The sequence below is a fragment of the Pollicipes pollicipes genome, unplaced genomic scaffold, assembly GCF_011947565.3.
Source record: "Pollicipes pollicipes isolate AB1234 unplaced genomic scaffold, Ppol_2.1 Scaffold_6686;HRSCAF=7923_pilon_pilon_pilon, whole genome shotgun sequence".
NCBI classification, from domain to species: Eukaryota; Metazoa; Arthropoda; class Thecostraca; order Pollicipedomorpha; family Pollicipedidae; genus Pollicipes; species Pollicipes pollicipes.
In genome coordinates this window covers 21614304-21757855 of record NW_023596921.1, presented here as the reverse complement: position 1 = coordinate 21757855, position 143552 = coordinate 21614304, and the positions used below count along the sequence as shown (strand labels likewise).

The 143552-nt window shown below is 51.7% G+C and overlaps 4 protein-coding genes and 1 pseudogene across 4 annotated transcripts; 2 read left to right on the top strand and 3 right to left on the bottom strand.

Moving 5' to 3' along the window:
• Positions 1-902: 902 nt before the first annotated feature.
• Positions 903-2017, bottom strand: LOC119108057 (ADP-ribose glycohydrolase OARD1-like). The gene is made up of 2 exons (XM_037231637.1): positions 1931-2017; positions 903-1349 (listed from the first exon to the last, which is right to left on the bottom strand). The coding sequence occupies exon 2, from the start codon at positions 1332-1334 to the stop codon at positions 903-905; it is 432 nt and encodes a 143-aa protein (XP_037087532.1). The 5' UTR covers positions 1335-1349; positions 1931-2017.
• A 700-nt stretch (positions 2018-2717) lies between these two features.
• LOC119108636 (UPF0547 protein C16orf87 homolog) lies at positions 2718-9809 on the bottom strand. Its single transcript, XM_037232246.1, has 4 exons — positions 9584-9809; positions 6874-6965; positions 6424-6618; positions 2718-3497 (listed from the first exon to the last, which is right to left on the bottom strand). Exons 2-4 carry the CDS (start codon positions 6919-6921, stop codon positions 3264-3266), a joined length of 477 nt encoding a protein of 158 aa, XP_037088141.1. The 5' UTR covers positions 6922-6965; positions 9584-9809; the 3' UTR covers positions 2718-3263.
• Positions 9810-24510: 14701 nt separating this feature from the next.
• Positions 24511-42697, top strand: LOC119108056 (sodium- and chloride-dependent GABA transporter 1-like; annotated as a pseudogene).
• A 3104-nt stretch (positions 42698-45801) lies between these two features.
• On the bottom strand, positions 45802-60588 carry LOC119108055 (arylsulfatase L). Its single transcript, XM_037231636.1, has 10 exons — positions 60577-60588; positions 58291-58403; positions 51786-51889; positions 51391-51516; positions 50134-50600; positions 48258-48441; positions 47784-47926; positions 47112-47244; positions 46587-46713; positions 45802-46315 (listed from the first exon to the last, which is right to left on the bottom strand). Exons 1-10 carry the CDS (start codon positions 60586-60588, stop codon positions 46015-46017), a joined length of 1710 nt encoding a protein of 569 aa, XP_037087531.1. The 3' UTR covers positions 45802-46014.
• A 9491-nt stretch (positions 60589-70079) lies between these two features.
• Positions 70080-88010, top strand: LOC119107521 (anoctamin-4). The gene is made up of 20 exons (XM_037230983.1): positions 70080-70161; positions 72501-72681; positions 73253-73378; positions 74198-74332; positions 74740-74909; positions 75794-75968; positions 76818-77050; positions 77364-77521; positions 77868-78001; positions 78368-78463; positions 78713-78877; positions 79379-79582; positions 79935-80032; positions 81377-81519; positions 81894-82099; positions 82477-82658; positions 83279-83384; positions 83638-83736; positions 84091-84186; positions 86504-88010. Exons 2-20 carry the CDS (start codon positions 72532-72534, stop codon positions 86633-86635), a joined length of 2808 nt encoding a protein of 935 aa, XP_037086878.1. The 5' UTR covers positions 70080-70161; positions 72501-72531; the 3' UTR covers positions 86636-88010.
• Positions 88011-143552: the final 55542 nt, after the last annotated feature.

Here is a 143552-nt window from a genome sequence, read left to right as displayed (position 1 = left end):
TGTGCGTCATGAGTGCTGTTTTTTCGGAACAGCAGCTACTTAAATTGGTTCCATTATCATTTCCTGGAAAAAAACACCACTTTATTATCCGTGCTCGCCATCCGCCATTGCTATCGCCGCGAGGTTGTGGGGCAGCACGTTTATCGAAAGGACTTTTGTATTCGTGAGATGCCGAGGATAAAATGTTCCCAGGCGTGGAAGGATCGAACCGCGGGCAGTCCTCGGGAGCCCAAGAGATCTGCCCGTCATAATTTCGTTCGCACGGGGCCACCATCGCAACCTCACTCTCCTGTAGGCGCCTTACAAGTACACATCGTGTTCGTGGCCGCGAACCTTTTCAACGTGTATTATATAACAAAAACACAGCCTACATCAGGCAACAAAGTAAGAACATATCACCGATGGCGAACATGCTGGGATTCTCGTAGATTCTGCCACCGCAGCAGACCTAGAGGGGCAGCTTAGAATCAAGAGCCAACGATTGGTTGGCATTGGTGGCATCTTGCGGCATTGGCATTACCAACTTGAGTGACACGAGGAGTTTTTCTCTGGTACACTGCAGATAAAGTCTGCGAGATGTCGACACATCAGCTTCAACATATCCGATATGCAGCATTTCGGAATATCTCACGCATTTTAATATTCACGGAGATGTCCTTCATAGGATACAACTTGATCCACCCTCACCTGCCCCCATTGAGAAACACGCCCGCTTCAGCATCACTCGCGATTTACGAAAACCCTTTCACGAGCACCGTCAGCCAACGCGATGCTCCTCGCGCAACCCGACCATCTCCAGTTCAAAGTGAAGCACGAGGAGCACATAACTTTGTCCGACAAAGCGACCCTGCTGCAGAGCCGCATCGCCATTGCGGCCCTTGCCACCACGGCGCCAGGTCACCTCACAGCGAGAAGATCTCGACCTGCACGCAGCAGTCTTGGAAGACGTCCTTGATGATGGGCAGAACGCGGTCCCAGGTTAGGCCATCCAGGCCACAGCCGATGCGCGGCATGGCCAGGTGGCGTACCTCGTGCGTCACGCAGTGCTCCTTGACCGCGCTCAGCGCGCGCCGCAGTGTCTCGTACGTCGGCTTCTCGTAGTACTTGTGCTTGGTGATGAGGTTGTACACATAGCGTGACCCGCGACGCAACACGGCCACCTCACCAGGCTTCTTACGCTGTGCCAGCAGCTCTGAGATGCCGCCAAACTTGCGTTTGAAGATGGCCGCAATGCCCTTGCCCAGCCGACAGTCGGCTGAGATGCAGTGTGCCAGACTGTGTGTGCTTGGACATGTGAAGAGGTCACCTGTGACCTCAACCACACGCGGCTCCATTTCTGCAGTCCTGCCCTGGGTTGATGTTGAAAGGTGAGATGTAGGGGCATTTCCAATCACATTATGTTCATCACCAATAAAAACCTCCACTAACCAAACCCTCCATGAACTCCAATCCACTAACCAACTTTTTCATCCAGTAACACACAAGGTAAGCATGTTATAGGCCGTGCTTCGAATAAAGTATTTGCCTTCAGTTTAGGTCATATCTTTCCAACTAAAGATGGCTTCTATTTTTTTAATTCACACACCCTTTTTGTGGTACATAATTATACCCAGTTGGCTTCATCAGGGTAGGTATCATGTATATAACTGCAAATGATGTTTATAAGCTTACAAGTTTTTCTTGGTTGGTTTCTGCTTGGTACTTTAAAAATAACTCCAGAGTAGATCATAAACAGGAAACTAGCACTACGGTATCAAGACATTCATGTTGTCATATTTTTCGAAGGGAACTATCCAAGTTACATTGACTTAGAAGTCAGAGGTGACAGTAACGTCATGCCCGTTGCGGTGCGCATGTATCAAATGGAGGAACCAAACATCCAAATCATCCTCCACGACACCAATCACAAAGTGACCTACGCTGTACGCACTTATCTTCCGGATGAGGTCAACACCTGCACGCAACCGGCGGATACGCACCGGGTTTTGTCTTTGGTCCGGTTGGGTTTTGTTTTGATCCGCGCTAATGCTAACATCCACCCTCAGACGATAGTTACTCGGAACACCGTCGCACGAGCGCCATGATTGGAACATTAGTGCCAATTCACACTAGCAGCTGCGGATGGCTACCAGATTTTAGTAAGGCGTATTGGCTCAAACGCGCATCTGTGAACTGGTGGCGCCAACACCCTGGCCCGAATCCTCACGAAGTCATAGCTTGGCGGTATAGGTGAACGTATGCCTCCCCCAAGCACTAACAGAAGGCAACGCTTGCATTTCGTGACTGCATTTGGCAAGCACGTCGTTTGTAAGGTCTCATGTGGGAGTACCCAATGTGTGTAGTGGAATAGTCTAGCATACCTTTCCACTCGGGCAGGTGTTATCAACGAGACTGGGGTTTCAAGTTCTTGAAGGCACATTATTGAATCCGGAGCTGAGCAGGGGAGGGTTGCCAACTATAGTGACCTTCGTGCATTCCATCTAAGCAGCAAATGCTGATCATTGATCGGGCATCTCTACGGTGTTTATTTTAACGCCGATTGACGCATATTCAGGCCGTAACCTAGGAAGATGAAGTACTAGGGACAGACTAATCGAAAAGGAGTAACAAGTCACTAAGTGTCAAACGGAACCCGGGACTCATCTGAGGAATTTACCTTACATGCTTCCTGTCATGTTCGCAAAGACAACCGCTCTTTAATTCGCCCAAAACAGCGATCAGGATGGTATCACATTTTTATTTTCAACGAAGGAACATAGCGACGGAAACTGGTGGCGGATGGACTCATACGTCAAATGCCACAAATCCAAATTCTTGGACAATTCTACAGAGCAATTCTTCACGAGGCACGGATGACACTTCGGTTCACATACACGTGCACGCTACAGGAAGTCCAGTCGCTCTCCCATCGAAATATGCACTGCTTTGAGTTGCGCGTATGCCAGAACCAAAAGCAAAACCCGAAATATGATACTGCACCAGCAAAATATAAAAAGAAAATGATGTCTCATGGATTCAACACTTCAAAAACGTGCCGCGATAATTGTGCTTTTTACAAAATACAAATGGCATGGTGTATGGCTACAATCTTTACAAACTTTTCTACAGTTGTACATGGCATGATAGCGAAACACAACCGTCACTTTTACATCAAAACCCTTCAATCATGGAACGCACAAGGGACGCTTACAGGAGCACTTGCACAACTCACTGAAGCGACACTTGTTCACACACAGAGCTCGGTGGCATTGAACATCTTGGATTCAAAAGGTAGGGTTTACTACAGCCAGTTTGCGGTTTATTTCGGAGAGCACAATGGCGTATTTGGCGGTTTCCTCCCTCGTTGCGTCTGCCATTATGTCCTCATACACAATTTCTTGTTCTTCGCCGGCAGCACCAGCTCCATTATCTTCTCGTTCCTTTTCTTTTTCCTTAAATGAACGTCTTTCGTCGATCCGAACCTTCTTGACTTCAGGCTCCACTATCACCTTCGGTTTCTGTAATAAGAGTAATTGTAAGAGCGCCGCTACAAGAAGGCGCCGAGGCAGAGGTAATACTGTTCGTACGTTCCATACTGGATTCCTCTTGAGCAGTTCTGGTCATGAAAAGTCTCCGCTAGAATGTACGGTGGAGAAGGATATGGTACGCACTTAAAAACAATCAAAAGTCAGATATTGCTCAATGCGGCACCGCGTACGTCGCAAAGAGAACCGAATACGAGAAAATACATGCACAAAGCGCAGGTGGTTTCCGTGTTGGAGCACGTGAAAACAAATGAATTGATACCATTGTGAGTTCAGAGTTTTTATGTTGACAGTAAACAACTTTGAATTCGTCACCATAAGAGTCGAGGTTTTACACATCACCGTCCATAAGAACTACCAACTCATAATGCCGACAAACCAGGAGCTCAAGGACTTTTTTGTCAACATTGATTGAATTCATACAATCAGGGGAAAGAAACGAAGACAATTATTTTGAGCACGTCATTTGATAACGTCGGTGCATTCCGTCAACCGCACATAATCACAACGGGCATCCAAGCGCGCTGGCACAATTGTTTGCGCAAGGGTAGGAGCAACCACAACGATGTAGAGACATTTGATACCCATGGACACTGTGCGTTGTTGGCTTAAGCGGGTATTTTAACAGTGCAATGTTAAACCGATAACACTGCATAAGCTTGTCTTATATTATCGTATTACCTCTAAGGTTCCCGAGAATGGTTAGTGCAAGCAGGCTGATGCAAGTGTCTGCCAATGTACGAGTGGCGCAGGCAGGCATGTGGCTCCGCAATATCTCACAGACATCTTGAGCGCCATTTCTTACGCGGCGCAATCGGCAGCGCTTAAGGTCCGAGATCATCCGCTGCAGGTCCGAACCCCGAGAGATGCATTCTCAATGAGACTAGGATTTGAGAGCATGCTGTGCACGCATCACTAGCCCTCGCCCTGATTCACCCTTTTTATGATACGGGCTGATAGTGGCGGGGGGGGGGGGGGATCATGTGCCCCTGCCGTTTCCGAACTAAAAATGATAGAGCCACGCGGAAAAACAGCAGATTGCTCTCAACAGGTTCTCGCGACTCGTTACCTGTATATTCGGATGTTGCTAGGTCAATAATTGACGCCCATATACAAGGTCAGAGGTTGCCCTTTAGTTTTTTCTTTGCAATTTTCCTGAAAATCGGAATTTTCATTTGCATGCTCGTATGTGCGTGTTGAAACAGGCGTATTTCTTGTTCAGTTCTGATTCAGTGATATGTAGATGCATCTGTTCCGTGGTGTAGAGATCCGTTAATGTGACAGTCGGACCACCGCACGTGATCGGCGGAATCTTCAGTTGCGGGCTTCCGCCGGCGGCGCCCATGGCCGCCGAGCAGTGTTCCTAAAAACCGTCGGTATTCGGAAACCAGGAACGCTAGAGACACATTATTCGCATCAAAACACGCGCAATCAACGCCCCATATGATGCAGAACTTTGAGCGCGATGGCTCGACATACTAAAGAGATATCTTTCGAAAATCTTAGGGGGCGCGCTGTGGTGAGACTTGGATGCCGCTGATAAGATGTAACTTATATCATGGAACAGTGTATTTGCGTGCGCTGACTGCGTTGGATTGAACATCTCCCACTCTTAGGGAGAAATTGCAGCAAACTGGCTTTACAGTCCGGATTGGACGGGCCTGCTCTTGAAAACGCTGGACAGAACAACATTGTCCGACTACATTCCCACCCTTGCACGTTTCTCCTCATGATCTGGACAAAACCTGAAAGGCTTCATCCAGGGACACTGGCATGAGACCCCAAGGGCGCATTGTTAGGCCCCGGCGCCACGGAAAGGTCAGCTGGTAGCTAACTAGCGAGGGGTAAACAAGGGCCGTACCGTAACATAGTAGGGCACGCACAATCCTCCGCGGTCCCGCCCGGCGAAATAACGGAGGGCAACTTATTCGTTGAACGGGGCGGCACGATTTGGTAGCAAGTTCAGGATACACGCAACATGCTTTGCTCAGCGAGTTCCCAGAACCCGATGATAACTGTGCCAACCATCCTGAGCAATTTTTTTGGTAATGGTTAAGTAGAATGGTGGGCCAGCCATTCGCATGGTCACGGGGGCAATCGCTTCTAAACTTTTGGACACACAAAAGTTATACCATTTCACGTTTTAAAACGGACAGACGATTCAACTCCCTAAATTGAGTTTTCAGCCCCAGGAAAATCCCACCACTCAATTCACTGTCATTTCCACATTTTCCTCGATCATAACGCTATGGATAACGAGCTTGTAAGGCAGGCATAATGCAGAAACCGCCACGTGACAAGCGGCTACCAACGGACCCGTGCTAAGGCCACAACTCTGCATAATAAGTACGACTTATAGAGAAGGCTCTTAGATAGAGAACCTATATGAAAAAAGCTATTCAGTGCTTGGAGTACGCCGCCAATTTCAACCTTAGTACTCTTTTGAATTCGACTGTCTCTTTTGACTCGAATTTTTTTCTCTCTAAAACTTGACTGTTTTAGCCGCTCTTTGGAGTTTGAGATTTCGGGTACACCCAATCCCTTCAACATAGGGGAATGGTAGTAGCTGACTGCCAAAAGTGTCAAAGCTGTGACACCCTGGTGGAAACTGGACACACTGTGAATGGTTTCTGGCCGGAAATCAAAAGAGCTCAGTACAGATGGCAACTCGGTCACTTGCGCCATAAGCTGATGGCGAGCTGGGGCTTATGGTGCGGTGCACCAACATCATGAAGCAGACTATCACCTTTGTGTTTATGCATGATGACTTAAAATAATTCAAAACATGTGCAATTTCTTACCTTACATAATCGGCGTCCTTGGACGCTATTTCCAATATAGTCGCGCAGGATACAAGCGTGTGAAGTGCTACGGCAGTTGGCAACCAGCCCGCACTCACTCGTTTTCTGGGGGCACGCTCGTATTGGCTGGCGTCATAGAACTTCGGCTTCTCACGCTTAACGCGCTCAGTGCGCCGCCTGGCGGGAGACTCGCCCTCCTTAGACGAGCTGGAAAGCCGGGTAGGCACCGATGTCGAGTCGCTCGGCTTCCGGAACGAGTGGCCGCACGGGCATGTCTTGCACGCTACCGGGAGCTGGAATGACGGGACCACCAGGTATGAACACCTTCCCGCACCGGGATCGCAGGAACGATTATTGACACCACCAAGCCAGAACCCCGATCTGAGCAGCAATCGACCATGAACACCGAGGGTTTTGCAACTCATGATACGACTGGTTTGAACTGCACTGGCGAAATAGCAGCTTCCTTTTCAAGAACTTCACAAGCATTCACCATGTACGAATCTTTTGTACTTGGATTAAAAACTAGAGGTAATTTCTAAGACCACCTGTCGCTCGCATCCGGGACACTCCTTCGTGACACTTTTCTTAGGCATTTTGCTTAACTTGATCAATCAGGCCTCAATGTAGTTCATCCGCTCTGAAACGAATGAGTATGAAATATGTCAGCCCGACACATTTACGCGAGGGACAGAAGGAACGATAGACGGGGAGAAGAGAGTAAGCGTAAGGGGAACATAAACACTGATAGGGCACGCACAGAGACACAGACAAACAGGCGGACAAGGCGCAAAGGTGAACACAGGCAGAGACACAGGCAGAGACGAATACGGACACGGACGTGATAGACGGACTTTAACATAAAAGACCGACACGGGCACGGAGACAGGCACGGACAAAAACAGTGACGGACACGGACACAGAGCGTGACACGAACACGGAGACAGGGAGCAGGGGATGAGCTGGAACGCAAACGGGAATGGGGAACGGAGACGGGGTCGGGGGCAGGGGCGGGGCGGGGGCACGAGTGGCGGTTCGGGCTCGTGTTCGGACTCGGACTCGGACTCGGACTCGGACTCGGACTCGGGCCCGGGTTCGGACTCGGGCTCAGGTTCGGATTCGGGCTCGGGCTCGAATTCGGATTCGGGCTCGGGCTTAGGATCGGGCTCAGGCTCGGGCTCGGGCTCGGGCTCGGGCTCGGGCTCGGGCTCGGGCTCGGGCTCGGGCTCGGGCTCGGGCTCAGGCTCTGGTGGGATAGAGGCTGATGCTAATACTAGAACCAAGACAGACACAAACAGAAACAAAGACTGACACCAAGATCAAAACCAAGACTGATACCACAACAGAGTAGCAGTGATAGAAACAGAGACTGAGACAAAGACTGATACCACAATACAGTAGCAGTGATAGAAACAGAGACTGATATAAAAAGACTGATACAAAGATGGCCACTGTGAAAGACACTGATGAAAATGCTGAGACAACTCAGCAGCTGAAGCAGCAGATCAAGTGTTCAGCCTGGGTATTATTCAGCCTTTATGTGGATGTTTGGCTGTAATCCTGGGCTAGAGTGCACATTCTGTATAGTGAAAGTGCTAAGGGTCATAATTTGAGTCTGAAAAGTTGTGAAAGAACTAATTTCCCTGTTAAACACTTGAAATTCCAACAGAAGGCATGACTGGCACCTGAAATATAAAACAGCACTTTTCAATCTAGTAGCATGCAACAGTTGACATTAATAAAATGATAGGGTCTTCCAGTAAATGAGTCAGTCTTCTAAGACAACACAAATTCAAAAAGAGATTGTTTTCACCAACAATGCACCATAGCCTCCAGACACTTCACTGACTGTTGTAGCCATAGTGTTCCATAATGAAGTGTACAACGCTGTGCAATGCATGCAATATGGAAGGCCGGTGACATGACAGAGTGCTAACATCATTGCAGCACCTTGACTATACAGCTACAGCAGAGTGAGCCAAAGTACAGAATGCAAAAGTGCCAGTAGGTTCTATCAAACTGTGCTAGGTAGAGTTGAATAGCACTTTTAGGAATGCAAAACAATTCTTAGTACTAAAAGATCTGGAAAAGCTTCTGCAGGCAATCTTCTTAAAAAAACAGCACAATGAGATTACAAAAATGCTGTTTATATAACTTCTATCTCATTGACATCTGAATCTACATAAGCATGACTTTGTGTATATATATATATAACATGTATTTCAAAACATCTGGCATGGTGGTAGTGAGTGCATTGTGGGAAGACCCCACCCCATTCAATTTCATTGTTGTTGTATCTCTTCATGTGACATGATTTATTAATACAAATGTCCAAATGTTTGACAAGGTGACATCTGCATAAGGTAACACAGTAGCGACATCATTGGATAGTGCCATTAAGTGGGTATGATAGACCACTGTCCCATGTTGACATCTATCTCATAGCTGTTATCTATGTTTCACCAGCATGTTGCACCTCAAGACTTACATTGCTGACCAAAAACATTGAAACTTTTGCCATGAAAAGTTTGAACAGCTCACTGACCCAGGTTACCTTTGAAATGACAGGTTAGTACACTGGTTAACCTAGATCTGAGGCCAACAGCATGCTACAATTTGAGCCAAGGATTATGACTAGCCAAACAATTTCCTTATCAATAGACTGAAGCAGCATAAATAATCAGTGAGATAGCTACACCAAGAGGGGGGAGTGAGATTTCAACTATGACCTTGACTGATCTGTTATGCTTACCATCAATACATCAGCTATCTAGCTGTCTTATTTTTGTCTACTTATCTTTGTTCTGTTCTGAGACAGCAGGGCAGGCATCTGCTACTGTCATAAATTTTAGACTGATAGTTACAGCACCTGCCTTCAGATTCACAGGCCAGAGACAAGGCTGATTTCACAGTTTCAGTCACTTTTAGAGCTCCTTACATCCAGGGACTAGAATGGCCTCCAGCTAATGGCAGCACCTGTGAGATAGCACCACACAGTGCAACTGGCCATACCCATTGCCATTTGGTCCCATTGATCATCTCAGCCAGCTACAAATCATACCTCAAAACCATGTGATTGTCCCAAAATTTCAACAAACAAAAGCATAACAAAACACAACTGAACATCTACCACATTTTCAAAACCAACTTAGACCCTGCTACAATATTGTGTTACAAATTTGGCTCCAAATTACATCTCAAATAAGCACAGAGCATCACAGAACTAGGGCCATACACATTGCATACCGTTTCACTTACACTAGCCGGTCACCATGTCAATAACACAGGTCTTCCTCAGCGTGCAGTCAATGTGCCTCGGCTTCGCCTTGCCTTACATCCAATTTTCGATCACCTTGCTTCCCAGCCTAATTTTGACAGTCATAGCCTCAGTTCGGTGTTTATCGTTTCATTGGGCGGATTAACCCTAACACATCTGCCAACTCAATTTCGCACCCGCCCTACGGTAGGGTGCCGGGGTTTCATAAGCATACGACATTCTCCACGGAGACCCCCTGGATGCGCCACCGCACGCGCTGTGCCAGATTAGATGCGCTGCCACCTTATTGGTAGCTCTGCCGCACTCTCACTTTACAGGACATTTTTCTCACTATACCACAAGGTTCGGCCCCATGTGTTACATGCTGTGTCAAGTCACGTCGACCAGACTCTGCGTGAGAGCAGAGTCAGAGTGAGACGCCATCTGGCTAAGTCAGAACGGAACCGATTGCAGTAAGTATTTGGCGGAGCCAGGAAACTTGGGGTCGCAGTTAAGTCAATCGTAATTGCATCCGGTCTGCGATGGTGTCATATTCAGGCGCGTAACAATTCAGATAAAACGTTATTTTAAGGTAGCGGAGCTCGAGCATGCCTGCGTAATTCAGTATCTAGGTCTTAAACATGGTATCCACTTTTGCCTATCATATCTCAAACACAGCCGAGTTCAGCAGGCACATGCCTTTTTAGCCGGTTGTGTCAAGCTGTTTCAGACATTTCAAAATGCTAGTTACGCATTGCGGAAGCGCATGATCATCTCTACAGGATTACAGGACAAATCACCGAATGAGTTTTCTGACGGCCTGTTCGTTGAATGTGCAAAAACCGAACTTTTTTGCTGCCATGCCTTTTTATCGCCGAGTTCAAAAGACGAACTGCGGGGGGCGAAATACATATTGACGTGTCTTGTTGGTGACAAGCATATTGTCAAAATTTAAATTATTCCTGATGCTAATGAGCCCAATTTTGATGTGCCCAAATGGGATGTAGGCGAGTGTCAGATCAATGAAAAATCGTTGGCACATTTTTGTCGGAATACGAATTGACGAATGGCAAAAAGACGGCTTTCAATTCGTCCAATGGCCAAATACCCGAATTCATTTGATGGAAATTCGAACCGGAGATTGGATTTAGTTGAAGTGATAACACCCCTTGACCGTAAGAGGCTGCCAAAAATAAATTACGTTCCGCGCTGATGCGGACGATGTTGGTGGAGCGTAGCCAATATTGCTCAGGTTGCAGAGGACCAGAGAAACCCGTGTAGCCTTAGAGGGAGATGGAATTTGGAACTTTGCTAGACGTGCGTGGCTTTATGTGTGGACGGTCCCGAATGGTTTCCACCAACGCCAAGCGGAATGGAACGGAAAGGACTATCATTGCCATCTGATCCCTAAATGGAATTGTTCCTATTTGGTCACTAATTAACACGGAATATGCCAATCGCCGAAAACATAAGGAATCCAACAGTATCACTTTTCATTCCATGAGGCCCGCAAGTAAAACACAGGTGCATGCCATCCTTCAGGCATACATGATAGGCAACAATTTTTCGAGTAAAAGTGACGTTTGGGAGAAAAGTAGGTAAGCGGGCCTGAATTCGTCGCCATTATCTATTCGACGTTAGAAATTGAAATTACAACCTTTGTATGCATAGGCGTAGGAACGTTTCAAAAGGTATGGAGGGGGGCAAGCTCAGGGTGTACTTCAGAAACTTTTTCTGGAAAGCGAGCCCGATGACCGGGGAGGGGGGAGGGGGTAAAATGGAGATTGTTATTGCTCTTTACTCAAATGTCATGGCTGCTATGCTAGCTATGCATCTAGAGCTGTTTATCACTGGTGCACAATCTTGCCTATTCGGCTCATCTGTCATTTGGCAAATAAGGTTATCCAGCTTCCCTGGATTATTCGTCCATTTTAACATTGTCTTTCCTGGGGAGACGAAGTTCAACGAGCGGGTAGGTACTTTGGGCTATTAAGGAAACATTTGCCTGCACAGTGTAGATGCCAAAATACGGCATGGATATAGGTTGGTGAGAACTTAAAAAGTGGATCGATGGCTCACAGTGCGTCAGGTTTTTCATGCGCCTTCATTTCGCTGGCTGCTTTTCAAGAAATAATACTTCTCGCAGCATTTTAGGCGGAAACAAACTTGGGAGTTTGAAACTGATAGAAGCAATGTGACAAAATCCATAAAACTGGAGATTCTCTTTCAATAATGAAGCCACCTAATATGACTCATCTGTCATATGCTCCTTATCTGGGCCTTGCCCCTGTCCGCCGTCGGTAGTCACTGCCCTGGCCTGGATGCCTGCTGCATGACTGACCGCGAGCTGATCGTGTGGCTACTTTGTCGCATGCTTTTGAATCATCGTTACTTCTACATGGCGTGTGAAACTTGTGATGGACACATGCAGCAGTATTTTTCCCTAATTATCTTCCCTTATACCACACCACCGCAGACAAATGGCCCCCGGGAAGCTGTCTGCCTTAGGTATGGATTGGCCCAACGGGCACTTCCTCTGCCCATCACGCAACGTACGCGACGTCATTTGCTTTTGTGTGTAGGCAGGGGCGTAGCCAGAGCGCTGTCAAGAGGGAACACAGGGTTGACAAAAGCCCATCTTATGGTGCCCCCCCCCCCCCCCCCACCACACTTCTCTCAAAATGCCCGGATATGGCTCACTTGTTAATAGGTGACACAGTTTCTTCGTTTTATTGTTATTTTTACTTTGTAAGCAGAGCAGAAACCAAGAGCTACCGTGATCCCAATTCTGTTTGCATTTTGAGGTCAATAAGCCGAAGAAATCAGGCGTTGAACGACTGCATGGAAGAAATCACCGGCGCTTTTAAATTACAATGGTCAGCTGACTCTTTCTAGACCGATGGAATTCAGAAGCTTGGTCAATTTTTTATCTGGGTTCTACAGACATTGAGGACATTGCGAAGGTAGATCGCAGATCGATGTGCTTGATCCAAATTTGAAGACGAAAATTTCATTGCAAATCGAATGGTCAACAATGTGTATTAGCATGGCTGCCATGTTTGTCTGAAAATGTTCACCACTCAGTCAGAAGCGATTAGTGATACAATTCATGTAACGTGTTTTTTAACATGCTCGCTCGTATATCTTTGCAACAAAAAACCTCGCCACCAGGCGTTGCAGTCTCCATAGTCCGCGTAGCGTTAGCCTAATAGCTAATATTTAGCCGTGGCCCACCGGTGGACGAAAATGATTACGCTTCTGAAAGATTACCTCTAAACACTTAAATCAACTAGTTATACAAGTTATGTGGCGTAATTTTGAGCATGCGCACTCGAAAATTTTAGAAACGCAGGCCTCAATCCCAGGCGTTGCAGTTTCCGCAGGCCGCGCAGCGTTGGGCTAGCAGCTAATATCAAGTTGTAGCCAACGGGTGGACGAAAATAACGGCGCTTCTGAGAAAGTATCCTTGGACGCTTCATGACATCAGATCTTGTATTTATAAGGCAGTCTGGAGGGCATATTTCATGCGTGCAATTTTTAGATTGATGAAAAGAATGGATTGGCCCCTAAAAAACCGCGAAGTGGGGGTGGAATCTGGTGGTGGTAGAACAGGAAGAGTGAAGGAAAAAACTGTATTTTTCATGTTTCCGCAGCAATTTATCTGTCCAGAAGACAGATTAACACGGCGCCCGCCGTCTGGTAGCGCACTTGCAGTGCCGAAACTTATCGGTTTTACGGAAGTTGAAACCCAGACCATCCTTGTCCTTGTTCTCTAGCTTGCGGGCGGGCATGTTCAAGCTTTTTGATGTAATTTGTTTTAATAATGCATTCTGAAGTAAATGGACGTTCTCACGCAAACATGACACAACCTTGCTTGTTGTTTTAAATTCATTTCGACCAGTGCTTTTCAACAATAATGAGGGCCCCACTACACTCAACAATAATGAGACTCCTTATTCCCTTCCGGGCAAGGGGCCTCTTGACTAGAGCACCAGGCGTACATTACCGTTTCCGGTCAAGGGCTGATGGGCCATTCCGTCCCATCGCGAAGTGTCCTCTGGCTATCATCCTGGTGGCACGGGGCGGGATCTCCTGGTCGATCCGGAGGCCATTAGAAGGACATATCATGCCACATTGTCCCCATCCCTGACACGGGAGGACTTCTGATCCGCGCAGTTAGCCCCGGATCAGCACAGGAACCTTCATTGACGCAACAACATCCCTGATCACCGCAGGCAGTCCGATAGTTTTCACATATACCCCAGTTCCATGTTTTGCTGTGTTCCTCAGAAATATTGAGTTCTCCCTGACTGCAGATTGCTGATGGAATGGGTTTTATAATTTGTATTAACATGGCCAGCCCATGATCGTCTTATAATGCTCAAGATCCTGTCAGAGCTGATTACCAATAAGAAAACTACGTAATATGGTGTTGAACATGCGTGCTCACAAGTCATAGTGATAGCAGCCTCGAAGCCCGGCGTTGCAGTCACCAGGCCGTGCGAGGTCATCCTTGCGGCTGTATACCAAGTGAGGCCAATGAGCAAACGGAAAAGATGACGCATCTTAAGGGAGATGGCTGGTGAGCTAGGTAAATCGGCATGCATGTTTAATGCAGTGCAAAAGTAAGCCAAATGCAGCCTTAATCTGAAAAGTGGGGGGGCCCGTTAACATTGCTGGCCCCTACCTTGAAAAGTTTGGGGGGAGCATGGCCTCCTGGCCCCCCTGTTCCTACGCCCATGTTTGTATGGAGGAAAAATTCGACATAGGTCATTCCCCTAGGCTGGTAGATTTCGACAAATGTTATTCGCATGAAGAACATTGGGGCAAATTATCATTGAACTGGACGATGCGTCGAAAGAACATTTCGTCAACTTGACATATCGACAAGAGACATGTCGTTGAATTGCCTTTCGGCCTTGAACACTTCTTTTATGACATGACAGGAAAAAGACCCATCAACAAATAATATTCAGCTAAATCGATCCAGCAAGAAGCCGGTCAGTTAGATGCCTCTCGGTTTTGTCCGGATGCAGTGCTAGAGTACCTAACCATAATGTGGGCAGGTGCGGATAGGTCACACAAAACCGGTCGATTGAGCGTGGCACAAGTTTCTTCTTTGGCCAGTAACTCACACATTAGCTGGAGTTGCCACGCCTCTGTTGTTCAATTACACCGGCAGCGCTACTTCAAAATTTCATCTTTAATGTCCCCGAGAGTTCAACATGATGCTTTTTTCTAAGCAACGTCGTTTGAGCAAAATTTGTTTCGGAGGTTCCGCTCTGAAACTCTCCTTTACATTTGCACCTCTGCCAACCCGAAAACACACGCTACTCACTGTGTCTCGGGCTTGTGTGAACACCTTGAATGGCAGTATTTTTATGCCAAAGGGGTGAAGGTGATGATAACACCAGTAAAAAGTGCATGCGTGGCAAAAGTTACACCACTTCCGCAGATGACAGCTTGCCGCGTGTGCAGCTGCATGTCTGTGAATTAGTAGCTCCGTGCAAAACCTCACTTTAAATCGATCACGACGTGTTTTAATTTCATATTTACCTACGCCTGTAAGATACCATGCCGACTTGGACGTCATTTTGGTAAAATGATGTGGGTGCAACACACAGCTTGCTTCCTTCGCAACGTTTTGCGGTAAGGTTAGTCATGGCAAAGTGCCAACTGCTCAGTGTATGAAGCTCGTTTGAGGTACAATCTTATGGTTAAACAAAATTATTTCTTCCGTTAAGAGACCTGTATTTGAAGGACGCGCTTGTGAAAATGAGAAAGCGCGCGGCTTTGGGCAGGGCAGCAGCTTCGAAACCTTCCTGGTGCAACAAACACCGGTCGGGTTAACTGCTCTTCAAGGGCACCAGTTCCGCACAGTGGATCCAGAGATGTCGTTACCGAACTACCACTACCGTTTGCATATCGACTGTACGGTAGCAGCCAGAACAAGTCTCGCTGTCGCTGCGTGAAGCATACTAATACACGGATAGCGGCCGGCCAAGAAGCGGCCGGTCATGTCGCAGGTGAGCCGTTTGCTGTACTCGGCTTGCTCGACGGTGGGCTGCCGCTGCTGGACGCTCGCTGTGCTGGGTTTGCTCGACGACGAGCCGCTTCTCGCTGTGCTAGGCTTGGTCGACGACGAGTTGTCGCTGCTGGACGCTCGCTGTGCTGGGCTTGCTCGACGACGGGCCGCTTCTGGACGCTCGCTGTGCTAGGCTTGCTCGACGACGAGTTGCCGCTGCTGGACGCTCGCTGTGCTGGGCTCGCTAGACGACGGGCCGCTGCCAGTCGTGTACCGGATGTAGACCAGGAGTCTCGCGCTGAGGAAAATGCTTGCGACTCTTGTACTTGGCACGGCCCCCATTTTCCTGTGACTTTTGGCAATAACATCGATATGGTAGTGGTCTCGGCCAAATGTACGCATTTGGGCTGATTCGTGGATCTATGCGTGGTTAAGCGTAAGAAGAACCCGTTTTGTAGGCGCTGAAAATCGTCAGCCTCTTGTCGTTGTGGGCAAGACGTATGGTTGTGTGCACTGATCCAACTCACGAAGACGCCGGACGGGTGTTCTCTAATCTTTCTGTAGCTGACTCATTTCAGTCTTGCGCATAGTTCCTGATATTCGACGTTGGTATTGGTATTTTGGCACAACTTTCATCACAACATTGAAGTCTTCTTACCCATCGCAATTCAGAAGAGGCACTTTCGCATGTGCGTGACCTGTCGCGCGACCGATTCAAACCTTGAGAATGAATAACAATACTCAGCTCGTTTCAGGCTCTTGTTCAACGAAATCGTCACAACTGCGGTGGCGAAGATGGCTAGGACACGGCAAAGGGCAAGCGTCCAGAAAACAGTAAGGTTATCATGGCGTTGCTCTGAAATGCATGGCCTTACCGTATAGCTTCCGCACCGTCAATGCACTGTATCCTTATGGAGAGCTTACCCTTGTAAACGCTAACGCATTTAAGTGAAAGCGAAAAGAAACGCAAAAGCTAGCAGACACGTCATCAAACACCTTGCGCGTATCGCCTCGATGGAGGGGCTGAGCGGCAGAGAGTGTGTGCCAGCGGCAGATGACTGCGCTGTGAGAGGCGTGAAGGCGGCCTGACCTGATGCAGCCCGCCTGTCACACTCCCGTTCCTCTGGTTACCAGGCTTGGGCATCGATTGGCCCTGCGGCCGACGACGGCCCGCGCGCGGCCCGAGTTTATGCAGCTGCCGTCCGATGGCAGCACTGTTCCAGCCAAATCAATAGGCCACGAATTTTGATAAAGCGCCTGATTTCACAGTTTAGCGTTGATACTCACCTCGTGAGCCAGGCGGAATATTTCGCTGCTCCACCGGCAGCCTGGAATGAGGATGCTTGGATGGAAATGGAGGACACAATAGGTACCCTTTGCTTGGTGGAATGAAACCCGGTTGTTTGAAGAAACGAAGAACGGGGTGATGAGCTGCTACTTCCATGTTGATGGCACGATTCGCTGGCAGCACTGCGGACACTAACCTAACATACATTACATTCATGCGTCATGACGTGCATTTGTCCCATGTATCTTCATAATCAAATCCCAACCCATGGTCCGCGAATGACGGAAATATCCATTCGGCGCACGGGCCGCGGCCCAGGAAATGAAGGCCGCCTGGGATGGTTTCCATCAGAGGCGCCGTCTAGTGTGTCGTCGGCACACATGGGGCCGGCGCGGCGGTGGGGCCGGCTGCGCGCGACTGACCGCCCGCGGCGCCACAGACGGCCAGCAGCCGCCAGCAGGAGGAGACGCGCGGCGGGGCGGCGCCCGGCTGCTGCGGACGGGCGAGGCGCTGCCGGCGGTGACCATACAGAGGGCGCCAAGGCACGTACCGCAGGTGAGGAGCCTGGGCGGAAGCCAACTGGCAGGTCCCCAGTGCTCTGATCCGCGGCGTGTGGTTGAGTTGACGTGATGGTGAGCGAGACGTTTGGTGTGATCGATTATTTGAACGTGCCTCCTTTTCATTGGTTCCTCCGTCCACCTCAGCGCGTCACCAAACACTTCTGCAGAGTTGAAATCATCAAATAGGTGTGTAGTTACGGAACTTCCATCAGCCCCATCATTTGGTCAGGCTGTCTAATACAGTATGGTGCTCCAAGGACGTTCACTAATTGCACAGAAAACAAATAGAAAATGAACGCACCATCCCAATATATTGGCATCAAGTAAGTCTCTCACGATATCGCCGTTTTATCGTATGTTTTCAGCCGAGACGAAAATGCCGCCCTAACGAAAGTACCGCTTGTCGCCCATTAGCATACCAAAGGGCTCATTCCAATGTAAAAACCTGCAGGCTCCATGTAGTGTGTGAAAAAAACGCTGGCATAAAGACGAGCAATTAATTTGGGGAAGCGCTTGCCCCATCTTTTGAGTCATTTCACTCCAAAGCGGTTTACAGACGGACCTAACTGCTGAAATGAAAGTATTTCTTCGTCACCGTCAACTTAACCATTTGTTGTTATCCGGACGTTGAGTGCTACCAAAGTGCTGTAGTAGTCAGCATGTTTATACTTACCTTGAAACCACCGGACACAAATCTCGCACTAATTTAGGCGGCACATCCGTTCTGGTCTCAAGTCATAACAGCTGTACCGATTCGTTAAGCGCTAAGGTTAAGTCATCATTTGGGATTGTGATGCTGCACGTAGTCGATGAGAAGGCATTGGTACGCTGCACTTCAGTGTTTTTTTTTTGGTAACCACGAGTATCCACGTAGAATCACTCATTTTGTCATGTGCTACTCGTCATTAATACAGGTTACATCACATTAGGGATGCTCATGGATTAGGTAAATATTTGGATTTCAGATTTGGCAATCTATGGATATACTTTGCTCATCTACAAAACTTCAAAACGAAGCGGATTGGACTGCGTTGAATTCGAAGCTTTGGCTCCACAATTGGATCGCAATGGATCAAAGACATTTGAATAGGCTGAAGCCTAAGGCTCAAGACAAATTTAGACACGGAGTAACGGGTTTAAATGTATGACTATTTTATATTTTTTTCTTTTAGCATGCGCTCGGGAAAGCGTCAATGTCACCCCGAAGGTTTTTCCAGAATTATATACGAACTACGCGGCGTAGCCGGACCAAACATTACTTTGATGTAAGGAATTCAATAGCGGGTCTTTTGGTATAACAAAATAAGATGCACCTGGTTAGGTCGATGGCCTATGGCAGGGCAAAGCTAGGCCATGGCTGTTAGCGAACAGCATTTCTACGGAACCGTTCAATGGTACACAACAACAGAGTGCTTAACAAAGTCATACATATTTGAGGTAGTTTCTTTGGCAATACACCAATTTAATTCATAAGTACCACCAATTCCACCGACACAAGGTTAGGTATGAAGGCCAGAACGAGACCAAAACTAATCTGCCTTTTTACTCGAGAGCTTGTTTTGTGGGATAGTTTCTGATGCTCATTTCGAATTTAACTGCAGAGAGACCAAAAGAGAGCTGTTTCAGGAATTTTTTAAAGGTCGAATTAGACCATTGACTAAAGTAACCACGTCTGCATTCCGTTTTATGGATCATACCACCTATCGTAATCTCTGACACTTATTTGAGCGGCAAAAATAACATCAATCTCCTAGGTTTTTGGTTATCTTAACTTTCTTTAAGTCAAAAAAGGCAACTGGATCTCAAGTGAACACCATTGACCTTTTGTTTACAATAGGTATCTAGGTCAAGACGGTTGCATAAGGAGGTATGTGGGTACTTGAGACACCAATTTGGATTTTGGCCTCTTTTGACCTTTGTTGGTCCCATTTAATGGCCGTGGAACCCCAAATTGGGTGTCTTGCCATCTTAGTTTTTGAAATACCAGGGGAGTAAAATTGCCCCATCCCTACCCCACCCCCGAGCAAAGGATATTCAACCGGCTACTCGGACGCGTGCTAATAAAATCTGACATGCGAACAGATGATGCTAAAAAATACTCTTGTTGTGGCTTTGTTTTAAGATTTGGTGCGAACTTTCGGCATGAACAGACCCCATGGTAGCAGTGCTTGGGGCATGAGCCCTAATCTCACCATCAGGTCGTGCAGTTTCAGGTCAACGGCAAAATTTTGTGACGAAAATCCGTCATGCGCTCTGACGGTCCCTGACCTTTAGGGCGGCTGCTGCCTCTGGCCGCGAGCCATTTCGAAATAGCGGCACCTTGAGGGATCGTGCGGGTTTTTTCCGGAAATTGAATGCACTGCTGTGCATTTATTTTGGCCGCAAATAAGACAGGACGCTATTTAAAGCTAGTCCATGCGAATACAACACGCTATTTTGGTTTATTTGCGTCCGAGCGTAAGCAGGTTTGAATGGCTGGGAATAAAATGAATGCTTTATTAGGGCTCCATTTTTTAAAATAATCAATTCTTCATCATCAGCTGAAGAACAGACTGTTTATTCTCGTGCCTAGCAATTCAATGCCATGACAGCGTAACATAATAGGCGATAATATTTTATACACCCTCGGTGCCAAAAATGAGCATATTTTGTTGACATTTCCAAATTTGAGCAGCAGTATGCCATCTGAGGCAGCAGGAGTACACACTGGCGTTACCCACGTCTTTGAATGCTATTTCGTGTTTGGATGAAGCCATTCAAGAAAAAAATCCGGTAACATTGCGCGTCCAAGGCCTTGTTTCTGGAACAGACTCACGTTTGTGAAAGAGACTTGCAAACTCTTTTAAGTGCATCAAACCCACGCTGCAGTTGATGAGCGCATTCAAAGACCTGCAATGAAGCCAACTGAGCCACCGCGATGGATTATTTGTAGACAATTCTGATTGATGGCTGGGTTGGATCCCGAAATCCGATCCCCAAAATTGAACTCAGGAAGAATTTTACAATATTTAGCTTTGTTTTTGTACAAAGTATGACATGCAAGTATTTATAAAATACTAGGTGACCTTATACCGATAACACATTTTTTAACGTTAGCAGGATTTCTTGGAGTAGCTTTTTCGTCATACTTCTTGACAACTGGCAAAATATAAATAGTGCAGATGATGTCGCCACGTGTTGTTCCACTAATGCTAGATATATACCATATTATATATATATATATATATATATATTATATATATATATATATGTGTGTATACATTCAAAAGAGACTTAATTTCTAGGTGTATGTTGAATCACTTTCCACCACCATCAGCTCAGAAAAGTGGAACAACAGGCAAAACAAAACATAAAATTAGCGTCGCCTGGAACATTGCTATCATTGCAATCGTTACAGCAGTCCTTGGGCTTGTTGGGGAGCTCGCTCCCGGCCGGGCTCATGGAGACCCCAGGGCTGCGAGAAGAGTATGGGCATCTCCTCCAGTTGCGCAGTCCCTGTCTCCGGCACCGTCACGAAAACACGGCCAGGCCGCCCACCGTGCACCCGGAGAAAAGGTAGAGCGTGCCCTGGTGCGTGAGGGCGTGCGTCAGCGGCAACGTCAGCGACATCAGCAGGTTGAATGACCAGTTGTCGGCCGTGGGGATGGAGATGCAGGTGCTGCGGGCCGACAGCGGAAAGGTCTCTACCGTGTGGCGCCCAGGCCCGGCGAGAACGGCGTGATGTAGAGGAACATGCCAGTGATGGGCAGCCAGGCGTAGGTGGGGCGCCAGTTGGGGGCCCAGGTGAGCCCACCCACACCCAACGCGGCGGTGTCGGCGCAGCGGCCGGCCGCCTCCGACGAGTTGTGGGAGGAGACGATCGGCATGCAGGAGCCGTTGGCCGGCCCGACCGCCAGGTTCCGGAAGCAGAAGCCACAGACGCAGGTGCAGGTGCACGTCGCAGGCGCTGGCCGTTCAACAGGCCGGTCCAGCCACACTAACGGCCGGAGAGGCGCTGGCGCTGAGCTGGAACCCGACGCCGAGCAGCAGCAGCGCTAGCGCCGAGCCGAGCGTGCTCCGCAGCAGGATCGGTCGGCGGCTGGCGAGGTCCACCAGCGTCAGGCTCACCGACTTGGCTAACACGCTCGTCAAGATGGTCATGGAGGAGAGCCAGATGGCCGTGATCGTATATCGCACGCCGGCCAATCTGGTGATGTTGGCACTGTAGTAGATGACCGTGTTGACTCCCGACACCTGCTGGAACAACTGCAGGAGCAGCCGGTGAGCAGAGCGCGCCGCGTGGTCAGGTCGCGCAGCACCTAGCTGAGGACAGAGCGGCTGTCGCCGGCCGCCAGCCTCGCCCGGCGAACCTGCTCCTGCGCGTCGGGGTCGGCCTTGATCGCCTCGTGCTCGTCCTGCACGTGCTTCCCGCCGCCGCGGATCCGGCGCCGCACGTCGTGCGCTTGCGCGTCCCGATCTCGGCTGATCAGGAGGCGCGGCGTCTGTGACATGAAGGCGAACCCGACCAGCTGCAGGGCGGCCGGCAGCGCGGCTGGACTGAGCATCCAGCGCCTTCGTCAGGGGGACGAGCAGCCCGCGCGAGGCGGCCGGCGCCGACTCGGGTACGCATGGGCACGGTCATGCTGGAGAGTCCGAGGGCGAGGCCGATCACCAAGCGGCACAACCGGCTTGCGAGCGAACCGGTCAGCCAGCCGGCCGCCCAGCAGCGCGGCCCGCCGAACGCCGCCGACACCACTTGTGCCAGAAGTCGGTCAGCTGGAACTGGCGGCGCACCAGCAACGTGGCACCCGACACCACGCCCAGGTCGTAGCCGAACAGTAGTTTGCTGGTGACGATGAGGGAGGTCAGTAGGTAGAGTATTGTGCCGTCGTCCGGCGGCTGTCCCGGCGCAGCAGGTAACATGGTGGGGCCATGCGGCGGAAACAACTGAGCCAGTGCCGGGCGGCGGTCCCGGCGCAGCAGGTAATATGGTGGGGCCATGCGGCGGAAACAACTGAACCAGCGTCGGGCGGCGGTCCTGGCTCAGCAGGTAGCATGGTGGGGCCATGTGGCGGAAACAACTGAGCCAGCGTCGTCCGGCGACGGTCCCGGCGCAGCAGGTAGCATGGTGACGGGGCTGTGCGGCGGAAACAACTGGGCCAGCGTCTGGTTGGCCGGTGGGCCGAGCCGTCCCGATAGGGTGGCTCTGGCACAGCGGCACTGGAAGGTGATCACGTGCGTCCATAGCATGCTGCGGCACCGGGACCACGGCGGTTGCACACGGAGGTACACGGACTAAGCGGGACCGTTTTGGGTCCCGCTTAGTCCGTGTGAATTACATAACAAGATACATGAGAGAATACGAATGTTCTGGGGTAGTAGTGGGGAACTGGCGCGGTTCATTATTCGTCTCCGTTCTAGAGAAGCATTGTTATCGCAATCATAATCGATACTTTACTCATTATCATAATCGATACTACATTATATCCGTTAGCAAAGCGATGTGTTGGCCTCAGCATTTTTGGTCGGTCCGTTGTTTCGATGTCTTCTCCCAGTCAGTGCCCAGTTTTGTGCTGATGTATCACAATGCAAACCCCGCCCCTGAAAAGCGCCGTATTTCATCTCAGGATAGTAAGGCAGCCAGTGCATGGTATGTTATGAAATCCTGAAATCAGTCGTCATTAAAAATGCAGCAATTGCCTCCCTTTTGTTGTCTGTACTGTTATCTGCAACGAATCACGCCGTAAAAATAGGGCAGTGCTGCTGCTGCCTCACTGGCAATTTGCTTAGGACAAACATCTAGCTCCACGGTGGGTTGCACACGAAGGTCTGGGGTCACTTGAGACATCAATCTGCAGTTTGACCTTGGTTGACCTCATTTGACCCAAGGGTGTTGTGACCTACAACTTTCAAATTTCGACTAAGGGAGTTCACGTAAAAGTCAATCTGCTCTGTGAATTTGATGTGTCCTAGCTATGTTAGTTTTTGAGGTCTCAGGAGAGTCAAATTAACCCCATTCCGAGCGAAGGGTGTTCAACCGGCACCCGGGTGCGTGTTAAAATCTTCAATCTTAATGTGCCCATACTTAGCCTGGGCATGATACTGAATGGTCGGAGAAGCTGGTCGTTGTCTGTAGCAAACGGCTCAAAAACACATTAGAGTGGAGTTTTCATAGAGGTAGCTGGTGATGTCTTTGGATTCAGCTCAGGACGTTCATTTAAATTAAGTGGTAGTTGTGATCGGGAGCGATTGTTTTATCTATTAGCATTACTATTTATTTTGCAATTCATCCTATTCCTCACTTTTCACGAACGCACCATATGTCCTGTTCTCCATAGGAAATTTGCTTAAAGCCAAACCATGAATTCTTTTCAACAGGCTAGATCCAGGTGTTTTATCTATGTATAACAGGTGTGATCTATTGGGCCACAAGAAGACGGTCTGGATTTTCCGAACCCTGTCCTGAACGCAAAGAATCATCCACACGTGCGGCACGTGGTTGTAGCGTTGCGTGGCTGTGGCTGTATGACGCGTAACTGTGGTGTTGTGTGGCTGTGGCTGTGTGCCACGTGGCTGTACTTCGAAGGGTATTCCAATGACGCTAATCTTTCTTTTCTCAGCTCAGCGTGATCTGTGAACGCCGACCACAAAAGCAAATGTTGAATAATATCACAAATTATGCGGCTTTGAATTATGTATTTTATTTATTCAATTAATATATTGTAGCCGTTTATTCGCCATGTGAAATATTTGTAGGTTACACATTTTCATGCATATTGGGAGGTATTCGTGTTTCATGGGTTCATGTTTCAGGAGGCCGTGTCTCACATGAGCACGTGTCTCATGGTTTCGGGGTTTCAGTGTGCCATGTGTGACGTTCCACGTGCTCCAGTAAGACTCCTGTTTCAGGACGCTGTGTTTCACATGAGCACGTGTCTCATGGTTTCGGGCTTCAGTGTGCCATGTGTGATGTTCCACGTTCTCCAGCAAGGCTCCTGTTTCAGGAGGCCGCTGTTGGTCGGACATGAGCGCCGGTCGTAGGCCGTGCACCGGCTGACAACCGCCCAGGGCAGCAAGATGGCCGCCGACCGCAGCCAGCACAAGCTGGCGCTGGACACCGGCCCTTGCGTCAACAGCCTGAACAGCGCCAATGGCTACTCCGCAGACGCCCAGCACGCAGGTCCGTCTGGGGTGGGATTATTACCCGGATGTGTGCCGTGGGTGGGATTATTACCCGGATGTGAACCGTGTGTGCTATGTCACTAATGGTGGGCCCTGGACTCCTGGTTGTTTAGAGTGAGATTATTACCCGGATGTGTGCCGTGCGTACTACGTCACTCAGGGTGGGCCCTGAACTCCTGGTTGTTTAGGGTGGGATTATTACCCGGATGTGTGCCGTGCGTACTGCGTCACTCGGGGTGGGTCCTGGACTCCTGGTTGTTTAGAGTGGATTATTACCCGGATGTGTACCGTGGGTGGGATTATTACCCGGACGTGTACCGTGGGTACTGTCTCTCAGAGTGAGTTCCGGACTCCTGGTTTCAGATTGTGTTCGGGACTCGGAATGAAGCGACATTGTGTCTTGAGTCCGACATGCCGTAGGGGAAGTTTTGCCATACATTTTGGACCCCCCGAAATTCTGGGATCCGTGAGCCATTGGACTTTTTGGGTGAGACACCCAATGATCTTTCACAATCCTAAATATTTCCGTAGTGTGGTGAGGGATCTACTAGTTTATGAGATTAACTCATAGTTTGCCAAATAATCTTCTTGAACGCATAATCTATTTTGAGCTGTGCTCTACAGATCTCAGAGGCTCCTTTTGTTTTTATGCGATTCTGCCCAGGACTTATTTGGCTCTAGGGAACTGCTATTGCGGCAAATGCATAGCATGGTTCGTGTACGACCTCTTCTATCCACAGCAATTTCTTCAAGAAAACCCTGCTGTCTTGTAAAACACTAGCAATGTTTTTGTTTATATTTACTGCTGTATCCAAAGCTCTCGCAGCGACTTGCCTCACTGGCAATGTTGTAGCCGTCAGCCATTAGCCAGTCCTACGGTCGCTCCGGCAGAACGGCCGGGCGTCATCACAACCCTAGAGGAGGGGCTCTGTGCACGGGTGAGGTTTGCCGGGGATGCGTCACACGACCACCGCAGCCCATTTATTTCCTGTCTACGTAATCCACAGTCATGGGTGTAGTTTGATCGTACTGTATTGTATGATTTTCCCCATTCAGTTGGAGATCGCCAGCCCTGTAATTTGGGCTCCAGCTCACCTAACTTTGAGAAAAAAGCGTGTCAGATCCCAGGAGAACCCCGTTTGTTGGCGTATTTTGGGGTGAAGATTGAGGCATTTGCATTGCTCAGCCTCTCCTCGCAACTCATGTTGCGAAACTACGGGGCCGCCGACAGCTCTGAGATAACCATTGCTGGCTGGGAGAGATATAGTCGAAAACAGAATTAAGGCGAAGGAATACCAAATACTAATAATCTGACAATCAACCAATCATCTGTTTTCTGATGTGTATAATGAATGCGCATCGCGTATGTCGGCTCAGATCGTACTGTATTGCCCGAGTGTGGAAATGCAAGGTTTCGTGGAACTTCCAATTTGAAAATAAATATTGCAGCGTTCATGCCTTTGCTGCCCAAGAGTCGTTTAGCGCCACTTCAAGCAGTTAAAAATGATTCTCCCAGTAGGCCTGCCGGCTACCACGATAAATAGTGTACGGTATATGACCAAGTTCCATGCATATGGTGTACATGACTGTATGGACAGAAAATGTTTCTACACACAGCATGCAATTTCTTACACGTTCTTCAAACCGCACATGATGCGATACGCCAGCTAAGGCCAGGTCGATCGTTTTCGTTTAACGTTCAGGTTTTGTAACCATCCATAGCACATACACTTTGGCATAGGCGGACCTTGTTTGTGCTTTATGCGTCAGTATTCAATCAGTCTGGCAATACCTGTCACGCACATGAAGCATTAATATTTCATCATATGATATCGTAAGATCAAGGCCGTGCGCTCGATCACGTGACGGGGGAGCTCTGAAAACTTCGTTAAGTGCGCTGCGCACGCGCGAAATTTATTACGTGACGGAAGACGAGAGCAAAACACTGTCCTCTGCTCGTTATACTTTTACGTGTCTACTCTATTTTTATTCATCATTTCATATTTTCATCATCATTCAGAGTAAATATGTGTTTTGTGTACATATCAAGTCATGAAACAAATGTTCTGAGGGACGAGGGCGTGCCCCGGCGGCCACTATGTGCTTACGCCCCTGGATATGACAAACTTCGGGAGCCTTGTCTGAGCGAAAGGCGTTTTTTTTTCGAAGTCATACAGATCAACCTCTGTAAACAAATGCAACAAAGCAGAACACAAACGGTTCAGTCACCGACGTACTTCACGACAGAGACCCTCAGTGTTGGGTTGCCTGCGCCTAATTCGCCCGATCCCCGTACTGCACCCGTTTTTATTGCCGACTGTGGCTTTAGCTCCAAACCCTGAAGGAGTTTTTGGAGTGTTTACACACAGCCTTCTTCTTTTCCGCTGATAATGGCAAACGTAGGGTGAATGGAGCTCGTTGCGACTAGAAGCTGCGCGAACAGTAACAATGTGTAACATTTCATCCGCCCCGTATTTCGAGGACGTCTGACCCGTGTCCGTACCCACACCGGCGGTAATATACTGTAATTTCTCCTAAGAATTTACTCAGCCCGCTGTTGATCTGCTCGGGCACCTGTCAACTTGTGCAGCACGCAAAGGCCGCTACCTCGCAACACAGCCCAACCACGGGTATCTCATCTAGATAAATCATTGTAAACACTCCCCATGCTCTTGAGACATACCGCCGCGCTATTTTAAGAGATCGGGAGCGGCAGGAGGGGGTGCCGCTAGTGTAGTGGTTAACGCGTCCGCGATAGCTACTGCACGTCTGGGAAACCAGAGGTATGGGGTTCGATTCCTCGCAGTGCCCGCCCTTCCTGCCGGGGTGAGAGGCAGGCGACGCCATATAGCCTCAGCAGCTGAGCGCGTCGTAAAGCCCCAATGACATGACATAACACGAGCGGCAGGAGACAGGCGTTTGAGCGCCGACCCAGCACGGTCCGGGGACACTCTCAGAGTGACTGGCGGACTGCCTCTGGGCAGGTCTGGCCAGCCGGGTGACCCGACGAGTGGCGCCACACTGCCTGCAGAGAGCCCGGACCGACGCTCGGCTGCTGGCATCACTCAGTGACACCCGGTGTGACGAACCGCGTGCACCGCCCGCGGCTTGACATGCGGTGTGTTCCGCCCGTGGCACGCGCACTGCACGAGTGACTGCTGCTGTTGCAGGTGATATCGCTGAAGCCGGAGGAGCCGGAGCGGGAGACGTGGTCCGGCAAGCTCGACTTTGTCCTGTCCGTCGTCGGCTATGCGATCGGCCTCGGCAATGTCTGGAGGTTCCCGTACCTCTGCTACAAAAATGGCGGAGGTCAGAACGGTGGCGAAGCGTTCCGCTGTTCGCTGGTCGATGGGGTCGCTACCCCTACTCTCTGTCGTCATTCATGGCATTCCCCCTCTCCCCCCTCCCTCTCTCTCTCCTCTGTGTGTGTATGTGTGTTCCTCCATCTCTATCCCCTTTATTTCTATCTCTTCCTTCACCTCCATCCCCTCCACTTCCCACCCCTCCCTCCACCTTATCACCTCTGCACACTCTCTCATCTCCTTCTCACGCCTCTGGCCGGCCCACCTCGCTCCCTCCGCCAGCGGCCACACCTCCTCGACCGTTCCGCTCTGCCGGCCGGCCCGGCTGCTCCGCCGTCGTACGGCCGGCGCCGCGCCGTCTCTCCCGGCGGGCGGCGCGGCGGCCGCCGGCCGCGTGTGAGAGGTATTGATTGGGCGCCGCTGGCCGGCGCGTGGAGCTGGCCGGCCAGATCGGATCGGTAGCCGTAACAGCGGCCCGGCCTGGCGGACGGGGTCGCCCGCTGCCGGCCGGAGCACGAGCAGGGACGGGCGAGGCCCGACTGGCGCTCTTCACGGACGGAACACAGCCGCCGGTGGGCCTCCTACGGAAAAGCTTCAAAAGACGCGCGTTAGGAATGGATAAGGTGACAAAATTGGATAAGATATAATAGTTGAGTTTATATATAATTTAATAATAGTTAAGAATGGACTCAAGAGCCCACTGTTAGTTTAAACATTGGTAAAAGTGGGTATTTGTATTATATGCAACATTCAACGTGGACCAGAGCTGAAACGTCAGATCCATATGGATCGCGGTCGGAGATAGACCTGAAATTGCGAATTGAGGCGAATTGTGACTGGAAACGTTTCCGCCGAGACAGATTGGCTCTGATTTGGTTTAAGTTTGTGAAAAGAAAGACTTGTGCGTGCACTTAAGCTAAAATTGTTTAACTTAGGAATGGAATGTTCCCTGAAAAAAGCAATTTGTGCTGAGCTGTTAACAATTTAGCCATTGGCGATGCGTTGCGCAGGCAGGGCTGGGGCCAAATAGAAAGTCAGGCCGATTACTGGCAACGCAGCAACTCGATCAGGACCTAATTTATGGTGATCTGTTGTCTTAACCGCTCAGCGTGGATGGGGCTCACTAGTGGATGGAAAGCTACTCTCATCAACAAAGCCATCAAAGGTCCTGGATTCAATCATGTGAAATAAAGAATCGGCTTTCCCAGGGAAGGTAAGGAGAGGAAATTCGATAGGCATAAATTAGCTTTGCACGAAATAAAGTCCCATATTAATTTCATATATATATATATATATATATATATATATATATATATATATATATATATATATATATGTGTGTGTGTGTGTGTGTGTGTGTGTGTGTGTGTGTGTGTGTGTGTGTGTGTGTGTGTGTGTGTGTGTGTGTGTGTGTGTGTGTGTGTGTGTGTGTGTGTGTGTGTGTGTGTGTGTGTGTGTGTGTGTGTGTGTGTGTGTGTGTGTGTGTGTGTGTGTGGTGTGTGTGTGTGTGTGTGTGTGTGTGTGTGTGTGTGCGCGGTGCTGTGGGCGTAAGCCTTTTTGGTTTGCGCTATTTTTCACGCGCAACATCCATTGCGATTTGTGTACACAGCATCGTATTTGTGACGTTAACCTAATAGTCAGCAGATAAAGAGCCCGTAACCCGCATACACAGTCGCTCCTCCCCGTCCTCCTCTGTGGAGATCGCCCGCTCGTCTTTCTTTGTAGCGGTCGCTCGTCCCGTCCTCCTCTGTGGAGGTCGCTCCCCCGTCCTCCTCTGTAGCGGTTGCTCCTCCCGTCCTCCTCTGTGGCGGTCGCCCTCCCCGTCGCTGTGCATCGACCGTAGCGGTGTGGGGCCGTGCCCTCGCGGTCGACTGGCTGGTGACTGACGCGGGCCCGCGACTCGCAGGCGCGTTCCTTATCCCGTACCTGCTGACGGTGGCCACGTGCGGCGTGCCCATGTTCCTGCTGGAGGTGTCGCTTGGCCAGTACCTGTCCGTCGGTGGACTCGGCGTCTGGAAGATCAGCCCTGCCTTCAAAGGTGAGCTGGACTCGGCAGGCGTGGCCGGCATTTAAAATAGCGTTTGACCTCCGCAGACTGTGTGCGATGTTTAAAGTACGGGGCACGTGATAGAACACAGCGCATCGAAGGGGATGGGATTTTCCAGCGTCATTTTGATGCATCCATAGCTATAAAAGTATCGTTAATTTTTCGAGGTTATGTTCTCATCTGCCTTAGTTTCCGCTCATGTGTCGAGGTGTTTGACCGTATAAAGTGCGTAATTCTAAAGGTTACCTTGTTGCTGCCATGTTTTAACCACATCATCCCGGGGAACTTAAGTGTGCCAAAAATATCGTAGAAAACACCACACCGTAGGCTAAAAGAAGACCAAAAACCTCTCTATTGTCTAACGCGCGGGTCGTACCGGTCGGCTCCTCCACTCTGTATAGCTCCAGACCCCGCCCCGCTCCTGAAGACGCCTGTAGTCGGCCTTTCCGCTCTGTAGAGCTCCAGACCCCGTCCCGCTCCTTACGACTCCTGTGGTCGGCCAGCGCTGGCAGCTCGGTCGGCCGCCGAGTGTCAGTGATGGGTGCTCAAATTCAGCGGCGCTGGCGCGGCCAAACTCGGTAGCCATCCATCAGAGGCGGCGCCGCTCCCGTGCTGGCCGTCCGGCTCAGCTACGACGCCCGCTCAATGGCGCCGGCGGCCCGGTTTATGGGCGCCGGGCGGGGCGTGATGGAGACGGCAGCCGTGGCCGGGCCGGGGCCGGCCGCCGCGGCAGGCGCCGCCTGCTGGGAGGAGCGGAGGGGCGGATAAGGGGGAGGAGGTGTGGTGCTGCAGGCGGAAGGCGCTGCCCGCTGGGAGGAGCGGAGGGGGCGGGTGAAGGGGAGGAGGTGTGGTGCTGCAGGCGGCCGGCGCCGCCCGCTGGGAGGAGCGGAGGGGGCGGGTGAAGGGGAGGAGGTATGGTGCTGCGGGCGGAAGGCACTGCCCGCTGGGAGGAGCGGAGGGGGCGGGTGAAGGGGAGGAGGTGTGCTGCTGCAGGCGGCAGGCGCTGCCTGCTTGGAGGAGCGGAGGGGGCGGGTGAGAGGGAGGAGGTGTGGTGCTGCAGGCGGAAGGCGCTGCCCGCTGGGAGGAGCGAAGGATGCGGGTGGGAGGGAGGAGGTGTGATGCTGCGGGAGGGAGGCGCCGCCTGCTGGGAGGAACGGAGGGGGCGGGTGAGGAGGAGGAGGTGTGGTGCTGCGGGAGGGAGGCGCCGCCTGCTGGGAGGAGCGGAGGGGGCGGGGTGAGGGGGAGGAGGTGTGGTGCTGCGGGAGGGAGGCGCCGCCTGCTGGGAGGAGCGGAGGGGGCGGGTGAAGGGAGGAGGTGTGGTGCTACAGGCGGAAGGCGCTGCCCGCTGGGAGGAGCGAAAGATGCGGGTGAGAGGGAGGAGGTGTGGTGCTGCGGGCGGGAGGCGCTGCCCGCTGGGAGGAGCGAAGGATGCGGGTGAGAGGGAGGAGGTGTGGTGCTGCAGGCGGAAGGCTCTGCCCGCTGGGAGGAGCGAAGGATGCGGGTGGGAGGGAGGAGGTGTGGTGCTACAGGCGACAGGCGCCGCCTGCTGAGAGGAGCGGAGGGGCGGGTGAGGAGGAGGAGGTGTGGTGCTGCGGGCGGGAGGCGCCGCCTGCTGGGAGGAGCGGAGGGGGCGGGTGAGGGGAGGAGGTGTGGTGCTGCAGGCGGAAGGCGCTGCCCGCTGGGAGGAGCGAAGGATGCGGGTGAGGGAAGGAGGTGTAGTGCTGCGGGAGGAGGGGCTGCCCGCTGGGAGGAGCGGAGGGGGCGGGTGAGGGGGAGGAGGTGTGGTGCTGCAGGCGGAAGGCGCTGCCCGCTGGGAGGAGCGAAGGATGCGGGTGAGGGGAGGAGATGTGGTGCTGCGGGCGGGAGGTGCTGCCCGCTGGGAGGAGAGGAGTGGTGTGGATGAGGAGGAGGACTGAAACAGTAAAGCGCTCGGATAAACGGCACGTCCAGACTGGCATGGTTGCCAAACAGGATCACCAAGTCATCCGCAGCGCGGAAGTAGACAGAATGCCGTTATGTGTTATTCATACCATGCGACACGCTTTTCGTGCAAGCGCACTCCGTTGTTGGCAATCGCTGGGAAACATCTCACTCGAACTGAGCAAGCACGAAGAGGTGGAAATTTGCACTACGCAAAAATCGAATTAACCACATGGAAGTGTCAAGACATGTAGAGCTAAAATAGCCTGTGCTCACCCCGAACCATGTCGCTTTAAGTTAAGCTGAGCGTTGCCAAACCGTGCTGAGCTGGGCTGAGCCGACTTCAGCCGATCTGAAAGGATATGAGAGGAGCTGAAGTAAGCCTCGTCTGGCCAGTCAAACCCGCTAAAATATGCAGAACCGATTTCATTCAAGTAAAGCCGGCCTAGGCTGGGCTGAGCTCAACAGGGAAGAGACGAACTTGACGAGCGCAGCTCAGCGTTCTCAGCCCCGTCACGGTACCGACTCAGACCTCACCGTCGCGGTCGTTGGGCTGGGTTCGCCTCGGTCGCGCCAGCTGTCGTTGACGGCGATCCGGAGGCTCGGATTATGGTAACGAATGGGCCTCGGCGGCGGCTGCCGCGCCGTCGCCGACATACTCGATCATCCCCGCACCCGCCGCGCTGGCACACGCGCAGGCTGCCGCCGGCACACACGCAGGCGTCGCAGCGCACGCGCGCGCGCCAGGCCCTGTCGGCGGTGAACACAGAGATTAATCGGTGGCAGTCATGAGGTGTGCTTGAGACTGTGGGAGGGCTTAAGGCTTGGGCTGAAACAGAAATGTGTGGGCAGAGGGTAAAGGAAGACATGACCAAAACCAGGCATGCGAAAGGCACCGGCTATGCCCGGGCAATCTTCTTAATTTTTCCCGTGAGCAAGACGGCCCTTCAGCTGCGTATCTGTGGTGCTCAGAAGGAGTTCTCAAACCGGGCGGGCGGGAACCCGATTCATGACTGACGGCTGCAGCATACTCTGCGAGGCCCAGCGCTGCGGGCATGCGGGATGAAACGCTGTCTGTATCAAAGGAGCAATCGCAAGCAATTAGGGGTAAGCGGGTGTTTTGCGCATTTAGCGTAGATACAAGTCATCGTGTGGACGAGTGAGGCATTCAGACGATCATCTTAACGCAGGAATTTTTCGAGGCATTTTATCCACATCACTTGCTTAAGAACTTTTTTGTAAATGGTCCACACCGCGTCTGATTTTGCGTCAACCTAACGACAATAGGTTGGCCTGCTAACAATGTTTGCTGTGACTGATCACACTGAAAGAAGTCAGCCCAAACAATAGAAGTTATTTCGTCGATGGGGGCGTTGCTTGGACCAAATGTCCAATAAACTTGATTTTATTTTTAGCTTACCACTTTCAGCGCTTGGTTTGTTTAATCTGGAGGTCCGGTTTTAGACTGAGATTGTATGTGAATTTTAGATACAAGTGCTCATCCTGTTATGATTTCTTTGGCTTTCCGTATTACCCGTACTGTATAATGCACAGTAAGAGCAAGACGGTTATGAAGGCAATGTTTAGCAAATATCATCGCAGCCCAAGACCAGCAGTCCTCACAGTTTGAGCAAGGCATAGAGGTTTGCCATGCTGCACAGTAAAAGCCATACTTGAAATGTCAACCGAATAGCGCCGTTCTTATTTTGACATGAAATATTATTGATGTATGTGCCAAACGTGATACATGGTATTGATTGGCTGATTCAGTGTAGCGAACGCTCAAATGTTGGACCAATGACGTGGAGACATCCACAACATAGCTCTGTTCATAAGGTCGCATGATTTGGAATCCCTTCAATACTTCCCGCGACACCGATTCCGCGGCCTCGGTTGGCTCTGACAGCGCTCCTCTGCACTCCCCAGGTGTCGGCTATGGAGCCGTGATGCAGTGCATCTGGCTGGACAGCTACTACATCGTCGTCATGGCGTGGGCACTCTTTTACTTTTTCAACTCCTTCAGAGCCGGTAAGGCACGGCGAAGACGAAGAGGCCGCACCGCTAGTATAACCGTAGGATGTCCGTATAGGTGTAAAATGATCTTTGAAGGATCACGTGTGGAGGATGTTACAAAATGCGTTTTAAGAAGACACGCTGAGCAACGACCTGGCTTGGATGCTCTCCTAATTGTGCTCATTGGAAGTTATTTTGGTTTGTGGTAGGGCAATGCCCGTCCAGTTGTCTTCCATCCGCCTCGAACGCCTCGCCGCGCATGCAGCGTCCTTAAGCCTGCAGCTAGCAGGCCCGTTCGATCATCCTGAGCGAGACGGGCCTGACGAGAAGAGCCAGAGCCTTCCCGCGTGACGGCTGTCAGGCGTCATCAGCGACCTTAAACGGGCCGTGCGTCAGCCATATCTCAGCTGTCCTCATATCCGCCCCGCTAGCAAACGCTGCAATGTCGGCGGGCCGGCTGCAATTCCGGCTGCGCTGTCGCCGCCCGCGGCGTTGCACCGCCCGCCCGGTTCTGCTGACCGCCCCCCCCCCCCCCGCAGCGCTGCCGTGGGGCGACTGCAACAACTGGTGGAACGCGCCCACCTGCGCCAGCCCCTACACGCGCAAGGACCTGGACTGCTGGAGCGAGCAGCTCAACAGCACCGCCAACGCCTCGTACTGCATGATCGGCACCAACGCCATCCCTGAGGCGGACATCACCGACCCGGTCCGCGAGTTCTGGGAGTGAGTCTCGCGCTGGGACCTCTGGTCGCGTCGCATACAGCTGGGCTGTGGGATGATGCTTATTTGCTGATGTGGGCTGCCAGACTCGGCTAAGTGGCTGGCGTGGGTTTTTACTTGTTTCCGGCCGCCTTTTGCGGTGGGCTGACGGAGCTGTCCTGTCTAATGGCAAGCCGACGATCTGTTTAACTGTACCTTTTCCTGCAGTGTACTTTCCTTGGCATTGCAAACATATCTACATCGTTCCCTTTTTATTAGACCAGTGACATTTTCTATGGACGGAGGCAACGGGACCTGACACTGGCTACTTTAAATTTTCAAAACCCCTTTTACCTAAGATAATATGACGTCAACTTTGCGTAACCATTCAACAGTTTCGTCATCCTCATTCGTGGGAACTGTTTTTAGAAATTGAAGTTGTTTTAACATTGATATTGTTTTGATAAAGGCATGCGGCCCGAAATATCAACGTACTTAAATCTCCATTCTCCTGGCTTTTCTCCGAAGAATAAGACTATTACTACTGTTTTATCTATGCGAACAATGTTCCTAAAAAATGCACTTAACAAATTACGAAATACGTAGCGAGTTTTCACCGGCTTGCCTTGAGTCCTTGTCCCGCTGCGCTCTACAGCTGTCAGCATGGGGCCGGGCAGACCTGGTTATAACACAGGCCACATCTCGCAGGATTCGAGCGCTCAGCATATCGAAGGGCATTGACGACGTGGGTGAGATTCGCTGGGAGCTGGTCGGCACCCTCGCCCTCGCCTGGGTCTTCTGCTACTTCTGCATCTGGAAAGGCGTCAAGTACACCGGCAAGGTACAGCAGATACCACAACACTCAGCGAAGGGAATTTTGCCGCGGATCTGACGCTCCCGATCGAGGTGGATGAAGGCGATGACTCACCGCTTGACTGTTGATGCCCATCACATGGCTCCTTCCGGGCCGCCGATATGGGCCACATTCACCGTGAAATGTTAGGTGCATAACCTGACGATAGACATGATGCCTGTGCTTTGTTTTTATGATCTTCGCTTTGTTCCTCAGGTAGTGTACTTTACATCGCTGTTCCCGTACGTTTTGATGTTCATACTTCTGATACGAGGAGTGACCCTGCCCGGCGCCATCGAGGGCATCAAGTTCTACATCCTGCCGGACATCAGCAGGCTCTCCGAAATCAAGGTAAGGCAGGTATCTGGCACGGCCCAGCTGAAACACAACAGAGACCGTGCTCTCGGCCCCGGTCTCGAACCACGCTGGCACGCCCCCTTTCGTAGCATAAGCCCGGTCCTGCCGGCACACGTTCCAGCGTGATCCGCGTGGCGCCTGGCGGGAGCTGGTCGCGTGCCTCGGATGAGTCGGAGTGCAGCGTTGCTGCGCCAGCTGCGCGCGGTCGTGACCGCCCGGCCCGGGTGACGTGCAGCGGCTGCCGTTCCAGGTGTGGACCGACGCCGCCACGCAGGTGTTCTTCTCGTACGGTCTGGCTCTGGGCTCCTTGATCGCGCTCGGGAGTTATAACAAGTTCAACAACAACGTGCACAGGTTGGTGTGCAGCTTGATACGAGGTCTGGCGCGAGAAAGTCCAGTTGCGAAAGCGCCTCAGCTCAACTCAAAGCGCTGCGATTCATAGACACAACAAGGCTTCCGAGACCATATGTTTATCACGTTACAAAGCTTTCCGTAAGAACAATGCCTATGTTCAGCCAGTTCACAGCCGTCATCCCTCTTGTACTTGTCGCAAGAGAAGCTAATTCACAACGTCTGAGCCATCGATGAGTCTGTGGAAGGCCGTGTTGCACTGGTCGGCACCGACTGCTAAAGGACGTTTTGCCGGCTTCATCTAATCACTACATTCCCTTGCAGGGACGCCATGATGATATGCAGCATCAATTCGTGCACCTCCATATTCGCCGGCTTCGTGATCTTCTCAGTGATAGGCTACATGGCGACCATACAGGGAAAGCCTGTGGAGGAGGTGGCAGCAGCTGGTAAGCGACAAATCAGGAACCTGGCGTTCGGCGCACAGATTGATAAGGATAATGAAAAACTGATCTAACAAAGCGACCTTCACCCATTGAAGCTTTTATGGCAAATAATTATACGGAAAATATTTTGGATTTTTGAAGGAATGCGATTGCCAAAACAGCACAGTTGAGCGCACGTGACACCTATCGTTGAAACTAAGGTCAGTTATTTTATATGCGAGTATTAAAAGAGCAGCAGCAGCCGCCCCCGCGGAATAAGAAGCGATGCGTGGCGTCATGGCCCTGCCTTTGAGACCGCCACTAGGGTCACCGGTCGTGCGGCGTGTGGTGCGCTGGTGTCCCGCGAACGCGTGGTGTGTGGCGCGCTGGCATTCCGCCAGCGTGCAATGTGTGGCTCGCTGGTATTCCGCCAGCGTGCGGTGTGTGGCACGCTGGTATTCCGCCAGCGTGCGGTGTGTGGTGCGCTGGTATTCCGCCAGCGTGCGGTGTGTGGCGCGCTGGTGTCCCGCGAGCGCGTGGTGTGTGGCGCGCTGGTGTCCCGCGAGCGCGTGGTGTGTGGCGCGCTGGTATTCCGCCAGCGTGCGGTGTGTGGCGCGCTGGTGTCCCGCGAGCGCGTGGTGTGTGGCGCGCTGGTGTCCCGCGAGCGGCCGCCGGCGTCTGGCGCGTCGGCTGACCGCTGCCCCGTGCGGCCAGGCCCCGGCCTGCTCTTCCTCGTGTACCCGTCGGCCATCCTCCAGCTGCCCATCAGTCCGCTCTGGTCGGCCATGTTCTTCCTGATGGTGCTCATGCTCGGCTTGGACTCTCAGGTAAGCGGGCCGGGCTGGCGAGAAGGTCGATGACCGGGCTCGGGTCGGGTCAGGTTCAGTCGGATGCCGGTGCCGTGTGGCAGCCGTCTGATGACGACCGCCTTTGGCATCAGGTCTACAGGTCTGCTTGTAAAAGCGGGAGGGGTCTTTTGCCCACTGTCATGTTATTGTCGCGAAATACTGTGGTGTGTACCTGTTTGAATACCACGTTTATCTCTGACTTAAAGACCGTTGTTAAGCGCAGTAAGTTACTTTGGGCACTACATGGCTTGGAGCAGTGTTCGGGGGGGGGGGGGGGGGGGCTGCGGAGTATGACGGTTGCCGGAGATGACAGTCGATCTGTCTGCATGACTGGCAGTTCTGCACGATGGAGGGCTTCATCACGGCCGTGGTGGACGAGGTGCCACACATTCTGCGGCGTCCCAAAAGGAAGGAAGTGTTCATCGCCATTTACTGCTTTCTATCCTTCCTCATCGGAATATCCATGGTCACAGAGGTACGTACCCAACTGATCAACTAAGGCTGGGTCCAATGTGTTGACATAAATCAATCAAAGACTTGTTGCACAGTTACCATTTCGCCATAGTTCAACGATAAGGGCCTTATGCTTATTTGAGCATGCACAGATGTATATTCAATTCACTGTTAACCAATGACATGGGGATGTGGGCGTTACGGTAGCTATATATATATATATATATATATATATATATATATATATATATATATATATATGCATGCCTAATCTCCCGAATCACTGCCTTGAAACATATGGTCAACGATTGAAATATGTTAAGGTGACGGAAGACTTTATACCTTGCACACTTTCACAGTTCACAATCGGTCAGCGAAAACAATTCTAGCCTCCCTTGACCGTGTGACTGCCCTCTCAACTTGCTCTGGAACTCTCCTGTTTAAACAAACGATCTGAAGCAAACGGCACCTGCTTACTTGTGGCCAGCATGACAAATATTTCTTTTTGAACTGAACTTTGAGGAATCGATGGCTTATATTTTCGTCCCGCGGAGTTTATGGTTCCATTCCAACTGTCGTAATTTTGAACGCTTTCCATGCCCTTCGTATAAAATAAGACTCAACTGAGTTGACGTCATTTTGACTCACTCAGCTATCAAAAAGCTAGAGAGCTAGAGACACAAAATTCACAGAGTAGGTAAAATTTTACGTGAGCCTGTTTGTGTGACATTTGCACATATCAAGTTCGTGACTCTTGCATTAGCTAAGGTCAAACATGGTCAAATATAAAACTAGCGTTGAAAGTTCACTCAGACCTTGTCACGTAACCAAGTTTTACCAAAATAGCTTTTCTAAGCGAAAGGTCAGTGAGAGTTGCATTAAGTAAATAGCCTATTCTGACTAGTAAAAATCCAAAGCAACGCAAAATTTCCGACTCAGACTGGTACTTGAATTTAGGTCAGAGTCAAGAACCACCGTAGGCAGCAAGTTCTTCGGATCGGAAAGTTGATCAAGGTCATTTCATTTCAGTGACTTTTCCTGTCCTTAAAGGGAACGTAACTCATCCAGCATCGCCTGTTTGACCAAGGAATCCGTGATAAGCGTCGAAACTGCCTCATAAATATGTCTGAGTCAAAAAGCTGTTCGATTTTGACGGAAGTCTGATCTCCATAATGAGCTTAAGTTTAGGGAATTAGTTACACTTGTAATCTGAATGGCTCGATTGTCTGAGGAGCCATGCTTAAGTTGCATGGCTTAGTGTAAAGCTGCTGTCGCAATAACTTAAAAGCTGGCCTAAGAACTGACCTTACTGGTGAAGGTGGTCTAGACGACCGCTACAGGGCTGTGACCAAAAAAACTGCATTGTTTACGCCACAATATCAGCTATGCAATTGTCTAGAAGCACTCAAAGTTTGGTACCGCTGCGCCACACCACTCAAAATTATTTCGGGAGAGCGATAAGGTAATCAAAGTGATCCCCGCTCGAGACCGTGCTAATTTTGATCAATAGAAGTTTGTGCCATATGATAACCTCTGCATGGTATGCCAGGTATCCGTCGCGTTACCCACAATTCGCTAGGAAAAGTTCAGTAATGTTGTTTATCCCGCTGTCCTGATCAATACAGCAAGTAAGACGTGGACGAAATGAAATATTTTTTTAAAGATTTGGTCCGAACCCTTTAAATTGGTGGATTTTCGGAATCAGAGCTCACGCTAAGCAGTGCTTGTTGTGTGAGCCCTGACCCCTACCATTCGATCGCGCAATTCCATATCAACGGCAGAATTTGGTGGCGAAAGCTTAACGTGCCGCAACGCTCGGTACGGTCCGTCCTGCCCTCTGAAGTCAGCCGACCTTTAGCGCGACCGCTGCCACCGGCCGCAGGCCACACGTGTCAAGGGCAAATAGCGAGCGCCCTAAAGCAACTCGAACCCACCCCGTCACGGGTGGGTGGATCGGAAGGCAGGCGCTCTAACCAGCTGAGCCACCGGGACGGACGGACGGACGGAATATGATAGAAGAGGAAGTGAGAGAAGATCTAGATGTTCGCAATCTTTACGACCAAACCTGCAGTTTTGAACACAACGACGTATGAAAAGCTGCGTCGTCCATCTAGTAGTCAGTTCGTTACACACAATAGACGAGCGTCACACGGGGTGCTGTGCCCCAAGTTGGGGATGCTTGCTCCGACAGATAAACAGTTTGTTCATGTTTGTTAAATTACTTCCAAAAGAAGTTTGTTTTACTACAATTGTTTTGAACAAAACGCGATCCGATCGACTTTGATCACACCGCTGTCCTAACAATCACACCGGATTTGTGAGAGCATGCCAGCCCACATCCGGCGGCCTTGGACCGTAGCGGCGCGCAGCTGTCACCAGGACACGTGCATGCTTCCCTCAGGGCGGCATGTACGTGCTGGTCATCTTCGAGGACTACGCTGCCTCCGGGCTAGCGCTGCTCACGCTCATCTTCTTCGAGTGCATCGCCATCGGCTGGGGCTTCGGCGTCAACCGCTACTTCGACGCCATCAAGGAGATGGTCGGCTACTATCCGTTCCTCTGGTTCAAACTCTGCTGGACGGTGGTGTGCCCTGCCATCACGCTGGTAAGCAGGGGTGTGCACTCTCTCTCTCTCTCTCTCTCTCTCTCTCTCTCTCTCTCTCTCTCTCTTCTCTCTCTCTCTCTCTCTCCTCTCTCTCTCTCTCTCTCTCTCTCTCTCTCTCTCTCTCTCTCTCTCTCTCTCTCTCTCTCTCTCTCTCTCTCTCTCTCTCTCTCTCTCTCTCTCTCTCTTCTCTCTCTCTCTCTCTCTCTATCTCTCTTCCTCTCTCTTCTCTCTCTCCTCTCTCTCCTTCTCTTCTCTCTTCTCCTCTCTCTCTCTCTCTCTCTCTCTCTCTCTCTCTCTCTCTCTCTCTCTGTCTCTCTCTCCTCTCTCTCCTTCTCTCTCTCTCTCTCTCCGCTCTCTCTCTCTTCTCTCTCTCTCTCCTCTCTTCTCTCTCTCTCTCCTCTCGTCTCTCCTCTCTCTCTCTCTCTCTCTCTCTCTCTTCTCTCTCTATCTCTCTCTCCTCTCTCTTCTCTCTCTCCTCTCTCTCTCTATCTCATCAGAATCGTATTATATGCCGTCCAACCACTCTTGTGATGTAACGCTGTAGAGCAGGCATCATAAATATGAACGCGAACCATTTGTTGCATTCAGTTTCGAGACGCGGTGCATTCTTCTGTCGCTCGTAGCCCTAATACCCGATATTTGTCGGTATGATGGCGGTTGGAGGCGTGTTGCTATTTAGCGCAACAAGCACATTTATTTTCCAGACATTCAGCTCCCGGATAGCATCCAACACGCAGTGAACTGACTCACAAGAGGCTCATGGTGCTCGTCGTTGACCTCAGATCATATGTCACCAATCGAACCACGGTGTCGCCCATAAGGTTGTGACACATCTGTCATCAGTTTCGCACCTTATTTCTGGTGTTCGGTTCACCTCCCCATTCATCAACAGGGCGTATTCGTGTTCAACGTAGCCAACTTCACGCCCGTCAAGTACGTCAACTATGAGTACCCGTGGTGGGCGCACCTGATTGGCATCATGCTGGGCCTGTCATCTATGCTCTGCCCACCTACGTTCTTCATCTACTCGTTCTTGAAGGCAGAGGGCTCCTTCACTGAGGTGAGACTTTTGTTGGCCGATCAGAGGCTGGCTAATGGTAGGGAAAAATATGTGGTACACCTGTTTTGACGTTCTGGTATAGCTTTCCAGGTAAAGTGACGAGCGACTTTGGAAAACATTAAGTTGAGAATGTGTAGCTTTTGTAAACTTTTCAGTCCTTGGTTTTTCTTCCTCCCAACGTATTCTTTTGCTGACCCGAAAAGCTTGGTCACACTGCAATATAAGGGTGTTTTTGCTTTTCTTAAAACATCAGGCCCCTAGATTGACTTTTTAAGTGCGGGAAAACCTCATCCAGGAGGCTTTGAACAAGGTTGACGGGATCTAATTTTATTCAACGACAGTACTGGTTGCTTCAGCGAGGGCCAAATCGCCCAAAAGCTGAGCTTGGAATATCGTCAAGAGGAATCCGCAGACTGTGCTGTCAATATTTCTCTAACAACAAGGTCTCCATGTGTTTTTTTTTTTTTGCTTGGCCTTTCTGTTATATTGCTGGCTGGCTATTGTTCCCAACAATGTCGAAAACCGGGGGTCCTTCCTAATAACGTCAAACGTTATTTCAGCGACTGAAAACGATTTGCCGCCCCGAAATTGGCAACGTGACCAACAAAAACGTCGGCAAGTTTGACTCGATGCTCTAAAAGCACGATCACCAGCCATTTCGCTTTGATGTGAAAAAGACCGCCAGACGTCAGGCGGTCGATATCGTCCGCGGTTGTCGCCCTGGCGGTCGATCTGAGCAGCTGCAGTTCACCGCCTCGCCGCTGCGATGCGCAGCGGAGCAACCCTGTCTTCCTGGAATCCCGTCTGCACGGGTTCGCCAGTCTTCCAGTGCGAAACGCACACAAGAGGTCTGCTTTCTGGACTGTATCGCTGTGTTGGTTCAATCGGTGACCTTTTGAAAGCCGTTTACAGCTGGGTAGTTTTGATAGCATGACATACCCGACGTGGGTTGGGTGTCTGCGTAAGTAGGTGCGATAGAGAGGACCGCTTAAGCTCGTGCGAGTAGTGGTGCTTGCTAGTTCTTCTTGCAACGCGTCTTCCAGTGGGTTTTCACGGTTGGTCTTCCATTTTCTGAAGGTGTTGGTAATGCTGTTGGTAACTGTGGTTGACTGTGTATTTTCAGCTTGGTAGTGAAGTAGACTCATTCGCGACATTTAGTGCGCCGCCTGAGTGCAGTGTGGACCCTCTCAAATGGAGGATAAGCTGACACCTGTGGTCTGCTGACCTCATACTGTTCATGTACCTCGCGAGCGTTTCCCATACGCATCATGCGCGAAAACTCGGCTTGTATTATGAATTTATCATTGACGTGATGTGCTCGGACTAACGAAACACGTACCTGCGGCAAGGAGGGTTATGCTTTGGATGGCTGAAATATTTGAGCTCGTGCTCGTGGGGCAGCTTGGGAACATTCATGAATTAAGATGTTTTTTTTTCTACAAAATTATAAGTTGAGACCATGGCGCAAATGCTCATGCTATGGAGGGCGTAAAATAATATCCCAGCTTTGTCCCAAAAAGGTGTCCCGTTCAGTTATTCTAGTATAAAATATTGCTGCATCAACTGCTGACAAACGTCATGAAAGCTTGTTGCCACTCTAATGCGATGAAGGTTTTTCATTACCTGCGCTGCTTCATGCGCGCAGAATGTTCGAATTTTCCCCAAACACCTGATGTCCTCTTAGTTTGTGACCAGCGGATGCAGTTGAATCTACACGTTATCACGAGGACAATTCTGCTTCTATTGTGGAACGCGTTCTGTACGATAATGCCTGCAAGATTTAGGCTCGAACGTCTGTCAGAGCCCTTGTAAAAGCTATGCTGATTGGCTGACAGTACTTGAGGGTATTCTGAACTTGCCGCAGCTTGTGCGCTGGTATCCCGTCCGGGACCACTGGCTGCACATAAGTGGAGCTTTCCCAATTGCAGACGACCGTTTTATCAAGTGACAATCAGAAATGAATTATGCATATCACTAGCAAGCTCTTTGCAAGCGCTCATGCCAGGTCTAAGTGGGATGTAATTTAGTGTTAAGGCCGGAATGCTGACGACTGAAAAATCGTCATTTTGACAAACCTTCGGATTCATTTGCTCATAAGGACATAATTCGTACACAACTTGCTTCACGAACAAAACATGACATCACGTTGCTCTCAAAGCAGTGGTGGTAAAGTAGCTGAAGCTGTTTTCGCTGAGCAAGTGACAAGGATATAGTCCGTTCATACCATCAGCCAAGTGTCAGAGGATCATTGGGTTAAAGGCTGAGAGCATTTGTCTGGGCCTTGGCAATGACACCTGTATCTCGTCTGGTTTCACAACTATCTCCATATATTAAACAAGTGAAGAACGAGTTATGCATCCTTATACTATCCCGTAAAACGTCACATTCCATTAACACGCGTTTTCAGGTAAAACATAAGCTCCCCATGACCTCATTTTGTCACTTCAACATAAACATAGCAGTTGCACCCAAGATGAAGGTGCGTAAGCATAATCAGGTGCATAAGCCGTCAGTGAGAGCAGTTAGCACAACACGCTGGGTAAGCCTGAGGCGCGTCTAAATAGTCTCTCCTGCGCCAATATCACGCCATGCGGCAGCCTAATCCGCCAGGTCAAATATTTTGCTTTCCGTCTTACCGAAGGCGCAGGAGTTACTATGCGCTGCATCAGGACTCGAACGGCATATATATCAGCAGTTCTGTCGGTCTAGGGACATATCCGCTTTTCCGTTAAAAGCATAAGTATGCGTCTTCTACATGTAATATGTACCGGTCGGTCCCTGTTTGCATTATCTAGGTGCGGGAGCTAAGTGGTCCGGGCAAAAATACTTTAAGCACCGTGCCGTCTAGTCCTGGTGGAATTACGTCTTCCATTCTACTGATACAACCCTGTTTTACCCCGATTGCTGTCAGCGTCTGTTTTTCTGTCCTGAACTGCGCGTCGATCTCGATGGGTAAACCACTCGATGCCCTTATTTTCCTCCAGCCATGAAGATAAGGTCATTGATTGTACCCAACTGTATGCCGTTGATGTATCCATCTTCTTCTCACATTCACACAGGCTTGGGAAAGCTGGTTTTTTAATTTATATGTTTGCTGCATCGGGAGTTGTGCCAACGCAGGCTAACAATACCCGTGAGCTTTGAACGAGTGCCATTACCACGCTAAGAAACTGTAAATACACATTCTCTGTGGTAGCTGTTGGGCGAGCGCCCTCGCTCAGTCCGGCCCTTTCCATGCGCTGACCTAGGGCTTGATGGTGACCGTTTTCTAGCTCTGTGTTAGTCGTGCCGTGGCAGGTCAGTCCCCCGTCGTGTGGCGCGCCCCAGGAGGCAGTTCGTGTTCGGCTTAAGGCGTTGGTAGAGTGGCCCGGCAGCGTTGTAGAGCGGCACCGCCGCCCGGCGCTCCAGGCCGGCCGTGCCCGGACCCGCCGCTCGCGCCCGCTGCTTCGCCGACGCTCGCTGTCGCGGTGCCTGCCTGAGCCGGTCTCAGCACGTGTCTGTGGTAACCCCGCCCTCCTGTCAGAGGATCGGCACCTGTTGGCCTGAGCAGGTCTCAGTACCTCCGCGTAGTCCCGTGGCGTGTCCGCGAGACGGTAGTACTCACTTTCCCGCGGACTAGGCCGTCATCGGTGTCCTGATGACGTAGCCCACGGTTTTAGGTCGCATATTCACCCCCGCTCTTCGAACAATACATTCAAAAAAGCCATCCGTGTTTTCTTCTTCGATGCGAGTGCTCATGCACGAGCGCTTATGGTCGTAGATTGGGCAAAAGTATTCGAAACAGGTTCAGATGATAAATGTCGTACCCGGCAGCTCGTAATAGCTCGCCTGGATCGAAGGCAGTGTTCAAATATTGCAATCCAGCGAACAAAGTTAGTTGTCTTCAGAAGATTGCGGTTCCTGCACAGGTTGTTATGATTACAGATAAAAACTGTTCGCACATACAACGAAAACTGTAACGTGTACTGATCGAACTCGACCAAATACCTGTCAGAAGATGCTCTGAGTAGATAAGTTTATGTGTGATTCATCACTGGATCCTCAGAGTTGTAAACTTACAAAACCATAGCTAAGTGCCTTGATCTGCGTATAGTGCTGACAGTGCTGGTGTAAGTCGTATACATCTTCAGCTATTTAGCTGTCGTTCGTGCTTTACCACCTATGCAGTTCGCCTGTGGTCCAAAGAACCTCACCGCGGGGGAGCGTGCAGGACGCTTCACACATCACGCCACTATAACGGCGCTGCGGTGCATGTTACCGTGATCATCACCGTGCTGCACAGCCCAGCTCCCGCACTGCAAGTTGAAGCTGCATTCGCCAGCTAGTTCACCGACGACAAAACAGAGCGTAAGATCCGTCTTCTCACTCTGCATCCCACCGGCTGAAGCGCGCCACGGACCGCCATACCGCGCGCGCGACACAGGCCGCCACCCTCCGGTCCGCTCGAGACGCTCGCGCCTCGCCGGCTACACAGGGACCTCCCGGTGCGCCAGCCGGTAGAACGTGGGAAGTGACGGATCGAGCTCGCTCGCCGCGCCGCCCGCGCGCTCGTCCGAGCCGGGCTCCTGCGCGAACACCACGTCCGCCTCGAGGAACGAGTAGAGGTAGGCGGGGCCGGCCGGGTCGACGCCGGCTCTGTACGCGGCCGCCTGAGCCCAGGGGAAGAGCGGCGGCAGCGGCATCACCCGCCAGAAGTCGGCCAGTTGGCTCGGCACGGTCGGCACCGCGAACAGGTTCGCCCGCATGTCCTCCACCACCTGGTTGAAGCTGTGGAGGGACTCCGTGTCAGCGGGGCTGATGTGCGCGGCGCCGCTGATTGGTTGATAGAGTAGTTGAAACCTAGCGTACGTACATACACCCTGCTCTTAAAAGGTACGGGAGGCAGCAGGGAGAGACAGCTCTTAGTGACAAGCTTGGGGAGTGATCACTGACGGGTAGAAAATGCACGTCAGCTGGCATCACAATGTGGCACGCGTCGAGGCGTAAGACATCCGGACCGGTGAGAACCTGTCCGCGGGGTCTTCCTTGGGCCACTCACGTTGGTGTCTCTGGCCCGATGGCCTCCGTTTGGTACGGGTCTGCCGTTAGGTTGTACAGCAAAGTGGTCTCCTTGCACAGCTGGCATCCCTTGGTGATGTAGAGCTTGAAGATAGTTGGGTCCGTCTCTGCGGCATGGACCATTGCGTCAAGCATATGTAGTAAGATACCGGCGTTTGCAACGCACTGCATTTTGCTATTGTTTTCGTAACTAGCGGCCTCGTGTGGCCGTTATTGTGTGATGGGTGCCCGAAAAATTAGAAATGCGTGGCAAAGAGCACTTGTCAAACGAGCGACAACTGTCGAAACATTATTTAGAATAATGACGGGAGGACTCACGCTCGATCTCAAGGGTATGCAGCAGTGATTGAAGCTGACATGACGACTTAGGTCCTGAGCTAGGTCTCTTGATTAGCATGAGGCAGTATAACCGGAGGCTATTTACATGTACGCTTGCTCTGCCTCAGCCTCTGCTCTGTCAGTAGCATGATTAGCACTTTGACATGCAAGGAGGCTGCACACTGACCGTCCTCAGAAACAATGGTTACGCTATCCAGGTCGTCTCCTCTGTAGCTGTAATGGTAACGTTGGCTGTTCTCCCCCTGCGTCAGCATAGGGAAAAACAGGCTTCTGCCGTCCAGTTCCATGCTTAGCAGCTCCTGCGAAGCATTAGCCGCGTTCGTTCACATGACTTGCCAAAAACGACAGCCGAATGAACCAATCGAGGTCACAATCGAATCAACGTCTTGCACGAAGCGCCATTGTGACATATCATCGAGCATTCAGCTATCACTGCCAGCAAATAGTCATAATATTGCCAGCACACAATGCTGGTTAATGATCTGTTTGCATTTTAGATATTGATCAACCGAGCATATGCTACCTTTGACAGCCACGTAACAAATACATGGAATCTGAACCCTAAGATAACACAATCATGCTTTTGACATTGTCTGACACGTCCACAGACGTCAGGTCGATGCGTTGGTTTTGAGAAATGAAGGAGGTAAATAACTGAGCCTCTATCTCTCGTCCTGTCTCCGCTCCAATGTCACTGCCGCCACGCAACAATCGGCGCATGAAATTCCATACAGCTGAACGGTTCCTTAAACTACTCTGTCTTTAGCTAGCTCAGTACCATCCGCCCCTCCCATCCCACCCTCTCGCCTCTCCCCACACTCCTGCGGCGGTGCCTCACAGCGCCTTTGCCGATGACATCCACCACCGTAGGCAGCAGGTCCAGCACGGAGGTCGGCCGGTGCAGCACGTGCGGCTTCATCAGGCCCCGGTACATGAACATGCCCGGCACGCGGGCGTCAGTGATGTTGGACGTTTTCGGCGCTGCAGAGGTGCAGCGATCCGTGAGCTGCGCCGCACACCGCGTTCCCAGATGAGTCTCTGCGGTTTGGAGACGGCGCGGAGACGGGATTCCGCGCGGCTCAGCGTGATAAGCCCGGGAGCCAGGACGGCCGTGGTCAGCACCGACGAGCGCCCTTTGCAGCGGTATCCGGTCCTTGAGAAAGGCCGTTGATCGCGGACGTCTACCGTTCGTTGACATGGTAATGCATGCCCCGATGGATTAGCACGCAGCTAGTACAAGAGGGGGGAGGGGGTATCACAGGACACGCTATCTCAAAGACCACGGTTTTTGCGATGCATATTTCCGGCTTACGGTAGGACATAAGGTCGTTGAAGTCGGAGGCGAAGTAGACAATCGTGTCGTCCAGCAGCTCCAGCTCCTCCAGGTGATCGAGGACGCGACCGACGGCCCAGTCCAGCTCCAGCACGCTGTCGTAGTAGGCGTTGACGCCGCTGTTGCCGACCCGGTGTGGCGCCGTGACCGGTGGATCATGCACCTGACGGAACCGGTGGCCGTATCGGGTCACAGGTCACGGGTCGCGGGTCATGTCGGACCCAGCGGCTGCATCGGGCCACGGGTTACGGGTCACCATCGAAACCAGCGGTCGCATCGGGTTACAGGTCACGGGTCGCGGGTCAAAGTCGGACCAGCGGCTGCATGGGGCCATAGGCCACGGGTCACCATAGGAACCGGCGGTCGCATCGGGTCACGGTTCAGGCGGTAGCGCTCCGAACGGTACACGGCGACGCCTGGCGGAGTCCTTCGCTCTCGTACGGCTCTGCAAGTTCATAAAACAAGCCTTGAGTGGATCGTTTGTCGAGCGATTCCGTGGAATGCGGCAGGCTAAATTGCCTATTCATGCAATAGTAGGGCACTTGAAATGTCACTAAACCGAACCGCCTGCACTGGATAATCATGCACATTGCATCGTGCGCCGGCGGAATGATGAAATGCAGCTGGTCTGCAACTTTCCGTCTGATTGCTGTTTCCCGTCCTGAATACTGAATGCAATGATGTGACTGATATCAGTTCTAACTAACGGAGGAACGAGGAGACAAAAAGTCGTTTCAAAACAATTCAACGGAAGTAGGGAGAACTGGCACGACACGCGTTTCATGTACCAAACCATGCGCCAAACGACTTCAAACTCCATTTCTGAATAGCACATTGCAGCATTTTCACGCCTTTTCGTCTAAGACGTGAATACTTAAGGGCTATTAGGGGTGTTGTTTTATGGCTCGTCAACTGCATTGGTTATTTGCGCTTCAATGTCATGAGAAAATGTTTCTATCATTCCTACAAACCTTTCTCGAAATCTAGCTGGTGTGACAAAGTACTTACTTGTCGCTCTCTCATGCCAGGTATGCATGCCTAACTTCTCGACATCATGTGACGGGTCATTCCAAGCTGATGTATGCTTGACCTAGTTCAGCGCGTCACGCTGTACTTCAGTATTTAAGGATATGGAAACCGGATCGATTTAGCGCAGGCTGTAAGTGTGCGGAGAACGGGAAAGCTGAATTACAATGCAGAGTCCTATCAACGTGACCTGCAATGAGCAGAAAACTTCCGAGTCTCGGACTGAATGTGATGCAAACTAACAGTTATTGAGCTCGTGAACAAAAGCAAAGAGACGTAAGTTGTTAAGCGCATTTGCGAGGAGCATTATGCATGTAGCTAAAACAATAGTAATAGTCTTATTTCTCATAAAGAACAGGAGAATGGAGAAATGGATGCAGTGATATTTTGGCCACATGCCTTTATGGAAAAGGGATTTTAACCCATTCGTTCCACATTTGCAGCATGTGTAAAATTCGGCTACATTATCTGGACAGTCGAGTGCTTAGATCTAAACGCTCCCTATTTGCACGTCAAATACTTTCACTCTTTTTGATAACTAGCTCAAAAATTTCGGAACGAGAACTTTGCTCTCTGTTCTAGCTTTAAGAACTATCGCATTGGCGTCCCGAACCTTCCAGCTTCCTGTTTTAACCTGTGCCCAGTTGATCTATATCTATGCCGTGTTTTTTTTACGCTAGTGCAAGCCGTCTGTGTTGGAAACGTTCCTGACGTGAACGCATGTCGCAGCTTTTGCGATTATCGCATGTAGGATAATATGCCTGAGAGGTAGCCGCCGTCTTCATATCCCATTGTTCCTCACTTTCCCCTGACTGCCTAGAATACGCACGTGCAGGAAGCTGTGCTGCAGCAGGAACGGTTTGCCGGCGCGCTTGCTGGATTTGATGAACTCGAGCGACTCAAACAGAATAGGCAGCGTCATGCCCTGCAGCGAGTACGGCCATCGAGCGACGGCGTCATCACGGACCAGCAGGAGGTCCAGCTTCTGCTGCAGCTCCGCCGTGAGCCGCGCCTGCTCACGGAGGCTTCCGCCGGAGGTGACCACTTGCGCCAGCCACTGGTACCAGGCCGCCTCGGCAATCGGCCGGTAGATGGACCTGACCGCCGACTGGTTGGCCATCACCTCCAGGTAGGCGTTGAGCTCCTGCATCGTTGGCAACAGGCTCTCCTCCAGCTGCTCCGGCTCGCTGATGGACACGCTCAGCGGCACGCCGTGGAACGAGTCGAAGCCGTGCTTCAGCGGCGAGTGGCAGGCATCCGCCCACGACTCGCACGCCCAGCCCAGCTCCCAGCCGCCTGCGGGAGCAGAGAAGGACTGTCAGCCTAGCTCCCAGCCGCCTGCGGGAGCGGGAGGAACTGTCAGCCCAGTTCCCAGCCGCCTGCAGGAGCGGGAGGAACTGTCAGCCCAGTTCCCAGCCGCCTGCAGGAGCGGGAGGAACTGTCAGCCCAGCCCCCAGCCGCCTACGGGAGCGGGAGGAAATGTCAGCCCAGCTCCCAGCCGCCTGCGGGAGCGGAAGGAACTGTCAGCCCAGCTCCCAGCCGCCTGCGGGAGCGGGAGGAACTGTCAGCCCAGCTCCCAGCCGCCTGCGGGAGCGGGCGGAACTGTCAGCCCAGCTCCCAGCCGCCTGCGGGAGTAGAGAGTGGCTGTCGGCCCAGCTCCCAGCCGCCTGCGGGAGCAGAGAGTGACTGTCGGCCCAGCTCACAGCCGCCTGCGGGAGCAGAGGGGTACTGTTAGCCCAGCTCTCAGATGTCTGCAGAGAGCGGTTGTCAGTCCAGCTTACAGTTGCCTGCAGAGTGTAGCTGTTGGCTGTCACAGGAGCGGGCCATACGAGTGGCCGGCGCACAAAGCGCTTTGACTTCGCTGGGGCTGCGCGTATATATATATATATATATATATATATATATATATATACACATAATATCATGCATGTCACTCATTTACGATGCAGACAGCCATTAACTTCGAGGGGTAAACGACATGGCTGGTTTAGAACAACAGTTCTGCAGCTCATTGCGCTGGTAGTTGTGAAATAAAATGCCGACGGACGGACATCAAAAATCGCGTCACCGTTCGCCTGCTACATACCTGCGGCCTTTGTTCGATAACCGGACTTCTTCAAGAGGTCAGCATAGGTCAGTGTCGAGTTGGGCAGCCCTGCCCGGCTGAGAGTGTGCAGGATCTGGCGGACCCCCTGTTCGCTCTCCTGAAGACCTGCAGGCACGGAAGTGTGACAGCCGCCGTCACGCGAGGCGTGACTGCGCGAGACAAGCGCGGACGTCGATCAGTGGAGCTCCTCCAGTAATCGTGCGGAGCTCCGCTCGCCGAGTTACGCCAAACACTACACCACGGGGCCAGTTTACGGGTCACACCCCAGTGAGCCGTCTCCATGGAGCGCGTCGAACCGCCATCCGGTCACCACCCCGTCAACACGGCGCAGAGCCCCCGCCGGCCGCGGAGCGGAGCCCCGCGGGCGCACGTACCGTAGCGTGTGGGCATCTGTCCGGTCAGATGGGCCGCCCGGTTGGCCGTCGGTGTGAGCGCCGGGACCGTGTGGTGTCGCAGCAGCACGCCCCCGGCCGCCAGTCTGCCGGCACGGACACGCGTGAGCGCACCGGCCCCGACGGCCACCCTTCCGGTGGTGAGGTGGGACGGGCCGGCTAACGGGCCGCCGCTGACCTGTGTCTGCGCCGGGAGTTGGCCGCCGCTGATCGGCGTCTGCGCCGGGGAACTGGTCGCCGCTGATCGGTGTCTGTGCCCGGGAGTTGGCCGCCGCTGATCTGTGTCTGCACCGGGGAGTTGGCCGCCGCTGATCGGTGTCTGCACCGGGGAGTTGGCCGCCGCTGATCGGTGTCTGTGCCCGGGAGTTGGCCGCCGCTGATCGGTATCTGCACCGGGGAGCTGGCCACCGCTGATCTGTGACTGCGCCGGGAGCTGGCCACCGCTGATCTGTGACTGCGCCGGGAGCTGGCCACCGCTGATGGGTGTCTGCGCCGGGGAGCTGGCCACCGCTGATCGGTGTCTGCGCCGTGGCCACCGCTGGTCTGAGCCTGCATCGAGGAGTTGGCCGAAAAGGCGACGGGAGGGATTTTTGCGGGCTGGGTGAGCACATGGTGTTTACATAGAATGGGTCGCGGCTTGGGTTGGGTACAGACTTTTGGAAAGTTGCGGGTGTGGATAAGGGTAAGATGCAAACAGATGTAAGATGTAAACAAATATAAGATGTAAACAAATACAACATGTAAGCAGACTTAAGATATAAGAATTTACAGGATATTTAGGATGTATCATACACGTTGGATGGACACTTCAACAAATGCTTCACAACGTTACTGTTTGAGCTTCTTTTGGTCACCGGCAGCTCCATTCAACTCCTGTTGCAATTATGAAAGCAAAGAGAAACAATTTTGGGTGGAAACTTAATCAAAACTTTCCCATTATCTAAACTTAAAGTGCTGCAAAAATGCAAACGGGTGGGTGACGGGTGGGTATAACTGATTGGAGGTGGGTAAGGGGTGGATATGGACATAATCCCACCGGTAATGGATAGATGGTGTAAAGGAAACCTAACCCGCGAAGGCCTCTCCATAACGTGACAGGGCAGAGCACGAAGGCAGCGGGTAGACTACTGTCTGATCCCGCCAAAGAGAAGTCGGCTCTGACTCCGACTCCGACTCAAGACATCTGCGTCTGGGCGTGGCCGTGGTCAGCGTGGTACGATCCGGCGTCGAACCCGCCGAGGATCACGTCTTATTATGGATGTAATCCACTCTCGTCGGTGAGAAGATCGCCGCGGTTTTGAACAGGACAGAGTTAGTCGAACTATTAAAAGACAAATATGGAGCATTTGCTTCGCTAATGGAACAGATGCAAGTACTCCAAGCGTTGTTTCGGTGGCGCTTGACCAGTGAAAGGAAAGCTCCAGATCTTGTGTCACATTCTCATTCGACCCACCCAAGGCTTTGGCTAAAAGCACTGGTCGATGCCGGCCCCGATGTTATCACGGCCTCGCCGAATTTGAACATCTCCTGGCTCACTTCGGCTTGACTAATCCCGCGTCCAGTTCGAGTTCGCATGCAGTGAACCACCAGCGTGGCACCTGAGCCGGGTTGCGAGGCATGGCCAAGGACTACTGCACCTTTCGCGGGTGTCCTTGGACGACTGACACTGCAGCCAGCCCGCGATGGCACTCGGGCTTGTCCTGCTTACGACCCGATAGATATGAATCATAGTCAAGTCTGCCTTCTGCATTGTTCTGCATTGGGGGCGGCCTCTATGCCCAGCAGTGGGAGAGAACACGATGTGCTACATAGGTGATGCATGCAGAAATGATCATAGCACATGAGAATCATCGTGTTTTCCTTCAGATTTTTCCTTCAGAGCCGCCTCCGTGGTCTTGGGGAAAGATGCTGGACTCGTAATCCAGCGGCACTGGGTACGAGTCCCAGAGTGGGCGCATTGTTTGACCCGACTGAAATGGAAAGGCCAGCTGGCAACTGGCCAACGAGGCTCAACCCAGACCCGAGGCGGCCGTGTCGCAGCATTGTGCGGCACGTAAAACCCTCCGCATTCCTGTCCGGCGAAAGGGCGGAGGCAAAATTATCTGTTGAAATGGACGGCACGCTTGGGTGGTGGGTTCGGGGTACACGCAACAAGCTGTGCTTAGCCGGTACTCTGAATCCGAAGTCACCCATACAAACCATTCGAGATAAATTTATTTTAAAAAAAGATTCGGACGTCAAAGCCCGTGACCTGGTTGTGTTCTTTGGTCTTTTTTACTTTTTTTGTTGCCGAATGTGACGATCAGATGCGGTTGCTAATTTCCAAAGGGCCGCTCTAGTCGCCGCTCTAGTCGCCAAGTTTTGTATTATACACATTTATCGACACATTTTTAAGTATCCTTCCTAAAATTAAAGGCTGCAGTAGGTATCTATTTCTACCGCAAATAATTCAGAACACCATTCAAGTCACACCACTTCCCATAGAATCATTTACTTCGGTGGGTATTAGCGCCGAAACATTGGCAGCTTCAGTATTTGTGGAAGAAAATTTATCGACTTTGGAAAATTAATTGGAAAAACTTTTGTCCCATACTTCAGAACTATTTGCCTAAGCTTATTATTGACCTATCAGTAAGCTGTGTTCCACGCAATGAACGGTCAAAGGTAATAACTGTACATTTTCGAGCAAAAGACATCTTTTTACCCCTTGCATGCTGTTAATGGCCTATTTGTGTTGGTATCTTAGGAACGGATTACACTGCATAATATGATCGAGCAAAAAGTACGTGGTGGCATCGACGTGGACTTTCGAGCGTGCTTCGTATGAATGAAGCCATTCCCCAAAATGGCTTTGTCGCCGATTACTTTATAAACCAAACTTTGCTACTATCGAATTTTTACCATCTTTATCCACCTGTTTGGAACCAGCTCACGTTGAATGACAAAACGAACAATTCCTTTAATCATGCTACTGATTAGTCCAGGTGATGTTACAGTCAGAATCTAAGCACATGCATTTGCAAGGACCCTCGCAACCCACGAGAATAAGATTCGACCGCCCGTGATGTTGAACTCGGGCTCACAACGCTGGATGAGGACGGAGGCCGGGCTCACAACGCCTCCCCCCCCGCTGGATGAGGACGGAGGCCGGGCTCACAACGCCCCCCGCTGGATGAGGACGGAGGCCGGGCTCACAACGCCCCCCGCTGGATGAGGACGGGGACCGGGCTCACAGCACCTCCCGCTGGATGAGGACGGAGGCCGGGCTCACAACGCCTCCCCCCCCCCCGCTGGATGAGGACGGAGGCCGGGCTCACAACGCCCCCCGCTGGATGAGGACGGAGACCAGGCTCACAACACCTCCCGCTGGATGAGGACGGGGACCGGGCTCACAACGCCTCCCGCTGGATGAGGACGGGGACCGGGCTCACAACGCCTCCCGCTGGATGAGGACGGAGGCCGGGCTCGCAGACACCGTACCAGCGGGAAGACAGAGCTGACCCTCGGGCTTCGCAGTTGCCCCAGCTCAGCCTCCCGCTGGATGAGGACGGAGACCGGGCCCGCAGACACCGTACCAACGGTACGACAGAGCTGACCCTCGGGCTTCGCAGTCGCCCCAGCTCAGCCTCCCGCTGGATGAGGACGGAGACCGGGCTCGCAGACGGGACGACAGAGCTGACCCTCGGCCCTCGCAGTCTCCCCAGCTCAGCCTCCCGCTGGATGAGGACGGAGACCGGGCTCGCAGACGGGACGACAGAGCTGACCCTCGGCCCTCGCAGTCTCCCCAGCTCAGCCTCCCGCTGGATGAGGACGGAGACCGGGCTCGCAGACGGGACGACAGAGCTGATCCTCGGCCTTCGCAGTCGCCCCAGCTTACGGCCACCAAGGCAACTATGCACTGCAAACACTCACTGACACAAACTGATAAATAGGCTCCCACATGACGCTCGGGGCCTTGGGACCAGAGGCCTTGATGCTGCCCGGCATCCGGGCTCCATGTGACTGGTCCGCTGATCCGGTGGGTCGAAGACCCATCTCCAGTCAACATAAAGCCTTGGGTTTAACTGAGCACATAAGCTGTCAGCTTACATAAGCATGCATTCGTTCGGGACCAATAGATCAAGATGGCGATAGCAGAACGCTATCACATCATCACGGCGTTAGGAAGCACAGCATCACGACGACGCTGTACATCAACCATCAATGATGCTGTTTCGTCGTTAACAGTGAGCAGTGACAACGTTGTGCAAACTGAGGACACACACACACACACACACACACACACACACACACATATATATATATATATATATATATATATATATATATATATATACACACCTAAATTTCAAACAGTCTCCACTGTGAGCCTGCACAACGCTGGTATGTCAGAAGTCTGTGGTCTTCAATTAATCATTCGACAGGAATTGAAGCGAAACCAAAAAAGAACAGATCGTGATGCAACTCTTCCGTCTAATTTCGACCATACAAGGAAGACGCGAATCACGAACGGTTCTTTTTCGGTTTTCCGTTCGATTCCTGTCAAACGACTAGGTGAAGCCGGCAGACGGCCGGCAGGTCGGCGTAGTTCAGGCTCACAACGGGGATTGATTGACATCGAGGTTCCAGGCAAGAATGCACAGCACTGATCTCCAGCCGTCCATGGCGCATGATGTATGTCACTTGTGCGAGAGCGAAAACAAATCCATTGTGCCAGTCTTTACAGGTTTATTATATATGCTCCGTTTTCTTACGTCATCTGCAACAAAAGCAAGAACGGAACACGAACTAGATATCAGCAACAGATTATTGAAAACGTGCGCTCGCCCATATGACGCGCATGTAAAGGCATGCGATTCCGCTGAAAGTGTTCTTATGGCTCTTTCACTATTACGTTTTTTTTGCACGCTGGACGCGCGTACACATCGCCAGGCTATAAACTGCACAGCTGCCTACGTCATACTTTTGGTGAATGCGCCAGACTCTCCGATAGCTATCGCCACTGCACACAGGATATAATTTATTACACAATCTCCATGCGGTCACGATGGGCAGCGTTCTAGAAAGGGAGAGAATTTAAAACATTTCAGAGAGGACCCAAGGTTCTGTTTGCCTGTTGGGATGCCAAGCTCGCTACTTATTTGTCATATTTGCAAACGATTGACAGTGGGCTATCGATCGAGGCATTCTTGCATGCCTTTGAAATGATCTAAATGCACATTTGGACCCGAGGATGTCTTAACTTGCGGCGAGCAAACCGCATTAAATCATAACTCGAACATCCTCGGGTAGATATCATACGTCGCACACTCATGACTTCTCAGGGCTTTGCGCCCGTCCGACATGCTTAAGAAGTGTCTTGATGATTGAACCATAACACAAACATATGTGCACCATGGCATCATACGCGGCTCAGTGGCCGTAATGAAGAGGGATTCGGCTGGTTTTCGGCTTTCCGGCTGCGGTGCGCGTGACGGAGAAAGCACACACGAGTAGGCATGTTGCATTCAACATCGAGAAGAATAAATGTCCCTGAAGTACGCGAGACATTCTGACAAGACAAACGCTCTTCGTAATGCCATGTGAAAGCTATCTTCAATGCTCGCTAGCAAAGGCGAGGTCAAACGTTCTGAAAGCGACGCTATGGATGGCGCGGGTCTGAGCTGAAGGTCAGAGATGTGTTCCATTTCGCCGGCCGCAAAGCGATGCTCAAACAGCCCACCCTTTTTGGACGACTCAGCTTGAATACGATGTGGGCCAGAGAAAATTTAAGCTCCTGGTTTTTCCACATTGTGAGTTGGGGTTTCGGCATTCTAGAGGTTCTTGTTCTGCCAATAATCCACCTTCAATATACGAAGATGTGATGATTGAGCGACGGTATCATGCAGGCAGCGCGGGCAACGCGCTCTGAATATTGTCAACAAGGCCAATGCTTACCTGATAACGATGTGTCCAGCCTCCCCCCCCCCCCTGGTACATTGGTGGGGGGGGGGGGCAGTTATTGTTGGAATAGGAGCTCCCAACTCATAATGTAGCTTCCAGTTTTTAAAGAAAATATTCCAAAAGTCATGTTTTACTTCATCAGTCGGACCAGACAACAAACAAGTTTCAGCGACGGAAGCCGATTGGCACCTAAAACATCTTTGTACAGAAGCAGCCGTCTACTTGCATTTGCGGGAGGATTTTACGCAAGTCTTGATTTAAAATGACAGTTTCTCGCACCTTCATGTCATCATTATCCTCAGCACATTCCGGAAGCCAGCGCCTGACGCCTAAGAATGCCAATGCACGGGACCTGGGGGAAACACTGGGCCCGCGGTTGACGTCCACTTCTCTGCAGAGGCGATGAGATGCCGCCGCCCGCGCCTCACCACCGACCAATCGCGCCTGTCACGCGGTGCCGCCACGCCGCCTGAAAATCTGTCACCGTAGCCAGCGACCGAGCCTGAACGAAGCTTGAGGCTCGCTGGAGGTCGGCGTCACTGACCTGTCAATGTTGGGGGTGGGCGCCGGCGTGTCGGGATTGTAACAACTCAGGTCGTCAGTCCGGACGTTGTTAGCCAGGAGGATGACCACGTTGGGGATGGCCGGGGCGGCCGCCTCCAGCAACATGGCCAGCACCAGCAGCCGGAGCGTCATGGCAAGGCCGCACCGTGGCGAAGCGGCAGGTCAGCGGGCCGAGGTCGGCGCACGACTGGCGGCCGGCGGCGGCCGCACAGCGTCTGTCACCGGCGCTCTCGCAAACCGGTCCCCCGCCCGCGCCCGCCATCTCGACCTGAGGCGCACGCTTCCGCGCTCTCGGCGCAGCTCGTGCCGCCGGCTGCAGTCCTGCGACCTCCGACCGGTAGCGCTCAGTTCATCGGCGTCTCGGGATCACGCGGCAGGTCCGGCCCGCGGATCCGGCGGGCCGCCGGCCGGACCGCAGCGTCCTTACGACCGCTGCGGTCGGCAGGCGCGGCTCACTCCGGCGGCCGCGTCGTGCGTTCACCTCGTAACCTTGCCGAGGCGGATCAGGCTGCATGTAGTTTGCATAACAAAGGGGCCGGTGTTGCTTTTGGGCCGACTGTTGGGAGGTCGGCGTGATCGCCGAGAGGCGAGACGCTCGATAAATGATGACGATGGACTGTTCCGCTGTGCCTGCGTCATGCGAGTACTGCTGGTGGGCCATTCACGTGTCCATGGCATGGTGTACATGTTCCTGTGGCAGATATCCATGCGATTACAAACCGGCTCCCTGATGCACAGTCTGCTACATCGGTGAACAAGGTGGGACGCTGTTCAGCCGCGACGTGTACATTAATCTGACTGTGCATATTCATGCGTGATATCTGTCTCTGGTTTTCCCTGCGACTGCGAACACATCAGCAATCTTCTTTGAGTTGCGTGCAACAATCACACGTTGGTATATTTTGGCCATTTTCGCGCGGGTCTCTTTCCCAAACCATTGCAGTGTTTTAATATGCATTTATTTGCGTAGGAAAAATGTGTGGCCCACTCAAGCAGCTTGCCTTAAATGAAAAGCTTAAAGTGAACATGCACGTGGGATGAACATCCGTGCGGTATTTTCGACCCTGACTTCTGTCTGGATCCAGTTTAAGACCACTGCATGCCTCCCAAAGCAATAGATAAAAACACCTCCCACCGTCACGTCATTGTAGCTAAGCACGATGAACAAGGCACGGGCTTACTGTCCGAGATGTAATCAAGGGTGATAACTCTAACTGAAGCCGTCTTGCACCGGCCGTTACCATGTTGAAACGCAGTACTTTTGCTATCGCCAGTGAAGACGTGCGGTAATGTCTTCAACGTATGATTGAGAACCTTGCTATGTCTATCAACGCAATGAAAGGAGGTTCTGAACACCTTCGTTTTAGGTACATGAATAAAGCGCCGTGGTTCGTATGCAAAGTCCAATATTTCGTGATAAGGGCGATTTGTATCTCATGGCTAAGGGTACTAATACGATCGACGTAATTCGATTATCGTCCGCTAATTTCTTGGATGTGAAGTCAGCGAGGTAACAGGGAGGCGGATTATACTACGTTGGAAGATATTATGGCGTGTAATGTGTTTCAAGCTAGAGGCTGGCCATTTACAGCTGATGTTAATGTACTGTTGTGCCCAGCTCGCGTTCGCCTTGCATGATAGTTAATCACCGTGTGTGGTAATCCTTGCATGCTGCTTGACAGCTGAGCGTTCTTAAACTCACAAGCAGCCCAAAAGTTGTTTAGCTTGCAACCAAATACATTAGCTGCGCATGGAGGGCATATATATGCTTACTGTCGTAAGCATTTTATAAGTTCAGCAGCGGGAGGCGGATTCAGTAAAAAGGTGCACGAAATGTGCGCCCCTCCTCCAACCCAGGGAGAATCCCTTCACGCGAGGAGTAGGGAGATGAAGGGATGCTTTACGAAATCGGTGCTGGTCTTCCCTAAAAACCCAAAAGAAACCGTTAACGTTGATGCGTGAGAACTAAAAGACCCAAAAAAGCCGTTAACGTTGATAAGTGAAAAGAAATGTTACCGCCAACGGCACCAGCGGACAAGTTCAACTGTCACCTCGCAGCCGTCGGTCCGCTCACCGCCGCTGACCTGGCGGTGGATGGCCCTCCCCTCCCCCAGACCATCCCTCAGGCCACAGACCTCCCCTACCTCCCATGTGTCACGACGGCCTGTCGGTGGCTGCGCCCTGAAACTCTCCGGAACTATTACAAGCCATGCGCATCTTGTCGCCTTCGCGGTCTGCAGGCCTCGGTGACAATGCTTTGCCGTACTCGGGCCATCATCTTCGGCGTCTTTCCCAGTCCTCCTGGAACCTCTCTTCAGTCGAACCCGTTCGGACATCTGGTTGCCTTAAAGATGTAAGTAATGCTTGACCCATCTCAATTTTGTCGGTTTCTTCCGATATTGAACAAAGTTTGTATGAACGCAACTATTTTGCCATCTCGTCACCTCTCATCTTTTAGCTACCTCACAACACGGAAGACCTTGGTCGGCGCCGTCGAGTGACTCACTCGCCGCATTGATAACGGTAAGCTGGAGCTTTCATCTTAGTTGACCTTAGTCGTGCATTTGGCAGCGTCGAACATGGCGTCCAGGAACTTTCAGTGGTATGGTGTTGACCCGAGGTAGCTCCGAGCTACCTTTGTGGCCTGTGGCAGGTGGTGAGAGGCGGTTTCTTACCCTTTGGCTGCCTCACGGTGTTCCTCAGGACACCAAGGTCGGCTACAGTCTCTCCAGCATCCCGACGAACGACCTAATACCATACGCACTGGTTGCTGGACTCTGCGCATCTTGAACACTCATCCGTTTTGCAGTTCCAAGGAGAGTACCCTCTTATCACTGTTACTTCTCTGGTGCCTCAGTTGGTTAGACCGCCTGCTTCCGATCCACCGACCCGTGGCGGGGTGGGTTCGAGTCGCTTCAGGCTTTCGCCGATTGCCTCTGGCAGGTGTGGCCTGCGACCGGTGGCAGCGGCCGTGCTCAAGATGAGGTGACGTCAGAGGGCAGGATGACTGTGCCAGGCATTGCAGCACGTCAAACTTGCGCCACCAAAGTCTGCCGTTGACATAGAAATTCACGATCGAATGGTAGGGGCCATGGCTCTCACCACAAACACTGCTTAGCGTGAGCTCTAACCTCAAAAATCCATTCATTCAAAAGGCTCTGATTACATATTTTTAAAGATAAAAAATCCTTCTTTACATTCAGCTTCTTAAAAATGGACCCCGTCAAAAAGACCACTACGCTCCGTGACCCCATTGACGTCACACACCATCGCCTTTCCCGCCTGCGAATACACGCATTGGTCCAATCGACAGGCCATTTTCCTGGGAAGAGCACATCATGCACATCTGCACATCTCCAACATCACCGAACAGTGCGCTTCATTCTTTTGCGTCGGTACACAATATGTCCCCATATCACACCCGAGGCATGGAACTCCTAATCTAGGGTCAGTGTTTTTCTCCTTGATTTTCCCGCCACTCATTTTTGGGGATCTGTGGCAGCAGGTCAAATAACCCCTGTTCAAGAAGTTAGAAGTGTTTCTAAAACCGTGTTCCAGGTGGGACACCTGGCGATACCAGGGTAATGCAAAAGGTATGGCACAAAATAAATATTTGCGTTAGTTGTGTTTGGTTTTATGACCGAAAAATTAATCTCACTTGTGTCGTTAGTAATCGCATTTGCACTTGCATTTTATGGTAGAACAAGCCCCAGGTATATGACAGGCCACAAGTCATATGCTGCAACAATACGGTTGATACGGTCTCAGTATGCCACGCCACCGGACGCTCAGCAAAGATCCCGAGAAACGACGTGTAAATGGCAACATACAAGAAGAAGAAGAACATGAAGAAGCTGCGCACTAGTCTCAGATCATCCCGTCAGGGTCTCTTACGCGAAACAGGCCGCCCCGTTCCCACAAGTCGTGGCGTGATCAGCTGACCAGTCAGTGGGGTCAAGTGACCCTCCGAGGAACAGCATTAAGGTTCGCCATTCGGCCCAGGTTCGCCCGCAGCAACGGAAGGGTCGAGCACGCAGTAACCGAGAGCTTGCTCGACGCGACATGACATTTGGCAAGTGCAGGCTGGCTTCCGATGTGCGCTGTAGTCCTGCTGAACCTGTATCCTCGCACCAAGGAATCGTGCGCTTGCAGACCTGTCCCGTACACCACATTTTTGGCCTTGCTATTTTGTGACCGGGTGAACAAGTCGGCTGCTAACTCCATAGAGCAGCCATCTGAAGCTGACCGCGGGAAAGCACTGACTCAGTCAGACTGAGACCCACATCCAGGGACCGGTTCTTGGGCCTTAGCTCTTGTCCAGAGCTACGTTGTAGCTCTGCTTGACGGGAAAAAGAATCCGCTTGAACTGGAAGGGGATGTCAGATGAGATGAGAGGACTCTTGGGAAGAAGACGCCGGCTCTCACGGCCCTGCCTGTCATAATGGCCGTCTTTGCAGAACTTGGAGATTCAGGTTTTGTAAGAGGATGATCACGGGTGTCGATTTGTTTTCTTTTGGGTTGGTCACTGGCACCCACAAGTCTAAGCTACCCCTCTCCCAACGGTGACTTGCCCCTCCCGCTCACCCACCCCAACCTTCCGGAGCCTAAGTATGTACATGCAAAACATCAAAAGCGAGAACTAGAATAAGGTGTCAATTCTGAAGGTTTCTCATAATCGTTTCACAGATAAAAAGAACGAGCAAAGTGCAAAGAGCGATGTAAGTTTCAGCTGAATGCATCTGACGGAGCTCGCAAGCTGTGTATGAGCTACCTACCCAAGCGTGATAAGCCGGGCGGTCCCACCTCAGAATAATGCGCTCAGCTAAGCTAGCCAAGGCTCGGAGCCACCACCAAGACACTGGCGGTGGTGTAGCGGCCTGGGCAGGCAGCCACTGCGCCTGTAAAGCCGCGTAAACAGGACCATTTTCCTTCCCAACGAGGTGTGATTCCGCACGGCGGCACGGCCGGTGAGAAAGGCGCTGGCCGGCCTTCGGGTCACCACCCTTCCGTGCGAATACCTCCTGAATAGCGGCAGCATCACAGCCGCCCAACCTTGACGCCAAGAACGCCCGACTGGGATGGAAAGGTCAGTGGCCCGGAGAGCGCGATGAAACCAGCTGGTCACGCAGACGACCGGTAGAAATCGGCGATCTCCGGCGGCGAGCTCAGCGCGACACTGAGCCAATCAGAAGCGCGCTCTAGTAGGCCTGAAAATCCGACGCATCGTAGCCAGACAAATCGCCGCAGAGAAGGGCGGGAACGATTCGGCCAGAGCGCAGGAGGAACAAACCGGTACAGGGACACTCCCAGATGTGATGCAAATAAATTAGGACTGAAGCGGCAGGCAATCTCGCGTCCGAGCGCCCACAGGATGGCTGCGTTTGGGCCGCTGGCGCGCTGTGACGTACCACCCGACAGCACACCAGGACTACCCGACCTCTTTTCCGAGACGTTAAGCGCGGCGTATCAACTTCAGGAGTAGGACAGGCGTCGTCGCTAGCTGCATCCAATGGCGTAGCCAAGTGAAGTTTAAAACATCGCTGGGGCATGACATCTTAGATGTTTGTCGGGCTTCTAAATATAAGCGGAACCCCGGGGCATCAGAATAGGGTCTAAGCACAAGGATCATATATCCTGAATGCAAAAGCCCCTTTAACCCGATGGGGCTCGTCCTATGAGAGATCCCGGCTACACCACTGCCCGCAAGATGCCAGGGACCAGGGCAAGATATCTGAAAGCCATAGAAGTCTGATGAAATAGATAACTCAGAAAGAGTCTACTTTGACAAGGTCTTCGTGATAGGTTTTCCAAAGCTGGGACCAAAACGTTGACAAATTTGGATTCTGATCTTTCAAACGTGAAGAAAATTTCGTGGCAAAAGTTTATCAAGGGCGCAGCCAGCATAGGCGGGAAGTGCACGAAGCATGTTCAGCGCCGATTTTGAACTTTCTGTTCCAGCCATTTATCGTGAAAAAATCCGAACCCAAGATACTCCTCTTTGGCCGCGACCCTGCTACTGACCATCGGCGTAAGACCGTTACAAAAAGTGAGCGGGTGGGCAGAGGCTCAGGGTATCTTCAGGAACTTTAACTGAGAAGCAAACTCGGTGACCGGGCGGGGGAGATGGGGTAGATACGGAAGCTATTACACGCTATTAATTCACATCACACATTTTTGAAATAGTTACATGTAAATACTGCTATATAACTGATATATGTATATATATATATATATAGATATAGATATAGATAGATAGATAGATAGATATATATATATATATATATATATACATACACACACACACACACATATATATATATATATATATATATATATATATATATATATGCAGCTGTTTCCCATTGGTGCACAATTTCGCCCATTCGACTTATCTATGTCATTCGACAAATAAAACTATTGTTTCCTAATATTATTCATCCATTTCAACATTGCTTTCCCCGGGGAGGCGAACAATTCCACGAGGGGATACGTATTTTTGGTCACTGGGGAGGCATCTGCCTCTACAATGTTCATGACGAGATACGACCAGGACACAGGCTGACCAGAATTTTGGGTGCAAGTCAATGACCCATAGTACGCCAGAGTTTCCATGCGCCAAGAATTCACTGATTTCAAGAGATGAGATTTATCGCAGCGTTTTAGGTGCAGACAAAATCGGAAGCTTAAAATACTTATTGCAAAAAACAAGGTGACAACCCTTGAACCGGATTTCTTCCGAAAATCCGAGCCATAGGATGAATGTCCTTTCTTACATTCTTTATTTGAGCCCTGTTCCCGTTCGCCGCAGGCGGCCGCTGCCCTGAACCGACTGTTCCCGCATGACTGACTGTGAACTGACCACAGGACTGCTTCGCGGCATATTTATGAATTCGCATTACTACTTATTTGCGTGTAAAGCATATATTGAACACCTGCAACAGCATTTTTCCCCGAAATATCCTCCCTCACACCACACCACAGCAGAAAATAAGCTTTCGGAAAGCTGCCTGCCTTAGGCATTAATTGGTTCACCGGACATTTATTTGCCCCTCATTCAACGTGGACGACTTCATCTGCTTTTGTACGTAGGCAGGAGCAAGCAAGCGCATTGCCAAAGGCGGCACAAGGTCAACGAAAGTCTTCCGTTTGATGACGCCCTTCCCCCCCCCAAAAAAAATTGCCGGATATAGCTCGCTTGTTAGCAAGGAGCACAGTTGTCTTCGTTTTTTGTTGTTGTCATTTTCATCTTGTAGCCAGAACAAAACCAGAAGTCAGAAGCTACTGCGGGATCAATCCTGTTTGCATTTTGAAGTCAATAAACTGTAGAAATCAGGTGTTCAGCGACGGCATGAAATACATCACCGGCGTTTTTTTATTATTTTGGAATGGATCGGTAAACTCTTTCTAAGCCTATGGAACTAAAAAAGTTTGGTCAGATTTGTTTTTGTATTCCTCAGAAATTTTGAAGAACCCTGAACGTGGATTAAAGATCAAAATGGGGTCGCAAATTAGTATTTCAATCGCTAGCCATCGTTCGTTTAAAAAAATTCACGTTTGGTCGAAAACTGGGCACTGAGAAAGTTGAGGAACATGGTTTTGAACATGCGCGCTCGCAGCTCCTAGCAAAAATAGCTGCGACATCCGGTGTTGCAGTCTCTATAGGTCGCGCGGTCGGACTCGTGGTGATGCTAAGCGATGGACAATGGGCAGACAAAAAAGATGCCGCATTTTGAGGGGGATTGCTGGCATCACAACCACCTCTCACGGAATCAAACTGAGCCATCTGCTGGAAAGATCGTAGCCACCATGTTTTTGGACACAGATGGGTTACTGGTGGATCTCCTAAACCTGGCGATACGGTCGACCAACAATCAACGACGCTTGGGGTGTAGCAAAAGCTACATAAAGCAACTCAGAAAACTGCGTTGATGTCCGCACGCTGGGAAATACGGACGGCGTTCTTCAGCAGTATGCTCTGCTTGGTTGCCAGGGTCCGACATCGCATCCAGCCATCAGGGCGGATCTAGAGGGGGGAGCACGGGGTCACGCCGCCGCCCCCCTTCCTTGGGCCTCAAGGGCCCATTGGCTCCTAGGGGCCCACGACCGGCCGAACTGGTGAAGTTTTTTTACACAAAACGCATTAAATCTCTGGACTTCCAGGCGACCAAGAACAGCTGCAAGCGAAAGTGAAGAGCCGGTAAGAAGTCCAGAAAAATATTGAATGATCGGAAAAGTTGTTAACTGGAAATATTAATCCCAATTACATTGTCTAGGGGCTCATGCTGTTTCCGGGGGACCTATAAGCCCACTTGCAAGATCATTTCGATCGTTAGGGATCATTCTACGTTGCCTTCCATTTCTTTGCATTTGCTCGGAGGGCCCTGCGCTGTTGTTAGGGCCTTTCTTGTTGGAGCACTGGGACACTCTTGTCAATCATGGGCCTTTCCACGGATTCTTTTCATTCGCCAGAAAGGCTCTGTGAGCTATAGCCGGGGTCCCATATCTTAACCCGCCGAAGTACTGTCGGTTGCTCAGGGGCCCTTCACGTGGGTCTCGGTTAACTTACCGACACATTTGTGATATGCTCATGAGCCCACTACATTGGTCTAGGGCGTTTCCAATTCTCTGTCACTTGCTTAGGGCCCTACACCCCTGTTGGGGGTCCATGTGATGGCTTGCTTGGGCACACTCAGTCGTTCGGAGACCCTCCACACTGGGTCTTGGGTGCTTCTTTTCTGAATTCGTGGGCCCTCTACATTGGGCCTTGGGCACGTGCTATTTTAATGGGGTCCTACACCCTTCCCGGGGGCCCCTCTGTTCGCCTCCTCGGCCACACTGGATTGTTGGGGGGGGGGGGGGGGAGGGGGCTGCACATTGGTTCTTGGTGTTTGAGTTCAGGGCCCTCTGCTCCTATCGGGGTCATCTGATAACTTGTTCTTGGACACTCCATCTTCCAGGGGCCCTCCGTACCGGGTTTTGGGTACTTCTTATTTCAATGAAGGGCCTTACGCTCCTGTCAGGGCCCATTTTGATAAGATGCTCGGGCCCATTCGATCATGGGGGGCCTCGACATCTTGTTTTGGGTACTTCCTTTTTGAATGGAGGGCCCTCCGCTCTTTTCGGGGACCCTTTATATTAACTTGCTCAGGCACACTCGCATATCCGAGGGCCCTCCACATTGTGTCTTGGGCACTTCCTATCTGAATGGGGGGGGGGGGGGGAGGCTACGCACTTGTCGGGGACCCATCTGTTCGCCTCTTCGGCCACACTGGATTGTTCTGGTGCCTGATATATTGGATCTTGCTGTTCGAATTTGGAGCCCTACACTCCTGTCTGCGCCACCTGATAATCTGCTCGGGAATACTCCATCTTTTGGGGCCCCGCACTGGGTTTTGGGTACTTCTTATTTGAATGGAGGACCCTAGCTGTAGTGTCTACGTATCGTTGAAATGAAAATAATTCACATTCCCCTGTATTACGATACCCTCCCGGGCCACCATATGAAATGAACCCCAGTTGGTCTTTGAACAAATAAACAGTCTCCCCACCGACTGTTACCGCGCGTTTTATGGTTCACACCGAACCAGACCATGCGCGAGCTGATCCAGCTCCATAAACACTACACTAGATGTTGACGGGGACCCCTTCTGTTTATCTGCCCTGACACATTCGATCATTCGGGGGCCCTCTACATTGGGTCTTGGAAACTTCCTATTTGAATGGAGGGCCTTACGCTCTTGACGGGAGGCCCCATGTGTTAACCTGCTCGGGCGCACTCAATCGTTCAGAGCCCTACACATCATGTGAGCATTTCTTATTTGAATGGATGGCCCTATGTTCTTAGTGGGCACCATCTATTCAGCTGCTCGGGCCGGTGGCGGATGCAGAGGGTGGGGAGGGGGGAGGGGGGGCACAGAACCATGCCCCATGGACCATGCCGAGGGGACCCAAAGGCTCCAATGGGGCCCATAACAGGCCGGACGAATACAGCTTTCTTCCAACAAAGACATACCAAAGTTGGTTGCCTTTGAACCTACAGACGAACAAGAACCATTCTTAGCAAAAGTAAAGAGTTCATAAGCAAACGAAATTCACTCCTCCCTGATTCAAAAAGTGATGCTTGGGGCAAATTTTGAGGCTCATTGCGCTGTCTAGAGACATCACGCTGTTGGTTGTCTGGTCTTAAATGTCCACTTGCCGCGTCAATCTGATCGCTAAGGAGCCTTCCACGCTGCCCTTGAGCTCTTTGCATTTTCTGGTAGCGCCTAAGGTGCTGTTGGGACGCTATCTGCCTCCATGCCTGAGCACTGTCGATCAATCAGGTTTTCCTGCACAGATTCTTCCCACTCGCCCGAAAGGCTGAATGCACTTTTCCGAGGCCCCATATGCCAGCGCACACTCAGCTGCTCAGGGGCCCTTCATTAAAGTCTCGGGTTCTTTCCACTTGATTAGAGGGCCTTGCGCTGTTGCTAGGGCCCTTATAAGGTAAGGCACGGAGACACTCGATGCTCAGCGGCCCCCTACTTTGATCGAGGTCTCTCCCCCATTGGTCTCCTTTCTGGAGCGACTCTTCACGCCTATCGGGGCTCGTGTTGTTAACCTGCCCGTATATTCTTGATCTCACCGGAGTATAAATTTATGGTCTTGGATGGTTCCCCTTTGCTCAGAAGGTCCTGTGCTATGGCCGGGGACCTATATGTCAGTCTGTTGAGGCCCAACCGATCGTTTCAGGGTCCACCACGTTGGTCCTGGGTCCTTCCTGCTTGCTCTGAGGACCGTATACTTGTTGACGGGAGCCACTTCGTTGGCCTCCTGCGGCACCCATGATCGCTCAGGTTCCGTCCCTATCGGCCTTGGTGCTTTTGCCTTACAGCAATAGCCGAATATGCGCCGGGGAATTTTTACGCGCAATTGCCGAACGTAACTTTACATGCCGCCGACGTCGTCATTTCCATCGGCTATTGAGTGCGTGACACTTATTATACTGGTACATCACGTTCTTAAAATATTTTGAATGTTAAGATACGTTGCAGTCCTTTACAACAAAGGAAAAATGCTGCATTAATCATCAGCCATCAGCTGATAACATCCCCAGCCGGCAAGCCGTAAATACATAAGCTAGGAATTAAGATGGTTGTTAGCAGCCAACTCAAGTTTATTTTGCCTGCTATTCCGAAACACATGGCCTCAAAATCAGAGCATTTAGCATGATCTGTTTAAAATGGGTGAGCTCTATGTGTATGGATGCGTAGCACACCTAGCTTTATAGGGCTGTGCACAGTAAGACGGGTTTCCGTTTTTGCTAAAAAAATGAATAAGTACATATATATATATATATATATATATATATATACCATTGCTCACTGCTTGTCTTGAATATAATGACAGAAATAATGCAAGGATATTTTTGGAGGGGCCTCCAAATCCAGGGCGCCCCCAATGTTGCGTGGTCACCCCTCCCTTGACGAAATCCTGGATCCGTCCCTGTTAGTCATAACCCGCACGGGATAGATGCGGGTGCCGTGGTGCACGCGTAACACCGCTGCCGCCGCACACCGGTGACGGCGGCTGCGTTTTGGCATAGTCACTGGTCACATAGTGACCAGTGACTGTGCCCAAATGCTATCACATAACCCAGCACCGATTCTCTAACCTTGACGTCACGAGCATAGCCAGCTGACAATTATTCTGCAATCCCGGCAATGCTGCGTTTATGGTGCACACACGCGTCACATTGGTCGACGATGAAATAAGCCTGCTTCCTGCGCGGGTGGTATGGGCGTGGACCGCGGGCGTGGACGGTGGGCGCACGCGCGGTTTCGTGGAATCGGTGGGTGCGCGCTGTGGCTAGGTGAGTGCACGTTTGAAATGAGATCAGCATTCGCCCGTAATATTCGAGTTTTATGAGTGCTTTCGATGTTTTTTTGTGAGGGCATCAGTGCACACTCAAGCTTAAATCCACAAAATTGCAGTGACCGAAATCACACTAATGAATTCGGGAAAATCATGTGTTTAATCAACAGTGAATATGATAAATGTGGGGAATTCTTACGTTTGATGCCCAATAGGATATAAGTCGCAAATGATGAATTTGTTCATATCCATTGCTTCCAAAGTTGCTGTGCAGTGTGCTGTCCATGTTTTAATCTAGGAAATATATAGTAATGTGCACAATTCATTTGACTTTGTGCTGCACCTGGGGCATGTGTGTAACAAACTCAGATCTCAAGGAATTCTGGTGTTCTCAGGTATTTTCCTGATAATTTGTAATGCATCTATGATTTGCCAGCTACAAATAACAGTTTTACCTACTATGTTTAAGGATGGTGAGGATCACCATGAACTTACCATCCAACATGTTGCACTCAGTGCCACCTTCTCCCAATTCGGAGCAATCCAAATCCTTTTGGTGGTTTTATTCCATGATTCAGTGCCTAGAGGATCATTATGGTTTTCTTAGAAAGTTGATGAGGTTCAGCCTCTCCAGCCTCAAATGATTCCTCTGCCTGTGATGAAGTCTGAGGTGAAGCAGACAATGTCTCTTCAATTATTTTATAAAGATGATTGTGCTTGTTTTTAATTGCAAATAAAGCAGTGATCCAGAAACTAAGACCTAGGCAGAACTCTTGCACTACTTTTTTATGCTCCAGTGCATTCAGTTGTGGTAAGCCACATATCTCAGATTATAAAGGGGGTTATTTATATTATTGCAGCTTGACCCATAGCCACTATGCTTCAGCATGACTCAGTGATCATGCTTTGACATCAGGGAAAACCACAGGCTGCAGAAGAGCACCTTTGGAGCAAACATGTGTTGACACTTGGCATGAATAAGGGCATGTTTCACAGGCTAAGAATAGGAGTAAACCCTGACTGGACAATGGATCAATCAAAAGGTTGTATTGCTGACTTGAGGATTCTCTCACCCCTTTATCAAAAAACTTCATGAGGTACAGCTCACAGCTTTGGCATTAGGTAATGCACGCTGACCATGTTGCCAGGGTTTCAAACTACAGGGTTAGTTTGCCCCATCTATTTGCCTTAACCCTCACCATGATCCTCACATTTTTGTAACACAGACTGGGGAAGGGGGAGTTCTGACCCCTTGCTGTTTTCAAGCTTAGAAAGAAAGAGCCTTACCATTGAAAACCATTGGATTTGAAAACCATGGAAAAACCATTGGATTTGGCTAAACAAAATTTCAAACTTGATAGTGGGATGCTGCTAGGTCAATAGTTGATTGCATTGCACAAGGTTGAGGTCAGTTTTTATGAAGATCTTGCATTCTTTCAGCTTAACATGTACATAGCTGTAAAGTGTGAAACTATACCCCATAGAAGTATGAAACTTACACAGATGTTTCTGGCTTAATTTTGGGCACATTGCGATGCATTTCTTTGTGTCGAGCATACTCTTATATTAAAAGCCTTTATTAATGTGACAGCATAGGCCCTATGTGCCATCAGCAGATTCATTGGTGTCCACCCCTGGGTGCAACACTGAGATATATTTTTGGTGTTGAACATACACTTATGTTGAAGGGCTTTATTAGTGTGACGGCATAAGCCCGATGCACCATCGGCAGACTCGTTGGCATCCACTCTTGGGCGCTGGCAGTTGATTGCTGTGCAGTGTTCCTATAAATATCATTACTCTGAAACCAGAAGAGCTAGAGATGCCGGATGTGTAGTGATGTGTAATAATGTGAGGAATGAATGCCTCAGACTACTGAAAATCTGGGCGTGTTAATGTGATGCTCCGGTGAGGTGTCCTCAGAATTTAAAACCTCTTTGGGATGTTTGGGTTGATCACCAGCACTTTTTGGCAGGGCAACAGTAGTAGTACTGAGGTGCAGTCTGTGTTGGAGCATTGACGCAATGCAATTACACAACCTTTCATGGGAAAGATTTGCTTTATTTGCAAGTAAACATGGCCACATTTGGTGGGTTTTTAACCCACTGTAGCTGTCACTCGCTGTTAACAGAACCCAGCGTGCTATCCGTTGGACCACACTGGGAACTGAACGCACGACCCTATGTGCTCACTAATGTTAAAACACACCCAGTGACAGACACATATGTAAGTTTTTTTGTTGGTATGACCTGTGCCTAGTTGTTGGTATGACCTGAGCGTGCTGTGGCCGGCTTGTGCCCCAGACCGTTCTCGCGAGCAGCTGGTGCCCGGTGACAGGTGATGCTGGCGATCAGCAGCCCGACGTCCGATGACGTCCAGCTATGAGCTGCACGCGCCGGGCAAGAGCAAGCTGGTCGGTCAGGTGCAACAGCTGGACGAGGTGGAGCTGATATCGATGGGTTCGCAGCCCGGCATGGACGACCCGCAGGCGGAGAGCAGCCCGGGCAAAGCCCCGCAGGTCAGCCCGCGGCCGTCCCTGCCGCGCGTGCGCAGTGTAAACTGACGTCACGCGCGCTGCTGTCAGGGCTGAAATATCCCCTCGCTGATAAGGCGCGGGGAATGATGACCGTCACAGGACAGATTCTTGTGTGACGTGGGGCACCTGGGGCTATGATGGAAGCATTGCTCCAGTGAGGAAGGGAATAGGTCGAAAGGGCAATGTAGTGAGTGGAAGGCCAATGCAATGACGAGAGAAGTTGATCTTGAAGAAAGTATCGTAACTAGCGATAAAACAATTATCTCAAGGGGAGGGTACTTTTCCAGCAAAGGCAGTACCTCTTTGTTGATGGAAGAAGTGTGGAAATGGTGGAAGGGTTTCTGCTAGCGACAGGAGGACGTGACCGAAGTACATTGGTCATTTGTGTCAGTGACGCAATTCTTGAGTGTGTGACGATAGGACGTGGCCCATCGACGAGAGACCAACAGCACGTGGCCCATCGACGAGAGACCCAGAGCCAGTGATGGGGCTGTGTGTATATTCATTGTGTGCTGTGTCGTGACAAAATGCCGAAAATTGTGAACAATTTCAGTATCTTCCGGACCAGTACTTCAAGGATGGAGAGCGAAAAGTTGATTTTATCATTGTTCGTACTCGCGATCAAGCCGCTTCTGAATTCGCCCATACTACTCGTCAAGAGATCTTTGAGGAGAACCTGGTAAGTGCCCATGTATTTAGTTTTGCGTGCACATGATTCAGCTGGCATTGGTTCTTTGAATGTGTCAAATTATATTCTGCTCATCCATGTCATAGGTACAGTACATAAATGCAGTACTTTGAGGAAACATTATTAATGAATATGTTGTATTTGTTTTTGAGTCGTCACTGTTTCCTCTGTTTCCAAGTCACGCTTTACCTCTAAAAGAATATAATTTCATCGGAGTATTATCAGCTCTGAGATCATAGCCTTTGCAAAGCAGTTGCTTGCAGAATATGCGATCGGGGTGTTTTTCATGTTTCACAATGTTTCTGCCACTTTTTGTAAGTATGTTATGCCACAATAGGAGTATTTTTCGTAAATTCTGGAAGGGTTTGTAAGCTTTTTTAAGTTTTTTTCCCAGAAGTTTCGGAAATAGTCATGGCCCAAAGCTCAGGCAAGTATAGCAGCTGGTCAAATAACTTCAAACCTGAGGCATTCTGAAATTGGTTTGCCAGGTTCTTTGCCATCCTGTTAATGCCTGTTTCTGGAAAGAATGCACCAGGATTGTGAATCTCAACAAATTCACATGTATTATCTGATATCACGAAGCATGGTATTGATAATTTGGTTCATTATTTGTTCATTCCATCTAACATGCAAGTCATAGCATGCATCAGCTTGCTGGCAGCATTATTGCCTTCAGCATTGGTTTAAGTTCACTGCCAGCAGCACATGCCTGTTCGAGCTGGGCGTCTAATTTTTGACAATTTTGGGTGGGCGAGGCGAGATGGATTTGGATGATTGCATTGGTTAATGCCATTTTGTTTTTCTCTGCAGAGAAAGGAAGGTCTTGAATTGGAGGAGGAAAAGATCGACGAAAACAGCCCGCTGACGTTCGTAAAGATCCACACGCCATGGGAGGTGCTCAGGCGCTATGCCGAGATTCTCAAGATACGCATGCCCATGAAGCTGGTGAGATATCGCACCCTCAAACGCAGCGGCGTAGCGAAGCCCTGGCTTTCCCAACGACCTGGCTTCGTCGGAACGCTACAGACAAAATCAGGAGTTGTATGGCTGCTTTATTTTGATTCCGTGTGTGGCGTTTGATCCCTGGCGTCGTGCGGTCGTGCCGCGATCGTGCGGCGGTCGTCCGGTGGTGTGTGCGGCGTTGTTCGGACGTGCCACGGGTGCCACTGTCCGCGCCTTTTGTGTGACGTAACAACTGCACAGCTTGCTCGTCCACGGACTTGTCGGGCAGCATCGCCACAACCGCTTCGCCGCTTAACCCGCGTGCTGTGTGTTGGGCCGGTGGCGCGCTGCGTAGTGTCCGTTCTGACCGCGGGCGCCTCCGGCTGAGCGGTGCACGCGCCCGTCCGCAGCCGGCCGGCCTCAACGCGCGCGAGGATTTCATACAGAAGGTGCCCGTCATCCGCGAGATTACCGACCTGGTGCAAAGCGTCGACAGCAGCCTGTTCGGCGTCAACCCCAAGAAGTTCCCGCCCAAGAACCAGAGCCTCACCGGCGTCTACAGCCGGGACCGCGAATACCTGTGAGGGTCGGCGGTGGTGCTGGCGTCAGTCCTCCCCGATGTGCGACGTTCTGTGAAGCTGTTGCGTTGGGAGCTATTCGCGGTGTTTCGTCACTTGCTGTTCAGAACAGTTTGTGCTGGGCGAAATATTGGGGCAGGCGCGTGTTCAGTGGCAGATCCAGGCGTCCGAAGGTAGAGGCTGGATCTTCAAATGGGAAGAAGGCTAGCGTGTCGAAAGCCCCATTGACATATTCCCGACCCGTAGACTAGCTGCAAGTCTCGAAAAAAAAACATCGAGAAGGTCAAAATCTATTAAGAGCGCTGCAAGTGCACTGGATACACCCAAAGGTGATACGTGGTGCTCGCAGCTGTGGATTCCCCAGGCCTGTTCCAATTGGCTCATTCACTTGTTGGGAGTCCCATGCGTTGTTTGTGACTGGGCTCTGTTTAGCTATTTGTGATGTTCTGAGAACCCGAAGGCCTCTGGACGAATCCCAATGTGTACCTCTCCCCGCCAGCTTCCGCGTGTCCCGCGACACCTGATCCTGACCCGTCCATACCAGTACAGTCTGACCAGCCAGACCGGAGCTGGCTGGGCCAGCGTGAGCTGTAGGCCGGCCTGATCTGCGCGACCTGTCCTTCCTGATGCGACTAGGTCCGTGAAGGCTGAATATTTCTTCACGTCGCTCTGTGCTAAATCATGAAGCGTGCATGCAAACTGGTTCTAGTGCGCGTATGGCTGCGTAAACGCGGCCCCATCACGCTCAATCGTCGTCAGCATCGTCGCGCTTTTGTGGGCACGAGCCGTGAGGTCGCTGTTGTAACTGAAGCCGGATGTTTTCGTGCTGTCGTCGGTTCCGCGGACCTGCGCACGCGCTGACCCGCCGCACGGCGGCCGCCGTCAGGTTCGACATGTCGGAGGGCTTCTTCACGCCGGCGGTGCGCGCGCGGGTGGTGGCCTTCATCCTGCAGAGGAAGTGGTTCGTGGCGCATGATCCGGAGCACGAGTCGCTGATGGACTTCGGCATCGACAAGCTGCTGACCGACAAGACCTACCTGGCCAGCTACGCTCCCCACGAGGTGAGCGGTCTCGCCGTCTCGGGACCGCCGCGACGCGTCAGCGCGCTCTCGCCGAGCGCTGAGCTTCGTCTCTGTCACAGGAGCTTCTCAGTTTGCGGTTGTGGATACTGATCTTGTGGTCTCGCTGTAGCAAGTTTTGCAGTAGCTCGTTTGTTTGACTGGATTATGTGGTCTTTCCCAGCGCATTTTGTGTCACGGCTGGGCGTATTACCCGGCCCGTCCTGTTTTCGATCCAGACGTCGGCCGACTGCCTGCTGACCGCGGCGGAGTCGTTAGTGATTAAGCCTGGTGCCGTTAATAATGTTCCGACGAATGTCCGCCTATCGGCGTAACATCCGCATCACTGTACCGTCGATCGCGGTCATGGTAAGCCTTCTGACCAGTGTGTGGCGTTGGTCGTCACCGAATAAACGCTATGTTCATGTTCGGCGCACCTGTCCAACAGGTTGCCCACCTCTTCGCATTTGGCTCCCTGTAGAACTGGAGCTACGGGGTCAAAGTGTGTGATTGGTTGGTTCCTCGAGAGATCAACAACGCTCCATTCCACGCTTTCATTCACTTCCGCTGATTTCCTCTGTCGTGGTACATTTATACTGAACAGCGATCATCGGTGTGCGTTAACATTCCTGCGCGGCAGCGTCGCTGTGCCAGCAGAATGTGCGGAGGTCTGGAGTCAGCTTCCGAGTCTTGGCTGGGTCAGACGCGGACCATTGCCACACTTTCAGACCTCGGCGTCGAAGCGTGACCCCCTACATCAGCTGACGGGCCGACACGCCTTGGGGGTGCCAGCTGGACCCCCGCCGCCCCCGCTCTGACCGGGCTCCTGGCCGGCGTCCCTCCGCTGCGCAGGGCGACGTGCGGCGGCCGGGTAACCTGCGCTCGCGGCTGCGCGCCGAGTGGGCCTGCCTGCGCAAGTTCTACCGTCACCAGCCGCTCGACTACGTGCAGGAGTACTTCGGCGTCAAGATCGCCATGTACTTCGCCTGGCTGGGCTTCTACACGTACGCGCTGTTGCCGGCCGCCATCGTGGGCATCATCTGCTTCGTCTACGGCATCGTCACGCTGTATGACGACACTCCCAGGTCGGTGGTGGCGAGGGGCTCAGGATAGCGTATGATATTTGTGACTGGCTCTGGTTGTTCGCGTATTTATTTTAAAGGAACGGTAGTAATGTGAAGCATGCGAAGTATACCGGAACACCTTGGGGACCAGTGCTTATCAGTTTTGCCCCGCGATTTTCACCGCTGTTGTCATGCTAGGGGGAGCTAGGACTGACATTGTGTGACCCACAAAACTTGAAGACTGTCGTTTTAGTTCCTACACTATCGTGACCCGGTGAGGGGTTCACGGTGGCCCTTTCGTGGCCGTGATTCTGAGGCCAGTGGGCCATTTCAGTAATGACATCTGCGCCGACAAAGAGGTCCTGATGTGCCCGATATGCGACGTGTTCTGCGAGTTCTATCGGCTGAACGACACCTGCACGCACGCTCGGGTCACCTACCTCGTCGACAACCCATCTACACTGTTCTTCGCCATCTTCATGTCCTTTTGGGGTGAGCGGTTGAGCACCATTGTACATCTTGCGTGTGATCTGCTGAAGCTGCCCATTACCCAGGCTGGGCTTGTTCGCGCTGGCGGCGTCCCAGCAAGTCTAACGCTTGGTTTTCCGTCGCAGTTTGTGCGTGTTGGGAAGCGACGCACATGACACGCCAGCGTTTGCTGAGCATGCGGGCACTCAGTGGCAGTTGTATTTCAGGGTAGGGGAGGGGGAGGGGGGGGGGGGGGGGGGGGGGGGAGTGGACAGATCCAACCGCCAGTGATCAGATGTCCTTCGCCACCTCGCGCCGCGCGCTCGTTGTGGCGGTCGGTTGACCGCGCCTGCCGTGTGTCGGCACACAGCGGCGCTGTTCCTGGAGATGTGGAAGCGCTACTCGGCCGAGATCACGCACCGCTGGGACCTGACCGGCTTCGACCTCAAGGAGGAGCACCCGCGGCCCGAGTATCTCAGCAAGCTGAAGGACCTGCGCCAGGAGGTATCGGCCGTAGCCAGCTCACGCATATCGGTCATGCTGCATGATGGACGACTGGGTTTACAACGTCGGTACCCGTTAATGCGCCTTTTGATGCCCATCAGATACGCCCTATCTACTTTTTCCGTTGTTTCCCTCGTCGCTTGTCTTGCAAGCTAATCACCGCCGATGTCACTACCGGCCGTGCTGCGAGCCGTGCATCTGTCTGTTTGGAACTAGAACACGAAGAGGTCTGGACTAATAAAACACCGCCATTGCTGGGTGTAGAACCGGGCGCCGGACTGCGACCCTGCCATTATCAGTCTGTCATCGCATGCGCTGTGCCGAGCGGCTTGGCCTTGCTGACCCCGCGCTGTCGGCCGCCGCCAGGTGAACATCGTGACCAAGCAGCTGGAGCCGCGCGTCAGCTTCTGGAAGATGCGGCTGCCCAGGATGGTGGTCAGCGCCTCAGTCATCCTGCTGCTGGTCAGTGAGCGGGCGCTGGCCGGCAGCCGTTGCCGCCGCCGCCGTCTGCCAGTGGGGTGGCGCGGGCTCCCCTCCTTCTCGCGTGGTCGTGCAAAATTGTGGCGCACGCGTCGAGCTGCAGCTGCCTCCGGCGTTCCTAAGCATTACTTGAATTCAGATTAAGCTCCGCAGTGTTCGTAAACGTGCTCACTTTGCCGCCTTTCGCCGCCAAGCCCCTCCTGACGGTGCATTCTGCCGTCGTTTGTTCAGATCACGGTGGCGGTGGCGATCATTGTGGGTGTGGTGTTGTACCGACTGTCGGTCCTGGCTTCGCTCGCCTACTGGAAGAACAACTACGTCAACAGCTTCGCCCTGATCTTCACCAACGCCACGGCCGCCACCATCAACCTCGTCATCGTGCTGCTGCTGAACCAGGTCCGGAGCATCCTCTTAGTTGCGGGAAACGCACTGAGAGGGAAGAGTGAGAAGACTTGGTAACAGCAACCAGATCAGACCAAGGCCATGCCACTTTCATGATCCAGCTCTTACAGCTGCCTTCTGGTGGGCAGTAAAGTGGGCTCCTTTGTGTGGTTTGAACAACCCGGGGAGAGTGCTGTTTTGCGGGGTTTTAAACACCTAGCTATCACATTGAAGGGGTCAAAATTAAGGTCACTGGCTTGCATTATGTGCCTAAGCGTGGACGAACAGGCCTTGATCGTGGTGTGCTTGAGCCAGGTGTTCATCCGGGCAGGCGAATACTTGGGTGGCATTGGCACGGTTCTGTCATGCTTTGCGCGGGATGCGCATTTTTCTTTGTCTGCCATTCCATGCTTGCGCACCGATGGTGCACGGCGTCGGGTTGAACCGCCCTGACGTGTTGAAATAGTTCATGCGTGCCCGTCGGATGCATGCTTCACAAACTCCCATTGTCGGCAGGTGTACAACAGGATCGCCCGCTTTCTGACGGACCTGGAGCTGCCCCGCACCCAGTCCGAGTACGACGACAGCCTTACGCTCAAGATCTACATGCTGCAGTTCATCAACTACTACGCGTCCATCTTCTACATTGCCTTCTTCAAGGGCCGCTTCCACGGTTACCCGGGCCAGTACAACCGCATCTTCGGCTACCGACAGGAGGAGGTGAGGCGGGGAGTGAACGGAGGACGGCCGTGGGTGACTCTCCAAACAGTCGGCCGTGGTGCCGACACGCGTTCACGGTGCTGGGTAGCGTCGTATGCGCGGAACTGCCTTGTTACGTAGTGAGCAAGCAACCTCTGCCATAGCAACTGGAAAGTAGCTCTTTAAAAAAGTATGGAGTGTAGATTGAAGTGATTTCAATGAATTCTTCGTTGTTGGCCTCTGTCTTGGGTCACACTGTTGTCTGTGTTGGTGGCACGGGCTGGCATTTGTGATGGCTTGCGCCTGGCTCCTGACTGTGCACCTGGTCCCTGACCGTGCGCCTGGTCCCTGACCATGCGTTGACCGGCGGCAGTGTGGTCCGGGCGGCTGTCTCTGGGAGCTCACCATGCAGCTGGCCATCATCATGGTGGGCAAGCAGGCGCTGCTGACCATCTGGGAGATGGTGCTGCCGTGAGTACTGGCGGGGCCCCGACAGCGCCGCCCGCCCGTCACCGCGGCCGGCGCGGGGCCGGCGCGCGGCGGCAGGGGTGCCTCGTGGCCGCCGCGTACCCGCGTCTGGCCCCGTGCGAGCTATGGCTGGGTGCGATGTCGGGCCCTGGGTGACGTTCCCCCGGTGACACCGCGGCAGCTTGGAGTGGTGGTGGCCGCGTTACAATGGCGGCTGTTCGCATGCAGTCATAGGCCGTGTGCCAGGCTTCCAACTAAGCAGAGCAATCTGCTGAATATCGCTGCCCGTATTTCACGGTGTGGAGGCATAAACGCAGTTTTCGGAACTGCCCTACGAAGCTTCTGCTGCATCTCAGCGTGTGGATCACTGTTAATTCATTGTATGGCCAGGCCCAGAAGATCTACCAGGACTCTATCTCTGTCTAGCAACGTAGTGGCTGCGATCTTTGCAGCAAATGACTCAGTTTGACCGATGAAGGGTGCCTGTGATGATCCCCGTAGGATATCGTCCCTGGTCTCCCGGTCCGCTTCGAGATCAGCGCGTGTCGCTCGGCGGTCTTTCTCCGTGGCGGGCGTCTGACACATCCATCGGACGCACATTTGTCTGTGATGCAGCTGAAATATTCAGTCATAGTGGAGTCAGGTGCACTTGTCCGAGGACTTTTTTCGAATTAGACCGTCCAATCTGTCAATCGATAAAGAAAGACCTTCAGCTTCTGGTTTATCGGCATTATGGGCTTGAAGTTGTTAGATTGAGTTAAGGACCTGCAATATACCAGTCCTTCAGCTTCTGGTTTATCAGCATTATGAGTTTAAAGTTGTTAGATTGAGTTAAGGACCTGCAATGTACCTGGAAGTACTGGTTAAACGGCGTAGTGTTAAATAACGATCGGCGATGTCAGTGGTTGGTACCAGTAATTCGTCCGTACCGTATTCTGTCATGGATGCTGTGGGGCTCACCTTTGAAGCACTGGACCTATCTAATATTGCTTATTGTCACGCTGTCCCCCCCCCCCCCCCCCAATATTCATGATGAAACCTGCCGTGAATTTTGTTCGTTGGATCTCCCTTGCCTGTACATGTACACCGCTTAAAAAGCGTCCTCGTCCTTTTGGTTTTAGGAATATATATGAGAACACCGTAGCCAAACATGGACGCTTTAATATATCCGCAAATTGCGGTTGAAATATTTGTGAAGACCATCGTGCTTTATGTATTCAACATGCCTGAGAGATGACGAAAGCCCAGGCTGATGTTTCGCGCATAAGAACGAGAGAGCCTCTGCGCCACCATCGCCTGGCGCCGACGGAGGTGGTATTGACGCTGGCTGCGTGACCGTGCCGTCAGGAAACTGTTCACCTGGCTGAGTAACCTGGGCAAGCTGCTGACGGAGAACAAGGAGGAGAAGCGGGATCTGCCGCGCTGGGCGGCCGACTTCGCGCTGCTCAGCTGGGGCACGCAGAGTCTCTTCTGGGAATACCTGGAGATGGGTGAGGCCCCGGACTCACGCAGAGTCTCTTCTGGGAGTACCTGGAGATGGGTGATGCCCTGGGCTGGAACTTCGAGTCGCGCGTAAGGTTGCCTTCCTGAACTTGAATGGGTGCTGGGGTTGTGTTCTGGAGGAATGTCTGGGTGCTGGAAGACGGCTATGTTCTGTGTGTGCGAGGGTACTGACGGCCTGTGCTGTGTATGACCTTTTTGGAAGTCACGTGGGCTTAGTTCTGGAGACAAGCTGTATTGTGGCTTGGGTTGTGTCCAGTGACGTGCCCTGCGATGGCTGCCCAATGTCACCATCGTTATCGGGCCACATATACCGCGTTACTGCGGTTGCCAGCGGTCTGGCACGACCTGCTGCCCTTTCCAGTGATCCAGTTCGGCTTCGTCACCATCTTCGTGGCGTCGTTCCCGCTGGCGCCGCTGTTCGCCATCCTGAACAACACGCTGGAGATGCGGTTGGACGCGCGCAAGCTGCTCACCTTCTACCGACGCCCGGTGGGCCAGCGGGTCCGCGACATCGGCATCTGGTACCGCATCCTTAACAGCATCGGCAGGCTCGCCGTCCTCAGCAACGTGAGAGCGCCGCCGGGGAACGTGGCGGGCGGTCGTGTCTAGACGGTGGCTTAGGTGGTGGAGAGGCGTCAGGGGGGGGGGGGGGGCGGTCGTGTTACGACGGTGCCGAGGTGATGAAGAGCCGTCACGGGTGTTGCCAGCGTATCCGGAGCGCGTGAGTTGAGCAAACATTAGTGCGGGGTGCTGAGCCTAGCTCACTGCAGAGTGAGTGTCGAGGGTATGTTTTTTTACATGTAGGTATGCGGTTTATTCCAGATTGTGTTGTCTGTAGAGATATTGGGACAGGTTTCGGCCAGTCCTCTGCGTTTCCAACTTTCAGCTGTCCAGGTGCTCACTTGGCTGCCGTGGAGTGACTGCGATCTGTCCTCACTCGGCAGGCGTGCATCATCGGCTTCACGTCCAACTTCATCCCGCAACTGGTGTACAAACTGGCGGTGAGCACGGATGGCACGCTGACCGGCTACATGAACCACAGCCTGGCCGCCTTCCGCGTCTCCGACTTCAGCCCGCAGTACCTGCCGCGCCGCAACGGCACGTTCGGCACCATCGACACGTGCAGGTGAGACGGCGGCCCGGACTGAGGTCAGGGACCGAGGCTGACCCGACAGGTCAGACGGCGGCCCGGACTGAGGTCAGGGACCGAGGCTGACCCGGCAGGTGCGGACGGCGGCCCGGACTGAGGCCAGGGACCGAGGCTGACCCGACAGGTCAGAGGGCGGCCCGGACTGAGGTCAGGGACCGAGGCTGACCCGACAGGTCAGACGGCGGCCCGGACGGAGGTCAGGGACCGAGGCTGACCCGGCAGGTGAGACGGCGGCCCGGACTGAGATCAGGGACCGAGGCTGACCCGGCAGGTGCGGACGGCGGCCAGGTTTGGGATCAGGGACCGAGACTGACCCGGCCGGTCTGAGCGGCACGCTGGGTGCGTCGGCAGGTGCGGGCGGCGCTGTCTGTAGGATGGGTGAGCAGACGAGCCACGTGAAACTAGGTTTAGCGTGATTAAACCCCGTGCGGGCGTTGTGGTGCGGTTGGCTGTACTTGGTGACCCACTAAGTTCGAGCATAGATTGCGCGTGTTCTCGGTATAGCGATAGCGAGTTCTCAAAGCGGCGGTTATTGAGTGTGTGACTCTGTTCTGAGTGCTGCACGGGATGGTGAGGCAGTGCTGCTGCGCGGGCAGGTACATTGACTATCGGAACGGCCCGGACGACCCCAACCCGTACCAGCCGTCGGCCCTCTACTGGCACGTGCTGGCCGCCCGGCTACTCTTCGTTCTCGTATTCCAGGTGAGGGATGTGGCCAATGGCGCAGATCGGTAACCACACGAACCGACGGCCACGGTCGAGATCGTCTTTCTTTTTACCTGATCAGTGGTGACCAATGTTAGACCTGTTGTTCGCGGCTTCTGGATGTGCAAAGGGAGTAAGTTAGCGTATAGCAGGTAACAGCTGAAAACGGCCCAGTCCTCTGGACTTCTCTAAGCGTGAACTGTTTTGGATACGGAGCCTCGTTTGAAGACGTCATTTTGTCTCTTCCTAGAACGTGGTATACGTCATCATGCAGCTGGTGTTCTGGATCACACCGGACATACCGCGGAAGCTGAAGGAGCGTATTCAGCAGGAGAACTATCTGGTCCAGGTGAGCCGCGCCCTCCAGCGCCACTGCCACTCCACTTGGGCATGTTGGCTCCTTAGAAGCCTGGGCAGATGCCGGTGCCTGCGCCAAATGTGTGCTGTCTGCGCCCTCGTATCGACTGCGGGTAATTAGTCGCAGCAGTCAGCTGCGACTAATAACGCTCGTGCAGTGATGAGTTTCAAGCTGGTTATTGCACCTCGCTGACCCGTGTTGGAACGTCGAGCTGTTCGAAACTGACCCTGATACCCGCCCCGCTGGAGTCGGTTGCCATGAGGCGTCGCCGTGAGCGGTCCCCCGTCCGAGACGCCAGCCCCGACAGAGCGGCACTCACCCGCGGCGTGTCGGCGCCGTCCGCAGGAGATGATCGTCGAGATGGAGCTGTACCGGTCCCGCGGCGAGGACCCCGACACGCTGGGCGAGACGCTGCTGCAGCGGATCGTCGGGGACCCGGAGGTGGGTCCGCGCGTCGCGCCGGCCGCCTGGTGTGTCGCGGCGCGGCGCCCGTCCCGTCCGACGGGTGCCGGGCGTGCGGAGCGGGTGGCGGTACGGATCGCGTGTCCCGGGCGGGGTGGTCTGTGACCTGACATGACCTGGCCTGACCGGCACGAGCTGAAGAGAACACGCTGATCGCAATGCTGTGTATAGATGCTTCTACAGTTGTTCCGGAGACGTAAGGGGTAAGTTTCCGGATCGGCAGCTGCTATATATATATATATATATATATATATATATATATATATATATATATATATGCGTACATACATACATACATACGTCACCACGCCATTCGCTCCGTGCCTGTTCACTCCGTCTTGACGTATGCGGCGCAAGCTCTGTGGCTGCACATACACCACACAGACGCACTGCCAGTGCGATGGACCTAGCTGCCGTGCCTGTGTATATACGGTGCGGTGGACTGGCGCATACGCTCGTTGCGGCTTTGCGACAGTTGTTATATTGCGTTGTTAATGGCACGGGCTCGTCGGCTGTTAGTCAGCCATTGTGACGCCGTAGGCGCGAGCGCCGTGACCTCGGCCGCCCCGGACCGTCGGCAGGCCAGTGATGCTGACGCACCCCTGTGTCCTCTGTCCCCGCCCCCCTCCCCCACCGCAGGATCGTTGCGGGGCAGAGCGTGAGTGGTCCTCTGGCCGCGTGCCGCCCGCTTTCGGCGTTGCATCTGTGTCAGTTGTCGCGGCTCTGATAATCTCACCGTACCGTGCCTCATGTCGCTACGCCGCCCTGCGCAAACGCACCGCTTACAGCGGTGGACGGTAGCGGTCCTGACCGGTCCCGACAGAGGTCATGCCTGCCCACGGCCGCAGTCCTGTCCACGGCCTCGGACGGGCAGCTGGGATCGGTGTCCTCCGCCTTCCCAGGCGCCTGTGGTCGCACTGATTTGTCGCTGGGTTTTTGCCAGCTTGTTACGTGCGGAGGCCGACCCAGCGGGTGGGACGCCGGCCGTGGGACATGGCCGGCGATGGATTCGGCCCTCAGCTCGAGCGGTGTCCAGTGGTCAGCATGCTGACCACGTACTCCGTACACACCTGCCGTATTAAATCAATGGATTTGGGCATGTACTTTCGGCATCGCTCTACCACAGTGCGACGAAGAATAAATGTCTGCTGCGTTATGGCGCTGCACAATAGACCACGTCTAGTTGCCGTTCGTCCTCGCTAACGTCCTCATTCTCGCTTTATCCTGAATCATCGCTGCCCCCTGTTTATCTGGGCGGGCCACACACTTCAGCCGTGAGTGGGCTTGCTTTCCCCCTGGCGGAGGCCCCGTCCGAGCGCCCAGCACATACCCGGGTTGGGGGTCCCTGTGCGGGGTTATGGTCGGCGGGGAACCCCAGATGCGTGTAGTGTTGCCTACCAATATCCACTCCCCTTTACCCTGAAGCCCTGAAATGACCAGGGCTGGCCGGCGGGGCCCTAATTCAAGCAATGTAACCCAGGTGCAGTCATCGGTGTCGGCATGCACACGTTACGAAGCTGAGCTGCCTCCGCGAGCTCGCCTGCTCGAGCCAGTCTGGGCTGAATGCTGCGCTTCCAGCTTGTGTGTGTGTTACTAATCCACGTCCACACGTCACGCAGACAGGATCAACTGAAGGGCACGCATGGTTGGCCGCTGAAACATTGCACGATTCACCACAAGATGTGTTGCGCCATATATGTGTAGTCGTCAAAGACAAACTGTGCTACCTTGCATTTTATTTGTTTTGGTTCATATGATTGTGCGTTATGATTTGGGCAAGCGACGTGATTTTTCTGGGGCGTTTCCAATGAGATACTTGTGGCAGATATCGCAGTAACATGATTCAGCTTTCTGTGGCCTTCATCTGTAACTTTTTCTGTGTTTTTATCATTCCATTTAGTATCCTTGTTTGCCTGCATCGTCTTATTTTATCCGGAAGAGCTGCATGCTGAAAGCGCGTGATGCACCGGGAGAGATTTCGCTCCAATATAAATGGGTTCTGGTGCATGCTGTGTGAAAGTTGGTGCATATCAATGGTTTTGAGTGCGCCTTGTGTACCAAATGCGAATGCGCCCTGTGGCTCAAAAGAACAGGACATTTCGCTTCCTTCGAAGGCGAAATGTGTGGTATTGGTTCCAACATTATACAAATTTACAAAAAGCCCATCAAATAATACGACTCATTATATGCATGCCATCGTGGCGTTTGTGCGGGGTTTGCGGTGTGCGTGATGTTCACGCTGCGCGTCGGCGAGGCAGCCGGGCACGTGGTAATGCTGATGCTGTTGTCCACGCAGATGCTGGAGTCGATGGTGTCGAGGTCAAGGCCGGATGGAGTGACGCGGAGGTCGACTCGGCACGCTCCCTGCCACACGTCCAGTGAAGACGCCGCCGGTGACTCGCACGAGAGGCTGCACGCGCAGGTGTGAGAGCCATCTGGAGAACGCTCGGTGAAGTTGTAGTTCGGGTGAAGACCGTCGGTAACAACTTTCAAGCAATTCTCAGGTTTTTTTGGTGATGCCTGGCTCGGTTCGGGGCAGAAGTGATGCTCTCTGTCTTGTCATTCTAATTTGTAGGCTCTGGTGTGGACGCACCGATGATGCATGCCTTTTATACTGTAGAAATACTTATTTTTCGGAAAGGAAACCACTCGATGCCTGTGCGTGTCGAGATTCGCCGTACTTAGGCTTCAGGGATCTTTTAAGAATACCATTATCTACTGAACCTCATCTTCACAATAACATTTGCTTAGGTGTCTTTTGTAGAACCGTGTCACGCGAGAGCTGTTCAAAACAGGTCTGATTGTGTGTGCTGCTGCTGCTTTCGCTCGGTGACCTGGAGCTGCAGAATGCCACCCAGGTCGCACACGAGCTTTGCCGCTCCTCCATGTATCCGCTGTGGTGCAGCCGTTGATGTCTGGGAGGGTGCCTATCTCTAGGCGTTTTGCGGTCTGTCAATGCCTTTCCGGTGTATTCAGATACGATTAATGATATTCTGATTGTCACGAGTGTTGCTCTGGCGATAGCGTGGCTGCCCTTCGTATGCGTGTTTTGCTCGCGTTATCATGGATACTCTTCATGACCACTCTTGCGTCAGTCAGCTGCCTTTGATATTTGATTAACAGTTTTTCGGGGCCTGCTGCGCTTGAACTATCATTGGATGCGAACGAGTTTAGTACACACGAGTTCAAATCAAATACTGCGATGTTCAAATAGCCTTTTCCAGATGTGTGAGCATTGCTAGCGACTTTCGACACAAGTCTGCGTTATTGTGCCTGGATAGGTAGCGGCGTGTACCGTGGGGCACAGACAGTGAACCGGGCTAGGTCTCTGACAAGTAGGATAAGGGAGGAAAGCAAGCGCCTTGTTTTGCGTGCTGCTGCGCCCTCCTCCGTAGGCGTTATCACCACATGTTGGTCATGCCGTGCTGTCGCACGATGTTGTGTTGACGGGTGTGTGCACAGAGCTTCCTCGTGCCACCACTGAACGCTGCAATATTGTGTGCGTCAGTCACGCCACGCACGCCAAGATGGCGTCATACGAGCACACGGCTGGGTGTGCCACGTGGTTGTATTGCTCTACAAATGATTATTTTTGTCACTGACGAGCGACGCTGCGCATGTCGACCGAAAGGCCACCAGCGGCCGTCAGGGTGGCCTTAGCTCTCCGTGTACCGCCGCGCGTCGCCAGTGAGCAGGCACGGAACTGCCGCCACCATTGGAAGCCGCCTTGCGTCGCATTCTGGGGTGTGTCTATGTTATGCCCGACCAGCTTGCCTGCTTCCCAATACATAGACTTGCATGTTTCCTGATGTCTGGATTAAATTCCCTTGCGGATGCTGAAAATCAGAGAAGCTTTTGATGCTGTAGCACTGGTTTCCATGATGCCTAAGTTGTAAGTTTCTAGTGCGCGTAGATACTAACTCGTGCATAGTTTGACAATGTCGTGAAATTCAGGTGTGGGATAGGTGTTTGCCCTCTCTGTCTCTCAAGGCCTGCATTCGTACACGCATTTTAGAGACTTCGTCTCGTGCGTTTATCCGTGCGGAATTATTTTCGCGTGTCCGCCGTGTTTCAGTGAAACATTCTCGGCCAGCTCACGGCTGGATGTGTCACGCCAATCACTGGACGTCGCTTACGCCGGCTTACATTCCTCGTTCTGGCCGCCGGCATTTGCGCAAGAACAATCGAGCCTGGACCACGCCGAACTTGACGTTGAGCATTGTTCCTTTGATTTTTCACCATAATAAGTATATTCCTACCTGCTCGTATCTGGGACGCAGGAGTGTCGCTTTGCTTTACAGACTGCGGATTCCAAGAGCTTTTGCTCCGTATTACGATGTCGCTGATTCTGAGATCTCTGAGATGCCTTCTTAGGCAACACAACAGTTGAATGAGCAAATTTCATTGACCTTAGGTCAGGTACGAAGGTCACACCAAGGTTAAAACCAACCTGTCTTGTTTCTCTAGGGCTTGCCGTATGGGGTAATTTCTGGTCTTCATTTCGAGTTTATTGATAGCAGAAACTGCATTATACACCTTCCATGGACTTCTGAGAGGTCAGAAAAGGTCATTGACCTAAAATGACCCAGGCCAACGTTTTGTTTTGGGAACATACTACCTAGCGTAATCTTTGTCGCCTAGCCAAATGCAAAACTCGAAGCAATCTTGTATGATTTTTGTCACCTTGACCTTCAAAAGGTCAAACAAGGTTACTTAATTTGAATGAGAATACGACCTTTTGCTCAGAAATGGTTATCTAGGTTCTGGGTGCACTTAGAAACCATCCTGGTACTTGACATTGTTTGACCTTTTGTGACCCCAGGGGCATGACCTAAGAACCTGAACCTTTAACCTAAGTAAGTTGACGTACAGGTCAACACACTGTAAATTTGGTATCTCGAGCTTTCTTAGTTTCCGCGATCTCCGGGGGGTCAAATGGACCCCCACCCCACCCGAGCGAAGGGTATCTAGCCGGCCACCCGGGCGCGTGTTAGCCGTGACTCCATGGGACGATGCTTGCTCGGCTCCGCCTCAGTGGCATTGACTCAGACTGTCCTCGTGTGGAGTCAGTTCTATCTGGACCGCTGCAATGCCGGTGGGTTTGGAAGACTACAGTTTCAAAAGAAAGGGGGATGCACCTAAATTTGCCAATGGTTCTACTGGAATGAATCCCAGTTTCAGTAATGCAGAAGATCACCCGGAATTACGGGTATATGCAGCTGACGTGGATTCACGGCAATCCGCACTCCTTCCTTGTACTCTGCTGTTTGAGTCATCTTTGTACTATAAGATAGGTGCTGTTCCTTGGCATATCACCGTTCGGTGCCTAGCGTATGTGCATCACCAAATATGACGGGTTAAAACTGTTAAGCAACCATCCAGCCTTGGGGACGACAAAGCTCCCTTTATTGTAGCTCGATCACCATGCCCACCACTCAGCTGTGTTGCGACGTTGCCCTTCCCACCTGACTTCGAAATGATCCGCAAACCTGCGCATACGCTCACGTTTGGCTATTGCTCTCATTACATCGTGGCGTGTATACAACGGCTGTTCGACCCTATTAAATGCTTTAGAAATCAATCAAGAGCGCGTCTCTCATGACAACTGAAGCATAGGAGTGATTGGGCGATTTTGGAACTGTCTCGGCGCGTCAGTGTTGGCCATTCTTTGACAAAGATGTCACGATAAATTGTGCTTTATTTTCGCCTGTGCTGTATCCTGTCTAAAATGAGCTAATATGGTGCTGGAAAACTGAAAATTACCAATAGATGTTATAGCTTGATCAGAGGCAAGAGCAAGGAATGAAGTTTTCAACGATTTCATGTCATTTGGTAATGACGATTTCGCCAAAACCAGATCGAAATGCGCTAGATCAGTAGCCATAAGAAACCATACATTTGATGACATGCAAAGGTGACATGAGATCTTTTTGACATGATGCACGTTTACTTGCGTACGGATATAATATTCGTTTGACCTCGGTTGATCTCAGTTCACGAGACGCACTGCTGTCTCTAAGCTTTGGAAAATAACACGTTTGACGCCGCAGAGATATCTAAGCGCGGCTCGTTTCGCGCAACGTCAATAAGACCAGTGATCGGGCTACGAAGCGTTCGCAGGATTTGGCGATGTGAGAGTCACGCCTAATAAAATGCACTGAGAATCAAGTTCAGTGTGCTGCAGATACGTGCAATTTGTTGCATGGCATAACACAACATTGCGTGTTCTTGATCTTTTAATTGTGAGGTGTCCCTCTATTTTTTAGCATTGACAACAAGCCGCGCGCATATTAACCCATGTGAAAAATTGATAACGAAGGATCACGTACCCCAAGGATCACAATGTGCCCTGATTGGATTATGCATTTGTTTTTTTTTTTTGTATTCTCACACGTCCTGCAGATAGCGGTGGCCGGTCCGTGGCTTTGCAATTGGCCGAATCCCACCCCGGCCAGGACCGAGCGCTCCCTGGTTGCAGCCGGTGTTTCCCTTTTGCGACCGAGCGCCCCTTGTCTGCAGCCGGTGTTCGTCTCTCGCGACCGAGCGCCCCTTGGCTGCAGCCGGTGTTCGTCTCTCGTGACGGAGCGCTCCTTGTCTGCAGCCGGTGTTCGTCTCTCGCGACCGAGCGCCCCTTGGCTGCAGCCGGTGTTCGTCTCTCGTGACGGAGCGCTCCTTGTCTGCAGCCGGTGTTCGTCTCTCGCGACCGAGCGCCCCTTGTCTGCAGCCGGTGTTCGTCTCTCGTGATCGAGCGCTCCTTGTCTGCAGCCTGTGTTCGTCTCTCGCGACAGAGCGCTCCTTGACTGCAGCCGGTGTTCGTCTCTCGCGACCGAGCGCCCCTTGGCTGCAGCCGGTGTTCGTCTCTCGCGACCGAGCGCTCCTTGGCTGCAGCCGGTGTTCGTCTCTCGCGACCGAGCGCCCCTTGGCTGCAGCCGGTGTTCTTCTCTCGCGACCGAGCGCTCCTTGGCCACAGCCGGTGTTCGTCTTTCGTGACCCGCGCGTGACGAAGCGCCCGCTTGGCAATTGCCAACGGAACGGCATGGAAACATTTGCGGAGCTGGGGCGTCAATCGTCAACGACTTTCTCTTTATGATAGTTAATATCTTTAACTCGGCTCACGCTCAAACATCAGGCAGTACATATCTTGTCCGTTAGGGTCTCAAAGTAAACATGGCTATGCCACGCAATCATTTGGTGCCCGTTGGTGACGAGGGTGGGATAGGACCAGATGTAATGGTAAGGGCACGCGCCGTCCATGCACCATTAACCCTCATTTTTTATTCCAGTATTGCCTTCATCCGTGACTTGATGCAATAAGACACGATCATCTCGTTAGCCCTCGCCCTAATAGGGGCGGGGGGTCGATGCGACTCCCCTCACCCCTCAGATTTTTTAAAGGATGCCTCCCCGTCATGTGCGATCGCGATTAAATTCACAGCAGTCTATGGTGCATTCATTATGTGTTTTGACACAAAAACGCTCGCTCCTGGTGTGTGTGGTTTCTGAGCAGCGGTAGTTTCTGGAGGACACTGCGCGGTGGTCTACGCCAGGCGCGGGCGGCGGGCGGCAACGGACGGTGCCGCGGAGCGCGCGCGGTGGGCCGACATTGTTAGATTTAAGGGAGTGTCCCACCTTTAGGGGGCACTTCTCTCAAAAACATACTCTAAGTGAAACATTAAAACCAGCTATATCTGATAATAGCAATGGTTAGTACCACTGCAGCACCGTCAAGACACCCTGTAAGGATATCAACTGTGATTATTTTCGAGTCCAAATTACGCTGGTAACGCTTTCTAACTGCATTACACTTCTTCCCTTCAGCGCGAACACCGTCGTCATAACAACCGCTGTGTCACCTCTTCTGGTACGAATAAAAGAACGTTTGTAATTTGCCCAGCGGGCAGCAAGGGCCCGTTACCGGGTAGCGCATTGACTGAACTTTGGACCAGTACATCAGTATGGACCACGCGATGCTCCCGCTCCCAAAGCCGAAGTGTGTCTCGAAGAGAGCTGCTGTGGTACACGCCATAGTGGATAGGGAAGAAATCGGACACACAGTACAAAGTTCTGCCGAATGCGCGGGGTAATAGTCTCATGTTCCCTTAGCCTTTTGTCTAAACAGTGTTTCGATCTTTCGTGATATTTTTGACACAAACATTTCGACAAATTAGTCTTTTGCTAGGATTACAAAACACATACGCTGGAAAAGCAAGAAAAATGAAATAAATTAACTTCATAGTGGTTAGCTGGGTGTCCATGAGATTTCTTTTCTACTTTAGGTTGCCATTCTGAGCTATTGAGAAGCATTTCCAGAAAACCGGTGTCAGTAATCAAATCGCACGCATCTGATCTAACAAGAAGTACAAAAAGATGCCTTACTCGCTTCAACGTAGCAATATTTGCTCAGAACACACTAAAATATTAACAACTGTACTAAGAATTGTACCAGGAGCAGGCCTGTTTAGGTTTCATGTCGCGACAGTGTATGGTCTCGTGTATATGATGTTGTAAAGCTGAAAGAATACGAATTCTGAGGAATATGCCTTTGACCTGGCATAATGGATCAGTTATTGAAGTAATTCTGCACCAGTCCACATAAAAAAATCATGTTGGCACCAATCTGGCGGTGTTTTCAGCTGAGTTCTAACTTAATTAATTTGGAAACGCCAGGGGGTCGCATTGTTCCCATATCTGTCTATTTTATGAAAACGTCGAATCAGGGGGAGGGTTACGTGGCGACAGGTGCGATTAAAAGGTTTGCATGGTCACAGCATGCCTGGTGACTTGAGGCCACGTAAGGTCAAAAGTCTTTTGTTAAAATTATATGAAATTGTGTAATATGTCATGAAAGTACTTGTGGCACCGTAATGAGTCGAACCATGTATGCTTTCTACCAGTTGTATGTAAACACATGGTGATCTGCCATTTGCAGATAGGTGGTCATTAGACAAGAATTGCGAAGCTGTGACTGTCATGTGTCTTTTCTAAGTTGTTGAAAACATAATTCATGAACCGAACTTATTGTTCTTTTCTTCATTTACTACATGCGTGATGTTTACTGAATTTGTGGCCTAAAAAGATATTCGATGTGAGTAGTGCATCTGGGAAAGTACATCTCACGGGTTATGTGCACTTAAGGCCCAAATTTGCTGTGCAGAAGTATTGCGGCAATATTAAAAATGATCTAGCTATCCCTGAACTTCACATTATTTGTTTTAGTACCAGTTCCACAGGAGTGGTCCCCAGAATGATTTTTAATTGCAGAATGGAAACGTTTTGGAGCTGCGGCCACTATGTCCCCGGTCAACATGACCAACGTATGTTGGAGATATACTAATTTGACCTGGCGTCTCCAAATTAAGGTCCAGGAAGCCGTAGCAAAGATTTAGAACATGAGAACAGAGCAAAATGTCCAGTGTACTCCATTTAGCTCTCCATTTTAGTTTTTTCGGGAATGAGTGCCTGCCTGCTGCATGCTGCTGGTAGCCACTCATAATGCTGCATGCTGAAATTCTTCATATTTTTTATGAAGTTTCAGATACTTGACGTGGGAGTCTCCGAGAAAATATAAGAGCGAGATCTGAAAAGGATGTCTTGTCCGCTAGTCTGCTAACATTTGTCAAACTGCATTAAACTTCTAGCCGTCGTTTTTTTCCAAAGGAGACAAATCCAGCGTTAAGTGCATTGTCAAGTGCTGAACTCAACGGGCTCCATTCACCTTTGGTATCCTTCAAATTAGTTATTGTCTTTACCCAGCTTGTTGCTTTTCTCCATCGAAACATTACTATACTTGAAGCTTATTTACGCCCGGCAAGCTCGAGAAAACACCTACCTTGGTGTAAGTATGCAATAGATTGTATTCAGTTAAGGAAGCGTGATAATGCCGAACGGCAAAAAAGGCGAAGGCGGCAGCAAAGAAGATAAGGAAAGCACACCATCTAGTTTATCTCCAGGTCTTCTGACACCGAATGATGACAAGGCACTTGTGGCTCTCAAACCATCTAAGGCATTGGTCAACGTCAGCCAAACGTCTACTGAAACAAAGGAGGGTGGTTCATCCAAGGATAATCATCAGGGATCGCATGGATGAACTAGAAGCTATGCTTATGTTTCGTCTCATAAACCAAGGCCAAGATGATGCAGGTATCGTCATCGGCGCCAGCTCCATCGCTGTTAAACCTAACAAGCCGATTTCATAATAACCTCTACATATTCAGTGCGTGTTATATCTATTACCTTTCCTTGTAACTGAAGCTCACATGGAACCTCCAGCCATCGGTGGCTTAATATACACATCATGGCGGCTCTGACCTGAATTTTTCGTTCATGACAGGCACAGGTTTTGTATGCCAGTTGGATAGTTAGAAGCCATAGAACTGTGTCTTGCTACTACGGTCGGTGCTAAGTTTTTACATTACATCGTTCAAGCAAAGCACAGTTACATCGGCTTTTAATGCAGCTTCTTTACAACAAGAGACAATAATGTCTACAGTTCGGCGAGGTACGTCCATGCTGTACGCTGTATGTTTCTAACAGTAACACTGGGAAGAAAATAAACAAGCAAAACTAAATGAGACTTAAGTAAATGTGCGCTTGCGCATGATCTGTGGTGGTTTACAATGTCGCGAAATACGCATTTCGCAACTCAGTAGCAGACATATGGCTGGTTTCCGATGTTGTTTCTGTTTCCACTTATCTTCAGAGAAACGAGACCGTATTCTCTGTCTCCCGATCCCTGGATCCCATTAATTGTTTTGCAGACACTGGAAGCCGCTTTCCCGATTCCCACTGCTTCTTTTGCACTCATGATATGGCTTCCTGGTTCCGTTTGTTTCCTTCACAAACACTAGACCCTGGTTCTTGGATCCTAATGACATTCCACAAATACCAAGACCTGCTCCGCGGTTCTCAGTGATTTTTCACAGACAGCAATGCCTGGCCTCTGCTTCACGCTGGTGCCTTCAAAACGGCCAGGGCCTGGTCAATAGTTCTTATTGGTTCCACACAAAACACAAGAACCAAGTTTCTGGTTACCACTGGCTTGCTCACAAAACATTGGATCCAATACCTGTTTCTGGTTGGCTCCTTCATGAACATCAGCTCAGTTCACCATGTGACATTTATCTATCATTGACGGCACGTCGTCTGAAAGAGGACATTCTGCAGATGCCCTGCAATATTGTGTGTGCAGCGTGCATGATAGTAGCTGTCTCACTGGTCCCTGAAGATGGTTTCGGGTAAGATGCTGGCTCCTGCTGATTCCCTGTGAAGTTATACTTGACCTCGCTGGAACCTCGAGAAAGTTCTACTCTGTATCTTGGTTCTCGCTGGATTTCTCAGCGTGATTCCAGGCTGGGTATCTTGATTCTTCTGGATCTCATGTTTATTCCGTACATTGGGTTTTCGAAACTACGGTTCCTGGTAATACATTTTTGAAACCAGGCAAACATATGTTAGTACGCGCTCGGGTAGGGAGTCAAACTGACACCCACCCCGAAGGTTTTCCCGGAATGGTTTCCGGACGGCGTAGCGTAGCCGCGCCAGTTTTTGCATAGCTGTAGACAATTTAATAGCGGATCGTTTGACTTAAAAAAGTTAACGTACCTTGTAAGGTCGCTGACCTATGGCAGGTCAAAGTCAGGCCATGGTTTCAGCGAAGGCAATTTCTAGGGAATCGTCCAATCTGATACAATAACGGAGAGTTTGAGGAACCAATATATTTCTGAGATGCTTTCTTAGGCACCACAAATATTGAATAAGCAAATTGCGTTGACCTAAGGTCAGGTATGAAGGTCAGACCAAGGTCAAAACTAACCTGATTTATTACTCTAGGGCCTGCTGTATGGGATAGTTTGTGGTGTTCATTTCGAATTTATTGACAGCAGGAACCGCATTATGGTCTTCCATTAACTTCTTAAAAGTCAGAACAGGTCATTGACTCAAGATGACCCGGGTCGACATTTTGTTTTAGGAACATACTGCTTAACGTAATTTTTGTCGCTTATTCAAATGCAAGACTCAGAGCAGTCTTGCATAATTTTGGTCACCATGACCTTCAAAAGGTCAAGCAAGTCCACTTATATCAAAGGAGCTTGTGACCTTTTGCTTAGAAACAGTTGCCTAGGTTCTGGGGGCACTTTAGAGACTAACCTGGAATTTGACCTTGTTTGACCTTATTTGACCTAAAGGTCATGACCTAGAAAGCTTAAACTTTAATCTAAGTGAGTTCATGTACAGGTCAAGGCACTCTGCAAATTTGGTGTCTCTAGCTTCCTTAGTTCCAGAGATCTCAGGGGGGTCAATTTGACCCCCCACCCAAGCGAAGGGTATCTAGCTGGCCACCCGGGCGCGTGTTAAGCAATACCCAGTCATGCATCGAAGGACGGCTGGACAATGCCGCACCAGACCGGCGTGTTCCGACGCACTATGATCCCAGCTCAACCGCCTCCCAAGCCCCTGCGGAGTCAGCGACACCACGTGTCCTGTCGCCGTCGCCGTCCGGACATCTGTCACCAAGCGGACCCGCTCCTGTGGGAGGGGCCGCGTGTGAACCGACGCGGCCCGGGCCGGTCATTTGCGTGCGCCGCACGAGGCCCGGTGGCGTCAGGTGCGCCCACTGGCGACAATGGGCCCGCCGGCGGCAGTGGCGGCAGGATGTCGCCCGGCTGATGACGGCCGGCGCCGATCGCCGCCGGTACGACGGACGGCGCCGGTCGCGACGGCGGACTGCCGCGGCTGCGTCGATGGACTGATGATGGCGGCAGACTTAGGGGGCTGGGCCGACAGACTGGTAACAACAGCGGACTTACGGGGCCAGGTGAACGGCTCAGTAACGGCAGTGGACTGGTGGGACCAGGTTGGCAGACTGGTAACGGCACTGGACTGACGGGGCCAGGTGGACAGACTGGTAACGTTAGCGGACCAGTTGGACCAGGTGGACAGACTGGTAACGGCGGTGGATTAAGCGCGGGGTCTGTTAACGGACTGGAGACGACGGCAGACTGACGAGGCCTCGGTCAAGATCTGGGACTGGATGACTGTGCCGATGCTCTGTCGGTGGTCGGCAGAGTGGAAACAGCAGCAGACTGTTTCACAGGGCTCAGTCTTCATGGTAGCGGTTTGATCGACGGACTGGAGACGACATTAGACTGTACGTGGCAGTGTATCGTGCTTCTTAGACGAATGGAGCAGGTTTGATTGACAGACTGGAGACGACATTAGACTGCACGTGGCAGTGTATCGTGCTTCTTGGACGAATGGAGCGGGTTTGACTGACAGACTGGAGACGACATTAGACTGCACGTGGCAGTGTATCGTGCTTCTCGGACGAATGGAGCAGGTTTTGAATGGAGCAGAATGGGGGTGGAAAGCGAGCCTTCCCGGCCAGTTATGAGTGGGATCTTAGGGTTCGAGATAAATAGAGTGGAACAGAACCTGTTAAGCAATTTTTATGCAAGAAACCTGTCACGGAACAATTGCAAAGTAGATTACATGATGTGAAGCATTAAAACATCATCACGATAAATGACACTGGTAATTTGTTTCACAGGCGGCATACCCTCTTTTTTAAAGATTTTATCCGAACTGGTTGATTGCAGAGATTTCTCGGATCAGCACCCACACTAAGCAGTGCTTGCTGCACGAGTCCGTACTCCACCAGCCGATCGTGAAATTCCGGGGCAACCCAGCGGGAAGCTAGCGCATTCCAATGCTCGACGCGGGCTGTCGTGTCCTCTGACTTCACCGGACCTTACGCACGGCCGTTACCAACAGCCGAAGAACATCGCAGTCAGGGGCGAAAAGCGAGCACTGGCTGGGACTCGCACCTAACACCGCCACGTACGGATAGACTGAAATGCAGGCTCCCTAATCGCAAGAGCTCCTGGAACGTTGTTAAAAGAATCCTTGCACTGAGAAGGGAGCGACTCTCCGAATCCGTCGAAACTGGACCGCAATCGAGGCATCGAGCGGGTAGGTTGCTACTAGTGTTGGCTGTCACTTCCTAACCGCGCTTGACGGTCACCAAACGGTGATGACCGGACGCTCCATTGTTTTAGCATTGCAGGACCCCGAGCGAATGCAGGATGGCACAATAGGCACTGGCTTTCCGCTCTGTGTCGTGACCCAGTAATCGCTCCAATCAGACACGGCAGCTGGATATGTGGGGCGGTGCGCTTGTGCCCTGCAGATCATCAGATCGCCGTGCTATCGGCCTCTGTGATCCGGAGTCGTCTTCGTCCCCGACCCGCGCCCATCCCAGTCCGAGCGACACCGTTCGCTGTACATATCCGGCTTGGTAACAATAGGAGACGCAACGGTTCGGTAACATTGTCCTGATTGGTTGAGTGGGAGCAGTTTGCATTGAATGGCATTCATTAGGTGATCTGGCCGAGTGGCATTCTTCGGCCTTGGGCTCTTGGAAAGTGCTCTAATCAACAATCGTCAACGCCACTTTTGGGGTAAGCGAAGGTGCACATTGCGTATGCATTTCACCAAAGCCCGCAGCAGTGGCCACGCAGCTGTAGTGTTGAGGTCGATGTCAGACACATCGTCAACGGCTTTGTGTAAAAAAGGAAAAAGGACGAAGGTGCCTTTGCTTTCTATATATTGCCTTAAAACACGCAAAAATACGCGCGAACAAGCTGGTGTGTCAAGAGCAAGCTTTCATTCGCAAGGGTAAGACCCGTATCACGGCAAGAGTGGCTGCTATCAGCAATGGCTTGGAGGCAGCATCAGTTCTGAAGCAGAACATAATTTTTTCTTGCAGGCAATAACCGGTGAGTGCGCGTACAAGTTTATTCCGTAATTTAGTAAATTACCATCATAGGACGTTATTTAACCCTTACAAGACTGTGTGAACATATACGGATTTCGTGTCGTTAACGAAGAAAACCAATGCAAGTCATTTGCAGAATGCAATGAACAAAGGCACTAAGATCACACACATGTTAACATAACGCACCCAGGATATCGGACAAAGTCTGGAAAGCCAAATGTTTGAATGGAAATATTGCGATCGCAAATGACAGTAAAACATCGGTAGTGGAAATATCGAAACTACAACTGACTGAATGGCTAGATGTCGTCAGGAGAAAATATGGAAGTGGAGACAAGGAAATGGTAAAATATCGATAGGACGGCAATGCACAGATCTAAATAGGGGGACAAAAGATGGCCAAATGACAACATTTTGATAGGGCAGGTGTGCAACATGCGTAATGACAACTTTTCGACAAGACAAGTATGAGCTGGGATAAATATGGAAATATAAAATAACGGAATGAAATTGTTTTGGCAGGATAAATATTGACATATTAAAACGGAAAGTTTATGAAAAGATCCTAATTAGAAGTCCAGAAAAATAAGGGCAAAAACAGATGAAGCTGACACTTAAGATGGTAAATGGCAAAGGTAAAAGCTGCTCTGTTTGTGTTACATGTCATGCATGTTTTCCACTCGACTCACTTTGTATTGCCCTTCGAGACCGGTATACCTGTCGATAGCTGGTCATTCAATCAATTGCTAAGTTTGCTTACCTCTCCAGTTAACTCTTCATCTTCCGTGATAACGTCAGTGACCCTATCCATGAACTACGTCACGCACTTTTAGTTATTTTTCACCCCTACTCTCCCCCCCCCCCTGGCTACGCTGTGTCAAGCGTAACGTCGCAAAATGTACTATCTGTTTGGCCCTAACTGAGCTAGACGTGCGAGCCAAGGAATAGTGTGTTGCTTGTCATGGGAGGAAGTCAAGCGCTTCCGGCTTCGAAGTCACGCTGTCCATCCCCTATATCCGTCTGTCACGCTGTCACTTCAGTCACGCTTCATTAAAACATCCTTCCCATCCATGGGTAACTTTAGGTAAAGACGGGCCCTGGCTTTGAACGATTTTCATGTAATATGTAATCCAACATGTATTATCTAACATCTGCAACATAACATCTAAAGTCTACGACATTTATAACCTGGCATATATAGTCTAACACTTATAACCAGCATCTAGAATATCACATGGTTATCTATGATATAATTAAACCAACGCATACCTAATTTGGAGTGATTATAGTTTTGATCATGCCGCATGTTGTTCTGACCAGACGCCCTGTGCAGCCGACTTCATGCAAACCACTAGAGCTGATTATCAGGAAGCCATATAACCGGCTAGCCAGGTCAATTGGCTTCAGCAAAGCCATTCATCGCGTCCTGATAAACCCGGCCACCACATAACTGAAGCCATCTCCTCTGAACACAATACGATACCGGGTAAAAATACCGTGGTGGCAGGCCCGTGCCGTCGCTGTGGCAGCGCGCAGAGCTGGTCGGCCCGTGGTGCGCCGCTAGAAAGTGCGGCTGCCGCGGCTGGGCGACCGCGACCGCGTCAGTCCCTGGCCGGCCGGCCCGACGGCGGGGCGTCGGGTCCAGCGAGCGGTTCAGGGAGCGCGTGCGTCGGCACCGACGGAGCAGGCGGGAGCGACACCGTCGACAGCGCAGGTACGGAGCCGACGCGCGAGCGCGGAGGTGGGGAACCGCAGGTCGGAGAGGTGCGTCTGTGAGCTGGGGAACTGCGAGTCGGCAACGCGTCGCCGATTTGTAGCGTTGAGCGGATCGTGAATTATCATTAGAATCTGTGCAAAGCTAGGATTAAATGTCAAAATTATGAAGCTTGTTGCCTCTGCCACAGCTATATAACCAGGGAATGTGCCAAACAACTTTACTAAATGTGGTTAGTGCAACTGTGCCGATTGCATACATCTGGAACGAAATGTCTGTGGCCAGGCAATCGTTAAGCTAGAGTAGCAGCACACTTCACTTGCTTTGTACTGATCCCGGATTACAGAACTAACATCTACATGAGCATGCACAGTAGTTAGAGGCCATGCTGACGCAGTACGTGTGTTGAAGTTTCTCCGTCCCGTGGTGCGCTTGAGTCGTGTGTGGTCTCGGTGTTTCCCGTCCCAGCATGGGAAACAAGGCCTCTAGCATGGGAACACTCCTGATCTATAAAGCAGATCTCTCGTCGTTCATGGTCATTGGCCAGATGGCTCTGAATAACAAAAATGTACCGAAAGCAATGTGCATATCTTCGTAAACTTCTTCGCGCAGATATAGGCTCTCACAGTAGAACTTGCGCGACGAATGTCTCTGATTGAATGTAGGAGAGTGCGATCGCAAATTTGAGATGTTCGGTCCTGATAATTATTTATTGATTCTCTACTCTGGTTTCTCGGTGTCTTCTACTACTTTGGTCTCTGGTCTTTACTCTGGTATGGTTGTCTACTCTGGACTCTCCACTTAGCACTTGGCGAAGTGTAGGCCTGTCAGTTCAATCCACACATATATTTGTGTTATGAATATGTTGTTTTGGTCGCAAGGTAACCCAAATTTTACATGTTCCTGCCGTCCAAACGTGGGAAGGCTTACGCGGCATTTTGCGGAATTGTGGTAATCTATATCATGCGATGTATGTAGGGCATTTTGTGATGTTAAGTCAAAAATTTGTAAAAGCGTGCATCCAAAATATGTGCAGATTTTTTCACAAGCACATGCATGCTTAATTTGCCGACAACCAAAAGTGCTTCTCCTGAACAATTTACCTGATCGCGCTTCAGTCTTTTTTGCGTTTCGACGGCAGCACTTTGGTCGGCGGCCACAGTAGTGGTCATAAAGAAAAGTTGAAAGCGATTGGGTCTCCAAGCGATCGTTTTTGAGTTGGATACATATCATATTGTGGTTAAACTGATCAGTTACGCTTAACTACTGTTCATTTGAAAACGGTAGCATATTCCAGGCCATCAGCACCCACTCTACATTATAAGTAAAAGTGGATTGACGAGCTCATTTTTCTAAAAGAAGAGTGCCACTTTCAAATGCTGTCGCGAGAACGTCATTAGTGAACGCGCGTGACTAGTTGTCGCCTTGTACGACAATAGAAAGTGTACATGAGTGACTACAAATGCAAAATAAGCCAATCATTGCGATTCAATGTATGCTCTGGAAAGATCCGTCTAGATTGTTAACACGTCTAGGCTGCTTCAATTAAGGGTGCACTTACACGAAATAGTTAGGTGTTAGCACTTTTGTCGGCGGCCACAGTAGTGGTCATAAAACAAAAGTTGAAAGCGATTAGATCTCCAAGCGATTGCTTTTGAGTTGGATACATATTATATTGTGGTGTAGTCTCCACATCCATTCGGTATCTTCTTAGAGATGTTCCGCTTCCACTGGTTATGTATAGGGTGGACTTAGTTCGACATTTTACACTGTCTGCATTAGCTCTATGAAACAAGAATACCAAATGAAAGTTCTTTCATCATGGCAGCATTTGAGTCTAAAGCTGTACAGTCGAACACGAAGCCCAACAGCGGCAATATTTGAGGTGTTCGGGACTTGTTCAACTGCTGATAAGAATAGGTTTTTCTTTTGTTGTTTTAACAACACAGAGGTTGTTATAGTTATGGTGGTTCAAAGGACTTAAAAAGGGAAAACGCTGCTGCTCCAAGGCGGAAATTCGATCGCCCCAGTACGTCACTGGAAGAGACGTGTTTACTGTGGGCTACAGAGCCGGTTGTTTCAAAGCTCCCCCCCCCCCAAGAGGTCATATCCCCAAATAGTTCGTATTGCGGACTTTGTTTTCCGGAGTAAATCTTGTCCGCGACAGTAAAAACACGTTTTTTTCAAGATTAATGATGGTTCGATTGATCTGATGTGAGAGCACTTTCTTGCTCAACCTTCTGGTTGAATGTGTTATGTCATGAATGAGCATGATACTGTGATATTTAATTTTGGCAAAATCGTGTGGGTGAAACCTAGCGAATACTCCGTGAATTATGTATTAGAGAACTAGGGGAATTTCTTGGGCCACCAGCTGCCGAACCGCTCAAAACGGTTGAGAAAACAAAATGGCATTTCCGCAGTTATGCCTGAAGTGAAACATCGCTGTTCATAGCTTTAAACAGCTTTTCACGTCTAGAATTTAATTAGAGTGAATTGCTCTTTGTTTACTCTGAGTATTGCAGTCACACAATTTTATCTTTGTTTTTTTGTTTTTTCAAATGTTTTTTATGGTGATGATAGACAATCTATTGAAACAACTACTCAAATTGATTATTGTGCCACAAAAGAAGTTGAATGCCAACTGTCGAACTATTACATATGGAAACAAATACCGAATCAATAAACGTTCATTTAAGCATCGTATCATTGAAAATTTAACCAAATATCAAATAATTGGATATGAAATCGAAGATGTACTAGATATTTAATCAGATTTAAAACATTAAATATGCGATCTAATTTAGAAATTGAATGGCATTTAAGATATGATTGTGTTAGGTGCAAACTTGGGCTTTTGAGGACAATTTGGGGAACACTAAATGTGTCGCATCAATAAAATGCACCCAGTCTAAGTACATTTTTGGTAGGCATACTGAAATTTAAAGCTAAAATTGGAATTGGGCTCTAAGTCTTTTCTCCAGCAAAAGTTTGGCACGACGCTATCCTCAAAGGTGCGCTGCCCTGTTGGTTTTGGTGGTCCCAGCCGATTTTGGGCCACAAATGCTTTCATCATCTAAAAATACCAACGTCTTATATAGTTGGTGTGCAAGTATGCATGCTGTTTAATTGGTACCCGTAAAAAGGCAGCTTCAAATGTCTTCCGTGCCATCTCAACATGCTATGCAGAGAATGAGTACTCTTACTTTACAGACAAATATGCGACACCTTCATTAGATTAAGTTGAGACATAGGCAGAACAGTGAATTTGAAAGTGGTCAGCCATGTGCTTATTGGCTTAGGGTCGGCGAAATGAAAACCTACCACTGTACGTTCACAAGCGATCCGAGTCATTCAGAACTTTGGGGCTGTATCAGCCAGCTGGAAAATGCATCTGCCAAAGTGAAAGCCGCTTTGCTAAGTCCAGCTTGCAGTCATAGCACGAAATGAAGTTGATCCATTCTGGCTCATCACCTGATTGGCAAATGTGCCGATATATGTGAATACAAGAATGGGCCCCCCCCCCCCCCCCCCCCCCCACCAGTCACCTGTGACAAGTTAAGAGACGCTTGTACGAAATCGCGTGCATTTGCTCTGTGAACGTATTTTACACGTCATCGGCATAACGTTTGAAATTCCGGCTAACTCTTGAATGGTTTTCCCAGCTGAATGTTGGATGGCTTTCCCAGCTAGCTCTTTATCTGGTAACATCGCTGAAAAGTCACAATATTCCGCCAGAGCTCCGGTCACGAACTGCAGGAAGAAGCATGCCAGGCATTGCTCGCGCGCCGCGAGCCTCCCACGAATCAACGCGGATCGCACGAAATGCATGTGTCTGAATATTGACTGTGAGCATGCATCCTTGTTATGCATTTAATGATTCGGTACGTTCAGTGCTCGAAAAAGCTCACATACAGTTTGGGAAGAAAGGAAAAAAAGTCCGCCGGTGCAGTCGCCACCTGCTAGCCCCAACTCGGTCTGGGAGGAGCGGCGAGTCCTCCGGTGCAGTCGCCACCTGCTAGCCCCAACTCGGTCTGGGATGAGAGGCGAGTCCTCCGGCGCAGTCGCCACCTGCTAGCCCCAACTCGGTCTGGGAGGAGCGGCGAGTTATCCGGTGCAGTCGCCCCCTGCTAGCCCCAACTCGGTCTGGGATGAGAGGCGAGTCCTCCGACGCAGTCGCCACCTGCTAGCCCCAACTCGGTCCGCACTTAGATAAAACAGGCGCGTGAATTACGTTTAAATGTCCCACCAGGAGGTTAGTGTGCCGAATGTCATCCGCGGAACATGGATTGTTCGAGGCCAGCGACGTAGGAGCACAAAAGCTGGGGCATGCGCCACAAGGCACTCAATGCACCTGTTTGATGGGAATATACACGCATTCTCACAAAGATGTCTGGCCATCAAACATTGCGTGAAATTTGACGGTTCTGTTTCACCCCGTTACTGACTGATCTATCGCCGATGTGGAAAGAAGGCAGGCGTGCAGCTCTCAACGCTCAGCTCGACCAAACTGAGACGAAACAGGCACATCGCTTAGTCTCAAAGCCTGTGTGACCCAGGGTGCTAAATGATACGCGGGTCGCCATCCGCTCGACGCCAACGGCGCTCGCGCGTGCAGTGCGAGCACATCAGCACCCTGCGCCGGGTGAAACCACCTCAGCTCGATTTGACATCGTCCGCCCACCTACCCACACCGGAAACAGCACTACCGCTACGCTGCCCGACGCGTACTGACCCACCTAGGAGGCTGATGTGAAGCGTGAGTGAACGCGCTGCGTGCGCATCCACCCGCCAGGCGCTGCAATTTTGCCGGGGCACGATACCTCGCCGCTTGCCCAGCTCTTTGCCTTCGAGTCTTCGAGCCTTCGAGCTGTCTTCGCCCTCTGGTAATAATTGTTTCGATATGGCTGGCGTATCCCACGCACTCCCTTTGCCTTCGTTGCAAGAAGAGAAACGCAACCTCCAGCTTTCTTTCAGGATTTCGTGAAGAATGCCGCTTCTTCTACTTCAGTCAACGCACAAAAGCTGGCATGGTCTAAACGGCAGCCGTTCTAAACGCGCGGGCATCGGGACGTTGCAGGCAATTCAAGCCATCCCGAATTCCACGGATTTGTTGGCGCCCGCGGAAGGCTAACGGCCCCGCTACCACCGTCATTAAAGGTCGCAAATCGTGGCTAACTTCCGCAGAGCATCAGTTCCGCGGCCTCTGGCCATTAACCGCGGTTCAAAGGTGTCTCAGGGTGACAAGTTCAAAGTCGAACTGCACCACGGAAGCTGTACGTGTCGAGAAACATATGCTGATTCTGTACGCGGAAAAGGTGCAGTTTTGCTTAGCTAGAGCCATTTGATGGCCGTTCATCTGCTCTTTAAGCGCTTTGCTTGCGTCCATTGCAGCGCGTGTTTTGAAATCGGGGATGGAAAAGGCTCCCTTAATGCGTCTGAGTGCTCCCATTTGTGTCCGTTAGCAATGAGTCGAGCATTCGAACCTAGCGAACCGATGCGGAACTCATCCCCGGGGTCACTGACTGACCACCCCTGCAAAATGACCAATGGCCGTCGGTGCCCACCGCCCAATATCGACGCTCCTCATCAAAAGCCAGCTCTCCATTCGGCGCCCCGCCCCATGTGGGCCTCCTCTTCAGTGCAGCGTTATCGGACGGCTTCCCGGAGTCGACCGGAGCCGATCCCTCGCTGACGTCCCGAACGGCCGTTCGCGCGCCCCGCTGATTAACGTCGCTGTTGCGCCAGCAGTGTCGAGCCGCCTCAGGCGCCGGTCGGTCGTGCGCGCACGTCGGCGCGCTCGCGCCGTCTGGCCGTCCGTCATGCGGGGTCAGTTGACCTCCGACCCCAGTCCGTTGCCGGCAACCCGCGCCGCTGACGACGCCGGGCGGAGAGCGCGTGCCGGCGAAATTCGTGGCGCAGAGGCGGCGCCAGTTCGGGTGGAAGGCGAGGCGCGCGTTACGTTGGGAAGTAAATTGTTGATTTTTTCTTTCCTTTTCTTGTTATGATGCGACTTTCCAACTTCGAGCAGTATTCAATAGTCCCGGATAATTGGCATCTAGCACCCTTGTTTGAACCTCTTCCTACGCGCGTGTCGTCGGCCTATGAGAGAGGGTTGTAGCCATGCCCGACGCGGACAAGGCCGACCGAGGTCACTCAATGATTACCTGCGGTTCGTAGCGGGCGTGTTGCTCCATCTCAGCGAGCGAAAGGACTCCCCCGGGCATCCGTCTGGACTGTCGTACTGATGTTTGCGAGAAATGTCCCACGAGCTGGATTCGACGGGCAATTATGCGATAGGTTATGGGTGCGGCAATGCGGTCTGCGTGCAGCTTGCGGGCCGTGGGAAAGCCCCAGCAGCAGCGGAACTCGCGTGCAATGTTCACCTTGGCAGAGCATGACCCCACAAAACGACAAACATGAGCACGACGCCGTCGGTTCGTGGTGACATGAGACTGCGTGTGTCGCGTTCGTGCTCCGCCCGCCAGCCTCATTACTGCTTCATCCATGCCTGTATAACAGCTGAACCCAGACGACAAGCCTACACTGCAGTGATGTGGTCAATAGCTGTTTCACATCACGAATATGGAGCAGCGTCACGCTGTCGGCCGTTCGTGGCGGCTCTCGTGACGGCCTCTAGTACGCTTTCTAGCGCGTGCTTTCGGCGTGGCGCTGGAGAACGGATCCATCATGATGTGCCGCAGTGTCACCAGCGTTTAGTGTCTAGTGACCATGGCTCCTGGGACCGAAGGACGCGGCACTCTGCCATGTTACCAGTGAACGGTGACTCTGTGTGAGACTTTGCGCTGGGAACGTTCGGCTCGTAAGGCCAACACAAAAACGTCATGTCATGCATATTCCGACACCACACCGCTTATATCAATAGCCCATTGTGTGATAACTGGGGGTAAAAAGCGGTATGTGCGAGCCTTCAATCGCTCCACGGCCGGGACTCGTTGAGGTTTACTGCCAGGCCCATGCGGATGAATCGAATAACATTGTTTTCGCTTGGCAATCCTCTTAGAGCTTCTTGTCAGACTAAGAAAATAGTAGGAGCTAAATGAAATCGTAGGAATGAAAACGAACGGCATGTTAACCAAGCATTCCATAGATCTGCTTTCGGAAATCTTTTTCGGAGTCTTTTTTGTCCCTATAGGGCCATGAGAAAACACGGGTTTTGGCTGGGACAACACTGAACTAACTACCGACGCCCTGTTAGCTGGGAGATATGTACGCCAGTCAGGGGTGTAGGTGATTTCCGTGGAACACGAGGCATGGGGCTTTAAGGCTCCAGAAATATTTTGCATGCGCCATGTGATAAATAGAGACACATGATGAACTACAGAATGCTATTTTTGAACAATATGGGTTGGTGTATGGCACAACTCTAGAGAGCTAAGAGCCTACTGCCATAGTGCCGCTGGTATATCCTACTGGCCCACTCAATCAGCACTGGCATGGCGTCGTGGTAACGCCTGCTGTCCGTGACTACAGCGGCGTGTGATTAGTGTCGACATGTGCTTTGACGCGGTCAACGCTGCTGTCATTCGCAAACAAAAACTAGGCGGTCGTATTCGTGTACCTTGTATCTTGTGTGTCTCGTCAATGTAGAGGCTTTCGCTTGTCGGTGCTGCCAGAGCCGGACTGGTCAGTCAGGAACCTATTATGTTCGGGTGGGGTGGACAGGGCAGGCAGATCTGACCGGGTTTTTGACGCGTTTAGCCTGCTCAGTGATATGCTGTTAAGTTTCACGCCGATGGCAGCAGAGAGAGCGAGGCGCCAACCAATCAGGCGAGCTCCATCAACGACCCCACACACGGGCGTGGGTGAATGATCCACCAACGGACCGAACCGGAACTTAAGCAGACAACAGTCGGCCAAAGTCGGCTACAGTCACTGGACCAGCCCGCATCACAGACACTCCTGTAATAAAACCCCGCGTGCGTTTAAGCATCTCTTGCGTGTGTCGGATGTCTGATTGGTGCCAAGCGCAGACCGATCAAACATTTAATCTTTTTCATTTCGCTGATTTCAGGAGCATACGCCAAATCTCGGTCTCAGCGTCTCCTCGTGGGGAAGCACAAGAGGAAGAAGCGAGGCCTTGAGGCAGGCTACGGCACCGATCCCTCACCAAACAGTCGTATCGCTCCACCCGTCGCGACCAGCACGCATACGCACTAGACGACGCACCAGGCTCTGAAGCGCGCCTGCTGCTGCTGGTGCTGTCCGGCGCCGCTCGCGCTGTCTACTGAGGACATGTAAGGTGTTTCTCAGGGAAGAGAGCGGCGAGCCGGGTGTGAACTACCCTTGCTAATGACTGCTGCCACCTGGCAGCTGATGACGATTGTTCGCGGCAGGCGATCGGTGATCTCACTACCTTCCGCCACGGGCGACGCACCGGCCAGCCATGCTGAAGTGGCTGGCACATTACGCCAACGGCGAGTGCTGCTGCTCGGACGGCAGCAGGCACCACGACCGAGCCGAGCTCCGCTCCGGCCCACGCTTGGCTCGCGGCCACGACCAGCCTGAGCCTCAGAAGCGGCGCCTCACCCGCAGGCCGAGCATGGGGTGGTGCGTGCGGTGCCTGGACCACGAGCTCTCGGACAGCTCCGACTGGGACAGTCCGTCGCACGCTCCGAGGCGCGCCGACATCCTGCGCTCGCTCGAGACCCGCATGTGCGGCGCTCCGGCGCGAGCCACGCAGAGGTGGGCCACCGGGCCCCGCCCGGCCCCGCCGCGGTGTGTCGGCCGGTCCGTCGTCCTCAGTCTGAGCCCGGCCGCGGCGCCCCCTGAGGTCGGCGTGACCAGTGCGGCTGTCGGCGAGGTCAGCGTCCGGTGCGGGGCTGCGCCGAGCCGAGCGTCACCCACCCAGCTGTGCGGGGCCTCGCTGTCGCCCACCCAGCTGTGCGGGGCCTCGCTGTCGCCCACCCAGCTGTGCAGGACCTCACAGTCGCCCACCCAGCTGTGCAGGACCTCACAGTCGCCCACCGAACTGTGCAGGGCCCCGCTGACGCCCGCAGAGCCTCCCGCCTGGCGCACGGCCCGGTCCCGAGCTGTCCTGGCTGACGCGGGCCCGGAGGAAGCTGAACCGCTGCTTGCCGGGGGCGAACACGAGACGGACGACACTGGGAAACGGCCGGCGGAGCGGCAGCCGAGTCGTGACTTCCTGGCCGCGTCGGCGGCGGGAGAAAGTGAACTCCTCCGGCATAAATCTAGCACAACACAGACTACATCCACCGAGTACTCATTACCCGAGCAGAACCCACTCTGGCACGAAACAAACGGGATGTCGGCACCCCACGCCGGAAGTGATGCCTCACCCGCGCCGTTCATCCCCGAGTCGCCCTCGCCGAGCCGGCAGTCACGCGCAGATGATGGCAGGCTCGAAAGCGACTCGACGGCTAGTCAAAGCGCTGAAGAGCGGGCGGCGCTGGTGAGCTCTCCGGAGGAGCCGTCGCCGGGTGACGCCGTCCCCCGCGGCGGTGGCGGCGCGGCGCGGCCGGGCGGCGTCATCTCCGAGGACACGGGCGTGACGCGGCTCTGCGTCTCGCTGCCGCGGCGCAGCCGGAGCGCGTGCGGACCGGACCGGGCGGCTCGGCGCCGGCTGCCGCGCCGACGGAGCGTCTCCCATCGCCACGGCCGCGGCGCCGGCCTGGACGCCGGCTGGGCGTGGGTGATGACGCTGCCTGTGCGCTGCGGGGCGCAGCGCGACGCCTCGGCGCCCGCGGTCAGCCCGGAGAGTCTAGTGGACGTCGGTGACGAGCATGAGGATGACTCGGCTCAGCAGCTTGGCCCCACGGCGAATGAAGGCCTGTTTGGGTATTTGCCGTCCCTCGGACGCTTGGGGCAAGAGGAAGGGGAGTCGAGAAGCATATACCCATGCTCGCGCCGGAAATCAACTAGCATCACCTGGCTCGCTGCCCCTGTGGATGCCGACTGCGCAACGACCATTGGCAGGTCACGACCCCGGCCCCCAGACGCCGTCCACCTCAGCTGCGAGCCGCGTCGGGGCCGTCCCCGCACGACAGACGCCGCGGGCGCCGCCACGGACCGCACACAGCCGCCGTCGGCACGTGCGACCGCCCACTTCAGCCGTCCGCCGCGCCGCAGCCACAGCTTCCAGCTGCACGAGCCGGAGGAGACGGCTGATGTCAAGCGGGTCACATTCGTGCCGGCCCGTAGCCAGAGCGAGCCACCGCCACCCTCCCGTTCGGACGAGGACGAGTCGGTCTCCTGTCTGGACGAAGGCGAGTCGGCCTCCCGTCAGGACGAGGGCGAGTCGGTTTCCTGTCTGGACGAGGGCGAGTCGGTCTCGCGTCCGGACGAGGACGAGTTGGTCTCCTGTCGAGACGAGGAAGGGTCGGCGCCCTGCCCGGACGAGGAGGATTCGGTCTCCTGCCGAGAAGAGGAAGAGTCGGGGTCCGGCCGAGACGAGGGAGAGTCGGCCCCTCATGGAAATCAGGACGAGTTGGTCTTATCCATGGTTGATGGCAAGTCGGCCCTTCGCCGAAACGAGGACGAGCGACTGTCCCACCGGGACGAGGACGAGGTGACTACGCTCTTCCGTCGAGGCGGGGACGGGCCAACTCCGCTCGTCTATGAAGGCGAGGAAGGGCCGACCGAGCTGCTGCTGCTGCCGTCTCCTCCGCCGCCGTCGTCTTCGTCAGCGGTCGCAGCGTCGGCCGAGACGCAGACCTGGCCGGGGCCGGAGACGTGTATCGACGACGACGACCCCGAGGTGGGGTTGGGACGGCTCTGCTGCCAGGCGCTGCAGAGCCTGTGTCAGCTGACGCTCCCCGAGTCCCAGCTGACGTCATCGCTTGCGCCTCAGGTCAGTCATCCGGTTATCTCCTGTTCTGTGGGCAAACTGTGCGGATTTTGCACTCATGACCGGTGCTGTTCCATGCATTGCTGAGTTGCCAGCGTCAAGGGTTTTAATATTAAATGCAAGTGACTGGCTTAAATGTTTTGAAAATAAGGTTAGTGTTGGACGCGCACTCGAAAATTGATAGTAACGAATTCTCTTTCTGTCTTTTTTTTTGTCTTTTTCACTTCATTATTATCCTGGAACCTAATTTGATAGCAAATATGAAATGTGCGTGGCAAAGATAAGCAGCAGCGAAGCCCATTGTTTGTCATCGGGTTCATAAAAAACCGATAAGTTTTGTTACGTAAGTTTTTTTGTTTCGTCATCATGCACCTATTCGTCATTTTACATGTGCGAATGTGTTCGCATGAAGCCGAATCATTAAATGTCATGACGTTGACTGACATGATGATAAGTGCATGATGACGAAACAAAACCGATTCCGGAGTACAATTTACCGGCTATTTTGATATACCTGGCTGCACTCATGAATTACCGAACAATTGCGTTAGAATTACATTTTTACCTAGTTCTACGGAATGACTGAGCTAGATTTTATCTGTTTAGACGTTTTACGGAATGATCGCTGAATACAGAAGGGCGGCTCGATACTTAACCAAAGGGATGATGTGTGCATGCTAACATACCAGACGAGGGCAATACTCTTAACAGATGTTCCGTCCTTAAGTTGACATTCCATGACTTCACTGCTGTGTATCCCAGCTCTCGTGTATTTCAGACCTGGTATACAATTCAGTTTCTGTATAATAATGCTAGCGTGTCGGGACGTAATAGCTATTAAAATGCGACATGCGTTAAAGCGGCGTATCAGTGCACATGTGTGGTGTTTGTGTTAGGAACTCAACGCCTAAAAAAATTCCCAGTTTTGTTTTGCTAATTAGATGCGCCGATGAATTTGCGTAATTATCCTTTGTCTCCGAGGGAGTGTATGGGTGTGTTCTCTGTGTCTGACTCGAGTGAACATTTCACTGAGTTTATGCAAGCCTGACTCGAATGGACTATTTCCGTCAATGTCCTTCCTCCTAGCGGCAAATTCGTTTCTTCGCACCTAGCCGTTGCGTTTGAATCTTGGCGTGAACCCTGTCGTTTAAAAGAGCAATAGATACACATGCGACCAAGCGCAATGCTTGTGACAAGCAAGTACATATATGCATGCCTATCACGGATCCATCAGTCAGCTGACCGCAGAGAGGCAGCGGGTGCGGATTACGTGGGCCTGTACTCGACCGCGACCACCCCCGGCTCTCTGCTGTTTGACCGAGTGCACGGTGGTCAGAAGAAGAGCTGCAGTTTTCTCATCCCGTGTCACCGGCACCGTTTCACCAGCAGCCAGCGTGCATGGGCGCCGCCCTAGCACCGTTAGCGCTGGCTGGTGCTGGCATTGGTGCCGGTTCTCAATACTTTCAGTACAGATCAGCCCTCACCGGTACCAGCAGAGTACCGGTACCGTCAGCTGAGGCGCTGCTCCGATATCACCGGTACTCATTCGGTACCGCCCGCACGTACCGTAGAAGGCAGTTCCTTCGTCCTCGTCAGTTGATCCGCAAGCTGGCGAGGGTCCTGATCCATGCAGCATGAGGTCACCTGACTGGTATTCGCCTGGCGCCAGGCTGGAGGTGTGAGTGGTCCCTGCGTTCACGCATCTCCCCCTCTGAAGATCTACTAAATGTGCTATGGATGTGCATCCATCATTCCTTGCTGGGCTACTTTGTTCGGTGGCTTAATTCTGGCGCAGCAGAAACCACGACTTGAGCACTGATGCCGAGATTCGAGCGCATTGTCTCCCACGGTGATCATCGCGCTCCCCGCGGCGTGCGCCGCCGAAGTCTGGACGTGGCACTCTCCGCGGCGTGCGCCTCCGAAGCCTGGACATGGCACTCTCCGCGGCGTGCGCCTCCAAAGCCTGGACATGGCACTCTCCGCGGCATGCGCCTCCAAAGCCTGGACATGGCACTCTCCGCGGCGTGCGCCTCCAAAGCCTGGACATGGCACTCTCCGCGGCATGCGCCTCCAAAGCCTGGACATGACACTCTCCGCGGCGTGCGCCTCCAAAGCCTGGACATGGCACTCTCCGCGGCGCGCGCCTCCAAAGCCTGGACATGGCACTCTCCGCGGCGTGCGCCTCCAAAGCCTGGACATGGCACTGCTCCCGCCTGACATGGCACTCTCCGGCGGCGTCTCCGCGGTCCCTCCGGACATGGCACTCTCCGCGGCGTGCGCCTCCAAAGCCTGGACGGCACACTTGGCGCGGCGTGCGCCTCAAGCCTGGCACGCTTGCCCTGCGGCGGCGCCTCCAAGGGCAGAGGGACATGGCACTCTCCGCGGCGTGCGCCTCCAAAGCCTGGACATGGCACTCTCCGCGGCGTGCGACGCCGATGGCCGGACGTGGCAGAGCGCTGCTGTGGCATCCGAGTCGCGGGATGCTCAATCGAGGCCGACGTTCGAAGGACTCCGCCTTCCGCCTGGCTGGGGCAGAGGTGCCCATCGGGGGCCGGTGGCGCCCGCGGTGACGCCGTGACGTCACGGGCGACAGTCGTGACGTCACGGTCGGGCTCAATCCAACAGTCGCCCCACTGTCCGACAAGCGGAATGTGTCCGAATGTGTCCACATGTGTCCGACAAGCGGAGTGTGTCCGAATGTGTCCACATGTGTCCGAATGTGTCCACATGTGTCCGACAAGCGGAGTGTGTCCGAGCCAATCCACCGGCTCGTCGTCATCTTCCCATGGCCGGGGGCGATAACGTAAAGGAGAAGCCTGTTGGCTTTAGTCATGATGTAAGATAAGATTAGTCAAAGTCATGATCCGGCCTTTAATTAGTTTAATAGCGCAGCATGGCTGCGTATGATCACGACACCTCGTTCGGAAAACTTGGTTCTTTTGCTATCACACGTCCTTACAAGTCGTTGGCTGAGATATTGACCTGAACTCATTCCCCCCCCCCCCCCCCAGCGTCCGATTTCCCAAGATAACATGCTGGAACGTGCACAACTGCTTGGGAATCGAGCTTGTTGAGCTGAATCTTTATTTCACCATTCTGGTCCATGACCAGATAAGTCGGACTTCTGACCGCGACCGCCAGCTCACTCGCAGAACATATTTTTTACATCCTTGCCGGATATTTTTTTCGGAACGGAAGCGTGAAGCTACCATCTAGAGTATTGTAAGACTTTGGGCTCACTCACATTTGATCAAAGTCTGTGACCGCGGCTATCCGTTCGTAAGATTTCAGTTAAACGAAAGAACTTTGTGGTCAAGGTGTAATATGCTGCAATGCCGGGCACGGTCCGCCCTTCGCTGTGGCCTTGCCTGACCTTGGGCAGCTGCTGCCACCGAACCCAGTAGATACCAGTCAGGGGCAAATAGCGAGCGTCTGTAGCGACGCGAACCCAGACCTCACCATGGATGGGCTATGAGCCAAACCGTCTAATCGACTGAGCTGCAGTGATGGACAAATAACTGACACAGACTGGCTGAAGGCGTCATGCAGGCAAGTAGTTCAAGGTGCCAATTGACCGTGAGACAAATGGCGGTATCGTGTCGCTCTGCAATGACCAAGGGAATTTTCCGTTCGAACACCTCATAAGGAGGTATCTAGGGATATTGTGTTTGCGCGCATATTACTCGTGGCTCAATGCATAATCGGCACGAGCTCCATGGCATTAATCATAGCTCGGACCAATTTTTCTGGCCGCTGTTTGTTGCGGACTAGACTTCCAGTGATTTTCGCGGTCGTGCACTGCATGGCACAACTAAGCATACGTCGAAGCCCAGTTCGAACCCCAAGAATCAGTGCTCACACCGATGCCAGTGGCACCTGGCGGCTGTACCGAACACTCGCGTTTGATGTCCAAACATCCATAGGTGACGCCCTGCGTGTACCTGTCAGGAAATTGCACACTTGCTCCATTTTCTCGCTTAAGTCTTCTACATTACTAAAGGAATATATGTGAGGTGTGTTTCCGCCACCGATTTTCGGGAGCACACACAGGCTAAACGAAAGAACATTTGTTAAGCGCGTGGTGAGCGAAAAACGTTGCAAAAATTTCCATAGGCTTAGCATGGACGACACAAATTTCACGATCACCAACCGCCCGCCTGACACGCGTGCACTTCCGGGGCCACATCTCGACAGCCGCAGGTGGGAGAGACGCGGACACACTCGTCATTGTTTCGCCCGCAATTTACCCTAGGGCAATGGGTTGTATAACGGCTTTTGCACGCTACGACGAAACGGTGCTGCCCTGTCTCCCGGAAGCATCACGCGTGCGTTCAAGCTCAAACGGCCGTCTGTACACGTGACTGGCTGCAGTATTTCACTGCCACCGACCGATTCAGCCATCTCGCACCGACATCTGGACAATGACTGGTCGGGCGACCTGGGAACGGGACGGCACGAAAAGATGCTCCATGCAAACTTGTATGGTCGCGCGTATCAGGCCTCATGCGCATAACAATGGATTTTGCTCTCTCCCATGGGTTTTCACGTTTTATGCCACGTCTCGACACCATCAGGACGCGGAAACACCCGGGAGTCGCGCGCTTAGATGAGGATTGCAATAAAAATGTGCAGTGCCAGATGGTACGGTCCCACGGGCCACGCGTTACGCTTACATGAGCTGGCAAAACAGATTTTGCTGTTTTGAACGATTATCACGCTTGGTGTCGCATCTCCGCACCAGAACACGGACCCACGCGGGACTGGCGTGCCTCGATAATCTTGGTAATCGAACGGACAAGCGTGTGGTGCAAATAGTGGTATTGCGTGTGCCAGGTGGCCACGTGCACGGACCAGCAAGACATAGTATTCCCTTTCGGACCGTTTTTTCACGGTTTGCAACCTACCTCGGCGCCTAAAGCACGAAGCGACTCGAAAGTGGCGTGTTTCGATAGGCAGTCTAACAGGCAACCATGTGGTGCAACGTTTGATGCCGCACGTGTCATGTGCACGCTAGTTGCGAAGATGTACTTTGCTATTTTCGATGCGCACACTAGCTGTAAAAACGTGCTTTGCTGATTTCATCGATTTTACGTTTTCCGACACATTCCCACGCTGAGGGCATATAGCTTCACGAGACTGGCATGCTGCAATAAGGGATTAAACAGGCAGCCGTGTGTTTCCATGTGCATGTACGCACGAGTCACGTGTCCCACCCCGACGCTTCTCAAAGACCAAATTTGCTATCTTTGACACGTTTAGCTCTTTTGTGCCACATCTTGGCACCCGGGGCACAGACCCACTCGGGAGTGGCATGCTCTCATAGGCAATCGAATGGACGATCGTGTTGCATAGATTGTGAGGTCGCACGTGCTGCGTATCGCGCCTGCGTGAGCCAGCAAAATAGATGTGCCTATTTTTAACAGTTTCCGACATATTGTGCCGTATATTGACGCCTGGAGCAATTAAAGCATATGCGTGCGTGTGTATAAGCGTATATATATATATATATATATATATATATATATATATATATATATATGTATATATTGCACCATGTTTTGGGACCTAGAGCAGCTAAACATGTTTAGGTGTGTATTATTCGTGGCTTAACACTGCATAACTGGTACAAATGCCACGCAATTAATCATGGTTCGAGGCGATTTTACTACCGGCCATTTGCTTCGGACTGGGCATCCAGTGACTGCTCTTGGTCGTGTTCTGTACGCGCTAACTAATCTTACGTCGAAGTTCAGCTCGAAGCCCAGTAATCAATGTTCACAGCGACACCGGTGGCACCTGGTGGCTATGCCGAGCACTTGTGTTTGATATCTAAGCGTGTATAGGGAACACCCTGCATGCATTCCTCAGGAAAATGCACCTTTGCTGTATTTTGGTTCAAATATGCATGGTGAACGTACCACCCCATCAGGTAATGTGGCTGCACGCATTTTTCTTGGTTTATTTGCTAGATGGATACGAGACAGACGTGTTTGTCTGCTTCCATTCTCTTCGCCCGGGGCATTGCATTTTTGCACGTCTCGCCACGCTATTGCAGCGCGCCACTGGCAGCATACAGCAGAGACCTATGTCAGGTTCGTGGCCTACCACACCACTTCAAGGGTCTTCTGACAAAAACGTGCAAAACCGATGCCACGCGATATCTTGTTATGTCAGTGCGCACAGTATCTTTCTGCACACAGCTATGAAAGTGCAAAGGGGATGCCAAATAAGCATTACCCATCGGTGACAAACACAAGTAACATCGGTGGGCATTACCCCTGCAAAGGTCATTCAAATTCAGGAATACAAATGCCCACTTTGATGCTAATGCCAAACTATCCTGCAACATGTGGTACGATGTGCTGAATGACTTTAATGTGCCAATTCTAATGAAATTGCCATTCTAGGTTCAGGTCACGTCAGGCCGAACTTTGAAAACTGTCCATGATACGGCAGGTACGTAGGTATGCTATTTACAATGCACCAATGCCATCGTCAGGCATGAATATCGCGAATACAAGATCGCCGAAGTTCAAGGTCATAAGTGGGCAACGAATGAGTTTAAGTGGCCTCAGAAAGAAATCGGAAAGAAATTGGCATGTGCTTTAACTAATACCAACTTTCTGAAGGAATATAAAAAGCAGCGTAGACACTGCGAAAATATAGTTTGTCGGAAATATATCGCTTGGCCGGGCCAAGCGATGGCCCGGCCGACATCTAAGCCATGAACCGTAGCTTAAAATGACTTTGTGCAAGTTGTAGATCACTCACTGGGCTACCTGGTCTCTTTACTGCAAGCTCCTCTAAAGCACATCGGGTGCTCGAACGGGAAAATAACAGCGAGAGATCACTTGTTCTGTCGTGTTTTTAGAGACAGTGAAAATGCTCACACCTGCCCTAAATGCGATGAACAGTGACATACAAGACATGCCCAAATAGCCCGGAATTTCTACGCCGTCGGTCAGTCAGTGAGAAGCAAATTGTACATTAGTCAGAACCACCAACCGAGCTTGTCATGAAAATGGGCCATCGGCCTCCTGATAGGTAGATTGCCACCCATGACCATCACATCGCGGGAAATTCCACTGCTGCCAGAGAAGCGAGGCGTGGATTGTTTGGGACGACGCTGTCTCTCTAACAAAAAGCTAACATTCCAGGACATGTGGCTTCGCGCAGACGTGACGGGTGCTTTGTCATTCAGTACAGGATCCGAATCGCTTCCAACACTCATCTGATCACGGGGTGACCATATTCGCCTCAGTTTCAAGTGGGGCAGTTTCTACGGATGTGAGATGCCGACGACAGGAGCCCGTCGAGAATCTCCCGCCGCTTTTGTTGCATCCATTACCGAAGTAACCTTCCTTAACTTGCACCTCCTTGGCGGCACTGTTCCTGCTTCCCGTGAGAAACACCGACTCGTTGTCCGAATCTGTGCCCGTGTTCTGAACGTGAGTATTGCCGTTCCAACATACATGGCGTACTCATATAGAGGTGCTTCTAACTTTTGACGATTTATTTCATGGAACTCGATGGCCATTTAAGCAAACTTGAAAAGGAAGCCACCGTGTGCACATCGGGACGTAAATCCGCGTCAACTCAACACCTTGGACGTAAGGGAATTCAAGACATTTGCATGACCATTTATCATAGCTGTTGCATAGTACAGAGGTAGTTTCACAGAGCCGTCAAACTTAATTCAAACACAAGAGAAATCAACATAACAAAATAAGGTAACAAAAGCATAACATAAATGAGTAACAGCATCGCACAAAATTATAACTCATAACGATAAATAGATATAATTGAAAAAATGAACTGCATCATAACAGAAATTAAAGATGGCAAATTTCATAATTTTCATATACAAATGATATAGTTCACCACAAGCGGGTTGTAGGAGAAAATGTCATTGCTACGAAGAGTAAGATGGGCTCGCGCTTCCCATTAGAACGTGCTTTGGGTCCATGTTGGCTTTAAACATGTGATTTATATGCATTGCCTTCGTTTTGAACGACATATTTGCGAACATAATTCAGACAACCACGATTTCTTCTGCGGACACGGTGGGCAAAATCAGGCCATTAAATAGCACATGAATCATCACGGTGTCTTGTATTTTTATGAAATACGATTATGTTGCTGCAAAATCAAGTGATCATATGGTACCTGTTACAGAATCCCTAAAGCAACAAAATTACCCCTTAGGATAAGGACTCCGAACTCCTAATGCCAAAAATAACCGCCCTCTCCGTCCCACCACTTTTTTGCGGAATGCAGCCGGCGAGACCGGCGAAGCCGACGAGGCATTATAATCTCACCGCATCGTGATGAGATGATCATCGCGACCATCACCCGCATAGTTCGCGCGTATCACCTATATGCCGTGATGAAGGCCACACGCCCGAGTCGTGCTCAACAAGCTGCATGATATTGCGTATGGCGCATTGACGGGCATCACCACGTCGGAACGTCAAGAGCATCGCGGCAGCGTAAGAGGACGACATCACCGCCTTCCAGTCGGCGTCGATATAGGTGACTGCACACAGTGCCGTTGGTGAGTGCATGAGGCAAGCCACCGCACGGTGACCCGCCCCGCCAGGCGTCCCGCCCGGCGGCAGACGGCTTCGCGTGACCGTTGTCTCCGACGGCAGATGCTGTGACCCGGCAGACCACGTGCAGGCCACTGCAGACAACCGGAGCGGCACCGTTGTAACCCGCGCGCCGGCGGTCCGGCCGGGCGCACCGTGACCGGTCACGTGACGGCCGTGCTCGGTGCCGGCACCGGCCTGTCACCGGTCACGTGAGCAGTCGGTGGCGGCGGCGGCGGCGGCGGCGGTGGCGGCCGGTCCAGTCGGGCGCGTGAGGAGCGCGGGGCCGCCAGTGCAGGTGGCCGGTGGCCGCGGCCGTGCTGCACCGCGCCGAGACGTGCCGGGCGGGTCGGGCCACCTCAGACCGCGGAGCGACGGCGGGGAGAGACGCGCCGGCAGCCGCCGCGGTAGACTCGAGCGCGACTTCCTGCAGCCCGTGGTCGGTCCTCCCGACGACCCGTGTAGTCGAGTGGTGAAGCAGAGCTGAAGACCGCGCGAACATTAGCGCAAGATGAGTGTTCAGATCTACGTGACGGCGGACAGTCCGGAGCCGGTAAGCAGCGCGGCTCCGCCGGGAGCCGGCTCCCGGGGCCGGCTCCGCTGCAGTCCCCGCTGCACTCTCCCCTGCAGTCGCCGCTGCAGTAACGGTGCAGCGATACGTGTGCAGGACGGCCGGATACGACGAGTGGGGAACCGGTCCGACCCGAGCGGCGCCCCAGATGACGGCTGACCTCTCGACCCAGACACTGACCTGAGTTCGCCGGCAGTACAGCGCTGGTCCTCCGCGCAATGTTCCGAACAGTGCTGCTTGCTAAGACGCGCAGGATCGTAGCTCTTTATGAAACATCTCCACCTCCTTTCCCGTGGTGTGGCCCAGGTAGACATTGCAGACTGCTGGATAGGACATAAGCCTCGCTGAATGACCTCACGGGTCCTGCTGTTGTGAAATAGTGGCCACATTTCACTCGCCGTGTCAACCATATCATGGTCTAAAACGACCGTGTAGGTTGTACATGAATTCAGAAGCCCACGTTCTTCAGGCTCCCAGCTGATAACTGCTGAGCGCTGCTGATGCTTCCCCACCAAGCAGTGGCCCAGAAACAGGGAGGCGTGAAAGCGCGTCCCCACTTTTTGTATAAGGAAACGCTGGTCTGACATTCATCGAACATGTATAGCAGTCTTATTAAAAACCGCAGTGTTATTAAGGGTGCACGCACGTAGTAATTACCCGGGGCACGTGCCTCGCTCAATTACCGAACTCATTTTCATATACTAGTGTGCACGTGACTAAATATCGATCAGTAAAAATTCCGAATAGATGCGTAAGACTAAAAACATGAAAGCTTGCGACGCTGCTTAAAAAAAGACACTGCGCATGACCTCGAAGCGTTAAACTAGGTCTTCGGCGAAAAGGTTTGAGTTGTGCCCCGCCCCCCCCCCCCCCGCAGTCCCTTGTCAAATCCTGCGTACGTCTCTGAGAAGCATTAAAGGCAAACGTTCTTCATTGGGGACAAGCTTCCGGCCTGCTTTGATCTATCTCTAATCAACTATAGGAGCTGACAAGAAAGTGTACTTGAAAGGGACTACTCCCCCATTGCCCCCCTCCATTTTTCTGGGGCCATTTCGGCTCGGCATAGTGGTTGTAACACCCGTCACCTAGTCATGGAACGTTGGTTATGGTCCGTTATGTACCGGCACATGAAAGATGCAACGAATAATGACGACACCTGTCGACACCCATCCGTCTGCTGAAGATCGTCCGGCATGCCGGGCACACGTCCGTTCGGTCCGGCGCCTGGCAGCTGCAGCCGATTTTCTGGGTCAGTGCACTCGCTGCACGAGCGCCCGTACGGCGACGTTCCCTGAGCACCCTGCCAGTCCGCATTCTACAGTGATCTGGCTCTCCAATTAGGGTGGACAGGTGGATTTGCAATGCAGGTCAGCGAGGCAAAACAACATTTCCTTCAGCGACTTCTTTCGTCATAGTCATGCCTTGAAACTTGGCGCGGCTCGTTTTTGCATCGACGCATTGGCGGGAAATGCCTCTTCATTAACGAGGAGTCGGTTACGTCACTGGAATGCGCGAAAGGGAAGGGTCTGTAACGATGCCAGCGCAGCCCTGTCGCATTGCATCATGATCCTGTCATCAGGTTCTGTGAGCAAAGTTGAAGACCAGAGCGTTGCATGACCACCGTGATCGAGACGCGTGCTCGCAGTGCTCGGCTGACCACTATGGTCGTGGCACGTTCTCGTGGGGTTTTGCTGACCACTATGATCGTGACGCACATTCGCAGGGTTTTGCTGACAACTATGGTCGTGACGCATACTCGCAGTGTTTTGCTGACAACTATGGTCGTGACGCATATTCGCAGGGTTTTGCTGACAACTATGGTTGTGACGCACACTCGCAGTATTTGGCCAGCGCTCGTCATAGGTGGTACAATTTTATAATTACAAGCGCTGTTTTGCCATGAGAGTGAATGACTGCCATGTACTACCCGTCCTCACATGGACAGCTTTGGCTTCTTCGGTGCGCCGAGAATGGCAGTAAGGTCATTAAAAGCGCTGGGTTGAATTGGTAACGCCCTTTACGTCTAAATGCATGACTGCTGGTCATAACACCGCACGACCGCGCGTTTTCCGTGCTGATCACATGGAAATATATGATAGCTGCAGTGGGGCACGAAAATGGCATGACGCTTCATGCTGGTAGTCGGATATACTCTTAAAAATAGTTCGGAAAAGATTTAAGAACATTTTGATTTCAATGGGCGCACAACAGCGCAGTAGGCGGATAAAGAGGAAGTTCCAGGCTCCACGGCTGTTGTCGTGTGAGCTCTCGCTTTGCAGGTTCCGTTTCGCCGCGTTTTGGATGGCTGCGTAGGATGGACTGAGAGAAGCGGTTAAAGGACAGTGGTGATGGCTGGAAGACAGAGGAAACAAATTTGGTGGACAGCAGTTTGGGAACGCTCATTTACGAAGTTCGCGGGGAGCATAACGCTGGCATCGGTTAGCGAACAAAGGCAGCTGACTGATGCAGTGCAATGCTGAGGTAATGCACGTCGATTAATGTCAGTGAGGATTATAAGTTCCCGTTCCCCCGCGTCCTAAGGTTTTTAACAGACTATACGAACAGATGGCTTACGTATTTGTTAATTTATTCAATTGTGTTGTTTGGAAAATTGCAAAATAACACAAACAATGTTTGCATTTAGTTGAATAATATTCAGGAATGAAAAGCGTTGCACCATTGTATACTTCTGGCAAAGCGAATGCACTCCTGGAGCGTTTCATTCCTCATTTCAGCTTTAAATATGGGTGAAGTGTAATACATCGTTACATGTATATGATTAAGTTCATGGTAATGACTCGCGTAATTAAAGATAATGTTTTACATTTGAGGATATCGAAGCATGCGTCAGATATGATGAGGCAAGCTCACTTCCAGCTATTGGTATTCTTTTTAAGCAGAAAAGACTGCTCTAGACAGCACAATTCTCTGTTTAGCAAATGTGCTCCTCAATGCGTCATGGTTTAATAACGTCGTCGTACCTTGCACAACATTGATTGAGAGACACTTGGTTGTCGTTATATCTGGAAATCGTGCTCACGAACGCCAGAAATTAACACCTCAACAGGGATATTTTTCCCGGCCCTGATCGCCGCATGACTTATAGAATGGCAGCATTTGAATGACGCCATTATTACGTCATGAGTGCCAAGGTGACTTTGAAATACTATCCTCGACATACCTCGCCCCATTTTCGCGGGTTTGTAGCTTAGTAGCTAGAGGGGTTTAGGTCTTAAGAAAGGCAGGGTTGTAAACAGCACTGAAAGGTCTTAAAGATGATCATTTTAGTACAAACCTCATCTAAACGTGGAACATTTCCTTTAAGCAGAACTGAGATCAACGAGAACAACACTTATCTGCATGCAAAGAGGGTAGGCTACAAAATTATAAAATCGCGCAAGTACATGTACCAATGATAGTGACTCCTTCTTGTCCTTTAAGTTTGTACTTGTACTATGTTATATATACGTGAAGAAAACATACAAAGTTGAAAAGCTGAAAATGAATACCTTAATTTGTTCATATATATATATATATATATATATATATATATATATATATATATATATATATATATATATATATATACATATATATATACATATATATATACATATATATATATATATATATATATATATATATATATATACTTCCGTATATCATATAATACGGAATGCCTTCTTCCTTTTTGCATTGCCTATGCCTTTTTCGGGAGAGGGCTGCAAGCGCCAGCCACGCACGCCGCAGAGGGGTCCCTGTACGGGCCTGGTCTCGGTGGTCGGACCTCAGCTGCGTGCATACCTGACCACACCGAAACGACGCTCATCATGACGTCACCGTGTGTGACGTCCGTGACGATTTATATGTCAACCCGCCTTGTTTCAGGATGTCTCGGCAACCGAGCTGACGGTCGAGGACAGAGACTATCTCATGTGGAGCACCGAAGAGCAGTTCGACACGGCGCTGCAGCAGCTGTCACAGAGAGTAAGTTCACCGTGTCATGACATCGTTTGCTGACCGTCTTGACCCCGCGTCGCGTGTGCAGGCTATGTCCCGTGCTGCGCTGTCCAGCCACTCCCGGTCCAACATGACCCGATCGGGGGCAGCCGAGTGTAAACCAGTCAGGTGACTGGCGCGTGCGACTGGTTCTGCTCGGTCGGCTGCGGAGCTGATCCGCACCGTCGTCAATGGCGCGCCAATGCCGTGTGACGCTTGGCTACCGTCACACAAGGGTTAGTGTAGAAACCTCAGCAACAAACGCGAGGGTCAATCAACACTCGGTGTTCGAGCACGGTGGTATGGTGATAACATACTATATAGTGGTGACATTCTATATGGTGGTAACTTGCATACTAAGCTATGCAGTCTCAACATGGTCGTAACGAGTTTTTACCTGTATTTTATCAAACGTTTTACGGGGTGGCTTGGATGGTAAACGCGCAGGGTTCCATTTATTGAATCAAATTACGGAGAATGCTGCAGCATATATTGAGTAATTACTGGTCATAAAACAACGCATTGATCTGTGATCACTTATTTCACCAAGACTTATGATTCGTGTCTGTATGGAGACCCGGTCGCGCTGATGGGGGTAAACAGCACCACTTCCCGAACGCAACAGTAGTAATTCGTCGATTGTCTCGGATCCAATGGCCTCCAGGGATGCTGTAGCCACGATGTTCATACATATGAGAGCTGCAGCATTACCTTCTACACAACCTCAAAGTTACCTGCATGCTCTGGATTTAAAAACGCAAATAATGAGACCATGGAAGTGTAGTGTGCGTGTAGGTTACAAAGATGAAAACTAGACTGTATGATGTTAAGTATGATTAGAGCCTGTTAATGCTCTTTTCTTCCAATGTTGGACGTTCTACATCATGTTTATAAAACCTTCTTTAGAACGATAGCATTGGCACAGTGATGCGACCAGGGAAACACAGCTGCAACCCAGCAAGTATAAGAATGTAGAGCAGTACAGCACACTGTCGTCGCATAGCTTGCCACTTAGTGGATCATTAAGGTATGCTTGTTTATTTGTGAAATATGTACCACTGCCTTTATTCATTTTGTTGTGTCAATACCTAATCTTATGCGTCTGGCAACAGTCAAAATTGCTTACCCCATTACCCATTCAGCCGAACTTCGGTTAGTGATAACGGGACAAACAATAACAGGATCACGGTAATGGGATGATAGGTTACGTAGCCAAACATCGAAACCCTTTCCAACCGAACCCCGATCATATAAAACAACGGTAATTGGATGGGAGATAAGATATCCAAACAGAAGTGTTAGGAAACAGCGATGATTGGGGTAAAGCATGCGCACATGATTGCACATTACGGGTTCGGCGCGAACCATGCTGCATTAGTTAAGTGAATTGAACCAGTGTTCGATAAGATGACGTTCCAAAGATCATCTAAGATGCTGGACGGACAGATGAGTCAGTGTCGTTGGGGATGTCATTTACTGCACGGCGGCCCGCCAAGAAGATGGCCTCTTCCGGTTTCAGGGCCACGAATGTACGGAATTTCCAGCGAGTTATTCCGGCGCGACCTGCGGCAAGCTGGCTCCGAATCTCCTTTCGTTCTCCGACCACGAAATGAGTCGTTAAGGCTATACCGGTCTGAATTCTGAACAAGTCTTTGACCGATAAAACAACTTGCTGTAGACCGACAGTTTTACCCCTTCCCTCCTGGACCCTTGAGGATGAGGGCCGTTGGCTCAGTTTTCTTTTAAGCCAGCAGGCTAAAGTGCATTGAAATGAACTGCAGCTTCTAAAAGTGTGCCGGGAACGCCATGAGCTCATCCTGCGGGAAGAAGTATCCAATTTTACTGAAGTCTTCCACAGTCCGGAAAGTTCCTGTCGAGAAGAGGTGAAGTGTCCGTCAGCGAGGCACTGACCTCGCCTGACCACCCAATCCGTGCCTGAGAGCTCTCTCTGAGGCGGATGGAATGTGACAAGAGCCCGCGTAATCGTGAAGTGAGACTGCAGCGCACCGTGTTCATGCGCGCTTGCACGCCATCAGACGCGCGACCACGTTCATTACGCATGTAAAGCGGCGCAGTGATGGCGCACGATAGCCGGCCACGTCGGCTGCACGTCTTCCCGTCCGGTTCTGAAGCGGCGCAGCACATGCCGCTGTCGCGCCCCCGCCCAGCTGACGAAGCCCGGCGGCGGGAGTGCCCTGTCAAAGCCGATTTGAAGTGCGTTCCGGCTACTTAATGTCGTTGTCGCTAGCGAAGAGATGCCCTATCCTTGAGGGGCCTTTGATGGGCTCCACAAAACTTGGAGGGATAGGGTGGCACTGCACTGCCGCGTCTGTATCCATTGTGCATCTGTTAATCTACTTAAAATTGAACACTGTGCGCCAGCACAGGTTGCTACGGTCACTTAAGTTTTGTAAGTGCTTCTAGACTTCACATGCATCTGCCAGATAAAGGTCTCACAATTTGACTACTTTCTTCATTTCTGGAAGCCCTAATGCAAATGAACGCCAGATGGTAGCATCGACAGCGTCCAAGGGGGTGCCGTTCTTCACGGAACCGGTTTTATCTTCTACAAACAAACAGGAAAGAACACGAGAGACGATTGAGACACAAAGCAGGTGAAGCATGGATGTTGAAATGGATCCCAGCGTGGAATGTGTTGGGGCCCGTTTTTGCTCGAGTTTTTCATGCCGGCCTTATTTACTTAAATGACAGCATTACTGACACGCTGCCAGCCGGCCACTTAAAAACAATAACGCGAACGCGATATTTATCCCGTATCGGATACGGTACCGGGAGTGGTGCGTAGGTATAATTTTCAGATAAATAGCTGAGTGCTTTGCAATTTCTTAATCACAGTTTCTTTTTCTTGGCGATTTTAACATCGTCTTGTCTGGTGCATTCAGACCGTTCGTGCGCATGTTGGCTCAGATCGTTTTCAAACAACCTAGATCGTTTTCAGTTGTTTAACGCACCAACTTATCTGGAGCCAACTGTGCCGCTGCTGGACCGTGGCATTGACAAAGCACCGGGGCTGCTTCCAGTTCCAACGGCCGACATTCCCGGCACCGTCTTGGTCTCCGTATGCGCACCACGTTTTCCAGTGTTCTCCTCTGGCGCATGGTGGGCAGATACATACTGCGTTGACTTCCACTGCGGGCTGACTGGGACGCCTCGCACCGGGTCGTTGTGGCTGACGCCGAGCTTCATTTGCGTGCGGTCATGCGCTATCAATGTGTCCTGACCTCTGATTACAGTAACACGTTGTCGTTCAAGATATCGCTCGCTTGAGAGCAGCACCGGCCTCCAGCCTTCCATGCAGCAGCGTGACACTGTTTCCCAAGCATGGCATGACCGCGGCGTGGACACTGACCGCAGGGGCCATAGGCGGCTACAGAACCGAGCGCGAGGTCATGTAGCTCATACACACACGCGAGTACCAACGCGTCTTCCTGTTAAAGGACCGGACGGCCTTCCGGCGGTGAGCTTGATAATGCGCACGCGGAGCCGCGATAGAGGGAGCTGACGCCACACGTCCCGCGATCAGGCTGGTGATCTGTATCAGCGCGCTGCTTCCGTCGGTCCGACCAATGACGTCAGGCTGGCCGCGGTACCGTGGGCTGCCCCCTCCCCCTCCCCCACGGCCCTCGTGCGCCACAGGTCCAGCGCAGGGCTGTGTCCGGTGAGCTCGCCCGGGTTCTCAGAGCTATCATCGAAGTGTCGAGGTGTCAACAAGCTGTCCTTTTGTGAAATCGCTGGGCTTGATAGTCTGTTTGCAGGCATTGGGACTTTTCTAACCTTTCTCACTTTTTCACGGTGCGAATATTTCGGTCGTTCCTTGTGATTGTCCTTGCTTTTTGGAGATGCATTCGCTTATTTTCACTTACACGTTTGGTTCCTGTAATACTGCAGAAAATTTGAGGTATTGCCCAATTTTGTTTGCGCCACCCAAAATCAGTGATAAGATCGCTACTGTTGGCGTGTCTCGGAGCACACAGCCTTACGCTTTTCTCCCCCCTCCCCCCCCCCCCCTGACGTGCAAGACGTAGCGCTTAAGGGGGGCACCATGGTCGTCCTTGCTTCCCGACCACGGCGTGCAAGACGGCTTCAGTGCCAAAGTAACACTTTTCCTCGTTAGCCTTCTCAAGACCACCAACCTAATCGTATGCTCTCGCCTCAACATTTCTGGCCATATGCTAATTTCTTTACCGTCGCCGAAGATTATGGGTTTACCATTGACCACAGCCTTTCGAGGTTCCGTGACGCTATTTGGAAAAATTTCAGACATGCAATTTTTTCAAAGGGAACGCTTGAATATTTGCCTTTCTCCACACCATGTTTGACTACATCTCACCTGTGATTCGGAAGTTTCTTCACAAGTCCATGCTCTCCATCATGCCCTGTGCTGTTTCCCAGTCTGGGGCTCGACTGCGCTTATCATGTCAAGCTAAGTTCAAACGGGTGTAAGGCTTGGAGACAGTGTGGCCATTGGATGCACTCTTGCCTCGATTTCGGGTATTGTTGACTCTCTGTACCGCTGCGTGAGAGCGTGTCGAATGGCTCGTAAATATGTGTAATGGAATTGTACTTTGTTCACTACGATAAGACTATTAGCAACTCGACGCTAACCCCGGTGGGTGTTTGCAGGGTTTGCTGGAGCTGCTCCAGCTGTTGCAGGAGGCCATGCTGATCGAGCAGCAAACATTCGACAGCCTGCAGCAGCAGCTGGAGGCGCCGGTGGCGCCGGCGGCGGCGGCAACGGCGACGGTCCAGCGCCGGCGCCTCAGTGCTGCCCTCTGCACATCCCAGACGCGACTGACGCGCCTCTGTGGCCGCAGCATGCGCTGCTTCGCCCAGGTGAGACAAGCGCACCGTCTCTACTGTTCTCTGTACATCTCAGACGCGACTGACGCGCCTCTGTGGCCGCAGCATGCGCTGCTTCGCCCAGGTGAGACAAGCATACCGTCAGGTTTTGCGCAGGTTTTGCAGGTGATATTTTGCACCATAAATTCAAGGAGACGAAATTCCGACAAAATGTGAGCCAAACATGAAATCACGTCTGGAGAGCTTCTGCGCCAAAGCGCTTTGCAAGCGGATTCAGAATCCCAGCGTCTTTGGTAAATAGGTTACATCGACTGATTTAGCCAACCTGGGCAGCCGATTGGCAGGTGCTACGCGGTGACTGACTCGTAGAGGACCAAGGCCTTTTTAATGGCGAAAGCAAGAATTAATAAAGGAAGATGGGTGCAGGATATTGCTTAATGGCTTGCGATTTCTGTAGCAGCTTTGTCTGCTAATGCTGCTACTCCTCTTACATTTGCTATTAATCTTACCTGTCGTAATTAATTCGAATTTCAAATATCAAGTGAGGAAATTTAATGGGGACATCGAAATTCATTTAGGAAGCAACATGAATACTCGTGCTGTAAACAGGGCCGCTTGAATCAGATTGCATGCATGAGTGCGTCATTTGCATCAGGTTAACATTCACAACTAAGCAGTCAAGGTCCCTATCAGAACGTCTTGTATGCGCTTGGGGTTATGACAATCGCAGTATGTTCGCAGCCCGATTGTACGCGCGGCTACCTGTTGCACCTCGCCACCTCTGCTTAGCATAGGATGAAGCTGACAGAACAGTTGGAGGGTGGATGAACATTTCCGTTTGATTTATGTGTTACGTGACGTCGAGTCTTATCATCAGTAAAAAGAAAAGTGTTTTTATTTGAGCGCTCGTACTCATACTCTGATTTTGGGGAAGCGCCTATCAGGATCAAAGGCACCGGTAAGAGGAGACGCTACCAAAACTATGGCTTCGATTAGTTTTCTCAAATTTTTCCGCAAAGGTTACTTAATTTGTCCATCTAAATCCTAGTTCACTAGCAAACCCGATCGTAAAACGACATTTTCTCATTTACCTCAGGCTTGATACACTTGCAGTCAAAAATAGATGAGACAGGCTTTGGCACCAAGCTAGCACAGTAGGTGACGTATGTAGGGACCAGCGTCGCCCCCGGGCTCGTCGGCGAGACTGCATCTTGGAGACCACAGGGTTAGCGAGCTGGTGTGACGTGCACAGCTTAGTCACGCAGCCCGACTGCATCGCCGTTTTCGGAATTAATGTCGCTCTCGATGACTCGTGTGCCCCCTGGCTGTCCAGTCCATGCTCGCTCCTGGTACTGCCGTGCCTCGGCATGTCACTCTCGACGACTCGTGTGCCCCCTGGCTGTCCAGTCCATGCTCGCTCCTGGTACTGCCGTGCCTCGGCATGTCACTCTCGACGACTCGTGTGCCCCCTGGCTGTCCGGTCCATGCCCGCTCCTGGTACTGCCGTGCCTCGGCATGTCACCCTCGACGACTCGTGTGCCCCCTGGCTGTCCAGTCCATGCTCACCCCTAATATTGCCGTGTCTCGGCATGTCACTCTCGACGACTCGTGTGCCCCCTGGCTGTCCAGTCCATGCTCGCTCCTGGTACTGCCGTGTCTCGGCATGTCACTCTCGATGACTCGTGCGCCCCCTGGCTGTCCAGTCCATCCTCGCTCCTGGTGCTGCCGTGTCTCGGCATGTCACCCTCGACGACTCGTGCGCCCCCTGGCTGTCCAGTCCACGCTCGCTCCTGGTGCTGCCGTGTCTCGGCATGTCACTCTCGACGACTCGTGCGCCCCCTGGCTGTCCAGTCCACGCTCGCTCCTGGTGCTGCCGTGTCTCGGTATGCCCCTTCGACGGCAACCGCGGGGAGCCTTAAACAGCCAGCCCTCTGCCTGTCGCCAGCCCTCAGAGCCTGCTTATATCACACTGCCTGTTGCTGGAACACTGCCTCTCAAAAAGCAAACAACCTGCAGGCAAATGCAATGAATTGGTTGCTGTGCGTGGACATATCGAGTTGAAGTTATTTTTCTTCCACCAAATCGCTCTATAATCGGCATTGGGGTATCTTTCCACCAATCTGCAGAGGGTAACGAAGCCGTCGTAGTTGTTGGCTGGAGTTGTTGACTAACGTAGGACTGGAGCTCATGTTTTGGGTTACATCCATTCGGTATGTCTAACACAAATAATGGCCACCTTGCGGATGGTGCGTTTGTTGGGTGGCTCTCATTTTGTCAGATATGTATATCCTGCATGCTTTAGCGTGTTTGTATTAATACGATCTTGTATGCACAGCGCTCATTTACATTTTGTTATAGGAAGTAGCTAATTTTTACTAGCATTTCGTAGTTTGAAACTGTTTTGCACACACATACACGCGCGCACACCACACACACACACACACACACACACACACACACACACACACACACACACACACACACCACACACACACACCACACACACACACACACACACACACACACACACACACACACACACACACACACACACACACACACACACACACACACACACACACACACACACACACACACACACACACACACACACACACACACACACACACACACACACACACACACACACACACACACACAACACACACACACACACACACACACACACACACACACACACACACACACACACACACACACACACACACACACACACACACACACACACACACACACACACACACACACACACACACACATATATATATATATATATATATATATATATATAGGCCAGAAAACTGCTGTCTGCAGCTTTTTACAAGGTGCCAGGGAAAGCTTTCGACTTGTCATGCCCCGATCAGATGATAAAGAGTCGGACACCTGTACATAGTCCGCAGTAATTATAACCCGTTTTCCGTCCACCCGAGCCCGAATGGTTCAGCCTTTTTATTTCTGTTAACAAGGCAGCAATGCGGGCTGTGTTGTTACGCAGGTACTGCTTTCATCGCCCAGTGTACACGCCGAACGACTACCGGCGGGCTGTAACTCCACTCTCCTTCCGTGCGGCCGTTCGGACACGGCCTCTATTCGGCAGCCTGGCTCCATCTCGGGAGCTCGAGTTCTCGGCATGTAGCACGGGCATGCTGATGACATGACAACAGATTAGCGCGGTTCTGCAGTGCACGTTACGGCAGGTCTTCGGGTAGTTGCCTGGTAACTTCCGTGCCGTTTTATGTATAACAACGCTCCACCGCATTCCGGAACGTGCCTCTTCCGCTCAATAGGCCGAACCCTTTCACGGAATGCGCGCTCCCCTACCACGCTGAAGTGTGGCTATCAAGCACGCCGGCCCGAGCCAATTGGCACTTCCCGTCCCCGGCCTGGTATGGCTAGGTTTTATACACGGCTCCCACCCGTGCCAGTGCTCGACTTTCTCCGGGCGGCCGGGCGCGCGCGCGCGCGAGGCGGCACTGCGGGGCGAAGGCCCGGCGGCGCGCGCCGAGTGTCCGCCCGGTCGGCGGCGGGTCGTCGCAGGCACACCGCAGCGGCGGACAACGTGGACGGAGTGTGTAGGGCGGTCTGGACGGTGCCGGGCCGGCCTGAGGACCTCGTGGGAGGACAGGAGCTCGTGGTGCGTGGCTGGCCTGGACCGCAACGGGAGCACCGGCGGTCGTGGAGCCGGAAAGGAGCGTGGAAGCTCGTGGCTCGTCATTTGGCTGGGGCGGCTGTGCAAGGCTGTGGAGCTGGGCCGGAGCCCTGCTCCTGATGGTGCTGCTGGCGATCCTGGTGAGTCACTGTGTGACCTAATGAATGGTAGGCATTCCAAATCCGCTCATTAACACGTACACGGCGGTCATAGTCAGTTGTCATGTGTAGTCATGCCAGTTGTCATGTCCTAGAAGCACTATCTGCGACATGACCTGCGATTGATCTTAACACCAGGCTAAGTTTTCGAAACCCAAGTCCAGAGAGCACAAGTGTAACCATGTCTCCAAGACTGAAAAGGGACGAATCTGGAGTGGCTGGTCATACTGGTATCTAGACTATCGTACGTCTGTGATTGGGTATGTGAACTGATGTGAGTGAAATGATGATGCGTGCTGGGGTAGAAAGTCCTTTAAGATGCATATTCTAGGCAGTCTTAGTTCATCTGCCAAAGCAGTTTCATCTAAGGATACCTCGCACATCATAATGCAAGAACAAGTTCTAGAAGTACATACAAGCCTACATAACGCGTGAGAGGCGTAGTACCGCAATACTATACGGAGTGGGGAAGGGAACGCAGGTGTTACTTTAGCTTCCCGTTCAGCCCATAGACTTCCCAGGTGGCCTGGGATGCACGCATCTTCTTGGCCCAACGTCAGGAAGCTGGTCATATGGAAAGCGCGCCCGTTGCCTCAACATGCAGAACACTCTGTCTGCCAATAACACAAAACATGACGAATAGTGACCCAAAACTATGCCAATAGTTGACAGGAATGAAACTGGTGTCCCCACTTGTGAACCTGTTTACAGATAAAAGTATATATGTCCGGATGTGCAATGATCCCTGATCTGCCCATGACAGCACTATGTTGCCTTTTTTATTCGAAAAGTGTCCTTCTGACGAGCATCTATAACATTTCAGAGATTTTAATTAAGAATGCATCAAGCGAACAATTTAGGCACATGTCCCTTTTCTGAATAACAGGTTTGGGCAGCCGGCCCGAGCAAAGCGACCAGGCGTGGCGTTCAACACGGAGTTCGCCAGTCAATGATCGCTTGGCTGGAATTGCAGTGGGGATAAGGTAGTTAAATGACCAATGCGTTACTTAATTTTCAATGTAATCAAATATGTTCGCATTTCTGCGAGTTCAAGTGCGTGTACGGTGTGTAAGACAGTGTGTACGTGGTGAACGTAACTTTCACCTGGCTTGCCAGAACCACTGTTTTTGTTTTCCGAGGTACACAAACAGTTAAGTAATCAGACTCTCACCACAGAGCAGCATAATAAAAACACCCCATTTTTCAAAACATGTTTGTCCTCCCGCTTCTCACGCGGTTCCACTAGTCCTTTGCTTCCTGGGCAACCTGTACCCCGCCCGAACGGCTCCTGCTTCTTCACATTGAAACAGCGAGCATAGATTACGACACGGTGGAGGCCCAAGGTCTTAAACGAATCGGGAATATTTGGTGTGAGCCACGAACATGATGCTTATTAACTTAATCTGTCACCCAACCCAGGGTCTTCAGCCCTCTTCATTGTTACTCGTTCGAAAATCTGAACGAACACTGATGCCCACGGGAAGGGAACCTGTCTTTGGCTTCGCTGATCACTGTTCCAAATATCCTACCACTTGTTCGAGGCGCAGGCAGCGGCCACTCTAACGCTCGCGAGACGTCATTATCATCGGTATCAAGCTCTGTCAATCTACCTTCCCCTTGGCGTGAGCGCGGTGGCCGATTTTTCACTTGCAAACCACTCACTAGTATGTGAAAGGCGTCATGTTAGACACGCAACTATTGGCGCGGTGGCTGCTGCGTTCGACTGACCTCTGCTGAGATTACAGACAGCTCACGCCGGCCGCTGTTTACTCTAGCCCGCGATTCCACCACGTGACCACTCGATGCACGCCGCTGCTGGTGTCATGTGCTTTAATTTCTGACCAGTACGCCGGTGATTTACGCTTTGTTTGCGAAGCGTTCAGCAATGCGTGATTCGTTTGCAATGCGTTCAGCAATGCGTGCCTCGTTTGCAATGCATTCAGCCACCTTTCTTTCGAAATCTGACCTACCCTGGCTCCAAACCCGCTCTTATCACCCCTTTCCAGATATGACATAAAAAGCAAAAGGGTACAGGAAGAATACAAATACAAGCCCGTAGAACACGCGGATTATCCTCGACTAAGAACTGATTTTGTTTTTGCTGGTTTCGCTAACTGTACACCAAATGTTTCTGAAATAAAGTAATTTTAGCTCTAATTTGTTCATGCTTACAGGTGTCCAACCAATGACATTGCATTTGTACCAGACGTACGTGACCTTGGTTATGAAGACCTGACAGTTATTTTAAAATGAAGTTTAAGTACTATGTGGAAGGACTTTACCGTGACAGTTTAGCTGATCACAGATGCAGGTTTGTAAATTAGTTGGTCGCGCAAACGATGTTTGTTGTCATGCCAGATGATATAAATATGATAAACCGACATGGCTCCGACAGGGAGCCGGATGATCCCAAACCACATTAGCAGAAATAGAAGAACAGGTTCTAAGTACAGGGTCGACATAAAAAACGAACCATGATTTTGCTACGATTTGCATCATTTTACAGGGCCACAGGATGGGACACGCGTGACCCCGGCTACGCCACTTCTCGGTGTTCTTTGACCGATTGATGTCCCCGCCTTTTTAGATGGCCGGCTTTCCCTCCGCTCCATCTTGTGCTCGTGAGAATGTATAGAAATTCCAAGCTTTCCTTGTCTTAAAAAATGCATGTTGGTTTGGTTTAGTGCAAATGTCGTGTGGTGTAACCCTGGTTTTGGAGACATCACGGTAACCTCTAGTTTTCCACACCAAATGTGGTAAATTTGACAGGTGCAGCTAACTGTGCAATCCACATGCGCCGGCACAAAATAGTGGGTTCCGCAAACAATACCAGATGTCACCATACCAGATGAAAATGTTATGTTTAATCTCTGAGTAAGAGCTCAAGACGAATCTGAGAACAACAATGAAATTAAAAGGTTGAAGCAGGAGTCAAAATTCATCACTAGGAACTAGACGAAAACACACTGTTGATATGCTCAAGTTACCACAGGGTCGTATAATGCGATTCTTTCAAACATATGTTACACCATTGGGCAGAAAGGGATGTGTGGGCCTACGCCCATATTAGACGCACGTATTACTGTTCACAAGACCGCAAGCAACGTCCAACCATATACTGCCTACAAAGCTGACCAGATAGTACAGATAGCCAAAAATTCACCGGACGTCCGAATCATTCTCCCTGTCGAGTCAGTACTTCATCACATACAGATAGGGTTTCCCAGTCACTGTTAACGCTTTCAGCTAAAGAACCGACTGGATAGTAAAGCATCCGTACCTCGCCCCGCCTCAGCTGGGCGTCAGTATAGAACTTCTCATGCTTGCACAGATACACATCCTGAGCGGTTAGCTTCTGATGAGTCAATTGCAGAGCGCATTTCCAGGACGCTTGTTCCGTTTCATTCCGTGTCGTTTTTCCCCTGGACATTGATGTAGAGAGAGGACTGCGTTGCTTCATTCAGCAAATGAAAAATCTGGGTCTTGAAAGTCTGCCTGTGCACGATTTCCAGCGCTGGGAATAACTCCATGTTTAAGCGACACTTATTGCGAGCATTTTGTTTTCCTATATGACTGGTTCTTAGTATGCACGCAACTGCCTAGCCTATGGCATAGAAAGCAGTAGTATGGACACCTGAGAAGTTCAGTTCATTGTGGCGGCTCCAATGCATATCACATGGCGGCTCGCTGTGCTCATTGTCGTTTTCAGTGCCGTTTCCTGTCCTGTCAGCATAGCAGTTAAGTTTAACTGGGGCCCGCTTCTCATTAACAACTGGAAGCCCACTCTCTACTTCGGAGCAAAAGCATACTACTACTCGACCGAGGGGACGGGAGCCTACTCGATCGAAGGGAAGGGAAGTTTGTGTGTTTACAAGAAAGTCGTCGCTGTTAACGCCGTAACGCGTAACGACGGTCGACGCGCTGTTGACGATCTAAGACGTATATCTAGTAAATGACCAGGCCTCGAATCTTCACGTTCACCACCTCGCGGGCTGTGTGTCTCCATGGTCTTGCATCTGCTGATTCTACTTGCTGCCCAATGTGGAATTACTGGTGTGCTTCGTTGGGGCGTACCTGTAACGCCAAATGTGGCTTCCTCCATGCGCGTAGCTCGGGCCGTAAAATAACGCAGAGCTGGGCCCCAGTGATATTTAGAGCGGCAAAATAATTTCGCCTTAGCCTTCTCGACGGCTGAATGAGCAGTCACGTCGCCATGACCTGACCCCGACGGTCGCGTGCCACGGCACCACGTGTGATCCTTTAGCCGAACTAAACGTGATAATCAACGCGTCGGACAATGCGTTCTGAAGTGCTGTTAAGTGCCGGGCTTGCCGTTCGCGCACCCTCTGAAGTCGACGCATCATTAGATCTCTGGGCGTAAAAGGTCACCAAAAGTGCCCGCATCGGACCATCTATTTCGCAGCCTCGATGGCAACACCAGTCGGCATTTAGGACTGTGGTTTCTGTTTCTCAGCTGTGTCGCGGCATCCTGGTGATCTGAAGATCCGAACAATGGAAGGGTCTGATAATAAAGAGAATGTTGGCGAGCTGGCTACTCCGTCTCGCAACTTCCTGCCCTGCTGTCATCGGCGAGCATTCGAAGAACAGAAAGAAAGCTATTTTAACGTACGATATAAGTGAATCAGGTGAACGTGTTTGGGGGTAAAATGCCAGTCTCGGGCGAAAGCTTGGCACAAAATTATCGCAGGTTTGTGGACATGCACACAGGAGTGCAGTTTCCTATGCAATATGCAGGCTCCAGTCCCAACTTGCCCCCCTCCCCCCCCCCCACACACCTGAACCTTGAGGTGACACTGTACCAAATCCGTGGAGAAGTCTGTTTTCGGTGTTCTTTCGGCAGGCTTCGCCATTTTTCCCTTTCTAGCCACCCACGTTTCAAAACTACACCCCCACGCGCACACAAAATAGCATCCTGTCATCGAGGAAAATCACACGAACCACCGTAAGGTATCTAAATCACCCTTTCTTTCAGACTGTGGGCTCAGTGACAACATCCAGCATCATGCTCCTATGATCTATGTGGTCCGCCAGGAACTGGGCGTCACCCACGGGCGTGCAGCTGCGCTCACCACTCGAACGGTGGCACATTCATGAGCTTACGCCACGGCCTTCCCCGCCCCGCGCGAGGTCCAGGGCGAGCCCCACCCACCATTGGACTGGTGTCTGAGCAGCCCACCATCGGGCTGGTGTCTGAGCAGCGAGCCCCACCCACCATCGGGCTGGTGTCTGAGCAGCCCACCATCAGGCTGGTGTCTGAGCAGCCCACCATCGGGCTGGTGTCTGAGCAGCGCCGGAGAGCAGCTACCAGCAGCGGCCAGGGAGCCGCTGGCAGGCGTGGCGGCCAGGCGCAGCTGAAGGTCAGACGTGGGGCCGTCAAGCGGTCCAAAGATCCGAGTACGCTTCAGAATCTGGATCATGCAGCCGTGAGCGTATGTATAGGAATGCGGCCTTCGGCAGCATCAGACCCCGAAGACGGTAATGAATTGGCGTGCTGAAAAGGCGGATCTTAAGCAAAAGCAACAACAGCAGCACAACGCTGCGGATGAAATAAGATTTGAACATCCATTAAACATCCATAGCACGTTGAATGGGATTCGAACAACCAAAGAGCGTGCGTGGCATGCCATGTAACGCCTTTGTGGACTGGTCTCTTTATCCTTTAAAATGTTTGAGTACGAGTCCAATTTGGAGTCATTTAGACTTACATCCTTGACTGAGTCCGAGTCAACCTTCTTTTCATTGAGCAGCGAAGAGCGTGCGCGTTCGGTCCATCCTCAGGTCAGTCGGTTCCTTGCATCCGGATTCGGACTCGGACTCTGGTTGGACTCGGTTGAGAGTACGGTTGAACCAGAGCCCATCATTGGCTGCACTAGAGACTGATACGGTTTGAGAACACAGCGCCCATTCGTCAGCACCGGACTGTCGAACCGGGCAGCGAGCGCGAATCCGAGCTCGCTGTTCGCATTCACATGTAGATAGCAGTACGTGTATTATCAGGCAACGCAGAGAGGGCACGCTCTGATAAGAGCGGCGGGCGGACGGTTATTGGCTAGTATCCACCAGTGTCTGCTTGGATAGCTCGGTTGGTTTGAGCGCCTGCCTTACGATCTACCAGCCCGCAGCGAGGTGGCTGTGAGTCGCTCTAGGCGCTCGCTATTTGTGCTTGGCAGGTATGACCTGCGGCCGGTGGCAGCGGCCGCTCTAAAGGTCAGGTGACGTCAGAAAGCAGGATGGATCGTGCTGAGCATCGCGACACGTCAGAATTACGCTTCCAAATTCCACCGATGATCTACAATTGCACGATCGGATGCCAGAGGTCAGGGCTCATACAAACACTGATAAGTGTGAGCCCTGTTCCCAGATATACATCCACTTTAAAATCCTTTTTTACTGAGAAAACGCTGCAGGTTGTAGATGTTCGCCAGATGGCGAAGCGCCACTTGTATGCGCACACATAGATGGCGGTGGCATGGCGTAACGGCGGACTCTGGCCACCTGCTGTATCGTACAATAGGTGGCAGCACTGTAGTCGACTGTCGCCTCCAGAAACGACCGTGCTTTCGAACCTACATGCACGTTCGCTATTCAGCCTAAAAAAATGCACATGGTGCTTGACGCTTATTGGCGTGCTGTCTAGCTTCATGTATATAGTAAAACGCTGCTGCACATTTGGCGACCGACCGTGACCCCGAGCCGCTTAGGTGCGGCGCGTCCCCCTCTCGATGGCATACAACACGTGCCCCTCCTCACTCCAACATCTTCACTCCACGTGGGGCTCTCGTGTCCGATATTCGAGAACCTCATCTGCCCTGTCATCCTCAGACTCGTCTCGTCCTGCACGCATATGCCAACCCGCTTGTTCGGGGTAGGCTGCACGCGCCAGCCATGGGGGCGCCCAGTGTCTCCTAGCGGGGTCCGAGCGCCGAGCGCAGGTCTCCAAGAGGAATCCCTGTGCGGGCTAAGTCTCGGTAGATCGAACCCCAGGTGCGTGCAGTTCTGCCCCCCCCCCCCCCCCATATTGTCCGCTCTCGTTCCTACCACAGCGCTGAAATGGTTAAGACTTGCCGGGAGGGCTTCGGTCCACACAACCACGCAAATCAACAGCGACTAGAATCACATTCTTCTGGCAGTCTAAGATGTCTATGTGAGTGTTGACGTTGGGCCGGTGCCAAAAGACTCGTGCCAAATATATGTAATTAATGTCTGCATTCAAAGCCGTTTCATTCCACAGCAGAAACGCGCGTTAGCATTACTGATGGAAAGATCGGCTTGACTATCGTTCACGCCTGGTGTGCTAACATGTACACAACGCTCCAGCCATTTAACGCTCCAGTCGTCGTCAGGTGACATCGAGGCATCACGAGGACTGGGTGATGTTTGACATTGAGCCACGCAACTCGAATTGTGTCCTGGACATTGCTGGAAATCGAATTAGGGTCTTCCGACTACGAGTCCAGTGCTCCCTTAACTGAGATAACCGGGGAGGACTCAGTCGGTAGAGCAGCGTGCACTGGCAATTAGGGTCTTCCGACTGCGAGTCTAGTGCTCCCTTAACTGAGGTGACCGGGAAGGACCAGTCGGTGGAGCGGTGCGCACAGGCTATCAAAATATCCTTGCCCGAATCCCAGCTATTCTAACGAGATGATTTAGACTGTCATGCGTATGGCACTGAAAGTCAAACGCCATTCAGTTCTTCTAAAGGCTTCATAATATCCGACGACGGCTGGAGAGTTAACTTTCCAAAGCGTTGTGTACTGTACATACTAACAACCCAGATGGCAATAGAAGTCCCAGCGATTATAATGTCCGTGATAATAACACATTGTCCCAATATTTCCATAACGCTGCAGACCAGTATGATTTGGCCAACTGGTCTTTGCAATCAATTGCATTTTGCAAAGCACTTAAATGTGATACGCATGAATCTGTGAACACTGGGAGACCATGGTCTCGTCAAGGCAAAGCCGAAGGTCTATCATCGGAAACATCTTGCTCTGCCACAAGTCGGCTGGCCATGGCACACCAGGGTCATTCTGTTCTTACGCCAGCCTTCCTACTGTTCCTACGCGCGACTGCATAAACCAGGAGCTCAACGCCCTTTTTGCATAATGCATGTCAATGGTGTCGGATGAGCCGTGGTTCAGTTTAGAAAAACCTGGCCTATTTCTCATGGTTTATTTATGCTCATGTTTCACAAATGTCGTTCATGACAATACACACTTTGCATTACCCCATTATTTCTTCCGAAGCTCACCCATTCGCTTGATTTCCGTAGCGTCCGTGTTTCACCTGAGGCGATCACGCTCGTGTCCGTGGAACGTGTTTATTGCTTACGTTTCCCTCTTAACTTGCATGGATTGGAAACTGATCCCAGCATAGGATCAAAAGGGGTTTAATCGGCCGTTTCTCGCCTGGCTTACTGAAGTTCGCTTTCTTGATACTTTATTATGGCAGTGCATAAGGCCTCAGCCAACGCACTGGTATGCCTACGCTTTCAATGCTGGGTGCATGCAAATCAGGAATGCGTGACTTTGTACATGACTCGTACACGCTTTAAAATTCGGAGAAACATGTGTGTGTCGCACAGATCAACACACGCGCATCTTCGTGGTTTGAGAACCTTGCAAAACTTGCGCTGAGTCTGCGGCGCTACCACGCTGAGTCCCCGGGCAGCACCACCCCGAAGTGGAGCTCGTCTAGCTGTACCGTGCCATCCCTCGACCTGACTGTGTATGATTTCTTCTTACTCTGTCCCCTTCATGGGTTCTTTTCGGTCACCCGCCCCCGCCCGCTGAACAGCACGAGGTCATTAACCCCTATAAACCATGCGGCTGTTTCACCCTGGAAGCCCACGAAGACTTCCGACCGTATGCCCTTCGATCCCAGTGCCGCTTATCAGTGTTCGTAAAGAAGTCTCGGTCCTATCGAGCTCCACTGCAGTCGTACGGGTTTAGTTCATCCCGGGATATCCAACTTCCATCTCCGAACAGTACCCGGCTACCCACTTACACAGCCGGCTGCGTCGCGCCGCTCCCGTCTGGTGCCCGACCCGTGTGTGCCCGCGCCGCCACGCCGGGCCGGCCGCTTGTCAGGGCCCGGCGCCGTTCCGGGTCAGCGCGCACGGCCGCTCGGGGCCGGCTCCAGACTCGGATGGCACCGCTAGCTGCTCCCCTGAGGCCGGACCGGCGCCGGCTGGCACGCAGGCGGCGCTTCAGTGACGCTGGTGTCAGGTCTGCCGCGAAACGGCCGGGCGTGCGCTTTGGCTTGTTGGGTAATGGAGTTCGTGGGTGGTGACTGATTTCTGCCCGTCAGATGAACAGGGTACGGCATGTGATAAAAGAATCGTCCTATCGTACAGAGGTGTGTGAGCACAGATGCCTCGGACCGGGATTTATTGCATTATTGAGCAGAGCTTTAGAGCATTCAGCCACGCATGAAGTGGATCATAAATGTGTGTTAGTCTTGTGTGGAACATGCTGGTCCAATCCTTTAAGCGGCCCACAAACTTTTACGTTATAGGTGGCATGTCACGCACCGGACTGGACCCAAGCTGTTATGTACCGCACGCACTTAGCTGGCGGTGATGATGCTAAACGGCCGCAAAACTCCATAATTTCACCGCGCAATTACCAAGCTACCAAGCGTACCGTGAAGCCAAAGCCGTAATTTGATTGCCCAGGGCACTCAAATGACCATTCAGTTTAAATTTCAGATTTGACCGCAGGCATGTGGGCCAGTCATTTACGTGTCATACGCTGAGGGTCGCAGCAGCAGGCGTTCCCTGGACCAATGGTGCCCATAGCGACACACAACAGCCGAGAGCCAGCGTCAGCGCCCCGTCCCAGTGTTGACGACATGACCGCTGATGGCTTAGACCCGCCCTCTCCGCTGCTGGGGGCCGTGTCGCCACACCTGACGGCGGCGCGGCGGCGGCGGCGGCGCGGCTCCGCCCGGCTGGCCGATGACCGGGCCGGGCCGGCGCGCCCTTTGTCTCGCTCGGACGGCGCGGCGCCGCCCTCATCAGGCGTGGCCCAGCTGATCACGCGCCCGGCCGCCCGTGACGCCGCGCACGACGCGTCGGTCAAGCCGTGCTGGTCACGTGACGCAGCGCCGCGCTCCGCCGACGGAATGGCGAGGTGGCCACGTGACCGGGCACGACGCCCCGGCGTCGGGACTGCCAGCTATGGCAATGCAATCGAGTC

Bases quoted from the DNA above. Each gene is read 5' to 3' on its own strand.
- LOC119108057 (XM_037231637.1), bottom strand. From the start codon at position 1,334: ATGGAGCCGCGTGTGGTTGAGGTCACAGGTGACCTCTTCACATGTCCA.
- LOC119108636 (XM_037232246.1), bottom strand. From the start codon at position 6,921: ATGCCTAAGAAAAGTGTCACGAAGGAGTGTCCCGGATGCGAGCGACAG. The intron at 6,619-6,873 runs GTGGTCTTAGAA...CCGTCATTCCAG, and splicing joins GTCCCGGATGCGAGCGACAG to CTCCCGGTAGCGTGCAAGAC. The intron at 3,498-6,423 runs GTGAGTGCGGGC...CTCTTATTACAG, and splicing joins AGCGTGCCCCCAGAAAACGA to AAACCGAAGGTGATAGTGGA.
- LOC119108055 (XM_037231636.1), bottom strand. The intron at 50,601-51,390 runs GTATGTAGCAGG...CTGCTCCCGCAG, and splicing joins TTATCGAACAAAGGCCGCAG to GCGGCTGGGAGCTGGGCTGG. The intron at 46,316-46,586 runs GTGAGTGGCCCA...GTCCCTCCACAG, and splicing joins ATCGGGCCAGAGACACCAAC to CTTCAACCAGGTGGTGGAGG.
- LOC119107521 (XM_037230983.1), top strand. From the start codon at position 72,532: ATGACGTCCAGCTATGAGCTGCACGCGCCGGGCAAGAGCAAGCTGGTC. The intron at 77,522-77,867 runs GTGAGCGGTTGA...GTCGGCACACAG, and splicing joins CATCTTCATGTCCTTTTGGG to CGGCGCTGTTCCTGGAGATG. The intron at 78,464-78,712 runs GTCAGTGAGCGG...TCGTTTGTTCAG, and splicing joins CCTCAGTCATCCTGCTGCTG to ATCACGGTGGCGGTGGCGAT.